The sequence below is a fragment of the Lytechinus pictus genome, chromosome 8, assembly GCF_037042905.1.
Source record: "Lytechinus pictus isolate F3 Inbred chromosome 8, Lp3.0, whole genome shotgun sequence".
NCBI lineage: Eukaryota > Metazoa > Echinodermata > Echinoidea > Temnopleuroida > Toxopneustidae > Lytechinus > Lytechinus pictus.
Genome location: NC_087252.1, coordinates 17087528 through 17231706, shown reverse-complemented (window position 1 = coordinate 17231706; position 144179 = coordinate 17087528). Strand labels below are relative to the sequence as shown.

Sequence of the window (144179 nt, the reverse complement as noted above, 5' to 3'; positions counted from 1 at the left end):
GTCGACTATCCAACTGATCTCCAACCTACCAGTTTCCAACGTTGTGCCATTGTCGACCGTCCAACAAATCTCCAACACACCAGTTTCCAATGTTGTGCCATTGTCGGTTGATCAACAACTTTTCATCGAACTAGTTTCCAACATTGCCAACGTTGTTTCATCGTCGACTATCCAACTGATCTCCAACCTACCAGTTTCCAACATTGTGCCAGTGTCAGTTCTTCAACAACTTTCCATCGAACTAGTTTCCAGCTTTGTCAACGTTGTGCCATTGTTGGTTGGTTAATCAACAACTTTCCATCGAACTAGTTTCCAACGTTGCCAAACTTGTGTCATCGTCGACTATCCAACTAATCTCCAACCTACTAGTTTCCAACGTTTTGCCTTTGTCGACCGTCCAACAAATCTCCAACAAACTAGTTTCCAACTTTGTCAACGTTGTGCCATTGTCGGTTGATCAACAACTTTCCATTGAACTAGTTTCCAACGTTGCCAACGTTGTGTAATTGTTGGCTGTTCAGCAACTATCCAATTAAACATGTTTCCATCGTTGTGCCATTGTCAATTGTCCAACAAATCTCCAACACACTAGTTTCCAACGTTGTGTCTTTGTCGACTATCCAACTAATCTCAAACTTACTAATTTCCAATGTTGTGCCATTGTCGACCGTTCAACAAATCTCCAACAAACTAGTTTTCAACTTTGTCAACGTTGTGCCATTGTCGGTTGTTCAACAACTTTCCATCGAACTAGTTTCCAACGTTGTACCTTTGCTGGCTGTTCAACAACTATCCAATCAAACTAGTTTCCAACGTCGATTCAACGTAAATCCATCAAGTTTTTTCCAACGTCCAACGACTTTCAAGTTTCCAACGTAGAGCCAACGTTGGCTTGTAACCTGGGTTGTCTACTATTGCTTTAAGCAGTTTTCTGCTTATATTAAAATAGTTGGTCCCTGTATTTTCCCCTATTCAACTGTATCACATGCTTTATGTATAGCATACATGTAACTATCAATCTTTGTCAGCGTTGTTCATCTGTTTGATAGTCACATTTAAAATGTATTAGTTTATATCTTTGTTATTAAGTGAAATTGATATCTGGTAATATTGAATTCACCCTAGTGCAGTGAGGCGCGGATACAAAAGGAACATAATAATACAAAAACAAAGATGGATACAAAAATAGAAAGTTATAAAGGTAGCTCCAGTCATTTGAATTTTCTACACGAAGTTATAGACAACTGAGTAGTATCTGCAATGGCAGTGCTCACCAAAGTTTGCTTACAAAAGCCAAACTCATTGGGATTGAAGGAAATATGTCAACTAAATGCCTTTGTTTATGGTACACCTCTATTATGATCTGAGGTAGTATAGGTGGTTTACTTCCAATTCGTCTAATGCCAATTCGTCCAATTGCCAACTCGTCTACTATCATTTGGTCTACCATTACTTTGATCACTCACCACATGGTCTACTTTCATTTAGTCTAACGCCATTCCGTCTAGTAACAAGTTGGTCCAATAGCTATTTAGTCCATATACCATGCGGTCTAATTAATTAAAGTAAAGTGTTAATTGAGCAAAATGAATGAAAAGAAAATGTGTATTAGACCAACTGATTATTAGACGAAATGGTAATTATACGAACTGGTGATTAGACGAAGTGATGATCATGATGATTGGACCAAATGGTTATTGGACCAAATGGTTGTTAGACGAAATGTTGATGGACGGAATGGTATTAGACTAAATGAAGGTAGACCATGTGGTGAGTGGACTAGTTGGAAGTGGACGAATTGGCAATTTACCCTATACGTTGGGAATTTGGTTCAAGACGTGTAGTTTACATGCAATATATCAAAAAGAACAGTTTGGGTTTTCGGGGCAGATAATATTAGTTGGTATCAATTAAGTAGGGTACATAATATGATGTTAATTTTTAATTTCTAAGTTTATTTTTAGAAACCAATTTACTTTGAGACTAAACCTCCCCTTTGAAATAGGCCTATATGAGGTTGAAGGTTGCATGCTAATCGGTGTTCTGCCATGGTTGATGAAGCGTTGATGAAGCGGTTGATAAACGTTGAGTATTTGTTTTGAGAAATGAAATAAAGCATAACTGCACTTATTATGGCTTACTGCTTAAATGCAACAGCATTTACTACGAACCATTGCCTGGTGAGGTACTTGAACTTGACACCGAACAAGATAACAAGTAGTAATAAAAGTTAATAATTCACCTAAACTAATTGTTCTTGAGTGCTTACTTGGAAAAACTGCACGTTTCCATGAGCCTGAGGTTAGACTATTGACAGTGTAAGAATATTTCATTACATTGTATCTAAAACAATTTACACATCTTACAAAAACATGGAATTCGAAATTTTTGTGGTGAAAAATTCAGTCATACTTAATGCAATGCATAGGTTGTTAGATTTGAAATATGACAATCTATTAAGTGAAATACATTGATTTATCATGTTCATTTAGCAATAGAATTCATAAATATTTTATATTATACCAACTATTTACTGATTAAGGTGTGTAATTTTTTTTCTTGGCGGCTTGAGTGACATTTTAACCGAGGGTTTAAATTTTCCCATAGAACAGAGCTGTTAGGGAAATATCATCTACAGGGTTAATGTTCTATTACCAAGCATATTTGAAATATGCCAATCTGTTTGTTATAAATTATTTGTATATAAGTTACATAAATGTATTACTTAAGTTGGGCTATAAATACAGAAAGGTAATTCGAATCTGAACTACACCCCATCCACGTGACCTATACGATTGGTAACGTGAAATATAATCTAACGCGAAATCTAAATCGTCATGAGGACGAAGGTGGACTCGGTGGTCTGTGAATTCGTATAATGATTATGACCTGAAGACCTTCAAATATATTTATGAAGAGAGCTATTAGTCGAACTCTCAGGAAAATAAGTGAATGGGTCAGCTTGCAAAAGAATAATAATTAAGTAATTACTTAATAAAAAAGGGGAAAAAATGAGAGGGCGAGAGAAATGATAAGAAGCTAAATTGATATGATAATATGGACATTAAACAGTTATGAAATCAATCATTCAATATCATAAAGACATATTTTCCCCGAGCTTTCCGTTCCCTTGATATTGCCTAAAATATTCAATATTTTTTCAATGACAGGGAAACAGAGGCGTCGATCATGGGGGGGGGGGGGGGGGGGGGGGGGGGGCAGGGGGGCGATCGCCCCACCAATGAAAATATTGGGGGGCAAACATATCGTTTTGCCCCCCCCCCAATAATTCTGCATGTGCAAAAAATAAAATAAGATTGTAATATTACACAGAAATCAGCAAGCGAGATTGAGATACACAACTCGTTCTTTATTTAAAATCGTGCTCAAAATGTCAGCTTTTCAGAGTGGAATACACAAATTTTCAGCTCGCGCTTCGCGCTCGCATCATTTCTGTAGCAAAAACCCATACTTTTCAATGATTAAATAGGTGAATAGAATGTCCCGCTTTCAGGTCTAAACCTCAAAAGAACGAACGCTTCGATATGCAATAATCTTTTGTTGAATATATATCTTGTTCTGTATTAAAAACGTCCACTAAACTCAATTTTTTTTCAGATCGAAATATCAAAATTTTCAGCTCGCGCTCGCATCTTTTGCTTTTTTTTAGATACCCATCTTAATCATTGGTACCAAAAATGCTTAGAATATCAAGCTTTCAGGTCAGAATATAAAGAAATTTCAGCTCGCTCTCGGCACTCCCATTATTTGTGTATTAAGATATGTATTCTCCTCAGGAGTTACTACTACAAACAGTCCTAAACAGGCACCTTTTTCCTGTTATCAGGTCAGTATACTAAAAAATTTCAGCTCGCGCTTCGCGCTCGCATTAATTTGTTGATGAGATATCTCATGAGTCATATATATATATATATATATATACACTGTTGGTCATAAAGGTGGAATATTTTTTTTCACCAAATTTTCTCAGCGTAATTATTACAACATGATTTGAATATGGCATTTATGGTGCATGATAACCACTTTACTTTATAATTCTGCCTTTTACACACGTTTCACAGTGATATTTTACAAGTTTATGTCCTAAGCGATGGATGTCATGAGCATAGAACAACACTGACGACAATATACAGTAAATTAAAGGATCATGAGATATTTATTTTCAATCTCTCTTAGTTTTCCAGATGACTTTTTTTGTGATTTCATGGACAAATTTGCATCAAACTTGAGTCATTGTTCTTACTCAGTCACTAGTATCGGGTATGTCCACCCCTGGCACGAACCAGCGCATGCAGACGTCGTTACATGCTGTCCACTAGCGTGTTGATGACGTCAACAGGCATAGCGTCCCATTCTTCCCTCAGAGCATCTGCCAACTCCTGCAGATTTTGAGGAATGACCTCTCTGTCGTTGATGGCTCGGCCTAGGGCATCCCATGCATGCTCTATGGGGTTCATATCCGGCGAACAAGCTGGCCATGGCAACTGTACGACGCCCTCTGCCTCCAGGAATTCCTTTACTGCAGCGGCCCTTTGCGGTCTAGCGTTGTCATCCTGCAGTCGGAAATTGTGCCCATACACTCGTCTTGCATATGGAAGACAGTGGAACTCCAAGATATCCCTGTAGGCGGCGGCGTTGACGTTTCCGTCCGGAACCACCATTGGCGTTTTCCCTCCATAATGGATGCCGGCCCATATCATCACTGAGCCGCCTCCGACTTGAGTCGTCTCGTGGATACATTCATCACAAAGGTTTTCCCCGGCTAATCGACGAACTCGTTGTCTCCCATCCTTTCGGTCAAGGATGAACCGGCTCTCGTCCGTGAAGACCACATGTTGCCAATGTCCTGGATGAAGCCTTCTGTGCTCCCTAGCCCAAAGAAGACGAGCTACTCTGAGGTGAACAGACAGGCGTGGACATTTGGTCAACCGTCGTGCTCGGTAACCATGTTGGAGCAATCTGTGATTAACGGTTGACCGGGAAACGTTGATCCCATGATATCTCCTCCACAAGCGACGGAGACGGCTCGTGGGCAATTTCCGGTTTCTGCGGCTGAAATTCAACAGTTGGCGATCATCTCTTCTTGTGGTCAATCTGGGACGTCCTGGAGATTTCCGTGGCCGCACATTCCCCGCCTCACGTTGACGTTTCAGGATCTTAGAGACTGCACTCTGTGATATCCGTAGGACTTCTGCGGTATCAGTCTGCTTGTAGCCCTCCTGTCGCAGTGCTACCACTCTCTCGCGTGTTGCTGTTGCCGTTGGACCAGGCATAGTCCAGGGAACGTCTCTACCGATTTTTATTTCAAACGGTACAAGGAACTCGAAAAAATACAACCTTCTTATACACAGTGCTAAATCAGGGAAAGGGACAGAATATCATATGCATAGGCTTTTATAGTCTACAACAAAATAATTTATTACGTAATCCAAATTTCTCATGTTATAATGTCACCTGTGTAATGGGGAAACATTAAGTAATCACTCAATTACCATTTTGTCTACGCGCAGTCTTTCAAATACCAACAAAACTGTCGATTTTTATTCAAAAATATTTTATTCCACCTTTATGACGTACAACAGTGTATATAGGCATATGTGTGTGTGTGTGTGTGTGTGAGTTTGTTTTGTGTGATCGAGCGCCTTTGGAAAGTTGATTTATGATTTTGCCCCCCCAATCTGAAAAATGGATCGACGCCCCTGCAGGGAAATGTATCAAAGTTAATATCAACTGCACTCTATTGGTTTCTGTCCCCGATTTCCCTAAATCCTGATACCGGGAATGCTGTTCTTCTGTGATGGTTGTACCCCCCCCCCCCCACCCCACATAGCGCCAGTCTGAAGCACCCACAGACCATGATTGAAAATTTTACCAAGAAGTGGGTCTTGAAACTGGAAAAACACAGCTACGACGTGTGGAAAATCTGTGCACAGCCCCCCCCCTCGCTCTGCGATCCCTTAATGGATTTAAAAACTGCAGGCTTTGAAGCCCCTTTGAGATCGCTTCTAAGACCGCTTCTATACTGTATACATGATATAGTGCGCCCATTACACACACGTTAAACTGGTTTCCACTAAAATAGTTTGCGAAAGTAGGTAAGAACGCGTATACGTGGCCCTTTTCTCTTGTGCCATTTGGTCTGATTTTTTTTTACCCCTAGCATAAGACAGGGCCGTGTAAACGTTTTTTCTTTAAACAGGGGGTAATGGTTTAAATTCGAAAACAAACAAAAAGTTTTACTACAAAACAAAGACCAATTTTGAAACGAAAAATTTGGGGAGGAAAAAAAAGGGGGGGGGGATCGCTACAAAGTGAAGGTGATTTTGATCAATTTTTTTTCTATGTAGTATACCTACAAGATTTGAAGTGGAGGGGGGGGGGGGGGCTGTGCTGCTGCTACCTATGGTGAACAATCCATGCAGCACTTCAAAGTAAAAACATCTTGCGGGTGCTTAGCAGCCTCACCAACTCCATTTCCCTGGGACATGGCTTCAGGGATATCTGACTTTCTCCCTTTTGCCTAGTTCATGGTTTTAGTGACTGCAATGGAGAGAGAGATTGTATGAGAGAGGGAGAGAATGAGAGAGGGAGAGAAGGGGGATAGAGAAGGGAAGATTTGGAATAAAAGGGGGCGGGGTTCTACATAAGGGCGGGATGGCGAGGATCTTTCAAAACGCTTAACTTTATTGACTGTATGATAGTAAATGCAGCACCAACGCCGAGTGATGGGCTGATGTCCTTATATGGATATTTGGACTTCACGCTGAATCAGTTTAATGAGTATATTATTAAGAAAAATGAATATTCAATATTCGATCCGTGTGCAAACAAGTAAAGGATATTACTTCACAGCAAACTTCATGCGTGTCAACAGACGTTGGGCTAGAATTCAGAACGTATGGATTATTAATTGCTCTTGGTTTCGACAGACTGAGGGATATTGTCACGTTGGATATGTTTATTGGAAGCCTTCGGGTCCACTGCGGCTCTTCGACTGCTCTTGCCGATCTTCATCATGTTCATGTTATTCACGTTATAGGGCCAATGTCATTATGTGCAGGTAGGATTTTCTGTACTCAACATCGTTGTTGGATTGACTTCCGAGTATGATCATGGGTGATCTGATCACCCATGATCATACTCGGAAGTCAATCCAACAACGATCATATTTTCCCCAAAAAATGTTGATGAAATGCCCCATGGACTTGATGACAATTAGTAGGCCTACTTATTTAACGAAAATGATTATTACTCTATATTGCAAAGCTTAGATAACCACAGTATTTTAAAAATATGAACCTCGTAAAATTTGATAATTATAGACCTGCATCCATTCTACCTCTATTTCTAAGTTCTTGTAAAATATATTCTATTAATTTTGTCTAATTAAAAATATACTCTTGACTGACAGTTATTTATTAATAAAAATTTTGCACTGGAAATTCATGGACGTTTCTAAAGCTTTTGATATTATTAATCACAAAATACTTCTTTCCAAGTCCGAACACTATGGGGTAAGGGGCTTGCTACTCCCTTGTTTCAAAAGTTATCGTTCTGATAGATCCCAATATGTTGTTTTTTATGATAATTCATCAGGATTTTCCAGTATCACGCATTGTGTACAGCAAGGTTCTATCCTCGGTTTGCTATTGTTGTTGATTAATATCAATGATCTCATACATACCTGTAATAAATTAGATTCCAACCTTACAATATCTTAACTTACAAAAATGATATCAATGTCGAATTAGATGAAGTAACGACATGGTTTAAAGCAAACAGGTTATTAATAAATCCTGGTGAGACAAATTATATTACCCTTTTCCATAGACAGTTTCATATTTCTAATTTGTTAACTGATATTAATTCAAATTGACAAAATTCCAATTAATAAAGTAAATAGTGTTTGGTGTATAAATCGATCATGATATGCGATATGGGACACCCATGTACAAAAAGTCATTAAAAAGTATCTAAATGTATTATTATCCTGCACAAATGATTAATTATAATTCTTTCATGCTCTCATATCTTAAGTATTGTTTTAGAGAAATTGTAATCGAAAGAAATTAGACAAATAACTTAAATTTCAGAAAAAAAAACATTCGTATTTGCATGAGATGTCCCTATCATACTCACTTTGCCCAACTGTTGAGAAAACTTAGGTCTCGATGTTCATGTTTATTGTACTATTGCTCTACTTGGTTTTCTCTATTTTCAGAATAAATTACATGAATTATTTACTCTCAATCACTAAATTCGCCATCACAGCACCCTGTTAGAACTAATAATGTAATGAAATCTGTACCGACTGTACGAAACAATTTCCCTGTAATTTGGAAATCGGCCCCTAAAGATGTAATTGAATGTAAGTCAGTTAATTCCTTTAAAAAAATTGAAGCAGTTTCTTTATCTAAAGTATGCGTAGTCATTTCTTTATTGTAAATTGTCATCTTTTGTTCTTCTGCCTCTGTTGATATAATTCGGTTCGTATCATGTCTGTTTTATCTTGACAATTCTTTACAATGTATTATACATAATGTTTTGGGAATTGGGCATGTTCAAGGCCTCTTGGGTTTTTTTTGTCATACTTTCTTATATGAAAAGCACATCTTACTACCAGCTGGATGTCGTCAATTTAAAAAAGGTCGTACGTAGAAACACGTAGGAAATTTAGATTGGAAAATCAAATAAGACAAGAAAGAAATTCAAAAATAGGATTCATATATCTTTCAATTTTGTATGTACTGATGGATGAAGAAAACTGATATGTTATTTATTCTAGTATTGGTCGTTTCGTCTATTGAATCATTCGAGGGTGGATCGGGGTAAGAATTACCCCACCTAGGTGAACAAAATATCAGCTAGGAAAAAAGAAAGAAATACATGTAGATCTGAGAGGGAGATAAAAAGAAAGAATGACAAGATGGAAGCTAAACAATCGAGACCATGTTTGAAAGTTTGATCGACAATTAGTGGATGTTGGTCTCGAAACCGTACCAGTGCAAGCACAACTGTATGTGTGGTCAAGCATGTCAATTCCATGCAGACAGAGCTTTAGGTTGCATATTCTGACCACTTTCCACAATCATGACAGTTCCCGTAACGTGAGCGATTAAAAAAAAAATGTATTTATTTACTTAAAGGCGTCGCTTTTCAGACTGCTGTGGCGGCCAAGGCGACGGCGATATTCGTCAACATGATTTAGAACTTAAAAAGTATATGAAGCTAGTTCATGAAACTTGGACATATACATGATATAAGGATACTCAAGTATTACTAAACATCCTGCCTGAGTTTCACGTCACATAATCAAGGTCAAAGGTCGTTTATGTTCAATGGACTTAGACCATGTTGGGGAAATCAACATCAAAGTCTTGACCACTAGGGTTAAGTTTAGAAATTTCGCCATAACTTTGAAAGTTTATGGATCTTGTTAATTATATTTAGGCATAGAAGTAATGAAGTATCATTAAACGTCCTTCAGATAACATGGCCAAGGTCGAAGAACTTTGAACATATCTTTGGGTATTTTTGGATTGCCATAATAACTTTGAAAGTTAATGGATCTAGTTTATGACTTTACGACGTAAGAGCAATCAGTTATCATTAATTGTTTTGCACGAGTCTTAGGTCACATGATCCAGGTCAAAAGTTATCTATAGTAAACGAATATAGTCTTATTGTCGTATGAATGGTGTTTTTGTGACTAACTATTCAATAGTCGTTTTCAAAGTATTGAATCGCACAATGCAGGCGAGACTGCCAGGGGAGTTCCACTTGTCTACTAAAAATATTAATTAATAATGTTATACCCAAAGATTTATCATTTTCGACATGATCGAGAAGAAGAAAAAAGTGAACTGGAACAAAAAAAAGGCTACAGCTTCGTTGAGGGTCAATAATTAATGTGAAGTACATTGGATACTCGGTTATCATATATCTACATTTGCTCTTGACCTGGACTTACAAAGAGCTGGATAAATAACGCGAGCCTTCCTTTGAAGCATTGATAATCATCGTCACCTGATTATGTGCATCTCATATGTGATAAGTATCTGTTCATTTACAAAGGAGCAGTTTTCTGGTATTGGGTATTATAAATTTTCTTCTTTTTAATCTATTACAGAATTCGTGTGGCTATTGCAATTGTTTTGAGTTCCTGTTTGAATGAAATAGAAATCTTCCACCATGCATTGGCTTCTATATTTTACCTTGATCCTGATGAAATGTGGCGATATTGAGGTCAATCCTGGACCAAGGTTAGTATATACAAATAATGCACAGGTAAAAATGCGTTAGTGACAATATAGTCACTAACTTTCATTCCCAATCTCTGCTTTATATCCCCTTGAAATGATGTTGATTTAGTTGGAAACAATTGCTAAGATTATAAATTAAATTATATCCCCTTATTTCTTCATTAGAAGTCACATGTACCGTCCCTAGATTCGTAAGCAGTGACACCAACATTTGCACCTGCGACACTTACTTCAGGTTTTCTTTCATCTAAGGTATACTAGGGTTTGGTTGCAATAAATTAAGTTTAGGGTTAGGTTCAGGGTTTGCTATATTGTTTATTACAGGGTTGAAGTAAGTCATTTCCTTACTACTTAGTGTGTGAAATGTATAGCGGAGCAATTGTCGCCAGAGCAAATGTCATGGAACCTTCTGTCTCCGTGTGGTACCAGTATCGGAAATGCCATTTTTAAATATATAACTATATGTTTTATTGGGAAATCAATATCAAATCACAAATTTCACAAACAATTTGTCTGATTGGCAAACGATAAAAAGTTACAACATCAAACAATTACTAAAGAAGTAGCAGATTTTACATACAAAACCAATCAATAGGTGGCCATAAATATTAGGAGGAATGAATACAAAATGAACACAATAATTGCATAGTGCATGTATAACCGGGCAAAATATAATCCATTGGGAAAAATATACCTCCGTCGGGGAAATGAAATGTTACATTCAAACTCTAGGTAGGCAATATCTGCATATTGTTAAATATATTGCTCCTCATATTTAAGTGAACGATTCATTAATCCTAATTATGGTACAAGGACTATATCAATGTCCACTTCCATCTTTCAGGTAAACATTGTTCCTCCGCACAATAACAGTGGCAAGAGGACTTTTAAATACATCGGGACCATGGGAACCGAGGAGTGGAATAATCTTAGCACCAAACAACATCCCTCAACTCATTCCATGCTCCATTTAATGGATGGAAAATTTATAAGCCTTGCAATGCAAGAGGTGCAGCATTGCGTAGTTGATTTATATATTTATTTAGCAACATTTTACTCAAATTCTAATTTCTAATTGATAATCATTACTAGACATCTACTCATTTTTTTTCAATCAGCTGAACAATACTCTATTATCACTCACCCTTAATATTCCCGTTAAATCATAATTAGCAGTTTCCTTTTGTCTTAACTTTACAGTAATCTTTTCTTGCAATTTAATTTTGATCTCTTATTTGATTGAATTTTAATGTGTATTATATGAATGTGTTTTTAGTAATACTGTGATACCTGTACATGCCATTTTTATTTACATATTCTTTGCAAATATTGTACATAATTGATTTTTATCTCAGGGCCCTAGAGGACGTACAGCAGGTTGTGTAACTGAAAAAGGCCACCCTGATTAAATAAAACCGAAAATGAAAATAAATATAAATAAAACAAAGTCTGAATAACAAAAAAAATTAGCTTGCCCTTCACGTTCGCAATGTTTAATTCGTAAAATAGGTATCATGTTTATCGTTACAACGACTACAAAAAGAGCTTCATGTGTTTAGGTGTAATTCCAAAAAGAAGAAGAAAAAAAAAATCAGAATTGGGCTTGGCGCTCGCATTAGATGAATATTGTGAGATATGTATGCTCTTCAATAATTCCTATAAAACTTGCTCACATTATTTTAGTGCGATACATATTCTTTTAATGGCACAGTCCCTAACATGTCTCTATTAGGCCAATAAACCTGGCTATTGCGCTCAATAGGCACTTAATTTAGTGAGTTAAAGCAAAATGCTGGTGCCCACCCCAAGGCCGTGACCCATGGTACGCCACTGCTGATTTATTTTAAATAATTAGTTATTCATTAGGCAATAATTGAATTAAGCTAGAGATTGGCATTTAGTCAGGAAACTCCAGAACCTATCTTATCTCAGTAATTGAACCACAGATATATTACGTGTTAATATCTAAGTTATAAGTTTGGGCCAAGCTACATGTATAAGAAAGGGGTAGGCATTTCTAAGAAATTCTTATGAGAAACATGTTGTTATTGATTTACAGCAGCAATGTCAGTGACAAGGAGCTGATAAAGCTGTCAAAGCGAATTGCACCGGGAAGCTATGATGAGTTAGGTGTTAATCTCGGGTATTCCCTCGCTGAACTTGCACAAATCAAACAATGCGCCATAGATACCAAGGATGCATTGATCAAAATGTTCTGTGGATGGAGGGATAAACAACTTCCAGGCACAAACATCAGGACTCTTCTTGCAGATGCATTACACGAGAGTGAAATGGGTTCCCTTTCCGATGATTTATTGACAGGAGCTCCAGTCAAGACAAGTGAGTATAAGATTAGCTCAAAAGTATTGTCCAGAACTCAGATGTTCAATTGGAATAATAATTCAATGTGTTTATAATTTCTTTTTGTGAATCTGCTAAATCTGATACTGTGCACCTTGTAGGGTACGTCCACTTACTCCTCCCTTACACGAAAGTTGATTTGAATAAGAGAGAAATTAATCAAGCTAAAAAAAAAAACCTGAACATTTCATCTAAAATTTAATGTTTGAAAAAAATATATATATATATCCTATATATATGAAGAGTTTGGTTGCATAAAGAGGTTAGATCCACTTTGGACCATTCCGAGAAAAATCATGTTTATATGCTCCCATCTTGCATTATTCCTATGATAATCTAAATTTTCATTATGTACTAAAAAAAAGGGGAATAAAAAATCATAGCTCCATGAAAAAATCTACCTGTCTTCAATTTTGTTTTAATATTTTTTTTCTTCAAAAAATTACCATTTTGGATCTAATCCCTTTTGAAAGCAAACTGAAATTGATCCAATCCATTTTGAATAAAAAGTGATTTTTCTTTGCCACTTTTATTCACGTTTTAATGGGAATTTCAAATTTTCAAGTATCATCAGACCGACTAAAAATCTATAGGTGTTGAGACAAAAGACAATAAAATTTTATGAAAAATGGATCTAACCCCTTTTGACAAATGAGCTCTTCATAAAAGTTTGTTTGAAAAAGGGATTAGATCCACTCCAACTTATTCTCTCATATTGCAATTTTTTTATGCGAAACTAAAAACTAAATTTTCATGATACCCTATCACGCGAATTGTGTATTGAGTATAATAGAAATCTACCTGTCTTCATATTTTTCAAAACATATTTTTCCTAAAATTTCCTTTCTGGATGTAACCCCTTTTGCAAGAAAACTGAAATGGATCCAACCCCTTTTGAAAAAAAAAAAAACATTTTTATCACTTTTAATGGAAAATTCAACTTTTCTTTAGTATCATCTTATATAGCTACTGAAAGTTCTATAAATTGAAACACACAGCAAAATCAAATTTCATGAAAAATGGATCTAACCCCCGTTTTTGCAACGGAGCTCTTCATATATATATATATATATATATATATATATATATATATATATATATATATATATATTACATTATATAAACATTTTAAAGTTTCATCGGACTTTACAATTAAGCTATTATACAAATGAGGGATCGGATGACATCATCCAATAGTGCACTAGTCACAATGGCTTTTGCCTCTTATTACATGAAATGTGCAAAAATTTAAGTTTATACTCATTTTACCCTGAGCATACAATTGCTTTTGTTGTAACATAAGATTTGAAGAAGAGTTTGCATATTGTCAACTCTACATGTACAACAGATGAAACGTTGTATTACTCAAGCAATAAAATGCAAAACAAATGGTGAGTTACATCTGGGACATTAAGTGAAATCCTAAAATGTCGGAACTTTCTTTTTTGATATTCCATTCCGATTATGTCTTCTGTGATATCTTTGTTTGATTTGTTGTTTTATTGAAATCAAACTTTAGTTGGGAGGGGGGGGGGGGGGACGTCCTCCCTTTAATTTGATACATTTGGCATTCACCTTAAAATGACCTGGCTACAAGTGTTTCAGATGTACTATAAGATAACATCTGATTGCATCATTATGTGGCACTCACATTATTTACAACCTAAATTACAAGCGAGTATAACAAAAATAAATTGATTTTCTTTCAATTATAATAAATGATATGTGAAAATGTATTCATGAAAATATTAGTTGCATATTAAATGCCCAATTCACTTTGGTGTAATTTTATTGATTTTCAAGATTATATCTACCAATACTTGTATATAGGTCTAGACGAAAAAAAAAAATGCGAAAGTTTTTTTTCCTTTTTTTCTTTTATTTTTCGTTGCTTTTTTAATAGAAATCATTACAAACCATTCAACAATCAGATCGAACCCTCAAATAATTAAGCAGACCCATTAAAAAGAAAAAAAATGATCACCCCTTTGTAAATTGTAATTTTGCATTGACTTTGTAAACAAAAAAGAAACAAAGTTGTTTTTTCGGCTTTAAGAGTACTTTTTAAAAATGAACTAAAATGGTAAAGCCAAGTGAATGAAATGATCAGGCAAACAAGCAAGAGGCTACAGATGCTTCGTACTCTGAGAGGGTTAAGACAACTTCAAAATCGTTTGATACCATTCGACCCGTGGTAGAATATCGTTCCCAGTTTGGCACTCCGGACTGAGAGTAAATTTAAAAAAAATTAAAGAATCTAAAATTAGAGTGTGCCGGCTTTTGCTTGGTCGGTGAAATCACAACTACCAACAGTCATTGTAACTTTTAGGACTAACAAATCTTCAAGCAAGACGAGAACGATTAGCAATTGGTCTTGATACATGTAGGGTTGACTAGAACGTCACTGAACTTTGCCCACTGGCTTTCTTCCTTGCGCTCGACCTCCAATAGCCGATCGCTCCGAAATGCCCAAACTTACACCAAAATCTTCTGCAAGACGGAGCGCTACAAAAATAGTGCTCTCCCTTATTTTGTGTATGATTACTTCATATAATGTAAATTTAAAACAAGTCACTTTCTTTCATAGGTGCACCCATGACAATACAAGGATCAATCATCCAACCACTTTTCCCTGACCTGATCAAGAGATGTAGAGTTGAGCTCCAATTCAAGTACAGGACTGATTTCTGTATGATAAGAGCCGACCCACTAGATCCTGATTCTGTTGTTCCATTCGAAGATATGTACACAAACCTTTTTCTGGAAAAGGAAAATAAAAACGAAAGGAGTCAAATTGAATACAAGGATCTCTTTAATCTCAAAGTCAATGGAGAGTTCCCCAAACGGATTATGGTCCAAGGAGAGGCAGGGGCCGGGAAGACAACATTCTTGGCTAAGATTGCATGGGACTGGATAAACGATAGTCCAGATCTGTCAAAGTTTGTGTGGGTACTTCTTATCCGTCTGCGTGAAGCCAAGCGATACACAATAGGTAAGATAGTCAAATCATATCTCTCAAAGGACAACCCAGCAGCAGCCTGCCAGATCACTGAATACATCCGTTCAAATCCAGAAAATGTATTAATTGCCTGTGATGGATTAGATGAGTTTAGTGGCAAGATTATACAGGACACTGAAACCAAACAAGAAATAGAAGGTGCTCAGCCAGAAGCCAAAGTAGGATCTGAAACGAGTCCAGCAAGTGCATCTTTGAGCCAACGATTCGACCCAGAAGCAAGTGCAAATTCTGTTGCGAGAGGTGATTTTGTAGTTGAAGATGTTCTCCGCTCAGAAGAAGTCCGTACTTGCCCCGTCATTGTTACAAGCCGTCCATGGAAGGCCAATAAAATAAGATGGAACAATAGCTTAAGACCACTATACACATTCATCCATGTGGAAGGCTTTAGCAGGGAGAATGCTAAGGTTTACATTCGCAATTATTTTAAAGACACTAAGGCTACAGCAGATGAATTCATCCAATTGTTTGAAAGCAACGACATCATATCAGAGAATATGGCGCCATATCCTATCTACATATCTATGCTCTGTCACATGTGGAGAGAAATTGGTGACAGCAAGAAAGAAGAGTTGAAGTCTTTACAAACCTTTTCTGAAATATTCCGTGAAGTGTTTGAATTCCTCAAGGTGCGTTATGTCCAGAAAGAGATCACAGATTTAGGCAGCCCATTGTTCAATACACGTCGCTTTGAAATCGAGAAACTCATGGAACCAATTGCTGAGGTTGCTTTTACTGGACTACAATCAAACAACCTAATTTTCAATGAAGAAGATCTTGGACAGATCCCAGACTCTTTGAAGACAGCATGCAACGTAGGGGTGTTAACACAGGAGAAAAGACTGTCATCAATACATGACAAGAGCAGTGCATTCTTGCAGTCAACAACCTTATTTCCACATAAACTATTCCAGGAGTACATGGCTGCAGTCTATCTTGCTTCTCTGTATAATTCGAATCTCATTGAGTTTAAGAGGCTGTTTGAAGAAGTATTGCTACCTAGGAAGGACGAGTTTAAGTATCTCCTGTTCTTCACTGTGTCACGGGACAGGAACATTGCCGAATATACGACCACGAGTCTGTTACGACAGTATACCTTAAAGCAATACGACGACCCATGGCAGGCGATGAACCTCTTGGTTGATGTAGCATTTGAGAGTCAAGATGAAGATACCATTGCCCTTCTAAGGAATTCGGTATCATCTAAGTTGATTATCAATGCTGAGAATGCACACACTGTAGCTGGTTATGCATCCACTGGGATATATTCAAAAGCAGTAAGTTGAATATCTTATAAAAGACACAAAAGTCACCACTATATAATTATATATATATATATATATATATATATATATATATATATATATATACATAATTTTATTTTGTGTGGTGTTATTAAATACAATATATCTTTAATTTACAAGTTTAATCTGATAAGGAATGAATAGTCTGTTAACGACTACAAGCATACGACAAAGATAATAAACCATAAAAGTCCATATTTTTTAGTCTCCTTTCTATCTGCTTAGTAATAAATATGAACAAATTAAAATCTTGGATTAGACTAAGATAATGTCCATCCTGTGTATGTACTATATGCAATATTATTATGTAGAAAAAGAGGAAACGGTGACTATTTCTACCCCTCCGGTATGAAAATGAAAAAAAAGGCTTCTCAAAGGTCAAGTCCACCCCAGGAAAATGCTGACTTGAATAATAAGAGAAAAATCAAACTATCATAGTGCTGAAAATTTACACAAAATCGGATGTAAAATAAAAAAGTTGTAACACTTTTCAAAGTAAATTAATTTCACTTTTTCAATAATGGTTAAGTCATTAAAACAAGGGAGGGACATTAAAGCTTTGTAGGCTGACTTTGGCATCTTTATAATATCAACTGGATCTTTCTTCACCATATCCATAAAATGTATAAACCACTGTTTTACTCTTGCAGAATCCAAAGTTTCAAGTTATTCAATGAGGCAATCTAAATATTAAATAATGCAATCCTATTGAAAATGTACTGATGATGTATGGCTCTACTTCCAGATCAAAATAGATTTTGGTACTTTTGGATCTCGCTACGGACCAGGTATATCAAACGAGGTTGCAGTGATGGTATGCTCAGCACCATCTCTAACGAAAGTTAAACTGTGGGGGATATTTCACCCTACCTTCTATGACACTCTTGCCAAAGAAGGAAGGAAAACCAAAGTAAGTAGAATTTCATCGTATAGTTCAGAACTGATGGTCAAGTTAATGTTAGGATAAAGGGAATACTAAAATATGTGACCTTAGAAACAATGAAAATTATGATAATAACAACAATAAACAGTGCTATTTAATAATTATAGATTATTTAATATTATGTACTCATAACCCTTATTGCTAAGAGTTTAATGAATATGTATGCATCATAAAAGTTGTTTACATTGGTACTGTATGACAGACTTTTGCAGTAACATTCATAACAAATTAATGGTCAACCAGCTGAAAAGCAGATGACATGAAAGAAAAAGGCTATAAAATAAATCAAATGCAGCATACAGTACAATCACATTGGCGGTTGGTGATAGAGTTTAATATGCTCGGATCTGGCGTATCAACTGAGGTACCGTGTAGCAGTGAGGACAGCAGAATGGGCTCCATGACATTTGCTCCGGCGACAATTGCTCCGATGAGAAATCTACACATTAAGTGAAATATAAGTCCTTACCCCTAAAACTAAATAAACCCTAATCATAATAATTACATTATTCTGAACCAAAAACTCTATTAAAATCCTAACTCGAAGTCCTATGCCTTCTGAGATGTTAAGATCAGAGCAATTGTCGCAGGAGCAAATGTCGTGTCACCAGCAGAGTGTTAAACTGGGGCAAATCTTTCAACCTAGCTTCAATGAGGCCATGGCAAAAAGGGAAAGAAAGCCACCTTAAGTAGAATACAACTGACAGTTAAAATGGAGGATATTGTACATGCATTTAAAATATATTATTTTTGTACCCTTCGGATAATTTTCAAATAAACAATGAAAGGTAAATTTATATAATAATAATGATAGAAAGTTGAATTTATATAGCACTTTTAAAATCCAGATTTTGTGAGGAAGTAAAGCTGGTGATATTCGCAATTATCTTTCAAAACAAATACACTTTTTAGTTTTCCCGTAACTTGTGGCACGACAGGTCGCCACCAAAGGCTCTAGTGCACGTGTGTATTGTTTAATAGAAATCCCAAGCTACATTATAATTAATTGTGACTCCCGATCCTTTTTACATCCATGGTTGTATATACTCCCTTCAAAAGTGTATACAAATGCGTAGCCCTAATGCAGTCTACAGTGCAACTCAAAATATGTATATTCCTATATGGATCCCTAAAAAAATCATATTGTGTAAAAAAACACATTTATTATGTTCTTGATTTAATATACATCGGCTATAGCATGATCATGTTTTCTGATCTGTAGTTTGATATCATATTTATCAGCTTATTTTCAGTCATACAATATGATCATGCTTTCATGCAGTTTAATGATCATTGTTTGCACAAAATTATGTAGGTCCATACTTTCGAGATAAGGAATTTTCAGCCTCTATCATCAGCATCTTCACATCAGCTAGCAGAAGCTATATGCTCCCTACCTGACCTGGATAACCTGACACTAAGAGGAGATGGTTTCCAAGAGGAGTTTTATTCTCATCTTAATGCAAAGGCTTCAACCCTAAAGGTATGTGTGTTTATATTTCTGTTTCTACTTGTACCATGTACAAAATAAGAAGCAATGTTGATGTAATTTAACTGATTGATACATAAAGACCATGTCTTTGCACGACTAGTTGAAGATGATGTGTATTAATAAAGGAGTCTAGGTATAAAGTAAATTTCCTTGAAATCTAGTTATTATGCATAGGTATACTGTTATTGAAGGTGCTCTTGCCCTCGACTATTTGGTTATCCAGAAATATGGATTTTTTACAATTTTTTCCATTCATAACCCTCTCATACATGTATTGATAAAAAGTTATTTTTGTATATAGAAAATAAAAAGAGAAATATCTGATTTAAAAGTTAGGAGAGGAAGGAGGTCGTTGAATATGAGGCTGCAGGGGCGGATCCAGCTTCCGCCAATGGGGGGGGGGGGGGGCGAAAAGCATTCTACCATAATTTCCCGCTCGGCCGCTAAAAGTCGATTTTTTTTCTTACTTTGAAGGGGTAGAGCTAACAGTCATTTCTTAGCTTTATTCTTATCAAACAGCATAAATGTGCAATAATCTCACAAGCCACTTTAAAATATCCCGAGAGCGAAGCACGAGCTATTTTTACTTTTTTTTTTTGGGGGGGGGGGGGGTTTCATGTATATATTTTGAACATTCTGGGTCCCGTAACACAAAGGTGAGCGAATGATCGTACGCTTGATTTTTACGATTGATTGTACATTGTAGTCAATGGAATCAATCGTAGAAAAATGTTCTACGATCATTGCTAACCTTTGTGTTACGGGACCCTGGTCAATGTTTGTGATCCTAAAGATGCACAATGTAACTAAATAACTTTTCAATATGCACTGTCACGGCCCCGTTCAGACTTCGGGTAATTATTAAGAGGAGGAGATCCTAGGACAGAGACTCAAATCAACACTCTTATCTTTCTAGACTTTGAATTTAGTTTAAGTAATTTAATGAGAGTATACATTGACTCTTGACGCCCTGATCCTGGAACGCCGTGTGCGGCGCTCTTCACATCTTAAGCTTTTTCGGAACATTTCATATACTTTCGTTAACAGAATCTTTGTCGTCACTAAATAACGCTCGTTTTTTATGTTGGCATTTTTCATATTTTGGGGGAAATACATGGATACAACACTTAATGGTTTCCATATCACTGACTTGAAATTAAAAAAGTTTAAACTGATTACAAAGAAAATACGGTTTTTTATTATATGTCACGTGATTGATGACGTTTTTTTTTTTTTACCCCTGTACCATAATACGTTCGGGGGAGCCACTTCCTTTCAAAGATGCTCAACATGATTGTCCAAGAAAACTCGTAAAGCCGGTTTAAGTTTCATCGGCGGGCGATATCTGTGCGTACAAAAGAATGTGTATCAATAGCAACTAATCTATTATTCTTTATTTTCAATGAATACTCAGGCGTTGTTGTTTTTAGTAGGTTTTCTCATAGTGTAAATTGCTCTCGGGTACTTTCCGATTTGAGAATTATCTTGTTCGTTTTGATCATCGTACACGTTTTTTATTCGGAAATATTCGGAAAAGAAAACGCAGCTATATTTAGTGCCTCACATATCACTGCATATCGCATATGTGGGTCATTATTGACATTGTTCGCCGTATCATTCAGGGTGATGGGTAAGTGAAAAGTATGGTCGTGTGACCTTACTTCGCGCGTGACCATATTTCGTGGACGTTCGTATATCTCAGAAAGTACTTAATATCGTGAAAATCTGATATCACTACCAGAAAAAGCGGTCAAAAATTATCCTGTAGTGAAAGTTTCTAGTTGATAAGATTGGAATTTTTTTAAGCTAGGGCTAGGCGATTGGGCAGGCGCGCGCACCTGCCTCGGCCGATCCTCGCCCATGCGCCCACCACTAACTTAGCAGGCAGGGTAGGACTTCGGAAACATCCACACATAAACATATCCAACTAAAGTGAGTACACTAACTACCCCAACATTCACTTCCAATCTAAAAAAACACAAGGTGAGAGGATGTATTCCCTGTATGGGCAATGCATCCTCTCACCACCCAAATTTTCTGATCAACAACTTACTGTCCTTTTTCCAGCCAAACGTTCTCTGCTCTTTAATTAATGATTAACATGGGCAGTGAAACCTGATCTTATCCTCAGCATCCTAACATAGCTTCAAACCACTACCTCTCTAAAAAACGCCCATTATCAACCACAATACAATCCATGAAATAAGCACAATTTGAACACAAAACAAAACAAAAAAGCCTGTGTATCCATTGACATCTTTTATGATTGATAAGATATCCACGCATAAAGGATTTGGACATGTTCAAAACCATCACCCCCACCCCATGTGCGCCACAAATTCTATACCCTACACTTACTATAATAGCCCGCTTTCAGCTCACCAAACGCAACATATGTTATTCATATCTGGTTCCAAAATACACTGGATCATTTCTAAAGCTTGTGAAGTTCCGTTGTAACATAATTAATTGAATACATAAACCATTGAACTAATGCTATTTTGTCTAAGGATGTCCCCCAGTTATGTTTGTGCGCATATCCCTATCTGCGCATATTTACGCCATGCGCGTTGAGGTCACAATAAGGGTGATTCATGAGCTACAGGTATTTTGATGAAATCTTCAGCATTATGCTTGTTGGAGTTTCTCTTTTTATTCAAATAAACTTTTTGTTAGGCTGGACTTGTCCTTTAAATTCACGTCAGTTCATTTTTAATGTTATCAAACATGAAGTGGAATGCAGTTTAAAAGCATTGCCAAGGTCGCACCATTTGCCATCTTGGTACACTGAGCATGCCGAGTATACTGTCTGATAACAAGTTATCTTTTGCTGATTTTGAAAGTGCGTCATTTTCTGCTTGTGTTGTTCTCATTCAGCTGTTAAGTCACGGAAATCTCTAATTTTCGAGAATATGATTCCTAACAACCCTAGCTATATCCCAAGCTTGGTTTCAACTTGATAATTTGTTACACTGGCAGATTTGATGGGATTATTTAGGGGGGAACCTACTTGTGACGGGGTTTTATGAAACCAAGATGAGCGTGCCTTTGCAGTCCTTTCTTTCATATACCCCTCACCTTTTGGATCCAAAAAATATTTAGATATGGAAATTATGATGAAGTAAGTTGTGCATTATGAAACATTTTTGCTTGTAGGAAACAATGCAAACATTTAACCTTTTGTTTACTCATGTTTTATTCAGCCTATCATTTCATTGTTTCTGATATCAAATGTATATCGGGAGGTTGGTGGATATATTAAACAAATATATCAGGCTTTGAGAAAGTATAGTGGAATTATTTATCCGAGGTTGGTCTGGCAATTACTATTTTTCCCGAGGGGCGAAGCCCCGAGGGAAAAATAGTAGATTTGCCAGACCAACCGAGGATTAATAATCCCCACTATGCTTTCGAATGAAACGCCTGATATATTTGCTTTATATCCTACTTATAAAAATACAGAACCAGAATCTATGCGCTGAGCTTGCAAAGTCCGTTTGCATTGAATTAATGGAATTAATACCTACTTTTCTCCGAGCCACCGCGCTCAGCGGAACGCAGATTAGTGCATGCGCCGCATATGGAAAACTAGCGGACAGAAGGTCCTCGCTGCACGCGCGCACCCTCATAACACGCAGAATTCCCTTGCATTATACCCTTTTTTCACAAACAAATGTGTATCAAGGACAAGCGTTGATTCAGATAGAATTTCCGCCCCCCTGAAATGAATGGTAACAACTTCTTCTATCAGATGACCATAATTTTTTTTACATTCAATTGGTGGGAAATATGGCACTTTATTACATTAAAATCACTAAAAACCATCCATAGTCAGGAATATGTATTGGGATAATGGGTTTGGGGGACATTTTTATAGTACCCGGGTGGATTATATCCGTCGTCACATCGGTGGGTGGTGATATCAAGAATTTCCGCCCAAATTACAATAAAGGGCACATTGTAAGGCAAATACTCATGAAAAAACCATGGAGATTGGTTAATAAGGAAATAGGGCACTTTTATCCTCAAATCAGAGGAGATTTTCTTTGTGATAGTGATGTCCGAAGAGCAAACCTACACTCGTGACGGGTCCATTATGTATACGAGGGGTGCATCCTAGCTTACCACTGCATAGCTAAGTCTGAAAATTAAGTTTTGCTTATTTCTTTCATTTTATAATGATGTTTAAATGTTCAAACAACGATAATTCATGAAAATTGACTCAAAATATTGCGAATCAACGCTGAAACATTATCTGTGTTTACATTTTATCCCTCTGTAATGCTATTTCCCCCATAAAGCCGCAATGGAACATTCCGCACCACTAGTCATACGATGATCGCGAGGTCTGCAAACGTCGTCTGCTATGTTTTTACATGTCCGGTACACTGCATACAAGTTTTCGATATGCGCATCCCTGGACTTGCCAGGGAGAGAGAACGCGCGCTGGCCGGTGCATGCGCCCGAGAGTTTAGCTAGATATCCAGTTTTGTGAAATAATGACGTCAGAATATTGGTATATCCAAAAATATATCGAGGTCTGACGTCACGCAACATCATAGTTGAAATATATTTGGTCACATGATGCTATTTCAACCAATCACTATACAGGATTCAATCTATGTAGGATATAATAAACAAATATATCGGGCTTTGAGAAAGTATAGTGGAATTATTTATCCGAGGTTGGTCTGGCAATTACTATTTTTTCCCGAGGGGCGAAGCCCCGAGGGAAATATAGTAGTTTTGCCAGTCCAACCGAGGATTAATAATTCCCACTATGCTTTCGAATGAAACGCCTGGTATATTTGTTTTATATCCTACTTTTGGTAATTTACAACCAAAATCTATGTGTTGAGCTTGCAAAGTCCGGTTACTTGAGTTGAATTACCTACTTTTCTCCGAGCCACCGCGCTCAGCGGAACGCAGATTAGTGCCTGCGCCGACGCATCGCTGGACTTGCCCGGGAGAGAGAGTGCGCTGGCCGGTGCGCCCGAGAGTTTAGCTAGATATCCAGTTTTGCGAAATAATGACGTCAGACCTCGATATATCCAAAAATATATCGAGGTCTGACGTCACGCAACATCATAGTTGAAATATATCAGGTCACATGATGCTACTTGAACCAATCATTATACATGATTTACTCTATGTAGGATATAATAATCAATATTACATAGGTTATGTAGATTCGAATCAGTGACAGGTCAATACGCCATCACGTGACCATAGCTGCGAGGATCACATTTGTTATATTCTGGGTTTTTACGTCACCTAAGTGAATATAACTGCGTTGTATTGTCAATCGCGGCGTTATATCCACTAAGGTGACGTCACTCGCTGCTTACAAGTTGCGTAATCAGGTAATTTGATGTACGCGCTAGTTTAAACGCGTCGATTGTATGAAGAACGCGCTATGCATTCTTCTATTATGACGTAGATAGATCAGAGCTGTAGCAAGAATTTCAGGTAGGAGCCAGATGATGAATGCAATCTCTGATGGCGAATCCACATAGACTTCATAATATAACAGATATTGCCTGGTCTATCTTTTTAATAAATAACATTTCAACTCCCCTCCGAAGCTATATTTTTCCCTCGGGAGAATATTTTCCCTCAGCGCTGCGCGCTTCGGGTAAAGTATATTCCCTTGGGGAAAAATATAACTCCGTCGGGTAGTGGAAATGTTATATTCAAACTTTAAGTAGGCAATATCTGTATATTATATCCTACATAGAGTAAATCCTGTATAGTGATTGGTTCAAGTAGCATCATGTGACCGAATATATTTCAACTATGATGTTGCGTGACGTCAGACCTCGATATATTTTTGGATATACCAATATTCTGACGTCATTATTTCACAAAACTGGATATCTCGGCGCACCGGCTTGCGCGCTCTCTCTCCCGGGCGCGCAAGTCCAGCGCGATGCGTCAGCGCAGACACTAATCTGCGTTCCGCTGAGCGCGGTGGCTCGGAGAAAAGTAGGTAATTCAACGCAAGTAACAGGACTTTGCATGCTCAGCGCATATATTTTGGTTATAAATTATTAAAAGTAGGATATAAAACAAATATATCAGGCGTTTCATTCGAAAGCATAGTGGGAATTATTAATCCTCGGTTGGACTGGCAAACTACTATATTTCCCTCGGGGAAAAATAGTAATTGCCAGACCAACCTCGGATAAATATTTCCACTATACTTTCTCAAAGCCTAATATATTTGTTTATTATATCCTACATAGAGTAAATCCTGTATAGTGATTGGTTCAAGTAGCATCATGTGACCTAATATATTTCAACTATGATGTTGCGTGACGTCAGACCTCGATATATTTTTGGACATACCAATATTATGACGTCATTATTTCACAAAACTGGATATCTCGGCGCACCGGCTTGCGCGCTCTCTCTCCCGGGCGCGCAAGTCCAGCGCGATGCGTCAGCGCAGACCTTTGGCGCAGACACTAATCTGCGTTCCGCTGAGCGCGGTGGCTCGGAGAAAAGTAGGTAATTCAACGCAAGTAACAGGACTTTGCATGCTCAGCGCATAGATTTTGGTTATAAATTATTAAAAGTAGGATATAAATCAAATGTATATCGGGAGGTTGGTGGATATATTAAACAAATATATCAGGCTTTGAGAAAGTATAGTGGAATTATTTATCCGAGGTTGGTCTGGCAGTTACTATTTTTCCCCGAGGGGCGAAGCCCCGAGGGAAATATAGTAGTTTTGCCAGTCCAACCGAGGATTAATAATTCCCACTATGCTTTCGAATGAAACGCCTGGTATATTTGTTTTATATCCTACTTTTGGTAATTTACAACCAAAATCTATGTGTTGAGCTTGCAAAGTCCGGTTACTTGAGTTGAATTACCTACTTTTCTCCGAGCCACCGCGCTCAGCGGAACGCACTGAGATTAGTGCCTGCGCCGACGCATCGCTGGACTTGCCCGGGAGAGAGAGCGCGCTGGCCGGTGCGCCCGAGAGTTTAGCTAGATATCCAGTTTTGCGAAATAATGACGTCAGACCTCGATATATCCAAAAATATATCGAGGTCTGACGTCACGCAACATCATAGTTGAAATATATCAGGTCACATGATGCTACTTGAACCAATCACTATACATGATTTACTCTATGTAGGATATAATAATCAATATTACATAGGTTATGTAGATTCGAATCAGTGACAGGTCAATACGCCATCACGTGACCATAGCTGCGAGGATCACATTTGTTATATTCTGGGTTTTTACGTCACCTAAGTGAATATAACTGCGTTGTATTGTCAATCGCGGCGTTATATCCACTAAGGTGACGTCACTCGCTGCTTACAAGTTGCGTAATCAGGTAGATAATTTGATGTACGCGCTAGTTTAAACGCGTCGATTGTATGAAGAACGCGCTATGCATTCTTCTATTATGACGTAGATAGATCAGAGCTGTAGCAAGAATTTCAGGTAGGAGCCAGATGATGAATGCAATCTCTGATGGCGAATCCACATAGACTTCATAATATAACAGATATTGCCTGGTCTATCTTTTTAATAAATAACATTTCAACTCCCCTCCGAAGCTATATTTTTCCCTCGGGAGAATATTTTCCCTCAGCGCTGCGCGCTTCGGGTAAAGTATATTCCCTTGGGGAAAAATATAACTCCGTCGGGTAGTGGAAATGTTATATTCAAACTTTAAGTAGGCAATATCTGTATATTATGCCACAAACCTTGTAAACACCGCCTTCTATATCCTCTGAACGAACCTTCGATCCCCGCTCCCATCCTCTTTGAACTTGTGTCCCCCACGCTCTAATTACGTGTGACGCCTATGCTACGAACCAGTATTACAGCATGATCATACCATGTGATATGTATATATGTACGTTTAGTTATCAATGTATATGATGTATGTACACTTGCAGGTCCATACTCTTCAGATTATGATGGATAAGGATCTATCATCAGCCTCTTCATCAGTTCATGTCACCTTGTAGAAGCATTATCCTCCCTACCAAACCTAATTAACCTGGAACTAATTGGGGTTGTTAAACAGAAGGAGTTCTGTCGTCATCTGATTGAGCAGGCTCCATTCTTGAGGGTATGTTTACTTCTATGTTATACCAACACCATGTTTGAAAATATGGAATAATGAAAATATGCTATTTGACTTCATAGTGTTATACATTAAAGAACATGTTTTTATACTGACAACTTATTTCTTTGGAAAACATCTCAATGGCATAAAGTGAAAATTTATAGTTTTATTTAAAAAGGGCAAAACTGCAAAATGAGAAAATCAAATGAATCGTATATGACTGTCTCAAATGTTGCTTTTATTCCTTCCCTCAGATCAGCGAAGGAAAATTCAAATTGAATGGAAAGCTTCACAAGGATCCTGATTCATTCTTAGAATCACTCACTTTGCTGATGGAAAAACAATAATCTAACCAAGCTAAAGGTTAGCTCTTTACTCAGGCTGATATACAACCTCGATAATTCCTACACTGGTCATGAAATTGCTTATTACAATGGGCCTCATTTAGATATATGTATATAAATATATATATATATGTATGTATATATTATACGTATATACGTATATTTATTTATTTATACAGTTGAGGTGTGTAACAAATCATCAACATCAAGTATCTCTCCCAGTTTGCTTGTCATATATATGCATTTGCTTTCACAGAATACCTGTTTGTTTCTACCTAGAAAGTTCGTGACATGCCAAATAAGTAAATTTTAATTCAGAAATCGAGTTGTCGCTTAATGTACATTTACTTATTTCAAGCCTCTACTCATATTAAACAATGTACAACACAAACAATGTCTTATACAGCATTGTGTTTGACATAATTCTAACAGGTTTGAATGCAATTTTCAATATGTTTAAATGCGGGTGTATTGACTTTTGTTGGATACTGTATATATTAATTATGTTTGTACATCATATGATCATGAAGAAGTATTATTTGTATGTATTTCGAGTTGTTTAAAAGTTGTACAGAATGTCGGCAGAAGGCTTGTCAGCAACTATCAAATATTATATACATGTAAATATATATATATTTATTCATATTTCTTCCACCAAGTTTCTCATCAATATTTTATATCTTGTGACAGCAATTTGTTAAATATTTCATCACGGTTTTCATGTAGCCCTCCTGGCTGCTATTGCTTCAAGAAGTTTTATGTTTATAGTCCCTGTAGTTTATTACCCAACTCAACCGTCACATAATTTTAAACATAACTATCAATCTTTGCCAGTATCATTTATCTCTTTGATTGTCAAATTTAAACTGTATTCATTTATATTCTTGTTATTAGGTGAAGATATTGACTTATATTGATTTATGAATGAAATGCAGAAAATCCAGTAAAAATAATAAATTAACAATTTCTGGTAATGTTGAATATTAAGTGCGATGAGGCACGGATGCAAAAGGGAAATAATAATACAGTAATATAGATGGATACAGAAATATAGTTATACTGGTTCTCCAGTCATTTCAATTTTCTACACGAAGTTCTAGATTTTTAGACAATCTAGATTTTCAAGGATCGCCCCTGTCTTAAAAGACCTGCACTGGCCTCCAGTTCGCCAACGAATATCTTTCAAGATTTCGTTTATCGAATACAAGGCACTAAGTGGCCAAGCCCCCAGCTATATTTCTGAGCTTTTACAAAGGATTGTTCACAGACACTCTCACAACCTGCGCAGTTCTCATGATAATTTGCTCCTTCACATCCCACTCGTAATACAAAGATGACTTTGGGAGATCGTGCTTTTGCCTGTGCATCCCCAAAGTTATGGAATGGTTTGCCATATGTAATAAGATCCTGTCCATCAGTAGAAACTTTCAAACTTATACTAAAAACCTATCTGTTCAAATAATCCCCATACATTTCTTTTTCCCTTTTTCTAAATCTGTTCTCAAGCATATCATTAGCTCTTAATTGCAGCGCAGTAGAACATATGCACATAGTTTCTGAGCATATATAAACCAGTATATTATCATCATTATACAGCTGAGCAGTGTCTACAATGGCAGTGCTCACCAAATTTTGCTTACAAAAGCCAAACTCATTGGGATTGAAGGAAATTTGTCAACTAAATGTCTTTGTATATAACATATGGGTACTGTATGTATGTGTATGATACCTTTCTTATCAAATAAACAGGGTATATCTTTATTACAACTTGAATGGCATTATGTGTATTTTGTTATCTCATATTAGGGCATTTTAGCAATCCCCTCGCAGATGCTTTCTATAACACCAATAATCTTTTGCCAACAGCATTGTCGACAATTGGTCAATCAAAACAGCAGTGTCGTCCAAGACTGGTATTTGCAGGTATTACATAGGCTACGTAGATTCGAATAAGTGATAGGTCAATACGCCATCACGTGATGATAGCTGCAAGGATCGGATTTGTTATATTACATTTGAATCAGTGATAGTTCAATACGCCATCACGTGACCATAGCTATGAGGATCGCATTTGTTCTATATTAGGTTTTGACGTCACCTCAGTGAATATAACTGCGTTGTATTGTCAATTGCGGCGTTATATTTACTTAGGTGACGTCACTCGCTGCTCATAAGTTACATTAGCCATAATCATTTAGTTGTACATGCTATTGCTTTCGCGTCGATTGCATGAAGAATACGCTTGCTATATTAATTAAAAATAAAAATTATTATGACGTAGATGCTGGATAATGATCAGAGCTGCAACATTGTAAGCATTTCGAGTTAATTATAAAGCCATATGATCAGTACAGATTCTGATGGCGAATCTACATAGACTATATGATATGATAGATATTGCCTGGTCTATATTTTTTTATAAATAACAATTTAAATCCCCTCCAAAGTTATATTTTACCCTCGGGAGAATATTTCCCTTCAGCGCTGCGTGCTTCGGGCAAAATATAATCCCTTGGGGAAAAATATATCTCCGTTGGGGAAATGAAATGATATATTCAAACTCGAGGTAGGCAGTATCTGTGTATTTTTCGTCTGGTCAAAGTTTTAAGATTCGGTCCACCAACTTTCGACAATGACCTCTAATCTGTCCATTGTGATTGGCAAGCATCTTCGATAAATTCTGAATGTTGCAGAAAGCATCTGTGAAATACACTATTAACCACGAGTTCCTCATGTCAGATCTTTATGTACATGTAAGCCTACAATTGTCCATTCATGTTAAAAGATGGCAGTATGTCACACCTCAACGTTTTAGCCGGCCTTATGCCGATGTTCTGTTCACACGTGGCCAGCTGTTTTCTCCTTAATTTATTTTTTTATCAATCATGCACTTCTTGATATTACGAATTGCATTTTGTCAACACAAAATTTCAAAGACTTATTTTTTTTGTATATCAAGCCAGAATCATTTGTATTGTTAACAAAAGGCAATTGTTAATATCAAGAAATGTGATTGAGTTGAGGGCTTGCCATAGCCTACATGTAGGTATGGCGACAAAAGCTTGTTAAATAATTTAGGCGTTACGTCCCTTAAAGAAATCAGATTGTGATTCAATCCTTATTTCACAGTTGATTTGGATGAAATCCTTCAGTATTGTCTCTGTTATTTCTCAATTAGAACCAACTTAGCATTTAAAGCGGGAACGAACCAGCATCTGTTATAGCGCCACCTGAAGTTCTCAACTACCCCTCATCTCGCCAGCAATAATGCATCATTCTGCGCTGTGTAGTCTTGTATAATAGGCCTACTTGAATGAAAAACACTAATTCACCACTCAATACATTCATACCACACTAATTATGTTACCAAGTAGGAACACAAGAACTTTCTTCTCGAAAATATTTTAGTCTCCATCTATATGAATGAAACTATAGGCTAATTAATTCTCTGTATTATTGATGGTTATCTGAAAATGTCTTTTTTTCAAGACTAATTATCTGACCACGCAGAGTATTGGTCAGTTTGCTCTCCTTTAATCCCCTTTCTTGTTTCAAAGTGAAGAGGTTAAATACAAGCTACCGTAAATCTAGATTTCACTCCATAGAATATACAAATAACAGTTCACTAACTATCATGATCATCTATTTATTAGTTTCATCATAACACTGACATCTTGCAAACTCATGTCTCTATATACAATCAGTACAAAACACTTTTTGTTGTTATTAAATCCCTATTCTGTCGTCATGATAGGTAAAAAGTCAAAATCATTATATAAAAAACAGTATAAAAATAACCCCAAAACATTTGTTTTTATACATGTACGGAGGTAAAAGAGGCGAGGTATGACGTACAGATGCATAAAAAGCTTCATGAAGGCGTTGGTGAAAATCTGTATTTGGTTATTGGAAGATATATTTAAAAAGTAGTGCATACTAAGCATTATCTAGCCAGGGAGTTTCCAATATCAGACCTTTCAAAAATGGTGCATATAAAATATCTAAAACCGGGGCGTTCTGAGGTCCCAGCTCGTGAACAGATTGATCAAAAAGCCATTGCATTTAAGGTACAATTGTCTAGCACCAGATCTGTAAAAAAACAGTGCATGGACATAAGTATTATCAAACATCTGCAGATTAGTTTACTATCTTCAGAAGTTGGTTGGTTGACTTTGTAACATTTTTTTTTAGTTCACAAGAAAAGCAATAACCTTTTTGCCACGGAGGTCAATCCATGCCTACGCACAGTAGTGTAATGAATCATAAATTTTGAGGGGGTAGGACATGTACATGGTATATGGGGAGATATTCTAACTTGTTGCGAGTTAGAAGGCAACCAGCCCCAAAATTGTACCTTTTTAAACATGAAAATCATATAAAAATTTTACATTTTTCACTTCATTTCCCCCCTATTCTTAAACCATAGATATACGGTGTAAACCCAATGTCAATTGGATTTTGTCATTATCCTTATTGGCTTTGAATAGAGTACACAGATCAAGTGGTTTTGGTAGGCAGATGGATGACTACTGAATTCTACGATTTCCATAGGCTTTTCACAGGAACCACCAGGTTCGAAATGGGTTAACCTGTTGACTGGTGAAAATTTCAATTACTAAATGCAGTGTAAAGAGACCACTTCTTATCAGTACTCAACGTGTTAACCTGTCGACTACTGAATTGTTTAATCCCCATAGGAATCGTACAGGAACCACCGCTCGCTAGTAAGCAATGGGTTAACCTCTTGACTTCTGAATTCTGTAATCAGCTTTGTACATGGACCCCCTGGTTCCAAGAGGAAACTGTTTAATATGTAGTATGAAAAATAGAATTAGAAACCAAAGAATGGATCGGCTTGGTGGAAGAGACATTCTTCGGGGGCGTTTGGAGGCAAGAAATCACTGCCGGGTCCCTCGAAACCATCGACTCCAGCTTTCATACACACAACCAACGTAGAGGGCAGGCTACCAATACACCTTAAATGAAAGAAGAGAGAGAAAATGATAAAACATCTCATTGTATTACATATACAGTGAAAGTGAAACCTATCAACAGTGACCACACAAGGGGAACACAAAATGTGGCCTTTGTACAATGTAGACAAGTGACTGCTAGCTATAGAGAGGTTCTTTTACACACAAGCTGCCTTCATGAGAATCCATTTAGTGGCCGTTTTATACAGGTGACTGATATAAACACGATCTTATGCACATAAGCTGCCTTTAAGAGAATTGATTTAGTGGCCATTATAGACAGGTACTTGCTACAGACAGGTTCTTATACATACAATATGCCTTTTATGGGATCAGTTTTAGTGGTCATTAAAGACAGATGGCTGCTATAGACAGGATCTTATACACACAATCTCCCTTCCTGGGGATTGGTTCAGGTGGCCATTATAGACTTATAATAACTTATAAACAATAGGTGCACCGCTTGGATTTACGCCTCTGTTCTTGCTATTAGCATCAAACTTAATAATCAAAACATATCTCATGATTTTGATATCTATATTGGAAAACGAGCTCTGCACATTTTTTCTAATACATATTCTTATCAAGTCTACCACTTTGGTCTATAGAGTCCACTATGTTTAGTTTGTTAGAAAACACTTTATAAAAAAAAATTGGTTCATAAATAGTTAATCTAATCACATAGGGTGGTGTTAGACCTAGCGGACATAGACAAAATAGGTGTAGCCTGATTGGAAATTAGATAAGGTGATGAATGGACTAAAGTGTAATTAGACTAAATGAGAAGTAGACAAACTTTTTTTCAACACAATGGAATTGGGGTGAGACCAAACATGAAGTAAACAAAATGGGTGTAGACCATGTGGTTATTACCGAAAGAAAAACGTGGGGGGAACCTACCTGCAATAGTCGTCTCGACCATCGTTATCCTCATCTTTCATGTACCATGTATTGGAATAGCCTGGGTCAAACCATTCAACAGAGGGGTTGGGTGAAGTGTAGGCAAGTAACTCATCTTCTTCAGACCCGGCAAGAAGACATGACAGGAATGGCCTTCCTTCCGTGCGTACAACCCTACAAACATGTGCAAAGGTAAAAACAATGAAAATCTCAGACAAAATAGGTAATTATTATAAGGATCATACGTACCTTGGGCACCTTACAGATACTTTGATTCATTTATTTCATTCTCAACATAGTTTGGCACATACAGTTACAATCATCATTTAAAGAATGTCATTGTCAACAATATATACTTACGTTCCACACAAATTTTAACATAAAAACAGGTAGATTTTCATATCAAAGTAGTTTTTTGAAGATATGTTGAAAACGGAGGGGAATGGTGAGAAGCCAGGTTTGGAGTTTGAAATTTTAGAATTTTTTTGAGAAAATGAAAAAGATTTCTACTAAGTTAAATACTTATAATTTTACTAAAGCGAATTGCCATAGCTGCTTGTTGCACGGCTCAACTTGGTGGAAGTGTAGGTTGTACACTTTAGGCATAGTGTTAAAATGAAACAAAATAAATATAAAAAAATGAGAAACTGCATTAAACTAATATGCCATTCCACCACTAAAGTCTATCTTTGTTCTGTAGGCCTATATACTTGATAACCTAAGAGACTCCAAGGGTTTTTGTGATTTCATGGACGATTGCAATGATGATGTACCTGCAGAAGTCGTTGGGGGCACCCTGGCCTTGAACGTCAACCCAACCACGAAACATTTGAATCATTCCTCGGTCTGTTATGGCGTAAGAGCGGCGGAGAAGCTCCGTAGTGTTACTGTTGTTCATATTCTGCTGTGCGGGAGATTCTTGCATAGTCGGTGTAACTGGTGTGGGAGTAGTTGCTTTGTTGGTAGTGGTCTGGGTGATACTGGTTGGCTCTTCGGGAGTCACAGTCGTACGTGGAAGACCTAAAAAACAATATGTCACAAGGATCACGGTCATCAGGAACAACTCAAGTGGCAAACTTACACGGACAAGCTCTCCCTCTCTCTCCACCCCCTTGCCACGCTGTGGACCATCAGTTTTAAAGCTAATATATACAAAGCTAATGTCAACAATAGATGTAATGGAAATTGACTGAACAACAAGAAAGATCAATCTTTTTTTCTCTCTCTATCAGCAGCAACAAAATACTGCTGGCAAGATCCACTAGCTGCTACTACTTGATCCTTCTCTTCCTCCTTCTTCTACTGATACCATGGATACCGATACTCGATCCTGTTGCTGCTGCTAGCTGATACTACTGCTACAGCTGCTGCTTTGATCATCTGCTATTAGACAAGGCTGGATCTGTGCCTGCTTCTACTAATCCTAGTCTACTGCCACCAATTATACTACTAATAATACTATTACTCTTACTAAAGCTACTCCTCATGATAATACTCAATCAGAATCCCCTGGTATGCTGCAGCTGATACTACATCTACTTAAACTAATGCTGCTGCTTTTATCGCCTGCTATTAAATAATGCTGGATCTGCCCCTGCTTCTACAAATACTTTTGTACTACTACCGCTACTATGGCTAATACTATTCTTCACAATAGTACTCCTTGAATGGTATCAATAGCTGATTTGGGCTAAATGATCATGACATGGGTCTATATCCCACCGCTGCCACCACAAGAAACGATCTGTGGCCCGTAACACAAAGCCTATCAATCTTCTACAAAATAATTTTTACGATTGATTCAATTGACTACAATGTACAATGGAACTTGAAAATCAAAGGTCGATTAACCACTGATCTTTGTGTTATGGGACCAAGCTATATGGAAATCTTTTTAAGGAATGAATTTAGGAAGACCTATGTGAATATCATTATAAATGTCAATGGGTGACGTAAATTACTGTATTAATGTTGGAAGCACAAGCTTGATTGCAACCTCAACATTCATCCTAAGGTTACATCCTCATTTAAGTTTGGTGCCATATATGCTTAAGTAAAAATTTACCTTACACCAGCACCAGAAGGTCAACACTTTAATTTAAATCACCAAATGTGAGTAAATGTGACATGTTTACTACCTTGTGGTGGAATGCAGGTGCCATCTGACATTGAAGGAAAGTTACTGCACTGGGCTGTCTCTGGCCATACATGCTGTGCACCCATGATGAAGACGGAGCACTCTGTCATGGCTGCCCGACATAGCTCCGAGCATGGCAAGGTCAATGCGTCCCCACATGATGGAAAGTAGAGCGAACAGACAAAGAGGGGTAGGTTGACCGGTGAGCATCCTAAGGCTAAGAGCGGTAAGAACTGAAACGATGCAAATTCTGCTTCTGTCGTTGACATGTGACCGAGAGAATTTGGGTAGATGGATTCCGAATACGGCAGGACCATCATGCATTGCGCCGATTCAATACCCTCGCAGGTTCCTGAAATGATTGTATAAAATAATACATTTTCACTTTAAACATTCATACATGTTTCCATTTTTTTCTAAATAATAATATAACCACGACTCTTTGCAACTATGTAAGGATATATATATTTTTGTTCTTCCAAGTAGAATTTATTACTAGAATTGCACATTTCATATCACATTTATTTCACATACTTTCAGCTGTTGTTAATGTTGGTATTTTATAATCCTTGCTTATTACATGTGATAAAGCAAAATCAAATTAACCAAACAAAAATAAATAATAAAAATAAAGAAAGAAAGCATAACCAAACACAAAGAGGGCGATCTGAAATATAAGCCATTGCAGGAATGCAAAGTAAGCTGGATCAATGAGCAAATATAGGTGCCTTATTGACAAAAATAATCCCCCATTTGTTTTTAAGGGTAAATTGTCAATTCGTCTATTGCCAACTCATCCATTCATCACATGGTCTACATTCATTTAATCAAATGCCATTCCGTCCATCAACATTTTGTCTAACAACCATCTGGTTCAACAATTTCTTTGTCTAATCACTAACTTGTCTAAAAACCATTTCGTCTCATAACCAGTTGGTTTAAAACCTATTTTCTTTTTACTAATTTCGTCAAATTAGATTATTATACCAAATGGTGTATGGACTAAATGGCTATTGGACCAACTGGTTATTAGACGAAATGGTGGGTGGACGAAATGTCAATTAGACCATGTGGATAGTGGACGAACTGATGGTAGACCAAATGGTAATTGGACGAATTGGCATTAGACCAATTGAAAATAAACCGTTTTAACTAGGGAAAAGGCTAAAAAAAATAGTAGGAAAGGAAGAACTATTAGAAAGAGATCTATATCAGAACTTCATCTGGAAAATATCCTTAGTATTGAAATAATTTGTTTTTAAATGCCACATTTGGTTATCTTTCTCCCTATCAGAATGCCTTTGATCGTGCTGCCACTGGTATTCTGGTTCAATCAAACTTGTATTATATTTATTGTCATATCAAAATGTTGCATTTGGTATTTAATTATCTGAACAGCATCAAACTTTCCAAGAACAAGAAATGTCCTATGTGACTCACTGGGTAAAGAGATGGCCATAGAATGTTTCTCGTTATCTAGTCTACAAGAATAGACACCCATGTTTTCTGCAGAGAGAGAAGGGATGCTCAGAACAGCAGTCTGTGAACCAATGTGCTCACTGTATGCAACACCCTCATTGGCAGGAATATCTGAAAGAAAAGAACAGATTGAGATAACTGACACCATGTCACAGAAAACATTCTGATAAGCAACTCATTTAAACACTTCTACTAGCTTACAATCAAAACACATCCCATCCGTATACATGTAGACACCTATGCGGAAACTCCAATCTGGAACTTTCAGATGGCAATGTACATAAAACACGCTAATCAAACGTGTGCAATATTTTGTTGTTAATAGGTACCCTGTGATACAAATATATTTTGTGTTGAAGTTCTCCAAGAAGAACTTGCTGCATATTGTCATTGTCCATTACTAGCAGGAGTTCACAGATTTTAATTTACAAAATCTCCAATTGCAGAATTGTGTCACAAATAAACACCAGATTATTCCCCTTCACATTAAAGAGACTGGTTCAGCTCTAGGTTAGTCCATTAGGTTATCATTGAGATTGTAATACCACTTGTTTTGTGGAGACCGGTTGACCCCTATGATTCATTTGATAATTATAAAGATAGGTGAGAGAGGCTTTAGCTTTCTCTTATCTGCTTAAGTCTCTCTTTTTGCCTACTACTCAAGCCATTCTACTCTTTCTGGTTCCCAGTTTTTTTAATGACTACCCCTACTCCCATATGAAATTCTCAACTTTTTAGCCTCTACTTTCTCGCCTAACACTTTCATCTCTACCTCTATCCACTTCCAGTCCTTTCTAGGAAATTACACATGATGTATTGGAAAAACATATCTGCGAATGATTGTAATACCACTAGTTTTTATGGTGACCGGTTCACCCATAGAATTCATCCATTAGATTATAATAATAAAGATTCACATCTACCTTTATCTAATTTCATAACTTTTCAGGATTTTCACACATGGTGTAATATAATGTAAAAAATATCTGTGAATGATAAGGATTGTAATACCACTAGTTTTTATGGCGACCGGTTCACCCCTAGGATTCATCCATTCGGGTCGTCTGTCACGTGATGATGATGAGCAGTAAGCAGTGACTGGGGAACCTTTTTCTTTCTCAATTCTTCCCTGGCCTGGATGTAAAGTAAGTTTATCTAGGAAAAAAATATCAGCATTAGACTTTACTACGTATAGTGTCTCATATTCCAATGCAGTGACATTATGAAAACATAATTCATCACTTTTATTTGACATTCAATTACCCAAAAGGAAAACATAGATACAAATAAAGAAATGAAGAACGAACAAACCTTTGATTGTGTGTGCAGCACATTTACGAATTATGCTGTAGGTCTACATTAATAATCATGATAATGAATGACAATATCATATTTAAAACATGTCATATTTGTAATTTGAATTTATATACGTATTTAACAAAAAGCACATTACACTGGGTGAAATTTACATTACATAATAATAGCTTACCCCCTAGACACTATTCTTTTTTGTTTAATTAATCAGAGCAACAATAATGATCCATTTATGAATTCTGGCTAAAAATATAATTCAAAATGGATTTGTCCACGACTTCACATTTTGGAGCAATTTTGCATATACTTACAAAATGTTATTTGCATAATTTTAGAAATGCGTATCTGGAGATCGCACATTTTGTCTCGAAAGTTGCCAGAGAATGGACTGACCTGGCACAAATTTTTACATTGCAGATTTATCCAAAAAAAATGTTGAGGGTGTACAGATACGAAAACCCCAGGACTTTTAGGGTTAGGATAGTTATTCAAAGTATTAGAGCCAATAACTCAAAAGAGGTAGTTGATCAGGACTGCCATAAAGTTAATTTATTTTAGTTGATATCCAAGAGTCACTTGATATCCATGTGTGTGTGCATATTGCTGTATTTTCTGCAAACCCTCATTCTTCCCGAGGTCATGGAAGATTTCCACTTTTAGAAAATTTTCTCCCTACCGTTAGAGAAGCAGTTTGCATCGGCCGCTGATGGGAATTGATCACAATCCAATGTTTCAGGCCAATTGAATCCAAATTTATTCATCAGTGGCTCACATCCAGAACGGGCAGATTCACAAAGTTCCCTACATGGTTTGATTTCTAGGTAGAATGAGAAATAAAATTATTAATTTACTTTCTTACATCCAAGTCAATTGCAAAACTTAGAACATTTATCACGTTGGTTCTGAAGATGTCAAACTCAGTGGCCCGAATTCACAAAGGTGGTTTTTAAACCCCTCGGTTGAACAAATGGTTTATGCAGATTTCCTGCATAAATTACGCTTATTTACTGCGTATATTTAAACAATATGGCCAATGCTGATGCGCGTTTCTGTCACAGTGTGCCAAATTGACACCTGTTGCCATGGTTAAGTATGCTATTTATTTATGAGTCCACTGTCTGAAGAGAGGACTCATTAATTAAAAACAGTAGACTAATGAATAAAAAAGCGAGCTTAACCATGGCAACAGGTGTCGATTTGGTGCACTATGGCAAAGTGCATATCAGCATTGGACATTTTTTTAATATACGCGGAAAATAAGCGTAATTTATACAGGAAATCTACATAAACCATGGGTGCAACTGAGGGTTTTAAAAACCAACTTTGTGAATTTGGCCAGAGTGTTTGTAGCTTTTGCAATGATATCACTACGTCATAGCACCCTTTCTTCAAAAAGAGCAACCGTCACATTCTCCCCCGATGAATGTGGCACACAAAACGGGTAGCCATTTTTTTCACATTAGTGAATTCTTCTTAGCACTTATTTCATAACTTATCATCCGTCTCCTGTGCAAGTATGTTTAGCAATGGCAGTATGAGATGATCTAAGAATTAGACCATCTGCTAGTAGACCAATTGGTCTACTGATTGTGACGTTTGATGATCTGAGAATTAGATCATCTGCTATGGTCGACCATATGGGCTTAAAGAGAAATTCCAGTAGTTGCAGTAAACACTGATTTCATGAGAAAGTCTGTAAAACAAGGCTTAATTGTCAGTATATCATCGAGGATCTAGATCTGGTACAGTTACATAAACTGAACTTTGTGAAATCTTGAAATCTACACTGAAAAATGTTCAGGCTGAAGATCCCCAACACAGATAAGCGCACGTGGGACAGTGTATAATTATTGCTTCGAATGTCGGGCCCGACGCTCTACCCGAATCCTGTGCTTATTTGCTGATTTCTCAGCAATTACACAATTTTCTTCCAGAAGCGTTTTGCACATATGTTTTATTTATACAAACAGACACTTTGGTGGTCATTTCATTGGATTCCGTACGAACTCATTTTGATATCGTTACCAAAAGTAGCATTTACCTTTAACCATCATGATGTTAGAAGATTGAGAATTAGACCTTCTGCTGGTGGGTTTAGTCACGATGATGGTAGATAATCTGGGAATTAGGGTTTAGCCATGATGGTGTTAGATGATCTGATAATTAGACCATCTGCAAGTAGACCAAATGGATAGAATAATGTTGACGCATCTACTAACCTTGATCGCTGGAACACGGTGGCATATAGACAGAACAGAGAAAATTTTGAAGATCTGGAGAACACTGGACCTGCACTAACGGTGCAAACTGATCAAGCTCTAGACCGGCATCTTCTTGTCTCTCATGGTTGAGATGGTTGGGGAATCTAGTGTACTCATACTTCATGTTGGCACACAAAGGAGCAGTTACTGGTTCACACTCATCTGAATATAGGGGATAGCATGCAATGGGTATTATTTCAATTTGGAGCTGAAATTAATCCATTGTCAAAACCGATGTAATCAATGTAAAAAAACGGTAACATAAACAGATATTCTAAGATAATGAGTTTACACCAGGGGTTGGGATACAGCTATTTGTGTTCAGCAGGCGGGTGTTTCATAAAGCTGTTTGTAAGTTAAGAGCGACTTTAAGAACGACTGGTAAACATGCTAGATAATCACCAATGAAGATTTAATTGTGAATATCATTTACCATAAGAAAGGAGCACCTACTATGGTCCAGCCCCCTGCTTACTGTGGCATCGCCCATACGTACTGTAAATTACTTTCGCACCGCCCCCTGTGTACTGTGGCATTGCCCTAGTTATTATGGCACCGGCCCCTATTCACTGTGGCATTCTCCCATGATTACAGTGGCACCGCCGATTGTTTCTTTGGCACTGAACTGCCCCATGATTATTGTGGCACCGCCCCCTCTCTTGCTGTGGCACCACCCCTTGCTTAATTACTATGACACGGCCAACCTTCCCAAGCTTACTGTGGCACTGCCCCCAAGATAACTGGACCATTTCCTACTGCTCACTGTGGCACCGCCCACTCTTTATTTTGGTATCACCCAAGCTGTGGCAACTCTCCCTCCTTATTGTGGCCACTCCCTGCTTACTGTGGCCACTTCCTGCTTACGGTGGCATATCTCGGCTAACTGTGGCACTTCCCCAAGATAACTGTGAATCTCCTACTGCTTACTGTGGCACTGCCCCCTATTTCCTGTGGCACCTCTGCCTCCTTACTGTGGCCACTCCCTGCTTACTCTGGCATCTCCCATGCTTACTGTGACACTGCCCCAAGATACCTGTGAATCCCCTACTGCTTACTGTGGCACTGCCCCCTATTTCCTGTGGCTTCACCCCATGCTGTGGCATCTCCCCCTTCTTACTTTGGACACGCCCCCTGCTTACTGTGACATGGACCATGCTTACTGTGGCACTGTCATGTTCACTGTGGAACCTCTCTGTGCTTACTGCGGCACCAATCCACACATATTGTGACACTCTTGCCTTGTTATACTGCGGCATCACCCCATACTCCATTGGGAAACAACCCTAAGTAGAACTCACCCGAAACCTGAACGTATTCCGGAACCATGACATCAACATATGGACTGCTACCCCACTCATTGAATGATCGGACTAATAAGGTATACTGTGCCTGCGTCATGAGATCAACGGTTGCCTCATCCTCTGAATCAATGACCACGGTCCCCTCGTCATCGCCATCATCATTGAAGAAGGTGACTTCAAGACCATCGAAGCTGACGTCAGGGATGTCAGGTTGCTGAAAGAAGATTTGTGCTTGAGATACAGCTGGTCTGGTGATGTTCATAATGACAGGGGCAGCTGGGGCACGGACATCTAAAATGAAATAAATAAAAAAAAACAGAATGCTAACATTTCACTTTGTGTAGAATAATATAACAGAACATTTTTTTTTAAAGCTTTCCACATATATTTCAGCCTAAATCATAGGAATATGGTCTGACCCCTTGCACTTTACACATTCATTGTGGAGCATTAAAAGCTTGAATGCTTCCTTTTGCATTTTTTCTTTAAAATAAAAATACATTACAAGTTTCAATTGTGGGAAATAAAGGATTACAAGAGAAACATTTGATAGCTTCATTGCCAGCTATTTAAGATGTTTATTTTAAGTAGCCAATATTACAAAAAGCAACAAAAAAATACAAAAAAAAGTTGACAAACTTTGGTAACAGATCTTATCTTGCATGCCTCACGGGGTATCCACCTTCTTCTTCTTATTGTTATTATACTAACGCTATTGTTATTATTACACTACTTTTACAGTAGGCCTCTTTGTTCATATTTTGAACACGATTGTGCAATGTTGCATGGAAGATAACTTGATGATTTGAAAAACTGTCTAGCATCTTTCTACTCACCCTCCACACAAACACCATCCTGTTTCTTAGATTGGTAATATCTACACGAGAAGAGATCTACTCGTCCGATTGACAATTCTTTCATGGCATCCTTGCATTCCTTGGAGATTCTCCTACACGTCTCTTTACACGGTGTAATGTTCTCTCCAGTGACTGGATCACACTTTGGTAGGTATGCCCCACAGATCAGCGGCAGAAGGTCTTCTGAGCAGCCAGAGATGATCAGCTGGGTTAGTGACGTCATATCCTGCATCATCTGTTCTGAGGGGTGTAACATTAATTGATACACTCAAAGCTTGTCTGCTGAATGGTTAATAGTATAATCTAACATTCAAATATTACAAAAGTGAAACGGTCTGTGTGTTGGTTTTTTTTCTTTTGAGCTGATCAAATTCAAATTTGAAATCTTCAGCCTTTAGATTATTCAGGCATCTAGCACCCTTTCTTGATATATATATTTTTTCATTTATCTTAAGGTTGCCAGTTGAGTAATTACTTTACAAATCTAGTAATTTAGCTTCAGACAATGATCATATTCTGAATTGTTTAGCCCATCCAATGCTGATAATAAATGTTATATTAACAACAACAAAATCTGTTTTATTCCAATGCAAAATCTTAAATTCACGACCACTTTAGGGCACACACATGAATATAATCTAATAATGAATTGGAACAGTGATATGCACTTTTTGAAGATCTACCAAAACTAAAGGCATAATATCTATAAATGATTGTGTCATGGCATGCAATAAAGTGAAAGTAAACACTATGTCAGTGATAGGTCAGGAGGCGAGGAGGGATGGGGTTGATTAAATAGTACTCATTATTAACTGTTCGTTGAGTTGGAGCTTTCTCCATTTGATGAAGAGCCCTTCTTTGATTTTTTGTTGAAAGCCTGTTTTGGCAGTATCAAGAATTTCGAACAATGAATGTTGGATGTGAGTGACGATATGGGAGTTTTTATTCTTCCCAGGGGCTCATGTTCTCGTGACTTAGAGGGACGTTTGATTCTACCAATATAGTGTGCATTACATCTTGCACCTTCAAATTGGTATATGACACAAGAACGGAGCTCCTGGGGAATGCAATCTTTGACAGTTTCTGTTAAGGATTAAAAAAAAAAAAATTTCTTGCATTTTTTTGCCATAGACTTACAGTTACACTTAATTTCAAAATTGATTGCATCTGGTGTGCTAAAGAGCCTTGGTGTTTGTCACACAATTATGTGGATACAATCATTTGTAACCTTTCTACCCGGGGTTTATCACTGACTTATGGTTGTAGACCGGAATTGATAATATATTGCATGTAACAGTTACCTGGTGTGGTATGCCCAAAGATGTTAGGAAATGATGTATGGGTGAAACCAAGCTGGTAGCATTCTGGGACTGTGACGTCATGACATGTAGGTGGTTCTTGAGGTACCTCCGTTTCCTCAATCTCATTTGCAGCATCAAGTACCCCTGCAATCATAGTATACTTATATAATATTGACTGGCTTTGAAGGAAACATCAAATATATTGCCCCAAACAGAATCATATTTTAGATGAGGGCAATATTGTTCTTCTAAAAGCAATATATTTGATATTCCCCAAAAGACAGCCAGTCAGTATTTTTATTATAGTCCAAATCAGATATCTATAACAAAAATCATGAAAATTAAGATAATTTATTCCTTAGTAACAGTATTCTTATTTTATCATATTTAGCAGCCTGGGCCTTACCATTGTGCAGAATTAAATTGTCGTGTCGCTTGCCTAGGCTAAGGGAGGTAGTCAGTCTCAGGTAGTAGTATATGGCATTGTCTTAGAAGTATGATTATGATATGTATTGTTGATGCGCGGATACATATTGAGACTGGGGGAAATAAAAAGGTACATTTTGCATCGTCTTCGGATGCAAAGTCAATATGCACAGAAAGACGGAGTAAAACATGATTACTTTACCTACATGTATCTCTTCACGATATTCATTAATTATATGGCATTATGATGTCTGATATGGGTAATAATCAATCTTAAATGCATTTCAGATATTATTATGCAGGGATGGTACATGCATTTTGAATAAAGTAGTGGGTCAGATGGCCAAAAGGTGACATAGTTGCTTCCAAATGTTCAATATATGAAGAGCTCACTTGCAAAAGGGGTTAGGTCCATTTTTCATCAAATTTGATTGTTATGTCTCAATGTATAGATTTTTAGTAGCTCTATAAGATGATACCAAAGAAAAGTTGACATTCCTATCAAAAAGTGAACTAAAATGGTAAAGAAAAATCACTTATTTTTTCAAAAGGGGTTAGGTCCATTTCAGTTTAGTTGCAAAAGGGGTTAGGTGTTCCCACAATTTTGTTTTGGAAAATAATATCTTTAAAAAAATGAAGAAAGGTAGATTTCTTTTATACCCAATTTTATAATCTCATGGTAGGGATTCATGAACATTCAGTTTCGCATAAGAATATTGCAATATGGGAGAATTGAAAAAAAATGATTTTCTTGGAGTGGACCTAACCCCTTTTGCAACCAAACTCTTCTGAATACCTCATTTGTCAAAAAGGGTTAGGTCCATTTTTCATAAGTTTCATTGTTTTCTGTCTCTAAACCTCTAAATTTTTAGTCACTCTGATGATACCAAAGAAAATTTGAAATTAAAATGAAAACGTGAATGAAAGTGGCAAAGAAAAATCACCTTTTTAATCAAAACAGACTGGATTCATTTCAGATTGCTTGCAAAAGGGGTTAGGTCCACAATAATATATATTTTTTTAAGATATAGAAAACACTGAAGACAGGTAGATTTCTTTTATACCCAATTTCATGTTCACATGATAGGGTAGTACATCATGACAATTTAGTTTCTCTTGAGAATATTGCAATAAGTGAGAATAAAAATCATGGTTTTTCTCGGAATGGTCTAAAGTGGACCTAACCCCTTTTGCAACTAAACTCTTCATATAAGGGGCAATATAGAGTTGCACAACCAAACCCCTCATTTTGATGTTAGTCTTTATCTTTTCCTCTTTTTCCTCCTCTTATCCCTTCTTTATTTTACTGCTTCAAAACCATACCCCCTGTTTTTCTGCTCCTGATATAACATTTCATCATTTTACAAACAATACAATGAAATAAGCTATGATCATTAAATTCCAACAATTCAATTTTGGCGTTTAAATGCTAATTTTATAACAATTGTACAATTTACACTACAGATTCATTTATTAAACATTTTCCCTTTTACCCTTAGATTATTTTAAATGAGACACTACTTATTTAGACAAGACCAATATGGGGAGAACTTGAGTTCAAGGAGCATTTTGGGGTAAAAGTTGGGAACCGGTCTATTTCACCTAATTTGAATGTGCTGAATCTGATAAGACCGGTTCCCAAGCCAATTTTTCATGTTTTGACCACCTAATTTGCATAAACAAAATGGCTGCCGAATTGACAATTTATAATCTTATTTCTACAATATTCTTTTATAATATTCGCTTTCACCGATATGGATACTGCAAAATCCTGCATACTTAACATGTACCATTTGGGAAAATTTGTTATTTCTGTTTGCGGCTAATTAATTATGCAAATTTATGCATATTTTGCAATATTATGCTATAATTTGATAATTACATCTAAAATGTTTATTATTTTGGGTACAAATAGCATTTGTATCATTATAATTGTTTGGCCCTTAAATATAATACTCAAGTCAATTTTTATATGTATTTTATTGTTCTTTGTTATTTCTTTTGTGTTCTTGTATTTTCTGCCATTTGCTTTGTATATGTTTGATATGAGATCTTTAAAAAACCAATATCAATGGCAGACAAATATTAAGCTTCAATGATTGAATCATTTGATAAACTTCTTTTGCCACAACTGTTAATTGTACTCAGGAACAAATACACACACATGCTCCCACACCCACACCTGTATATAGAAAGTAATATACTTGCAAGGTATAGTAGACATGCCCATTATAAAACATTGATGCTGATCCTATAATCATGAAAATTACCAAATTCAATGAACCCGTAAGAAAAGAAGAGTATAGAAGTTGGAAAACCTGTAATCATGCTGAACTTAAATTTCTTGAAATAGATATATTAAAATAATAAATTAAACGTATGATTTACGCAGTGTAGTTTATCAATCGGATATAAGTATCAGTACATTGTTCCTTGTAGCAAAATTATATCTTTGATTCAGCTCCATCAGAACTGCAATCATGCCAGTTAACCAAAGAACAATTTTTTTTTGTAATAAATGCAAAGGGTCTGTATTACTGGATCACTTACTAGTTTTTTGGTCATTACCGATTTATTTATTTATTTGGCAACGATACATTTTCCCCAAGTCAACCATCAAAGTGATAACTGAAAACCACAGCTTTTATCCAATCCTTGCCTTGGAAGATTCTTTGACGAACGATACTGAATAGAGAAGAGGAAATGATAAAAACATGGGGCTAAACACAGATAAGCTCCATGGTTAAAACATGGGCAAAACAAGGTTTCCAGCCCAGTCACTGCCCAATGCAGAACAAATTTTCACAGTGTGTCCTATGGTTAAAAAGTGCTAGAGATGCCTGTTGAAGGTAAACCAGCATGGAGACAGTTGCAGAAGTCCAGTCTAGAGGTTATCCGGTCATGGATGATATTTTCTACACCACCTCATGTAGGACAATGTCTGATCTCAGCAATTCTGTGGAGCAGGTAATGTGCAGATTGGCAGACATGTGATGTGTGTTTCTTTATGCTCATTCTTAATATCAAAGACTACGCCAAGAGATCTAACCTTGCATACTGGAGATATACATGTATAGCTTCCTCACCTATTAAGACTGGAGTTGTAGTCATAATAATTACGCATATATGGAGATGACAGAACAAGATACTTCGCTTTTTATTAAGCTCCAGGAAGTTGACCTTCATCCAACATCCAATCCTCAATGGCAGCACCAACAACAGCAGCTGCACGAACCTCTGTATATTTACCTATTTGATCAAAAGTGAGGTATACAGCTGGATGTCATCAGCATAGAAGTGTATACCAAGACCATGTTGCCACAATACAGAGCCAAGAGGAGTGATGTACAGTTTGAAGAACAAGGGACAAGGACAGACTCCCAAGGAACTCCATATCAAAGGGTAGTCACAGGAGACTGCATGCCAGTGATGAATACAGCTTCATACAGCTCTTTTGGCAAGGTAAGAGGAAACCTGTCATTGGAGTGCAGAATCATCAATTCCACAGACTGTCAGTCTCCCAAGAAGAATGACATGTTCACTGGTATCAAAACCGGTTGACAAGTTAAACATAACTTAGGCAACTGCTTTCCTCATAGAAAGAGAAATCCTGGCTCTACAATCGAAGAAATTCTCGACCTAGACTTTGATTGTGATACCTCAGACTTGCATGTAGCCTATCAGAGCTGGGTAAGCTATTGGATGCTGTTGGGTTAAATACCGATCAAAAGAAGTGGATTAATAATCACCTACAGGAACGCCAAACATGCCAGGAACCCACCATCCTCTGAAAGATATCTTTGTTATCAATTTGAAATAGTCTATCTTATGAAGATATGAAGATGTGTGAATATTAGAAGTTCGATAAATGGCCTAGAAGACATTACACAATTCCCGCGGTATTGAAAAGGTGCACTCCGAGCATTTTAACACCTGAAACAAGATCTGGTTATAGACAGCAGATTCTCTCTCAAGACAAAAGTTTAGGTTTTCTCTATGGATCTGTGACATGAGAATCGGACATATCTCAAGAACACAAACACGATGACTTCGATACGAACTGCCTCGCAGAATACTTGTACTAAATTGGTTTGATTTCAACAATTAGAGATGACTTTTATAATATGAGGCTGCCCTATCAATCAAGCCATCCAATGGAACACCAAATCGATGATAACTGACATTGATCATTCAACACCCCGAAGGTAAAGGTGTATATCAAGCTGGGGGAAGTTGGATGAAGCGGCAATCCTTGATAGGACAGGTGCAGTACTGCATTGGAAAAGATATATTATGGAGATGCACATGTTATCCGTTAATGAAGTCCAATGATAAAAAAATTGTTATTAAAAGGATATGCAGTGACTTATTCGTTGTGGAACTTTAGAACATCACAGTCTGGCTTTTAAAACACGGAAAACGGTCTAATTGATAGGTAAAATGAGAAATTAGATGGATTATATGTGGGTTCAGTTCTGAGAATTTTTGTTCAATATTGGGACAATTTGAGGAGCGTAATGGAGAAAAACACAGGACATCTCATTTTCAGCAGACGGTTTTCACTTCATTTTGCTGAAGAAAAACACACTAAATGTATATACATGTATGTGTGATCAGATTCTGTTGGTCGGGAACATAACTACTCCAAAGGATATTAAATGCAACTGATTGACTATTAGGTTGAGAATTACAGTACTGTTATGATTCAAATGTAATAATTCATCATCTAAAATTGTAAATATGAATGAATTGATTGATATCATAATTCAAGATACCATTTTATAATAAAAATATAAGCAATTAATAATGACATTCGCTTGAATACAGATAGGTTCATGAAATTCGTTGGATCTCCACCAGTGTGTTTTTAAATGGGAAGGCCCTCCGTGCAGGAGTTTACCTTTGTATGCAGATGTGGGTGCATCTGTTTATGCCCATGGATATATGCAAATAAAAAAGTGATTACATAACTAAATCATTGAAGCTAATTATTTTCTGCCATTGATAATCAATAATTTTACAGATCCCATAACAAAACATGTACAAAACAAAAGTTACAAAATACAAAGAAATACATAAGAAATTCAAAAAAACAATAAAATACATTATTATTCACTGTGATATTATATTCTAAGGGCCGTACAATTATTTATAATGATGTAAATGCTATTTGTACCAAAAATATAAACATTTGAGCTGAAATTTTCAAATTATAGCATAATGATCCAAAATATGCATAAATTTGCATAATTAATTAGCCGCAAACAAAAATATAAAGTTTTCCAGAAAGGTACACGTATGTATGCAGGATTTTGCAGTACTCATGTCTGTGAAAGCGAATATAATTAAAGAACATTGTCAAAATAATATTCTGAATTGTCAATTTGGCAGCCATTTTGTTTATGCAAATTAGGTGGTCAAAACATGAGAAATTAGCTTGGGAACCGATCTTATCAGATTCAGCATATTTGAATTGTGTGAAATAGTCTGGTTTCCAACTTTTACCCCAAAATGCTTCTTAAAGTTTATATAGGCCTCTTTTTCCAGAATGGGTCTAGTCTAATTTTCAAAATAGAAGTTAACACTTCCTCTTTGAAAAAGTGATTAAATAAAAGATGCATTTTCATTAATATCCTATCTCGAATTTGTGTAAGCCATTTCGACCTAGGCGGAAGGTTAGACTACCGGCCCTGATAAAATAAAAATACTTGATAGTATACTAACTCATTGTAGATTCAGCACATCTAGCTGGCTCCCCTGGTGGTGCTACGACAGGAAACCTCGAGCATTCAAACTGTTCTGGCCATTCCTGATCTACAGCTTGGAAGATTGGCCTGCAGGCGTCTCTTGATTCTTCACAGACGCTTCTGCATGGAGGAACTAGTACGGAGACACCGCCAATCTCAACACACGGAGGGGCGAATAACATACACACAAAGTCTGCTATGGGACCACAACCCATAGCTACTAATGGGGCTAGACTCTGTAAAAACAAAAAAATATAAAGATGTTTTAATTTGGTACGGAGACATCGACAATTTCAACGCACAGAGGAGCAATTGCCATACATAAAAATCTGCTAAGGGACCACAACCCCTAGATTCTAATGGGACTAATTCATGGTGGAAAATATTTATAAATTATTCTTCGATTTCATGTTATGACATTTGAGCCCTTTGCCATAGCTTCAGACGTGCTTTCAGGTCAAATTTCTTAAAGCACGGCTAAAATGGTTAAATGGTCAATAATGTGACTTATGCAAGAATACATCGACTAACATGCCAAAGATGTGTAGTCGTTGAATCTTTTTTTACTCAACCAAAGATTCTATTTGATAAAATGATTACTCGTACATGTCTTAGAAATCTACAGCCCCCTCTCCCCCCCCCCCCCGATGTTTTACATAAAAAGGCTCATTAGTTAGTGATACAATATCCAGCCTCGGTTGATCATGTTTTAAAATAAATATGTTACAGTCAAAATAAGATAAAAATAAATAAATGAATAAATAAATAATAATATACCAGAAAGCTTCTGACAAAAACTATTTCTTTTGTTAAACCCATTACGTTCTATGAAATAGTTATTTTCTTTTTTTACAATCGATTATACACCCTTACAAAGTAAATGTTTCATGTAAAATCGCAACATCTATCCTGTAAAAAAATATTCATATCATATCCTCCATATCATAATTGTTTTAGGGAGTACGACTTGAGAATAGTAATAAACGTATATGGGGGATTTACAGAAGTTACAAAGATACCCCGGGCTGAAAATGATGTGATTTGATAGAATGTAAAATCCGAGTAACAAAACGTACCAAAAGTTTCATTAACAATAGGCAATGAATAACAAATTATAACATTTATGCATTACGTTGGTTTTTCAGGGGGGGGGGGGCTTCTGTTATAAGAAATTATGTTTATCTGATTTTCTCCAAGAATAGAAAACAATTTATTGACTCTGGATTTAATGCGTAATCTGCTGCAACTTATTTTGTTATAACGGACATATACCATACTGATCTGGGAAATAATTGATTTCATTCAATTAAAAAAAGGATATCATCAGCCGACCCATTGGGGCATTATTAATTGGGGGAACTAGATAAAGCCTATAATCGGCGCCCATTAATTTTACATATTATAATTACAAATTCATGACGGCATTCACATAACCGATGCACAAAATATTGCCATACTTGATCATTTCATAATCGGAATCATATTTGATGACATTTTCAGTGATTTTATACTTATACTTTATTATATAAAACAAACTATTTTAAAACGGTAGTATCCGTTTGAAGGAGAGGGAAACCCTTGGGGCAAGTTACTTTGTATTAAAACAACAAAGAAATCAAAGAATACGACCAATGAAATGTCGAGAGCGATTGGATAAACCGAAAAAATATGAGTATTCGAATGTCGAAATCACTGATATTACCGAGATCCTCCAATTGGCAATGCGACCAAAACTATCCCGTTGTACTAATTCAAAGGGGTACTCCAGGCTGAAAATATTTTTTGTACAGATTAAGAAAAATCAGACAAGCACTGAATTTTTGATCAAAAGCGGACAAGGAATAAGAAGGTTACGACAATTTAAAGATTTGCATTATTTCGGTAAAATAGTTCTATGCATGCCTCCATGTACTTTCAATGAGCAAACTGATGATGTAATATCCCCACTTGTTCCTTACTATTTTAATACATGAAATTATGTTTCTTCGGGTTTTGTCCTTCAAAAACTTATGAGATTGGATTTACAACTGATTTGATACATTAGATATTTATTGCAATTTATTTCATTTTAAGGGAGACCTATCATTCACACATGTATGAAAATATGAAATAATTAATGTTTTATGTAATAACATCAGAAAAGGGAAAGTGGAGATGTGGCATCCTCAACCCATCCAAGCTCCATGACCCACCTAATGAATATTCATGACGATGTGCATATTACTGTTTTCACAAAGGTTGCTAAAATTTAAAATGCAATAATATTGTTATAAGATTTTCATGACTTTTTCAGTATTTTGCTTGGTGAATTGTAATCTATTTATTTAGATATCATTATTTTCAGCTCGGAGTACCCCTTTAAATAGTGTTTTAAAGCAATTGGAGAGTTTGTACAAGCCTGATATCACACATGTTGGTCGAATTAGTAAATCTCAACATTCATATAGTCACATTATATTCATAAGTTCATATTTTTCTGTTTTCACACTTGTTCAGAGAGTTTCGTTCTCCTTTGATATTCCGGACTTTTCGCATTTACTACGAGGAAACTCTCTACAACGCACCAATTCCTTTGGAAATGTAAGTCAAATCACAATGGAGAGCTGAAAGGCTTTTGTCGAAAGTTGGGGGGACCGCGACAGCATCGGAATCTTTGTGACTTTGGACATATTACGACACGTTTGCGATTGTTCGTCTGGTGCAAATCTTCGGATGATCTGCTGTCCCAGTCCATCAACTTTTAACAAAAGCCTCTCAGCTCTCCATTGTGATCTGAATTGCATTTCCAAAGGAATCGATGCGTTGTAGAAAGTTTCCCCGTAGAAAATACAAAAACTACCACATAGGATACCTATGATACCTAAGTGTGACGTCAGTTGCCATGGTGTCATGACGATCGTCTGTACACGATTTGCAAATGACTTTGGCTAGTCTGAAAAAAGGTTGCAAGCGATCAAATTCCGATAGCAGCCATTTTCTCCTGTGAAAAACACACGCTTTCGTTCGGCGGGTTCGTTTGTTTAGAAGCAGGCCGCCATGACACCATGGCAACTGGCGTCATCGCTGCGGTACTCTGTAGGCTCGTTATTTCCAGATGCTCACCTCAGCTGCGGTTGTAGCTTCTTCTTGTGTCATCATCCAGAGCATATTTGGAAAGATCGTTTGTGTGTACTGGACACCATTCGAGACGCACATCGGCAGGGTGAGCGGTTCACACGCACTCTGACCGCCTAGATCAAGAAGACATTATGACGTCATAAGGTGAATTTACATTAGAATTATATTTCATTGGTTTATTACAGTACCGAATAGGTAATCTCAAAACAAACAAAATTCATTTAAACTCAGATTTTTCCCCTAAAATAAAGGAATTAAACATTTTCAAAAATATGAATTGAATGCATGCTTAAACAGAAGTGAAGAAAATGATATAAAAAGATATGAAATGTGCTAATCATTCACCTTTATACTGCTACTATTATCACTATTCCATAACGTTCTGTCGTTAGACGCCTGACCTGCCTGTAGCTCCACCGTGTTTAAGACCACGTCTATAATCTGTCTCTTTTTTTTTATGTTGTAATAATTAGCTTTTTTTGGGGGGGGTGGGCGAGTCATATTCCTTCGATGTATTCGCCATAACATTACTTAAATATGTACGTAAATTAATATAAAATTATTTAAGTAGAACATTGATGCAAAAACTAATCAGCATGTGCCACGGGTGCATAAAAATGGGGGAAAGACAAACGACTCGATAAGGGCGTTCGGTCTTGGACTGGGTCGAAACTAAATCCAAATTTTGAAACCAATTAAGTTAAATTGACAAGAGTCAAATTGCTTGCGACCCCAGAATTCTTTTTAGATTGAGTCGAAATATAGCATGTTTTTTGTGTTTTTGTCTAAAATAATACTTTAATATAAATTAATTAGACTGATGCAATGTCTACTGATTTAAGAATCAGGATGAAATAACGATTAGTGCTCACCAATGATGACCGATGTTGAATTTTGCAGGGGAGGTTGCCCAGTAACAACTGCAAAAAGAAGAAGAAAAAACGAAGAAAAGACATTGAGAAAAGTGTTAACTGGCTAAATTTTAGAAACATTAACGTCAGAAGGCAATAGAATAATAGGTCTCCCTCGTCATAAGTAGGTCCATGGTGGGAGGGAAGCAAATATATGCAGGCCTATACTTATCTCATATTTCTCTTTCGATTCCGATCAACATTTTTCTTCGGTGGACTTGACCATTAATAAATGAGAAAAAAGCAGAAGAAAGAACTACTCTGCCTATTTATCTTTTTCTTTTTTTCATTTGGCGTCAGTACATGAGTTCTTCACAAAGATTAATCCCAATGTGTCGGCGAATATATCTAAGCAACATCTTTGTTTTCAACTTAATTTAAAAGTAAAAGTTAAACTAGTGTTGTGATAGTGAACGAAAATATCTCATTTTGTGACCCAAAGTACGCACGGATGGGGGAAATGTTTGGACGCACCCTGTAAAATTTGAAAACCTAGGCCTACTGCATCATGGACTTGTGCTTTCCTTTAAAGGACAAGTCCATCCAAATAAAAAGTTGCTTTGAATAAAAAGAGAAAACACCAACAAGCAAAACACTGAAAATTTCATCAAAATCGGATGTAAAATAAGAAAGTTATACGACATTTTGAAGTTTCGCATAATTTCACAAAATAAATGCACATCCTGGTCGGTATGCAAATGAGGAAACTGATGACGTCACCTACGATTTCTTTTGTATTTTATTATATGAAATATGAAATATAATAATGTTTAATTCAAACAATAAAAAACAAAATAAATAGTGAGTGAGGGACATCATCGACTGTCTCATTTGCATGTCACTGAGTTGTGCATATCATTGTTTTGTGAAAAATAAGCGAAACATTAAATTGTCATACCTTTTTTTTTTACATCCGACTTTGATGAAATTTTCAGTGTTATGCTAGTTAGATATTTCTCTATTTATTTCAATAAACAGAAGCCTCCTCCATTCCCAACTTGATTGCATGATAAACCTTATTATATATTATTTATACGTAGAAATTTATTGCTTTAATTAAACCACGATATACGAAATCAAACATTACATTGCAATCGTTGGAAATTGAAACAAATGATATTACATAAAATGAAAGAATGCATTGATTGCGCACCCGTGATTATTGTTTTTATATATGTACTTTTTTAAATATACATTTTTCTCTTGTAATTGTTTTTTGGGCGGTACGAAATGACCACCATTTTGAAGTCCTGACCTTCATTTGCCTGTCAAACTTTTTCAGGCAGATCCACCCCCGTTAAAGGGGAAGTTCACCCTGAAGAAAAGTTTGTTGTAAAATAGCAGGAAAAAAAAATATTACGGCGAAGGTTTGAGGAAAATCCGTTAAGGATTAAGAAAGTTATTAGAATTTTAAGTTTTGGATTAATGACGTCATAGACGAGCAGCTGCCCCACATGTTATGTAATAGAAAATGCATGAATTTCATTTTTTTTAATGGTTCCTGATGATTTATTTTTGTTTTCTGTTCATGATCGGTTGTGAAATGATTTGTCTAATGATATACAAAAGGTACAATAAAAACAATTTAATTTTCTGAGAAAATGACATTTCATTAATTTTTACCATACGCTCTGTACATGTAGGAATGCCGCTCGCATATACGTCACAAATCAAATGATTAAACTTTTTAATTCTTCGTTTGATTTTTCTCAAACCTTCGGCAATATTTTTATATTATTTTTCTGCTATTTTTACCATAAACTTTTTGTCAGGGTCCGCTTCCCCTTTAAAGTCTGACTCTGGATCCACGTCTCATAACGGTAAATTGCCAATTCGTCCATTGCCAACTCGTCCACCCACTACATGGTCTACCTTCGTTTAGTCTACCATTCCGTCCATCAACAGTTCGTCTAACAGCCATTTGGTCCAATAACCATTTGGTCCAATCAACACTTTGTCTAATCACCAGTTCGTCTATTACCATTTCGTCTAATAACCAGTTGGTCTAATACAGATTTTATTTTCATTCGTATTGTACAACTAACACTTCGTTTATATGAGACCAAATGGTTTATTGACTAAATGGTTATTGGACGAACTGGCTATTTGCATTATACTATATGAAAGTAGACCATGTGGTCAGTGGACGAACTGATGTAGACCAAATGATAGTAGACGAGTTGGCAATTGGACGAATTGGCATTGGACGAATTCGAAATAAACCCTCATAACATGCATAAGATAAGAGGCTCGTAACACAAACGTTATTGTTTGTCCAATTGTTCTCAGACATTCGTTAATCTTATTCTCTGAATTCTTTTTGGTGCCTTCATTTCTAAGCTTACTTGTTTCAAGGGTTCCATTCAGCTTTATAGGTCAAGTCCACCCCAGACGAATGTTGATTTGAATACAAAAATCTAACAAGCATTACGCTGAAAATTTCACCCGAATCGGATGTAAAATAAAAAGGTTATGACATTCTGAAATTTTGCTTATTCCTCCCCCCAAAAAAATATATATTTATATATAATGCACAACTCAGTGAAATGTAAATTAGAGAGTTAATGGTGTCCATCACTCACTGCTTCTTTCGTTTTTTGTTTGAATTGAACAATATTTTTTAATTTACAATATTTTTACAAAATTGACAATAATGTAAAACTTGACTAAACTTATTGTTAAACAATGTTAACTCCACATGTTCAGAGAGGAATAAAACACGATTTCACATGACAAGGTGGAGAAAATCAGAATATTTCATATTTCATATAATAGAATATAAAAGATATAGTGAGTGGATGACGTCATCATTCCCCTTTATTTGCATACCAACCAGGATGTGCAAACTGTTATGTGATATTAAAGGACAAGTCCACCCCAACAAACAGTTTATTTGAATAAAAAGAGAAAAATCCAACAAACATAACACTGAAAATTTCATCAAAATCGGATGTAAAATAAGAAAGTTATGACATTTTAAAGTTTCGTTTAATTTCACAAAACAGTTATATGCACATCCTGGTCGGTATGCAAATAAGGAGACTGATGACATCATCCACTCACTATTTCTTTTGGATTTTATTATATGTAATATGAAATATTATAATTTTCTCCTCATTGTCATGTGAAACAATGATTAATTCCTCCATGAGCATGTGGAATTAGCATTGTTTAATACTATTATGGTTCAGTCAAATTGATCCATATTTTTCAAATCTGTAAAAAATTAAATATTGTATAATTCAAACAATATAAAACAAAAAGAAATAGTGAGTGAGGAACATCATTGACCATCTCATTTGCATGTCACTGAGTTGTGCATATCACTGTTTTGTGAAAAATAAGCAAAAATTTAAAATGTCATAACTCTCTTATTTTACATCTGATTTTGATGAAATTTTCAGCGTTATGCTAGTTTGATTTTTCTCTATTTATAAAGTCAACATTTTTCTTGGGTGGACTTGACCTTTAATAAGCGAAATTTTAAAATGTCATAACTTTATTTTACATCCGAATTTGATGAAATTTCCAGTGTTATGCTTGTCGGATTTTTCTCCGTTTTCATTCAAATCAACTTTTATTGAGGTGGACTTGTCCTTTAAAGAATAAACAACAAAACATATGGGGTAGATCCAATCGCAAATCGCACAGTTGTGAGAGAGGATCTAAGTCAATCATCACAGTGGGGAAGGCTACTAATCACATACATGTGGGTCTAGTTAGCGCGAACCTGTAACCCTCGACTTCAAGCCTCATGTGAAAGCCAGGTCTAAAGCCTCTGGGTCAATCGTACTTCGACCAGAACACAAGCCCATGCAAACTGGCGTTGGATAAACGGAGAAAGGGTAAACAAGTGGAGAGAGGCGCAAGTTTCGTCGAAATGGGATTTTAATTTTGACGAAGTTTGGCAGCAGACTCTTCCTTTCTGAGATTTGTGCAATTCACAGAGAGGGCCTCTGTTAACACGCTCCATCATTATGTATCTTACGAAATCTATACACATACAGGGGCCTGGAAACAGTTTTGAACAGGTGGTGCTGATTTTTTTTCCTCGGATGGGGGGTAAAAGCAAAAATTTGAATTTAAACAACAAAAAAAACAAGGTTTTACCCCCCCCCCCCATGATGGTAAAAAGTAGTTTTTTCGTTCAGAAATCAATTTGAGTGGGATTTTGGCATACCAAACTGCTTTCATGGGGTGCTGCATTCTATGCTGTATCTCAGCATACCCGGAAAAATCAGCGCTTCACTGGGCCTTGCATGCTGTAGGCGTACATGTAGGACCTATGTGATATACCAATATACCAAAAACATGTTGAGCGCAATCTAAGGTCCTCCACTAAAATCTGGCCAGGCTCCTAACCCACAATGCAACATTGTGAACAGTAATAATGAGTAAAGTATTGTGACATAGGCCGGCTGAAATGATAACTACCCATTTCATACTCCGATATTGATGTTCCAAACAAGGTAGGCGTATACATACAGCTGAATAAGAAGGTCTACTTTTTCATCTCAAACTAAGTTTCGTTTTCTTTGTATCACTAATATTTACAGGTGGTATGTATACTTTTAAGCAAGGCCTTACCAGATAATAATTACGCCCTAGAAATGTAATATCTTTCAATCATTCCTTTCTATTTTATAGCAAACGGTAGGATGAGTTTCCCCCTTTAATTTCCGCAATGCGTGGTGGGTGGGCTGGCCTCCGCCGTACAGGTAACGAAGATTTACTTGACCCTCTCAGGTCTTTTCAAAACATCTCTCTTCTTACCTGGATCATGCCTGGATTGATGTCTTGTAGAAGACCTCCCAACATCACTCTTAAACGGTTTGATCGGGGAATTGTTTAGTGCGCTGTGCAAACCCTCGATTTATGGGGTCTGAATGCAGAGCTCACAATGACTTGTGTACTGAAGGCTTAATTTCTGGTCAGTGCTAGTCTTTGTGTGAAGACCCACTTGTGGATGGATAAGTTTCAATCAGGGTCTCTGCCTGCACACTAGGAATTGCTAGGGATGCCGTGGTTTGATCATGGAGTCACTGTCGATACCTTTTGTAAACTTACCAATTGAATTTTACTTCACAGCAACGAATACCTCGAATCCTGAATTATCCAATCTAAACAAAATGCCTTGGCCCACCACGCAAACATCACATTTTTTGGGAACAAAATACTCTTTTTAGGACATGTACAGTGTGTCCCAGAAAATAAAAAGAAAACCGGGATTCCATTTGTTTTTTTCTTCAAAGGCAAATGAATAATGATATTTCATTTACATCATCATACCATTTATCATTATGTTGATACCTTTATAATGAAGGTACTTTTCATTCACATGTTAAAAAAAATTGAGCGAAATGCGATTTGTTCCAAAATCGGATCGTGGGCCAGGGTGTGCGGTGGGCCTAATCAATCTCCGAAATAGGCGCGGGAAGGGGGGGGGGCTCAAATGGTAACGTTTGTGTATCCTTCCAATTTCCCTATTTTGATAAAATACTGATATGATAACAATCTATGCAGGGAGTTAACAATTCCCCGATCTATGTAGGCCATTGTTGTTGATATGACATCCGCTGTCCTTCGATAAATATCATTCCGAATAACAATGGGTAAGTTCAAAGTTCTTTTCAAAGTCAATCCAACTCCCTCTTATCCAAAGCATTCGTTTTTTCTTTCTCAATTCTAGTATCAAATTTATGGAAAGGTGTTTTCCCCAGCTCGAAAATACAAGAAAATAAAATAAAGTATGGAAGCCGACGCAGATCAAATTAACAAGAAATATGGCCTTAAAGGTATTGTTTAACTTTGTGAGCAGCCGATTTAAAAAATTATCAAACCAAGATGAAACATGTGTACAAGTGCATGTATTACAACTAATAAACCCTGAAAACAACCATTATTGAGAATGAAAAGCTAAAACTACAAGGCATACCCCGATTTTGTAAAAAGGCGTCTTATAGACGCCTCAATAGTACACATAAGTGTATGGGATTAAATTAAGATGGTGTTTTCGGTCACTTTATATTTCAATTTTTGAAGCACTAAATAATTATTTTTGAACGCAATATTTTCTGGGCTTCATTTTTGTAACATATCACAGACACAGGTGACAAGTGTGACCTTCTAGCTCAGATTTTTTAAAAGTCAAACAATGTTAACCAATCACTTTAAGATTGAGCATTGATGTCGGCCAGGTGGTATGCATGGGGGTCCGAGCCCAGGTCCGAGAAGAAAGTAAAAACACAAACTATCATATATGATAATTATAAAGTGTATATCATAAACAATGGTATCTTTTATTATAACGTCTGGGAAGAAAACCGCGGAAAAAAACCGAAACGTATGAAATGACGGCAGGCCTAAATAATCTGCACAAAGAGTTAGGGCTCCGATATTTGACCACGGCGCTATCTGACCGTCGGCAGACCATATCATTCGAGGTGGGTGGTCAACATTATGTTTTTCAATCACCATCATCTGTTTTCAGATCACGTGCTTAGTTAGATTTAATATACACAGCTGCAGTATCACGGGGATTTGTTATAACTGGGAATTCTTGGGCTACCTATAACGCTTGGCTGACATTCACAAACACATAAACATGATAAATGAAGAAACCTAACACACACACACACACAATAATAATAATAAAAAATACGAACATCAAGCAACGATAATAAGAATGGTCTACAAATATTCTGAGGAGACAGAGCATATATATGTGGATGAAATTTCTGAAAAGATTTGTGAGCGTGCAACAATTTTGAGACTTTTAAATTGAAAATCTAATTTTGTGTTAGATAACAAAATTAATCTTCAAAAGTAATATCATATTTCACCACTTTTCTAACCTCCCCATTTATTTATTTTTCTTTTTCGCGGAGCTGCGAACATGATAGTCGAATAGTTGGTAATGATGACATTAATTATCCTACTACTTTACGGGACTTGGTGGTACCCAAAAAAAATGAAACAGTGTGTTGCACTCACATCGCTATAAAAAGGCAATTAATTAGTGATCGACGAAGAACCAATCCAAGGGAAGTTCACACTGAAAAGAAGTAAAGTTTGAAAGAAAGGGCAGGTTTGAGGAAAATCCATGAATTTGAAGATTAAGGAATGTTATTACAATTCTATTTATTTATTTTGGGGTGACATGTCATCATACTAGGAGCAGCTGCTCCATATGTTTTTATGTAATAATTTATCAAATACATAAATTTCATTCTCATAATAATTCGTGATAAAATTCCACTTTTTTCTTTTTAGGAACGGGTGTGGAATCATTTCTATATTGATGTACTAAAGGTACAATAAATACCATATCTAATTTTCTGAGAAAAATGACATTTTATTGATTTTTAACCAAACGATATGTCGGAAAGCCGGTCGCATATGACGTCACAAATCAAATATTTAAAATTCTAATAACTTTTTCATTCTTTGATGGATTTCCCTCAAACCTTCGGCAATATTTTTATTTACAATTTTTCTGCTATTTTGACAATAACCTTGTGTCAGGGTGAACTTCCCCTTCAAGAACAATAGCCATCATCCAAACCATGCACTGCTCAGCAAATTATATCAGCTCATACCATCTCCCTGTTCAAACCGTTTTATGTATACTGGGTAAACGGAAAACAATAGGCCTTGCAAGTGTGGATTGCCATCAGGTTCGGTAGGCCTACATGCGATTGAACATGACCACCGAGTTTACATGAAACAAACGTGTTAATAATAACTGTACTTTTATATTGCACAATACTTAGCAGGTGATATAGTTATAAAAGATAAGCAAACAAAAAGGATGATTACGTTATAATTACATGGATCAATGCCAATGTACTGATATGGCCTGCAATACACCATCAATAACATAAATCAGGCCTACATCAGTACTACAACTTACAAGCCAAGAACCCTTTGTCCATGATCTAACCAGGGAATTCCCTGATCAAACATTACTTGATCAAACCAATATACAGGGTTTTTTTTTTACATTGCGTCACGTCACCGTCTTCCTGGGCCCAGAGAAAAAACTCCGGGGGAAAAAAAGGTAACAACAATGATGCTTTATTATAATTTTGATGAATGACTTTACATACGTGTGGTCCAGTGGTTAGAGCATTGGACTCATAATCGCAAGGTTGTGAGTTCGAATCCCAACTCTGCCATTGGCTCCACTTTGATAAAAAGGCCCAAGAGTGATATATGTCGTCTATTATGTCAGCCATTATGACTGATTAACCTAGACGTAAAATGTTTCCAAGGTAATTGGTTATATACCAGCTTGGCGTTTACCAGCAAAAAATGCTGTCCTGCCGAGTTCCTACGGGAGTTACCACAAACAGAACAAACAGAAACAGACCGAGGTAAAATTATTATTGTTATTACTTAATAACTGATTAGTACTAAGTGATTATTACTAACTCTTACGATAATTTTTCTAACGAACTACTGCCTGGCAGTCCGAGAGTGAAACCATAGTCAAACGACTTCATTTCTAAAAGAAAAGTAATATATGGAAAACAATGAGAAAGTATTATCATAGAGCTATTAACAGAGCTCCATGATATTATCATGAAACAAACATAACGTAGATATCCCCATGTCATTTTGTGGAGATGTGAGTTTTCTGTATAAAATTCAGATACCTCTCTGCATTTGGTAATGTATGGACTTATATTACTTCTTTTAATAGAGTGTTCAATGTGCTTTTCAATAAATTTTAAAGGAAATTAAGAAGAATTTTACAAAAATATTTTTGGGCGGTTCCACGAGGCCGAGAGTCCAAGAGGCCGCTTTTTCTCATAGTTTACTTTCTTTCATTTTCTGCCTACGTCAGAAGAAAAGTTCCGCTTAGCATTTTCTCCAAATATGAAATATAATCATGTCAGTTGCGGATGATAACGGACATTAATTTGGTGAAGGTTTGGGAAATCGGGACAACATGATTTATACTCGAGTCATCCCATTTACCCATCTTTCAAAATGTGTCCGTTGAATCATTTTCAGCAGTATATTCTTTGTAGAAAATTGACACTTTACCTTTTCTTTTAATTATTTCTCTTTTATGTTTTCTTCTTGCAATGTAGATTTTTATTCCCTTTCACAACAGCAAACATAGTTGAGAGAGTCAAATATACCAATTTTGAAGAAAAATCTGGAGCTTAACATAAAAATGACCTTTGAACTGCCAAATTCTAGATTTTGATCATAATTTCAAGATTTCAATCTTAATTATTTGATATAAGAAAGAAATCTAAAAGACTTAAATACAATCCGAATGTTTAGATCTGAATTTGTCATTAAAAACTAATTGAATTTTAATTTAAAGTCTTCATAGCACGGCCGCAGCTTATTCAACACGATGTTGCCTTCGCTATTAGATGCGACATAACATCTTGATAAAAGAATATACGATTTGAGACAAAATCGACCTCGTGGACCCTCTTCCTAGTGGACTCTCGGCCTCGTGAAGCCTCGGCCTCGTTGACCATCGGCCTTGTGGACCCTCGGCATCGTGGGAAGACCCCAATATTTTTAGGTACACTCTTTTCAAAATTCTTACTCTGTAAATTGAATACTCTGTAAATTATACTCTGTTCTCAACCACAAATTTCCAACAGAAATATTTCCATGTTTTAACCAACCAATGCTTTGTTCGAAACTACCAGCTATACAAAATGAAAATTCCACGCAAAACGAATTGGGTTTTCTTACAATCAGCAGTTGTTCGGATAATATTTTAACAAACTTTGGGGTTGTTTGAAATTGAAATACTTTCTGCGTGTGTATCCTATAATCAAACGTTGATTGTGATTAAGTTACGATTCCTCATTCTCTTAGGACACATTGTAGGCCTATAAATGCTGGTTATGTCAACGAGATACCAAGAATAAAACCATCTCCAGATTATTGAAATGAATAGCATAGTTGATATCTCCATGGCGACCACATATTTGTTTCATACATCCAAAGTACCTGCAGTAAATTATTATGATCACCCGAATGTGAGTTTGACCTCTCTTGAACTAGTCAAAACATTTCGTGTTTATTAGATTTATAACGAATAATGTAGGATTCAAATGGGATCTCACCTCTGGAGGATGTAGTCATGGCCGTGCGCAGAATTATATTTTGTTTTGTTTTTATTTTGTGTTTGTTTTTTCCTGAGGAGGGAGGGGTCGTAAGTATTGTAAGAAAATCAAAATCAAGGAAGCGAAGTGACCGAGCATGTCTTGTGGGTACTGTGCATGAAATTTGAGGATTTCAAGCCCCCTTTTTTTTTTTTTTTTCATTACAAGATGAATGTCATCTTTAAAATTGCTGGGGTAAAGTGTCGCCCTGCCCCCTACGCTGCGCTGCGTTCGGCACTGAAAAGCAGATGGGAGGAACTCCTCAGCAACATCATTATATCATGTGTATATAGCACACCTGTTTGCAAGGTTCACCTAATTAGCATGCATTCTCGATCAAAGCATGAATAAAAACAAAGATCACCCGGAGATCACCATGATCAGGATCTCTGCAAAACAAGTGGATGATGCAACATCTCCTTTGAACATTTTTTTTTTTTAAAGTACTTGAGCCTAGTCGGTGATAGACCAGGCCAAGGATGGACTCGACGCACTCGACACGCACCTCAAAATCTATCCGGGGTTCAGTCAAATAAATTGTGTACAATTATTTTCGATAATCGAGATTTGATAATAGGTTCCATGACTTATGCTCCGGCGACAATTGCTCCGCTGTAAATGTACATACTAATGGAATATCCAACCCTCAACCCTGGATTTAAATTTTAAAGGGATGCGCTGGGCTGAATATATTTATATCTCAATAAATAGAGTAAAATTCACAGAGCAAAATGTAGACAATTTGATCAAAATCGGATAACAAATGACGAAGTTATCAAAATAAAAAATATATACCCCGGTACGTGAAACAGTTCTAGGCACGTACTCATGAATATTCATTAGGTGGGCTGATGATGTCATATCCCCACTTGTTCTTTTGTAATTTATTATATGGATTTATGTTTATTCAAAACTTTTTCTACCAAAAACTAATATAATCGATTTGATAACTGATTAAATGCATTAGTTATTTCTTGCTGCAACTTATTTCATCATGAAGGAGACACATCATTTACACATTCATGAAAAACTGAAACAATTATGATTTTATTTAAGAACATAGGAAAAAGGAAAGTAGTGGGGATGTGACATCATCAGCCCACCTGCACCTAATGAAGACATGGCGAGAACTGTTTCACCGGGATAATGCAAATATTAAGAGAATGAAACCTTTAGAACAAGATAGCTTGTGACTTGTGTGAAAACATAAAAATCAAAGAAACAGATAAACGAAAGTTTGATAAAAATCGGATAAAAAAGTTATGAGCATTTGAATATTGCGATCACTAATGCTATGGAGATCCTCACATTGGCAAAGCGACAAAGATGTGTGATGTCACTTGTGAACAACTCTCCCCATTACTTTAGTATATATTTCACTTAAACTGCCTCTTTTATCACATCTATCAGTAGATTATGTGTTCTTTCTATAGGAGGGCATGTTATACAGATTTTTAAAGGACACATCATGGATAAAGAGTTTGTATCACCATGAAAGCAAGGAAAGAGACATTTTGGTGGTATTTATAGTCCATCAAATGGAAAGTTGTTCACATGTGACATCAGACATCCTTGTCGCATTGTCAATGGGAGGATCTCCATGGCTTTAGTGATTGCAATATTCAAATGCGCATAACTTTCTCATTATTTGTCCGATTTTGTTCTTATTCTTAGATTTTTCTGTTTTGACACAAGCCTACTTGTTCCAAAGGTTTCATTCCCCATCAAGAATTCAATAAATTCGTTATTTGTTATCTGATTTTGATGAAATTTTCAGCATTTTGCTCTGTGAATTTTACTCTACAGCTAGCTGGAATATCCCTTAACACAATGCCCTATCTTAAACCTACTAACATAAAACCCTATCGTAATCCGAACCATATATCTTAGACCATAGAGCTATTATTTAATAGCTCCATGCTTAGACGAAATAAAGCCAGAAGCTATTGTCGCCATCGCCGGAGCAAAACAATGTCCTGTCACCTCATAATAACACGATGAATAAAGGATTAAAGCTGGCAAACGTGAACGCCTGTGATCTTCAAGGGATGGCGATGACGAGAAAGGAGAATCATTGAAATGGCTGACCCGGGTATGGTTTGTTCCATTTCGATAATCTGGAAAATCTGTGACTCATTATTTATATTTGTATTTGAGAAGCTAATGCTTTTTCACATACACACAAACCTAGGACCTAGTGACGGTGTCTTTGTCGGTGTCACCCGTTTTTATTTCATCTTTATTTTATGGAGGGCCGGATGGAGGGTATATACATGTACTCAAGTGTTCGATGAAACAACAATGGACCCTACCACAAATGAACAACATGATCAAAGAACATCAAATACGATTACGGGCATGATATGGGGAACACTGTTTACTCAGTCAAACGTCAGGGTAAGAAAAACGATTAAAATAGCGTTTATATATAACATAATATGAGCAACACATCAAAATACACCCAGATCACTTTCATTTCCACCGTGTAAAATCAAAAGTCAGAACTACAACCCCGGAACTATAATACTAAGAGCATACCTGTTAACGTGACAGCTGAGAGCAAAGGTAATAATATTCGAAGGGTACACTCCATTGTGATAGCCTACTGTTCCAGATTCGGGGTCCGACGAGTATCAACACCACATCAATGAATGAACTGATGTACATTTTACAGAATGCACACATGCACTTGTTTGGACATCCGCACACAGGATGAGAGAAACATCCGGGACTTTTATTACATTAATTAGCCAACCACCTTCTGTTTTTCATCTGTTCATTTCTTCCGGTGATGTGATTGGCTAGATTTCCTGGCCAAATTTGTGACGTGATATCTGCCCATTTTGTAAGCAGTGGTTTGCGTCAATCAATCATCGGCGAGGTCGAAAAAGGGGCGAGGGAAGGGAAGATAGGGGTGGAAGAGGGGTTGGAGGTACATTTGGGTAGACCCACAGGAGCTTTGGATTAGTACTAAACTAAACTGAACGATTAACTAAGATTCATTCAGTAACATTTTTATTATATGTGATTATTTACATCCATCATTTGTCCATTTAGTGTTTCGATTATAAAGTTTTTTCTCTCCCGACAGTCCATTTGGCGGGGAGGTATTTTTAACCCGGGAATAGGATGCATTCGTCAACTATATCTATAATATCATTTGGTTTCAAATAGCGGTTCACCTCCGACCTTCCTCCCCCCCCCCCCGCCACACACAAAATTACGATGTGGTACTTTCTATCATAATCATCGGATGTTTGTATCTATTTATAATCTATCATCTATCTACCCTTCTATCTATTTATCTATCTATCGATATATCTATCTTGCTTTTCTCTTTTTTCTTTCTTTCTATCCATCGATCCATCTGTCGATCTATCAATCTGGTTGCCATTTAATCTAATTACTATGTTTATTTATTTATTCATTTATTTATTCATTCATTCATTCACATCGATCCATTTCATCCTTCTGTTTATCTTTCTGTCTTTATTTATGTATTTATTAATTCATTTAGTTATTTATTTCATCCATCCATCCACCCATCCATCTATCTATCTATCCAACAACCTACTTCCGTTCTGCCATCGTTCGTAGCCCTATGTCAAAAAGATATTCTTACTCTTTGTACATTGTACTTCTGTTTACCGAAAACTATATATAATTCCCTAATAATCTTATACATCTCTAAACAATACACTGAATATTAATATGTATTTATTAATTCATTTAGTTATTTATTTCATCCATCCATCCACCCATCCATCTATCTATCTATCCAACAACCTACTTCCGTTCTGCCATTGTTCGTAGCCCTATGTCGAAAATATATTCTAACTCTTTGTACATTGTACTTCTGTTTACCGAAAAACTATAACTCCCTAATAATCTTATACATCTCTAAACAATACACTCAATCAGGGCCCTAGGAACAATTTTTTTTACTGAGGTGCTGAAGTAAATTTGAAGAGCAAAAGAAAAAAAGGAAAAAAAAAAGCGGTTTCCACTAAAAAGTGGAGGTAATTTTTGGGTCCCGAGGAGAGTGGAAAGCAAAAAGAAAAAAAAATTACGAAGAAAATTTAGGTAATCTTGCTTACATTTTCAATTTTTCACAATTTTCAAAATACCTGGGGCCCGGGGGGGCCACTTACATTGACGAGTGGATACCATGCGCGACCAAAAAAACACGTAAAAAGGATGTCTTTTTCAAGATAGGGCACGTTACGTACGTAACGTGATAAGGGTGTCAAAAACACAAAAATAATGAAAAAAGGGTATCTATTTCGCTAGGAAAGTTACGTGTTTAGGGTCAAATTTGCGGGGATGATAAAACAAAATTAAAATGTTTTATAAAGGATGTCCTTTTTGCCCCAACACTACATGTTTAGAGTCCGATTTGCGCGAGGTGTGGAAGGTGGGGTCGTACTAAACCAAATGAAAACCGACACCCAAAGGACCCGTGACATAACAATAGAATATTCTTGTACTTGTTTAGGGGCTCATTTCAGGGAATATTTGCCAAGAGTATCGTTTTGTTCCCAATACTTGTTAAGGGTCGGGTTTCACACGCCAATACTTGTTAAGGGGTGCATTTTCAGAATATGGAAATTACGTGTTTAGGGTGCTTTTCGAGACCCCATGGTCGCGCATGGTATCCACTCGTCAATGGAAGTGGCCCCCCGGGACCTGGGGGTGCTGTCTACGGAGAATAATACACGCGCCCCCAAGGAAATTTTGGGGGCGCTTCAGCACCCCCCTTCCCTTTCCAGGGCCATGCCCTCAATTGTCAGAAAGCGAGCTTATTTACCGGATAATACATATATCTTACCAGACACGTAAAAACGTTTAGCCTTCTCTTGGGTGAAACCAGGGTTGGCCCCATAGCAAGGGGCGGTAGTTTCGGGGGGGGGGGGGGGGTGGCCTGGGAGCGGGTCTTGGCTTAATTTATGTATTTCTGTCAAACGTAATTACAAACCACTGCTAAACACTAATGATTCTATGGGATCCATTGGAATTTATTATTCTGATTACTCCTCGTTCGTCCTCAAACTTGCTAAAATTCATCGTTCAGTTAAGGTCAGTTAAAGGACAAGTCCACCACAATAAAACATGATTTGAATAAACGGAGAAAAATCTGATAAGCATAACACTAAACATTTCATTCAAATCGGATGTAAAATAAGAAAGTTATGACATTTACAGTTTCACTTACATTTATATGCACATCTTGGTTGGTATGCAATGAGGAGACTGATAACGTCATTCACTCACTATTTCATTTGCATTTTATTATATGAAATATAAAATATTCTAATTTTCACCTCATTGTCAAGTGAAGATTAATTCCTCCCTGAACATGTGCATTGTTTTAATGCAGGTGAGTCCTTATTTTCAAATCTGTAAAAAAGGAAACATTGTATTATTCAAACCAAAAAACAATAGTGAGTGAGGGACATCATCGACTATCTCATTTGTAGGTCTCCGAGTTGTGCGTACAACTGTTCTGTGAAAAATAGGCGAAACTTAAAAATGTCATAACTTTTTTTATTTTACATCCGATTTCGATGAAATTTTCAGCGTTGTGTTATTTTGATTTGTCTCTGTTCATTCAAATCAACACTTTCCTCACTTGCCATGCACGCCATATAAAACAATGTTATCGATACACACCACACCACCCCCCCCCCCCACACACACACACAGGTAGTTATGCACTGCATGATAATAGACGTTGATGGCGCACTTAGGATGAAATTATTATTTTACATCCACTGATCTCTGGAGAGATCAGTGGATGAAACGCATGGATCATAAATGGCCCTTTATAGTCGATTTGACAGTCCCATAGGCTCAATACACCAACCTAGAAAAGTTCTTTCCGATGAAGTTTTTTTCTTGATTCGTGTTCCTATGGGGTCCTAAAACAAATTCAGCTTGGTTGCCCAAAGTTGCCCTTTGGGCAATTTTGCTAATTTGCATATATCCACAATGGCCGCCAGATGCCATCTTAAAAACTTAACTTTTGAACCCCTTGCCCCAAAATGATGAGTAATGACTCTCTTTAGGGGTTTAGGAGTGTGTAGAATCCATTTCTATAATCATTTTTGCAATATAAGGTCATCTTCATGTCAAATCAAAGATGGCCGCCAGATGCCATCTTGAAAAAATTGACTTTTGATCCCCTTGCCCCATAATGACGAGTAATACCTCTGTTTAGGGGTTTTGGGGTGTGTAGAATCTCTTTCTGCTATCTATTTTGCAATATGATGTCATCTTCAGGTCAAATCCAAGATGGCCGCCAGATGATACCATTTTGAAAAAAAATTTACTTCTGAACCCTTTGTCCAAGAATCATGAATAATACCTCTTTTCGTGAGTTATTTGATATGTTGATTCCATTTCTGTTAATAATTTTGCAATATAGGATCATTCAGATAAAGAAAAAAAAAGATGGCCGGTAAACGCCATATGAAAAAAAAACTATCCCCCGAGACTATTGAACCTTGAAGAAGTACTCTCCCAAAAATCGGACATGCTGTCCTAAAGAGATTACTATTATGTGTAGGAGCTCATGTAAGGGTATTTCAGTAAGAATGATTCATTTCTTTTAATTTCTCCATTTTCAGTGGTCAATAAAGTAAGGTCTGATATGGTAAGATGGTTGATATATTTTGTCATTTACCGCTCACCTTGGAATGAAACCATTCAAGGTTTGGGCTATGACCTATTTCGGGAGTTCTCATAGTTATTTTTTTATGTCCAGCCATATTTTTCTAGTGAAAGGACTTCAAAGTATTATTTTTAACTAAATAGTGATTTCTCAGTATTTTTCAGAAAATCTGTTAACTTATTACCTTCCTTTATAATTATCATTGGACTTTTCGTCCTGACAAAAGCCTTTGACTTGGTCAGCACGAGTGCACTTTTTAGCCTCCTGTAGAAGACAGGCTCCCCAAGACTGATCCATGGTCATATCATTCCATGTCAACAGTTTGCTACAATGCTGGAACATCTTGTAGCTTCCCTCAGTTCCTGTGAGCAGTGGCGTGAAGCAATTAGGCTGCGCCTGGCCCTGACACTCAGGATCTTCTTCTCCATGCTTCCCCAGTATGCACTTGGCGAATGCACAGAATGCATCTACATATCCGTACCAGAGCAGATGGGAAACTCTTCAACATCGACCGGCTACGTGCCAAAACAATGGTCAGGATGGTTCTCATTCGTGAGATGTCGCCCCTGCCTTTCATAAAGAAGCTGGAGTAGGCCTACAAGACCTAGTCATACAGCCGCCTGTTTTTTGCATGTAGGCCCCTACATGATGGAAGGAGTTTGGATGACCCATCAGCCTGTAAGACAGAAATCCTGATCGACTCAAGACACTGACTGTCCTCCAGATATCTCTATCAACACCACACACTCGTTTGGTTGTGGTGGACTCCTTACCAACCTTGCATTGACTATCTGTCTCTAGTTCCCTTTCACTGGACAATGAGATAAGCACCAGGATAGGAAACTCTGTCACAACCATGGCTAAGCCCCTGAACGGAAATAAGTCCTGGAAAACGTACGCCGATCAAGAAAAGCGGCTAAACACCTTCCATGCCAGCTGCCTCGGACGTATCCTACACATTAAATGGCAGGACAGAGTGAAAAATACAAGCCCGGAATATAAGGCCCTTCAGCGCACGAACATGCTGGCATCCCCAGCTTATGACTCATGTTCGCCGGATGAAACTTTAGTAAATCCTTGAAGGGATTCGCCAATGTAAGGTGAGCTGTGTGACTGGTCCCCTGATAGATCACCTCCGTTATAAACACACCTGCAAACGTGACATAAAACTTGCCGGCATAAACACTAACACTTGTGAAGATGTAGATGATAGTCGCCATCTATCGAGAGCTACTAAGTACAGGGGTCAAGACGTCAGAAAATAATCGGAATTCTACATTGGCAGGCCAAGGACCAAATAGGAAGGCTAGGGCAGCATCTCCATCTGAACCTGTCTCAGCGCCATGCTCCCTCATCTGTACAAAATTTGCTTTAGAGACTGCCACTCTAAAGCGGAGCTCTACAACCACTCTCGAAAATGTAATACCTAGCGCGCTACACCATCGTCTTTTGAGACGAACTGATGCCTACCTATCATTGGACACTTTGATTTAGTGAAAATATTTCAAATTCAAATAAGACTTTACAGCCTCTTCAGTACAAAAGTATGGATGGACATTTAAAAAAATACAAATACAAAATTTATCATAGCCGAAACATAAAGAGGATTCTCTTTTAGGTGAGCAGTAAATGTCGAACGTCTGACAACATCTCAGATCTGCTTCCCCTTGAGCTAAAAATTGAGAATTAATAAAAAAAAAAACAGTATTCTTACTGAAATCCCCTTACATAAGTTCTTACACTACAAGCCTCGGAAAGTAATTTTTCAAGATGGCGCTTGGCGGCCATCTTGGATTAGATCTGAAGATTATTCTTTGTTGCAAAATTACATCAGAAATTGAATCAACATACCAAATGACTCACGAATATAGTTATTATTCATGCTTCTGGAGCAAAGGGTTCAAAAGTTAATATTTCAAGATGGCGTCATCTGGCGGCCATCTTGGATTTGACCTAAAGATAACCTTATATTGCAAAATAGATAACAGAAAGAGATTTCACACACCCCTAAAGCACTAAACACAGGTACTACTCATCATACTGGGGCAAGGGGTTCAAATTCAATTTTTCAAGATGGCATCTGGCGGCCATCTTGGATTTGACCTGAAGATGACCTTATATTGCAAAAATGATTATAGAAATGGATTCTACACACCCCTAAACCCATAAAAGGAGACATTCCTCATCATTTTAGGGCAAGGGGATCAAAAGTTAGGTTTTTAAGATGGCATGTGGCGGCCATTTTGGATTTATGCAAATTAGCAAAATTGCCCAACCGGCAACTTTGGGCAACAAAGCTGAATTTGTTCTAGGACCCCATAGGAACACGAATCAAGAAAAATACTTCATCGGAAAGAACATTTCTAGGTTCGAAAAATGTCAAATCGACTATTAGGTGTCACGCGCGTAAAACATTCCCCATAGACTTGCGTGTTAAAATGGCACTTTTGAAAAATTCATAAAAAAATAAACGTGAAATTAGAGGGTCGAATGTTTACTACCATTGGATATGATATAATTATATCTGACATTCCATATCTGACCAGAGAAGGGTATCGTAGCCAGCTCATTTTAAAAATAAATCGCCATTTATGAAGATAACTATGATGGGATCAAATTTATCAACTGAAACAGTAAAATGGCCCTAATTCTTCCGCCAGTCAAAAAATAGTTCCAAAGTCAATGATATATCATTCCAATTTGGGCAAAGGAAGTTCAGTGGTTACCATTTCTAGAATCAGTGTTAGATTTTCAATTTTATTCATACACTTTGTCAATCAGCAATATCAAATTGAAAAAAAAATCGAATGGGTTGGGTCGAACGAATATCTTTAGCCATCCTATTGTAATTAGGCTCATGAAACCTTTATATATATATATATATATATACCAAATGGGGAGAGATATCTAATTTCGTGTACAGGGTCTTGACAAAAATGTAATGTATTCTCATGCCAGAGAGCAAGAAGTGGCTGTGTTCATAATAATGATGCAGATGTACATCCCCTAAACCGTGTGTGGCCTTGGCATTGTCAATTTAATAAGCTTGTGAAGTCAGAACAGTGGAAACAAATGCATAACAGTTCGGATATACGGCACAGTCAATCAGTACTCAAATGACATCCATGAAATACCCCCGTAATTAATATTTTTGTGAAAATGGAGACTCCCACTTAACCCTAAAAGGCCCGGGGGCGGATTTCGCCCCCCCCCCTTCACATTTTTCACGATAAATCCGGCGAGCAAAATTGTTCAACCGCGCCGCTAGCTGACTTCTTGCTTTCGAATCTCGCACAACATTTGAGACCAAATTTGTGATGCCAGGGTAAGCGGTTACGAAATTACGCAACATTATGGAAGTTCATGTCAGACCCCAAACTGCTCAAAAACGTGATATCATGTCCAAATCCAATGCAAATTGTGTATTTAGCCAAAATTCATAAATGCATCATTATTTCTACTTTTACTGATTAAACCTAATTAATTTTGTATTGTTTGTGATAAGAATTAAGTCTGCAACAATTTCCATCCAAAAAACAATAAAAAACAAAAATTCGAAAAAACAAAATATTATAAGAAATTAAAAAAACAATAAAAAACTGCAATACCAAATTTTGTTCGAAGTACATTTTGATCGGGATCCTACAAAGAGTCTGTTAATAAAAAATAAGCAGTTTTGGGGTCGTATGATAGTTGATTAGTGCAAAAGTTTTATTTCATGCATAAATTAGCATAATTAATTCATTAAATGAAATATCTTATTATTAAAAAAAAATAACCATACAGCATCGTAGATGTTATGCACACTACCATTGTGCATTGCAAATTTTCGCGACCGAGATATCAGAGGGGGGCGGAATCTGCCCCGGCTAACCCGGCCCTTTTAGGGTTAAAATCGAAGTTTAGTGGTCACTAATTGGCGGCTCCTCAAAAAAAGTAGTGGATGAGTTTTCACAACCACTACGTGAGACGATTTCTATAACACAGAAAAGGTATCTGCATAGTGATTGCTAAAACCCCTGTTATAATGCTGTATCCTTTACAATAAATAGGGAACTAAGATTGACTTACCACAGTCAAATTCGTCGCTTTGATCTACACATTCTGGGGAGCCATCACATCGACTTTCAATAGGAATACACATTGTGTTTCCCGATAGACAGGTGAATTGATCGGGGCTGCATGTAGACTGCTCTTCAACAATTTCAATTTCTGCCAAGAAAGATTAGTCAAAGAAAACTGGTTTTTAGTAACCATGTTAAAGGTAATGTACCAACGACCGCCTCTAGCGCGAGTTTAGCATTCGCCGCCACACGTAAACGCTTTCTGGAACGTTGATAATTCATTAAACATCCCTTTACAATCACTATGACAGCTTGGAGGTCATTGTCGAAAATTGGTGAAACTGGACAGCAGATCGTCCTAAGATTCGGAACTGATGAACACTTGCGAATTTGTCGTTTGACCAGAGTCCAGGTCGACAGTGCTGTTTTGGTTCACCGATTTCGACAAACTCTGCTTTTGACAATATATTGTCAACGTTCCAGAAAGCGTCCCTTCATTTGCATACCGACCAAGATGTGAATATTACTGTTTTTGCAAAATTAAGCGAAACTCTGAAATGTCACAAGTTTCTTAATTTTATATCCGATTTCGAAGAATTTTTTAAAGTTAAACTAGGTGTATTTTTTGTATTCAAATCAAAATTTTGCTGGGATGGGCTTGATCTTAAGACTTCTCGAGGGTGAAACCAGGAGCGGGAGTTTCGGAGGGGGGGGGGCGGCATTGGTGAGGTCTGGGAATGGACATCTAATTTGGTATAGGGTCTTGACAAAAATATAATTTATTATCATGCCAGAGAGTAATAAGTGGCTATGTTCAAAATAATGATGCACATGTATGTGCATCCCCTAAAGCGTTCATGGCGTTTGTGTCCTTACTAATAAGGCTAAGCTTGTGAAATCGTTACAGTTGAAATAAATTCATAACAATTCGGATATACGGCACATGTACGGTCAATACGTAACACAAATGACATCCATGGAACACCCATGTGGTTAATTTTTCGTAAAAATAGAGACGCCCTCTTAAAAGTGAAGTTTATGGGTCACCGATTGGCGGATTTTTAAAAGTAATTAAGGAGTTTTCGCAATCACTACTCAGACGCTTTCTATAACACAGAAAATCTTCCGTCAAAATGTTTTAAATGACAACTGCCTTAGTCAAATATCGATAAATCGAAACAGCAGTGTCGTCCTGGGCTCTGGACAAATGACATATTTGCAATTTGTTGGCTGGTCCGAATCTTCGGACGATCTGCTGTCCTGGTTTACCAACTTTCGATATTGAAACATCTCATCCGTCCATTGCGGCTTGACTTGCGGCATTTTCAAAGGAATAGAGTAACGAAGCGATGACGTCAGTTGCCATGGTGTCATGGCGGCCTGGTTCTAAGCAAATGAATGAAAGCGTGTGTTTCTCGTGGGAGAAAATGGCGGCTGTTATCGTAATTTGATCGCTTGTAACCTATTTTTCCGACGGGCCAAAGTCATTTGCAAATACGAATGTCTATAGTCGATCGTCAGCAGCGACTCTGTTTAAAACCATGGCAACTGACGTCATACTTTGGTACTCTATTGGTGCGTTGTAGAAATTATTTGCGTAGTTATTGCGAAAGCTACCAATTATGTCCCTTAAATTAAATAGGGGATCTAAGATTGACGTACCACAGTGTAATTCATCGCTTTGATCTTCACATTGTGGTGAACCATCACATCGACTTTCAATAGGAATACACGTTGTGTTTCCCGATAGACAGGTGAATTGATCCGGGCTGCATGTAGATTGCTCTTCAACCATTTCAACTTCTGCCCAAAAAAAATTATATTAAACAAACAAAAAAGAATGGATTGTAGTAACCATGTTAAAGGTACCAACGACCGCCTCAGAGCGCGAGTTTAGTCGCCACCACTACGCTTTCAGGAACATTGATAATGTGTTTTAAAAATCCCCTTCAAATCAAAATGAAAGCTTAGAATTCATTGTTGAAATTGGTGGACCGGGACAGCAGATCGTCCTACAATTCGGAGCTGACGAACACTTGCAAATATTGCGTTTGTTCGACAGAGTCCAGGAAGACAGTGCCGTTTTGATTCACCGATTTTTGACAGAGGCTGCTTTGGCATTAAGGGCTTTTGACAATAGATTGTCAACACTCCAGAAAGCGTCTGGGTAGTGTTGCAAAATATCCCTATTAATCGAGAGAGTTCGACAAAACCGGTTTCATTGGCTCACCCCCATAGCGCAGCCTATTTTAAATCTGGCTTGTCTAACAAAGCATTGTGCGCCACGTTGGTAACCCCTTGTAACTGGGTTTGCCGAACTCTCAGTAAATCCAGACTTTTCGAATTTACTATGAATTTACTACGAATTTACTACAGCGCATAAATTCCTTTGAAAATGCAAGTCAAATCACAATGGAGTGCTGATAGGATTTTGTCAGAAGTTGGTAGACCGGGACAGCCTCGGAATATCTTGACTCTGGACAACTACATTATATGCAATTGTTCGTCCGCTGAAAATCTTCGAATGATCTATGGTCCCAGTCCACCAACTTTCGACAAAAGCCTCTCAGCTCTCCATTGTGATTGTATCTTCAAAGGAATCGATGCGTTGTAGAGAGTGTCTCCATAGTAAATGCAAAAACTCCCTATTGGCTCTGAACCGCCTGCAGCTAATGCGCAAGCATTAGTCGGTAAATATTTTGAAAGATGTTCATATTCCTTAACCAGAAATACTTCAACATTTCTGACTGTGCAGTCTAACAATATAGCCTATGCATCACTGTCTTGAAAAGTCTAAAAGTGTTGGCAAACAAACTAAACACTGAAAGTCAATGATATACTTAATTAATTCATCCATTTTTTCCCGTGGCAGCCCCTTTCTTCATAGCCTAAACGATAATGCGAAAATAAAGCAAAAAAATTAATAATTGACTATATAAATATGTGTTATTTAATTCATTTAACCTCTCTCACTCAAACGCTTACACTTTTTGATATACCGTGGAAAATCTTTCTCCTTTTCTCTTTCCCATTTTCATCTTTTTTGCGCTAAAAATATCTGGTATTATTCTCAAGTTGTCATTTTTGCCCATACTATTTATAAAAATATTTTCAAGAGGATTCTGTATCCTACAAGCTCCACTCTTTTATCAGCCTCCTCAAATTCCCATCCTATTTGCATTATAATCTTGACTACATTTTTTGTACATAGAATTTTTCTAAATGAATTATTGCTCATCAATATGTTCGAAACCAATTACAAACGATGAAAAAAAGAAATAAATAAAAAATGAAATGATATCAAATCGTACCTAATTTGCATTTTTTTTTTCATTTCTTTTTTCATCATTATTATTATTTATTTATTTATTTATTTATTTATTTATTATTTTTTTTTTTTTTTTTGGGGGGGGGGGGAATTGTGATCCAACCTTCATTTACAGTATAATAAACAGTGCGTAGCAAAAAAAAAAACGGGACAGTTTCGAAAAGTCTATACAAAATTTGTTTTAAATTATGACATGTATATTCTGATGCTCTGAAATCTTATCTTTGAAATGCCATTATAAAAAAATAAATTTTGTTCATGCTTGAGCAAACACGGGATGTTTTTGTCGGGGTTCAAAAAGAGACTTGCGCCAAAATGGCAGAAATGATAAATTTGATGATCAGATTTTCTGTTAATCAGTAGACTTCCTTTTAACCTTTTCATTATCATTGCCACGATTTTCGAATTATGCTGTCAAATTCATTTATAAATTTATTGATTTACTTGAATTATTTTTTTTCACCTAAACTTATTTTACCTTTAAATTTTCCTTCATTGGTAAGAAAAGAAGACTTTTTGCCAACCCAGGCAAGAAGATTTGCATTAATAATTGGGAAAACATGTAACTATTCAAATCCTTTTATTATGTGAAACAAATTATGTCATGGTACCTTTAAAAAACATGAAACCTATTTTCAAGAGGTTATTAATTCCTAGACCAAGTTTAATCATATGCTTGACAGACAAACAGGAAAGGATTCATTTCTTTCAATAGAAAAGGTGTATTGAGTAAATTTTGAAGAAGCTCGATATAGCAGATCGGATAAAATGTATTGAAAAGTTGTGAGCGAGCGAAGCGAGCAAGCAAACATTTCCATTTTTTATTAAAATATCAAATTTTGTGATATATTTTGACATATCTTGAAAATAAATCATATTTCACTTTCTATCTTTTCTTTGATTTCTTTTCCACTTTTTGGGGTTTTTTATTGAAGGGGGGGGGGACACCCCCGAGCCCCGCCCATCTGCATGCCACTGTTCAAAGGCACCATAACCTTTGTAGCACACAATGAAAGGATTTGAAAAAAATACACGCTCTCCCATACTTCGATCGAAAAAAAAAAATTTGCTTAAAGGAATATTCAAAGCTAAAAGAGAACATATTAAAAAGTACAAGTAACAGAACAATTCAAGCAAATACACAGATTTGAAAATGAATTTTTACCGCATAATTCGATAATTATGGCAAAGATAATGAAAAGGTCAAGAGGAAGTCTGCTGATTCATTAGCAAGAATTCCGATCATCATATTTATAATTTTATGCCCTTTTGGCCCATGCCTCCTTTTTAACCCCAGACAAAAACATTACATGTTCGCTCAAGAATGAACGAAACGAATTTTGTTAATCGCATTTGAATGATAAGACTTCAGAGCACCTATTAACACTAACATATAGACATAATTTGAAACAAAAAATTTATAGATTTTTCAAATCTGTCCCGTTTATTTTTCATACGCACTGTATATATATATATATATTTATATATATATATATATATATATATATATATATATATATATATATATATATATACATATATATATATATATATATATATATATATATATACATATATATTCCTACCTTCTTGGCAGTCTGCAACAAGGTTCGCTCCAAACCCATCGAACCCAGTGAGAAAATCACTGGTAAAGCGAATAACGATATAGTCCGATGTGACGTAGACGGGATCTGGAATGACGTCACCGGAGTACACTTTTTCTGTGTTCTGCCACCGGATGTAGACCTGAATGTTGAATACCAGGGGCCCGTTTCATAAAAGACTTGCAACTGTTGTAACTTTGTTATAATGGCAACTACCATGATAACATGGCTCAGCAGCCAATCAGAATCAAGGTTTCCATGGTAGTTGCCATAATGGCAAAGTCACAACAGTTGCAAGTCCTTTATGAAAAGGGCCCTAGATGAATAGATTTTAATAGTATATTACGCTTTAATAAACAACAACACAATAAAATTTAATTTTTTAATGTTCATATAGAAGTTTATGGAAAGGGGGTCTGCAGCCCTTTATACATCAATAAGACATCTAATACTGGTCAGGAATGGATTACAAAGGCGTCATTAAGACGTCGTAGTCGACAATTAAAAACGTCATAATCATGTCGACATATGACGTCTATATGACGTCTGATACTGGTCAGCAATACGTTGCAAAGGCGTCATTAAGACATCGTAGTCGATTATTACAGACGTCATAATCACGTCTATATACACGATGTCAATCTGACCTCTTGGTACTAGTCAGGAAAACAGAGGCCGTAAGGGAAGATTGACGACGTCTTAATCACGTCAATATATGACGACTTATGTTGGTGAAAGTATTCGTCTTTAAGACGTCTTGTCAATTTGACGCGAAACTCGTCTTAAAAATGACGTAAACAAGGCGTCTTTTACCCTTTTCTGCTATCAGGTGAGGGTAATTGTTCCTTTACTTTCTAGTTGCTCTTTTACGTTTGAAAAGTAGAAGCCGGGACAGGGGGTGGGATGGGCAAGAAGGATCGACACTCTCCAAAAATGAAATATGTTTTTATAAAGAGACATAATAAAAATAATACAATAAAATAAAATAAAAAACTCTGCCAGTCACCTCAGCTTGGTCGATTACAGAGCAAGGTTCATGAATTTCTTGCTGGATGAAAATATCACCTGGAAAAGGATCAGATCGAACCCACGGTCATGACGGTCATTTGGTTGAAACGCCAGAATAAAAACTACTTCTACTTACCTTGTCATACCCACTTTCGGTATGGAAATCTTGGAATGTGATGTTTAATCGACAGTTTTGATGTGGAAGATAGAAGGACCACGTGATGTCCTGTCTTTCTGGATATCTCCCATAAGGGTAGTTGGGTGATGATATGGAAAACATCTGACCATCAGATAGATTAAAGCTACCACCTCGAAAAAAGAAAGAAAGTACCGAATATTTATTTTACAAAAACCTACAAAAAAAAAAAAAAAAAAGCATAAGAAATGGGAAGGGACATATAATTTACCATTTGAGAGACTGAAGTCATCACCTTATACTGAAAGCTATACAGAAAGCTATACTGTCTTGAAATTTCGTTAAGTTACATCGACTATAAAAGGCATATATATGTATATATATATATATATACTGTATATTTATATATATATTTATAAATAAATGTGTGAAATTATACATGTACAACAGCTTTGGCAAATCTTTATATATAAATATATATATATTTATATATATGAAAGATGAAAATGTATCTCGTATATATAAATATATATATATATATATACGAGATACATTTTCACTATTCAATTCCCAGAGCTTTAAAAAATGATTTTTTTTGTTTTTCCTAGCTTTATTTTCCTTCCTTACCAAAGCCGTGATAATATGAGAGCAATATTACGAACTAGAAACAAAGACTGATGACTTCGGAATGGTCCCTCGAATAGGGTTCCGGACTACATATTGCATGGTGTTTTTGACTTATCAAGTGCTTTTGTAAACACCCTCTATAAGAGTCCAATGCCTAACCCATTCGTTCTCGTAAAGACACTTCAATCTTACATATTCTGAGAGTTGCTTTAACATGTTAAGGGGGGGGGGTAATCTAGTTTTGAATTCGGTGATCCCAAATTGTGGAACAATTTATTAGCCCATCTACGACCTAATACATCAGCAGAATCATCTAAACTCATTATTTATTGTTGTTGTATTAGAGAGCTATAAATGGTATGTAGGGCAGTTTTTTAAAGATATTTTATTGACCCCGGAATGGTCATTAAATTGTCAACAAAATCAATTCCATATACATAAATATTAAAAATAGCTGCATACAATTCAATTACAACATATCAACACAAATATCATGAAAAATAATCAATTAACATCAACCTAAAGGCTTACACAGAAATTGAAGTAATAATCTTACAGTATTATGCATATTTAAACTTAGATTATAAACATAGGGCAGTTTTTATTGAATCTGCGCCACCAAATTCACCATTTTCATAATTAGTAGTAGTAGTAGTAGTAGTAGAAGAAGTAGTAGTAGTAGTAGTAGAAGTAGTAGTAGTAGTAGTAGTAGTAGTAGTAGTAGTATCATTATTATCATTATTATTAATATTTTTATCATTATTTATATTACTACTATTACTAATATTATTATTATCTATTACTAATATTATTAGTAATGTTATTATTATTATTAACTGGGCATTGTGGCGTGCGCCTGTAATCCAAGCTATGTGGGGAAGTTACAAATTGATGCAGAGGTTCGAGGTTCGAGCCCTGGTCACGTCTATCGGATGGTGACGTTAAAGGTCGGTCCCATACGTAAATAATCATATCTGATTGATACACGTTTGACAAAACTCAAATACACACACACACACACACACAAATATTATTATTAGTTTAATCATTATTACTATTATTATTATTTTTTGTCATCATCATCATCATAGTCATCATCCTGTATAAAGGCGTTTAGCGCTGCATTACACACTCACCTTCTGCATCTATGAGAGGTTCAGGCGTCGCATCTGTGGGTGAATGAATTTGAAAAAATAAATATATCACAAGTTATCAATTTTGATATAATATCAACAGCGAAAAAGCTAGTAAAAAATTGGTTGCGACTGTCGAGGAGTCGAACGTCGTCTGAAGAAAATTGCTCGATAAAGGCGACAAAGGTAAGACGAAAATTAACAACAAATAGAATATGAAACAAAAATTCAAGAACATACGTCCTTATTTAACAAAACATTCGGTTTCGTGCATAGGGGAAGTCGAAATATGTGGACGATTCTAAATTGTAAAGGCCTGGGCCCACTGGCCGACGGACGAAAAACGTATTCATAACGGATACAGCTGCAGACAAGCCAAATTTCAGGGTGGCTCCGTCCGTTTTCGTCCGCTCCAGACAATGGACAAAATGGGCGAACAATGAAATCACAGTGGACGGATGCTCGATGGATATACAACATATGAAACACGCATGCAAAGAGTACATAACGGATTCATAACGTTTTCCAACGGATTGAAAGATTATCCCGTTTTACACCCTCTCTGCGTCCGTAATGCAGTGGGATCAAGCCTGAAAGGTTCGTCCGTATGAGGGATACTTTTTATTTTCATTGGACAGTATACAATGTATACTTATTCACATATGTATATACACTGTATATAAACGTATTTATCTCTCTCTCAAAGTTTCACCATGGAGCTATATGGTTTCACGTATTGGCTTCAGTAATGTATGTAACATGCTGATGATATCACAGCAAAATTTGTCTGAGGATTCGCTCTACGATAAATGAATGAATGAATGAATGAATGATATTTCGTTTCAATTCCGATATCAAACAAAAATAATAACAACAGTAAATTATTGGGATACAAGTAAATAGCAAAGAACAAAAGTAAATAATTACAGGATAATTACAGGATAATATACATAATACATGCACTACTTTTTATGGAACATTAGTAACACCCATGAGAAGAGATGGAAATAAAACGTGGTGACCTACTAAGAAGCTTAGCTTGTGGGCCATAGGCCACCAGAATGTTAAAAACTTACATTATCAATCATTTTAAAACATCATAGAACAAGCAAACAAAAAATTGGAGTAAATAACCAAAGTACAGATATACATATTTACAAAAGATACACTAAAAAGTAACAAAAAGGTGAAATGCAGAATGCAAGCATTATATTTATAGACCTAAAGTATAAGAATCTGAAATTCGAAAAGAAGAAAGAAAAGAGGAAAAAATAAAGAAAATAGGCAGAGCTCTATTTTTGCATAGATAATTGTGGGAAGAATACAATTTATAAAGTTAGACGAGATATAACAAGCAGGCATTTGTTTACTGATCTAAGTATTTCTTCAGTAAATCGGTCTTTAACTTGTTTCTAAAAACACTAAGGCTAACTGATTGCTTCAATGAAGAAGGAAGGGAGTTCCATAATTTTGGCCCTGTATAAACAAATGTATTTAGCCGAAAACTAGTTTTGACCAATGGCAAGTGGAGAAAAGAAACTTGTCTTGTATAGTAAGAATGGATTTGGTCATTTCTAACACATAATAAATCAAGGGCAAGTGGAAGTTCTCTTTCATTTAATTGATACATAATGCAACCAAGGTTGAGATCAAATATGTCATGTAAATTAAGGAACTTGTTTTCATAAAACAAAATATTAGTGTGAGATCGTGAACTTACTCCACATACTAGTCTAAGTATCCTTTTCTGGACTTTAAATAACCCATCTAAATGAACTTTAGCAGCGTTACCCCAGGCAAGGATGCAATAATTCAAGTAAGGCAAAATGAGAGTTGTGTACAACATGCATAAAATATTTTTTGGGAATATACTCTTCAATGAATTAATGACTCCTGAATTTCTGGAAAGAAGTTTACATAAATAGGATATGTGAACTTTCCAGTTCAGCTTACTATCAATGTGTACCCCAAGGAATTTTGTACTCAAGACTTCAGTAATCTGAACATCACTGATTGTAATATTATCTGGCAATGTTGCTAGGGTGTTGCTGAATAACATGTAGTTTGTTTTAACAAGATTTAAGGAAAGCCTGTTAGCAATGATCCATTCGTTAACAGAAATCAATTCTGAATTGATAGTTTGCAATAAATTGCAGGGGTTCTTTTCAGAAAAAAATATGCTTGAGTCATCTGCAAACAGGATAAATGAAAGGATTTTTGATGACTGAGGGAAATCATTAATATATATGAGAAATAAGATAGGTCCAAGGAGTGAACCTTGTGGCACTCCACATGTAATTGACTGCATGGGAGACTTAACATCATTTAAAAATACAAACTGTTTTCTATCAGAGAGGTAGCTCTTGAACCACTCCAAAGCCTTACCCCGGAATCCATAGAAAGATAGTTTATACGAAATGATGTCATGGTCAATCGTGTCGAAGGCTTTGGAGTAGTCTAGGAATATACCGACAGTATGTAGCCCATTATCTTTTGCGGAAGAAATTTTATCAATAAAATGTAACAGAGCATGAGAGGTAGTATGTTTTTCACGAAAACCAAATTGTTCAGGAGTGAGAATATTATTAATTTTCAAAAATGTCATAACACGAACAGAAATTATCTTTTCAAGAATTTTAGAAAAACATGTAAGAAGAGAGATGGGCCGGTAATTTCCAACTTCCCGAGGGTTTCCCTTTTTGTAAATCGGCACAACTTCATACTCAAAGAAACGATTCCATGTACAATAGATAAATTGAATATATGAGTAATAGGAGAAACAATAACATCAATAACTTCTTTAATAAGCTTATTAGATAGGCAATCATACCCAGCAGCCTTATTTGTTTTCAAATTATGAACAATGTCAATCACTTCCTTTTCAACGACAGGAGTAAAGAAACATGAACAGGGAAGTCGATTACCAAGGTAATCATGGAAGAGTTTTTGACTTGCGGGAAGACCAGATGACAATTTATTTCCTATTGATGAGAAGAATTGATTACAAGCGTTACTCATTTGTACATGATCTTCAGTCAAAACCCCATCTACTAAAAGTTTAGAGGGACCCTGACTCTTTTGTTTTGAATTTAGTGTTTGTCTTATAATTTTCCAGGTTCCCTTCATATCTTTGAAGACTGACTTAAACTTTTCATCATAAAATGATTTTTTAGCGTCTCGTAGTACAGATGTTAAAATATTCCTATAGCAAGAGTATTTCTGTTTCGCTCCTAATGTTCTCCTTAGTTTAAACTTACAAAATAGTTTATTTTTCTTGTTGATACATTTCAATAAAGATTTGGATACCCAAGGCATCTGAGGATATTTTCTTCTATCTTTTTGTTTCTTGCTTAGGAGAGGGAAATTCTTTTCATATAGAGCTGTCAACAATTCAAGAAATTTACTGTAAGCTATTTCAACGTCAGACTCATTTAAGACAACACTCCAATTGGTTGCATTTAAATCACACTTGAACCTTTGCATATTTTCAAAGCCAAAATTACGAGAAAAAATATTTTCATTCATATTCCTTGAGTTTTGTATACTTAATGGAAAAGAAGCAATTACTGGAAAGTGATCTGAAATATCAGAAATTAAGATCGATGATTTCATTGATGGTTGACCAACAGAGAAAATGTTGTCTATTAATGTTGAAGTATTTTCGGTTACACGCGTTGGTCTATTGATAAGCGGGACAAGATTAAAAGAAGCAAGAGCATCTAAAAAACCATTCACTGATGCATTGAAACCATACTGCATAAGGTTTACATTGAAATCACCTAACAAGCAAACCCTCTTGCCATTAAGTACAGGATTTGACAGCAGATCTTGTAGCTCATCTGTAAATTTCTCAACACTACTTTGCGGTGGTCTGTAAACAACACCAACAATAAAATTACTTTGACCAGGGATAACCACTTCAACAAAAACTGTTTCAAGAGACTGATTCATTACATTCAGATCAGGTGTAACACGACATTTTAAGGTTGAGGAGATAAACAATGCTACTCCACCGCCAGTTTTGTTGTGCCTGCAGTTGACGACTGGGTTGTGATAGCCAGGAAGAGAATAAAGGTTACTATTATCTGAGAGCCATGTTTCAGAGAGGCCTACAACAGAAAATTTGGTAACCAATTATTGCAATAAAATGTTCAAGTGATCAAAGTTTGTATTAATACTACGAATATTCATATGAAACAATGAAAATGAATTGTCATTAACAAAGCCATTTTTAAATTTGTCAATAGTAAAGTACTCTGACGAAGGCAATATAGTTTCAAAATTATCATCAACAGTGTAGACGAAAGAGTCCATGGTAGAATTAAGGAAATCAGCAATATCATTCTCTCCCTGGCCATCAATATCACTTGGGACTTGAGTCATCGAGATACAAGAACAGATGATAGAGCAAAAATAGTGCTACATAGTAAAAAGGAAACCAGAAAACAAAAGGTGAAAAGGAAATTTTCATTACAAAAAGAGAAATCATGACAATTATGAGCACACAAGCGCGATCATAGGCAAATAAATTCATACTCATATTAAAATACAAACTATAAAAAACTAAAGGTCAGATATTGAAGTAATAATAGTACTAATGAAAAACTGAACTACTGCAGGATGAAAAAAAAAAGAGTGTAGACAAAAAGATACAAAAAAAAAAAAAAAAAAAAAAAACATTGTAAACTCCTGAAGAAGACGGAGGACCGTCGAAATTCGAGAGAAGAATAATAACTTCATTAGCAATCAAAGCATTATCACCAGCTATATTTTGTTATAGATATATATATATGTGTGTGTGTGTATATATATATATATATATATATATATATATATATATATATATATATATATATATATATATATATATATATATATATATATATATGTGTGTGTGTGTGTATACATATATATATATATATATATGTATCTTTCAATATATATATATATATATATATATATATATATATATATATATATATACGCACACACACACTAACAAATCACACTAATATATTTTTTTCTCATGTCACAAAAAAATCATTATTAATTTGGGTAAAATTACCTGGTATACAGAGACTAGAAACCAATGCCATAAACCCCCGTTCTCCTTCAAAAGAACTCGCTTCGAAATGGATGATGACGTAATCAGATGTTAATGTGATATTACCCGGTGAGTCGTCGGCAGTAAGCTCGATGAGGGTATCACGTGGCTCCGATGTACTGCTGATAGAAAGCTGTCAAGAAGAATAATAATCAGAATAATCATGATAACAATAACACTAATAATAATATTAACAAAATAATAATAATACCAACAATAGTAGTAATAATAACAAAAATGTAATAATAATGGTGATAATAATGATCACAATAATAATAATTATTATCTAGCGTTTAATGTTTTGCTTTTGTAAGGACATCGCACACGTTTCAATTGGTCTGCGATCCGATTTTGGACTAAAACGTCGTACAGTTTGATGCTAACATTCAGACATGGTATATTTCATTGTGTAGTGGTGGAAATCATCGTATGAATTACATATCTTCAAATCTGTTTCTATGCTAAATGGCATCCTTCTTAGAATAAAAGCGAATTTGATATCTAGTCACAATGACGTCATAGCAGTCGTACGATTGGCTACGATTTGAAACTAATTTGGCCTTTACTCCAAAATAAAGGCTTGCTATCAGTCAAAATTGTTTTATTAGTATTTTTCAGTTAATTTGAACCTAAAAAAAAGTTACTTTTCATTAACATTTTCAGGAAAATGAGCAATATAATATTGGCTCCATATCGAATCGTGGAGCAGTCATAAGGTTTGCGGTGATCTAAACAGGTAATCGTTACTATCCCGATCATCGGATCCTTTCATTCTCTCACTAATTAAGCAATCCCAGGAGAGCATTAATTACAACAAGATATTAAGGGCCTTTTTACACGTTAATCTTAAATCATTGTAATGATGATTGCTATTGTAATCGTGATTGTGATTGGCGTTCGTGATTCTAATCACGTTCTAGTTTGGTTTCACACGTACTAAATATTCGTCATTATCCTTATTACTCACTGGAATCATTCAAATTACGATTTTTTACTGTGTGAAAAGGCGGTAAGACTCGATGTGGCATACTGCATAGACCATCGCAACATGATGGATACCCATTTAACACCTGGGTAGTGAAGTATGGTTTGAAACCTTGCAATGCGAGGCTACGATGGGATTCGAACACATGACCCTCTGATTGCACCAGACGCTTCCACAATTATAGAATCAGAGTCAGAATAGTGTCTTTTTATTTGTATAACTTCCTCAATTTATTTTGATTTAATATTATTGTAATGGAAAAAAAATAATGTTCATCTTGAGATTTAATTATACCGTAGATTATAAGTATGTTTGCGTTTTCCCTTTGTGATCTTAAATGGTCGAATAAATATGTACAGATTCATTCTTATTTATTATTTGTTTTTTTTGGGGGAGGGGGGGAATTGTGATTTAATTATGGCAATGATTTCGTGTTTATTCATTATATTTTCATATGTTATGTATAATGAGGAAGTAATGAAATATGATTTTAAAACCAAATAAACTCACCTTATGAATGTGTCGATATAGTTCAAAGTCCTTGAATGAAATCATCAGCTGACAGGTTGGTTTTTGTAGAAAGAATCGCCAAATTACCTCTTGATCTCTTGGATAGTTTGCATATGGATAGTTGAGAGAAGATATATAATATGTATCTCCGCTGGCCAATGATACATTAGAACCTGAAAACAAAAGTAGATTTGATTTATGCCTTTCGTTTCATTTCAGCAAGGTAGTCGCATCATATCTATAATTGATAATTGAAAATTATATTGGGACCAGTCATTATAATATGAAATAATGGAAATATAAGCCTTTACATGAAAAGATATCGCAATAATCGCATAATGGACGTCAACGGAAAATACTTGATGGTGAAAAGGGCTGTGGGGGATATACGGGAGGGTACGGGATTCACCCCAACCCCTTCTTGGACTCCCTAAAATAAAATCTAAAATATAAAGAAAATAGGGAGATTAAAAATAACAAGAAAATATAAGAAGAGGAAAAAAGTGACTGAGAGAAGATGAGGTAAATAAATTGAAAATAGAACAAAAGTCAGGTTATATTATAATTATATAAAATGAGGAAAAAAAATCACTCACTCTTTGCGCTCGCTTTTGTACGTTGTCAGATAATAATCTACCCAGGAGGATGTTATTTAAAAAAATATCCCGTTTCATAGTGAATGCACAAATTATTCTGCTCGCGATTCCACTTTTCATTTTGTATGAGAGAGTTCGGCATTCTGTTCATGATTACAAAAAAATGTTTGATATAAATAAAGTAATAAGGGAATTAGAGAGATTATCCTCTACATGAATACCAGCAAACAAACGTCAGAATATGCTTATCAATTCATTCAAGCTCGCAGTCAGGCATCCTGTCCTTTACAATTTTCTCGCTCTTATTTTTCTTATTAAGACACATATATTTTCTTTATTATAGTGCTTAAAACTTGCATCTTTCTGGTCGAAAAACAAAATGCAGCTCGCCCTTTTCCCTTATATTATTAGATTAGTTAGATATGTATCAGGTCCCTTTTTAGGTTGGGATATAAATTCAGCTCGCATTATCCATATACGCATAGCGTTCATGATTTTTAAGAAATGTTCAGAATGTTAAATTTTCAGATCTGAATAGAGGGTATAGCAAAATATTTGACCTCGCGCTTCGCGCTCACGTCATTTATGAAGGCCATATTTAATAGTAATACTTCATTACAATACTATACTAGTATTATAATACCTCAGTAATACTTCATTGCTCTTAAGTGTAAGTTTCCTGAACGAGGTTCATATACTGTTTAAGTTATGATGACACTTCCTAAGTTATGATGTCATTAAAAAAACTTAACCTTAGGTTAAGATAAATATGTTGACGACGCCGCGGCCGCCGTCGGAAAAGCCGCGCCTACAGTCTCGCTCTGCTATGAAGGCCAGGGAAAAAATGTGTACACCCTTCAGGCAAAGTTACCTTTATAAATAGGTTTGAGTTTCGAGGCTCTAGCAGTTTAGCTGCAAATCTAGCAAATAATATCACCCCCCCCCCCTTTCTCGTGTAGCTCGCATCCTCTTTGCATGCATGCTCTGTGCATGGTTATGTAATGCATTGCATACCGCATATAATTGAGCAAAGTGCGGTATTCAGTTAAACATAGATCCCTGTGGAACACCACCCAGATAACCTTAAGGAAATTGAGCGTCTTTACTTACCAACTGCATCAATAATCGGATGGGTTGTATCTGTTGTAGGTAAAAAGAAAATACATGTGAATAATTATATGTTTTCTGTGTTGTCATAACATATTTTTCTGCACGTTATTTTCTTTATTCGGCACCCTGATATATTGTTATCTACATTCCAGACACCAACCTATATGCCACTAACCATCATCATGATTACGAATACGTGTTTCAATAAAAAAAAATATTTAATACTATAAATCACTTTCACGAAAAAACCGTGTACTTGGACTATATCGATACGTTATTGTAAGGCTATCACATTTTACTCATTTGTATTAATTCTTAATGTGCCATTCACTGTAATCAGCGAGTGCCACTTTTTTTTTTTTTTAGATTCATGTATTTTGTTCCAATACCATGTATAAACGAGTAAAGGAAAATAAGAACTTGAAAATACAACTGTTTTGTGTATGCACCTCCATTTCGGCTTACACGTGAATGAAATGACACGTGAATAAAGAAATCTCCGGGGTGAAAATACAAAAACACCCCTTTTCTTACAATTCGCGGGCCGGACTTGTCCCGCGAAAAAACGCATGCGGTCCTTCCGAGTGGGGGGGGGGGGGGGGGCGGATGCGATGGCACCACGTGGCATACCTGTCACATGCATCATGTGCATCGATATGCATAAGCTGGAAAGAGCTCGTTGTGCGCGGCAGAACGCACACCGTGAGACCAAGGAAAAATACTCCATGTCACATTTAACAGTATTTGGGACCAACCATACCAACGCGTAAAGGAGACCGCACACCACGATCAGATTTTCGAATACATGCAAATTGCATTTTGCTCAATTTCTGAAAATGTGAATGAAAAGTATCTTTTAATTCTAGGTTCAAATTAACTGGGAGAATATACTAAAATTGCAATTTTTGATGATTGGATGATTGCAAGCTTTTATTTTGGAGTAAATGCCAAATTGGTTGGCGTAGCCAATCGTACAATTGCTATGACGTCATTACGATTAAGTATCGAATTCTCTTTTATTCTAGTCAGAATTATTATTAGCATAACCGCAAGTTTGAACATTGCTATTCGTATGATTTAGAATATTACACAGTAAGATATTCCATGTCTCAATATTAGCATCAAATTATATACGTTTCTAAAATCGGGTCGCAGAGCAAACATAAGGTGTGCGATGACCTTTAGTACTCGACGTACGTACACGCAATAGCAAACAAAGCATGGAACTTTGTGCGCGCTTGACCCTTTGACCTTTTGAGGGGCCTCAAAGAGCGCGTTGTAGCTCTATCCGGTGGGTGCGTGACATACCTGTCTCACAGTCAGCGTGTAGTACAGCTTTAAATCCCCTTCTGACGTCAGGGCCAATAGATAACGAATTCTTGAATCGGATGAGGGAAGAACTCGTTGTGATCTTAATTGGTTCTATTGTGAGGTCACCATACAAAATCATTTGTTGCAAGCGTGGTCCCTCTAATCCGGCAGTTGAACTGATATTTAGCTGTGTGAATAATACATGAAATGCTAATGATAATGATTTAGGTTGAGAAGAGCATTCACGCCCATTGCATATTTATTACACTAGATATCCGTTCCTGTTTTTTTTTCTTTAAGGTGCCAATTTATTTAACGTTGTTCGCTTAATTATAGCGCATTTCACTGCCAACTGCGTCACTATGCGCTCCGTTGGATAACTTAACCCTGGCAGTAATTAACCCCGCAGCCTTTGACAGCTCGGTGGCATTTCAAGGAATAAATTCCTACCAGGTACACATTAACCTCGCCTGGGTCGAGTGAAGCACAATGCGGATAACTTTCTTGCCGTAGGAAATTACGCTCTGTACGGCATTTTACAAAATTTGCATCATTTCAACTTTATCAGTAAAACTTAGATATTTTGTGATTATTTAGTTTATACATGGAATAGAAACAAAGGTGAAAGAGAAACATAATTGAAATATATAATAACAAAAAATACTTTCTTCTACCCACCCCCCCCCCCCCTTCCACCTGTTCCGCGACCATTGTGCAGAGTGGATGTACGCCGAAAAGCAATTTTACCACTCAAATTACCAACAACAACAAAAAGAGAAACAAAAGTGAAAAAGTGAACAAAATAATTACAACTTCATATTCCGATCTTGTTGTAAAATTCTTCAAATCAATAGTAAGCTGACAACCTTCTTCTGGGAGGTTGAAAAGCCAATTCACAGATTTATATGAAGGAAAGTTCTCAGGGAAGTTAGGCGAAGCTATGGTGAAGGATTCCCCGTGTGATAATAATACACCAGAACCTGACAAAAAAAAATACAAAAAAACTTCTTCCGAGTTATCTATATGAATTTATGAACTCATCATCATCATCATCGCCACCATCACCAACATCATCGTCATCATCATTATTATGATAATTGTAATCATCATCATCACCATCGCCATCATCGTTATCATCATCATAATTATTATTACCATCATCATCACCACCACCATCACCAATATCATGATTAGCTTCATTATCATCATCGTTATCATGAACACCATCATTCACATCCAGTGGCGTAACAGGGGGGGGGGGGGGCAGGGGGGGGGGCAAGCTGCCCCCCCCCCCTGGCGGATTTCACCGGGAAAATAAAAAAAACGGGAAAAAAATAAAAGGGAGGGAGAAAGAAAGGGAAAGTGGAAGGAAAGAGAGAAAGGAAAGGAGGAAAAGGAAAGAGAAAGGGAAAAGTGGATAGAAAACAAAGACAAAAAATTTGAAATGGAAAAGGAAGGAAAGCGGGAAGAAGAACGAAAGAACATTTGAGAAAGAACAAATCATTCCGAAATAGACCTATGTAGTGCAATAGCATGATGGGAAATAAATCAAAAGATGGCAAAATGGCAAACAATAGCGGGAAATGAAGGTAGAATGGAATTGGTCAAAAGCTAAATTGGAAAAACAAAGAAAAGGGACAAGAAATAAAAACTTAATAACACGACCGGGCTGACGAGGATAGAAAATAAAGAGCGGGAAGAAAGACTGCATTGCTATTAGCTTCCTAAATTTTATGCAAATAAGCTACCGGGCTTTGCTCCAGACCCCAAGCAGTAGGGGCTCTTCATCTATGACCTTCAAATGGCTCTATTACGCCCCCTCCCCTGTAGGTACCCTTCCTACATTAAGCTTTACGTTCAATCACTGGCGTACAGGCGCGGGGGGGGGGGGGGTCTTGGTTCAACACCCAAGAGGAAATGAAAAAATTGCTATGTTTTGGCCCATCAAAATATTTGGTTCAACTGGGTTGAATAAATGTGTTGTGTAAAAGCTGTATTCTGTATATACCCGCGATTTGATTAATAGCGGCAATCTGCGAGGTTTAAATGGCTCCGCCCCAGACCCCAACCGTATAGCACTGCCGTATATGAGTAAGGAAGGGTTGGTCCATGGTACCTAAAAGTTCTACCAAGTAAAAAAAAGGAGGAAAGAAAAGCAAATGAGAAGTGTAAGATATGATTTTATTTACTTAATATAATGTCAAAAAATATCTCAAAGTTAGATTCTCATGAAAAGGTGATTTTTTTCTCGCTCGCTTCGCTCGCTCGGGACTTATATTAAGCAGCTTTTTAGCACATGCGCCATACTGCGCCCCTCGTTTTTTGTTTTGTTTATACCACGGTCACATTTGCTCTACGGCGGCCGTACGGCGAGTCGAAAACAGCCATTTTATTCATTTTTACTAAAACCACCTATATGTAGCTGGTACAAACAAATGTTAAAACGGCTGTTTTCGACTCGCCGTACGGCCGCCGTAGAACAAATGTGACCAAGGTATTACTCTGCACGCTACTGACGCAAATAATCCTATTCACAGTGGCGTACAGATCACAAAAAAGGAATGGAAAGAGAGAAGAGTGAAACTTATATTCTCTGGATATCATGTTAAAATCTATCACAAAATTTGATTTTTGTATTAAAAATGTCAAAAAAAATTTAAATATAAATTCTGCCTGATACGCAATGTCTGGCCCTCTCAAAATCGTCGCCCAATTACACCATTGCGCCTGTTCATACCATGACATGACCGGGAAATTGTTGGCTCTTGCCCCCCCCCCCCCTGGCCACCGACCCCTGTTACGCCGCTGTTCACATCTTAAGGCTTATTATCACTATCATCATCATCATCTTCATCATCTTCATCACTATCAAACGATCAAACCAACCGTAACCACAGCCACGTTATAGTTGTAGGCCAGAGTTGTAAGAAGAATAGGTTTTTGAAAATATTTGTTTCTAAAACACATTTTATAAACCTGCTTCAAGTTCTTTTAATGAAAAAAAATAAGAAAGTAAAGTTACCTCTTGTGTCGATGTAATGCTCATTACCCGCTAAGAGAGAGATATATCAAGAGGGAGACATCGAGAGAGGGAGGGATAGAGAGGGGGGGGGGAAGAGTGGGGTGGGGAAGAAGGGGGAGAAGAGAGGAAACGGTGAGGAGAAGAACGGATTGATTTGATAAGTGGCAAGGAAAAATGAATGAATAAACAGACAAATAGATAAATAAATATTCTGCATGACTATGTAAAAGCGAAATTACAACTTATAGCATTGCGGCAAATGTGGAATGGAAAACCGAACAGTGTCCCCGCAGTATCGTTCCCACTGTCCTTCACTATTTCCCAACAGTGGAATCACAGGAGGGGATGAAACAAGGCTTTTATTTTTTTTTCATTTCATCATTACGTTATTTTGCTTATATATATAATCTGTTATTGATTTTGTATTTTTGTTTTATCTTTTGTGTATGTATTTGAAAATTAAATTTCTTTGTACGCTTGCATTCATGGAAAAAATAAATTCTGGAATCTTACCTTGATCACAAGCCCATACTGATCTAAAAAAGGCGGAACTTCACGGGATCTCTGAAATTCGACTGCTCACTGGCGCCGTTTAAAGTAGGTGTGGCCATATATGCTTTAATAATCCCACAAAGTTGGTAACTTTCAAAATTCCATTGATGCGCGCTAATTCCATTTGACCTGTGTCGAAAAAGCGATGTCTAACGTATATCTCGGAACACCAAGATTTTTTCCTGACTACATACCTTGATCACATACTGATGATACTGACGCAATAAATCCATGTGACCGAGGGCTCTCGTGAGTTTCTGACTTGAACCACAGCCATACGACGCTTGAGTTGATATTGAAGTACAATGGGATTATTCCATCTAATGACCAGATCTAACATGATAAGAATAATATTTTGCAACATATATTTAATAGCCTTTTATTCATTGGAAATTAACCAGCATGTAATAGGGCTAGGGACTATTTGCTTTCTGGTCGCATATATTCTTTGGAAAAAATGGTATTACAACATATTCATGGATATATTTTTTTTTATGAACACATTAAAAAAGTGATCTTCGATCGCCTTTTTGTCACGTGATTATGAAATAAAATAATTCAATATGCATTTAAGTTACCTAGGATTGCCTTGCGGGGTGGGGGCGCCGTTTTCCAAAAAAAAAATCACAGGGGCGCCAAAATTAGGTCGCCCCCCCCCCTCGGAGCAACATCTTGAATACGCGCCTGTATAACGTCTCCGTGCGCTTCTAAAGGACCATTAGTCCCCGTAATTAGTAACCACCTAGAATAGAATTATTGGAAATGGCTTTTTGACTGATTTGAGTATAAGTATGGGTGTCAACATTTACCCCCCAAAAAATTAGGAGGAATGCGGTTTGGGGAAAATGCTTTTTTCAAGGTCAAACGTCAAAATGACCTTTTTAAATATACTGTATCATTGTATCTCCCAGATAAAATATTACAGGTTGGTGATCATGGTGTCAAAATGCACGGATTCTTACAAGAAGATCAAATAAAATCAAATCAAGTACCTACGATACTCATTTATCCAGTAAATTCAAGGTCAGAGCATTTCAAAGGTCCATGACCTTTTTATACATTATATACCACATACGGTATAATGGTATCTTTGAGATGAAAAGGCGCAGGTTGGTGATCTTGGTGTCAAAATGCAGAGTTTCTTACAGGAAGATAAAATAAATAAAATTAAGTACCCAGAATGCACATTAAACAATAACATTCAAGGTAAAAGCCTTTCAAAGGTCAATGACTTTTTTTTTTACATTATGTATCATACTGTATAATAGTATCTCTGAGATGAAACGGCACATCAGGTTGGTGATCGTTGTGTCAAAATGCACAGATTCTTACTGGAAGGTCAAATAAGATAAAGTTATTCACCTAGAATGCATATTAATCCATACAGTTCATGGTCAAGGGTCAATGACCTTTTTACATATGCTATATATCGTATAATGGTATCTCTAAGATAAAACGCTGCATGTTGGTGATTTTAGTGTAAAAAAGGAAATTTTTGCAAGAAGATAAAAGGCACAAAATAATCATAAAGAATTATCCTTCACCTTTGATATCCAAACTCAAAGGTCAAAAGTTAATAAATATTTATATATACATGCTGTCAGGAAAGAAATTTAATTATAGAATATATCAGTCAAAGTTTAAACATGTGTTAAACATATTTACTTGGTCCAGGTTAGGGTAAGCTTGTATAGACAAGCATGTACATATGTTTTAAATATTTCAAAAGCAAGCGTTGGAAACGTTTGATACCCCCCCCCCCCCCCCTTAGAGTACAAGTGTACCAGGTTTATGTCATATTTTATTAGATGAAGCATTTTATTAATACAGGTGTCATAAATAACCTATACAGTGCTCTAGCATTGATGAATGTAGATGTACAGATGCACATCAGGAAGTCTTTTGTTATTAAGAATGTGTTGCTTTATGCATTCATCGTTATTGAAATTCTTTGAATTACTTTATAGAAATTTTACAGTTATTCCTAGTAACGGTAGGGTATATTAGGAGGTTAGTTTCAGTAATTCAAGGAGAACCACTTTAGCTAGAATAGACCACAGATGTTAGTATAGGCAGTCTAAGTTAAAACTGAGGGACAACGTCGGTGACGAGATAACGACCCCAGCTACCGCCGGTTCTCCACCGACATGATCCGTCAAAACTCATGTCATCATTGGGGGCTCGATCTCGTCCACTAATTCGTTGAAGCCACATCTTTCTGATCTGGGGGCTACTCATCAAGGGGCAACTGTCTGCGGAGGCCGAGTGGTAGAGACATCGCAAGCTGCGGAGGCCAAGAACTGGACCGACCACCAGGGCCAATTGGGGCATGTCAAGCCAGATGAGATGATGGGGGCACGAGTCAATTATTATTAAGTTAAGTTATATTTTGTTTTCAATATTCATGTATATTTTCATGTACAATTGTTGTAAAACAAAGCAAACAACATTATGACTTAAAAGATTGAATTGATTAAATCTTTTAATAACTGACACATGCATGATTCTACCCAAAAAGAAATTAATCCATTATATTTACATTTTATTTGTGAATAATAGAAAGAAAGATAGCTATTTGTAATGAAAACTTGGATGTTTAATAATTTCACTCTGAAATAAGGATAAAAAATGGCCATAAAAAATATATTGAGGGGTAAGAGGTCAATCAACAACTATGTCAATAACGTCAGGGAATTTAAGTAAATAGGTAGATACAACGTGATAGTGGCATATAGGTATGGTGATGTGAAAAAGACTGACTTGCGTGGAAAATGAACACAAATTTAATAGTTGAATCCTTGACCAATGATGATGTCAAAATTCAAGTTCAAGGTGAAATTGAGATCCAATAGCACCTTTTGATGTATATTGTAGTAATGCATTGCCAAAAGTGTAAAAAAAATCATGTATGATATAATTTGAAATGGTGAAGTTGTCTAAAGTAGCAGATTTTGGATATGCATTTTATAAATCTAAACCAAGGTACTAATTTCTCTGTAGCAATAGGTCACTAACCTAAAATGCTACAATCAATGCTATAAAACTATAACTTAATCTGTAAATGGAAAGAATAGGCCTAACTCTTATGGGTAGCGTCATCCGTGAACATTTTCGTATAGCCTGGGACAATGATGAAGAAGTAAAATAAGACAATCATTATAGAGCTGCAGCTTTTGTCATAGTAAATGAAGTGTCTCAACTTCAGCAAAGAGTAATTAACTTTTTGAAAACCTTTTGACATTTTTAGGACTTTGATCTGGCCCATTCAATGAAAGCCTTATGTTCTGTCAATGGATATTAGACCGATTCTAGGACATCTACCCCCTGGACATCCACCCCCCGGACATCCACCCCTTAGGACAAGTACCCCCCTAGGACATCTACCCCCCGGACATCTACCCCCCGGACATCTACCCCCCGGACATTTACCCCCAGGACATCTACCCCCCGGACATCTACCCCCCGGACATCTACCCCCTTAGGACAAGTACCCCCTAGGACAAGTACCCCCTAGGACATTTACCCCCGGACATCTACATGTACCCCTGGACATCCACCCCGGACATCCACCACCCGGACATCCACCCCCGGACATCCACCCCCTTAGGACAAGTACCCCCCGGACATCTACCCCCGGACATCTACCCCCAAGACATCTACCCCCCGGACATCTACCCCCGGACATCTACCCCTTGGACATCTACCCCCCCCCCCGGACATCTACCCCCGGTCATCTACTCCCGGATGTCCAGGGGTAGATGTCCGGGGGGTAAATGTCCGGGGGGTAGATGTCCTAGGGGGTACTTGTCCTAGGGGGTAGATGTCCTAAGGGGGTGGATGTCCGGGGGGTGGATGTCCGGGTGGTGGATGTCCGGGGGGTGGATGTCCAGGGGGTAGATGTCCGGATACGTATTAGACCAGGATATATATTATTACTGATATGTTGCACAGCTTGATTCTCAAGAACTGGAAGTGGTGATGTAGGAGTTTCGTTACGTCGATGAATGTGTAATTGTAACCTATTATCTCTTTTTGAATTTCATTATTATATGCCTAATTTGTGCATGATAACAATCATTTGTTCTGGACCAAATACATGATCCTTGATCAAACTGATACCTAGTAGAAATAGTATCATGGGTGACGTACGGCAGAGAGCAGATATGAAGTTTTGTCCTGCAGCATTATCATCTCAAGAGATTCTGGCAGCTCGCAATGAGAGGTAATTAATGATAATAAGGGAATTCACTTTGTTGAAGTTCATTTGAGAACTGCAGCTCTAATGATGATCTTCTTTTTATCTTCATCATCACCCCTTTGCTGTTTGGAAATGCTCTCAGATGATGCTAGCTGTGACATGAGAGTTAGACCTATCCTATCCATTTTCAGAAGATTAAGCTAAAAGTTTATAGTATTATAGATGAGTGGTCTATCGCTGGAGAGAAAAAGACACGACAACCTTGATTTAGATATTATGATGCATTAAATGCTGCTACTTAAAATAAAAATCATTTTAAATTATATACTTGATATCATATATATATATATATATATATATATATATATATATATATATATATTTGATATATATATATATATATATATATATATGTATATATATATATATATATATGTATATATATATATATAAACCCCTCAAATAAAGTTTGGAAATCTGTGTTTGGCCATTAATTTCTCCCAACTCCCAATTTTACACAATGCATATTTGATATCATTCAAAAGATCATTTAATTATCTTTAAAAAGATACCATGCTTGTTATGATCATGCCATCTCGAAAAGAGCAGGATTCAAAAGTGTTGGATGAGGTCTGAATTGAAAAGCTGCAAAACGAGCAAAACAAGTTTGGAAATCTGAGTTTGGCCATTAATTTCTCCCAGCTCCCAATTTTACACAATGCATATTTGGTATCATTCAAAAGATCATATAATTCTCTTTAAAATGATACCATATTTGTTATGATCATGCCATCGCGAAAAGAGCAGGATTCAAAAGTTTTGGATGAGGTCTGAATTGAAAAGCTGCAAAAACGAGCAGAAATAGCTATGAAGGGTCAATACAGAACATGAGATCCTTTGTCTCTGTCAATAGATATGAACATCCATTCAAATCAAGCCCCTGCTTCAGTAGTGATGGTTCTGTGAGATAACATAGAATGAGTCGTGGTTTGAAATATCCATGTATTTTTGTTTGTTTGTTTGTTATGTGTTTGCTTGTGAAGAGGTGTGTTTGATTCCATGTTAATGTTGAATTTAAGGTGCATGAAACCAATTTAAAGAAACCGCTGAGAAACTCTCACATCACCACGGAATAGTTGCTTTCAATATTGTGTCATTAGTTACTTTCAATATTGTGTCATTTTGCAACTTTTGAAATTTGACCTTGCCCCACATTTCAAGGCACTGCACCTCCATGTGAACCATATTCATATCATGTAGGATATCATGTTAAAGAAAATAAATGATCTCTTCATTAATATTTAATTACACATTGATATTTACTAAAACCAATGAGGAATTATCGATCAAAGTCAAAAGAAACCGCTGAGAAACTTACTCATCACCACGGAAAAAAGAACAGTGACTGTGAATATTGTGTCATTTTGCAACTTTTGAATTTTGACCTTGCCCCACATTTCAAGGCACTGTTCCTCCATGTGAACCATAATTATATAATGTAGCGTATCATTTTAATGAAAATTGAATGTTCTATTCATTGATATTAATTAAACATTGATATTTACTAAAACCGAGGAGGGATTATCAATCAAAGTCAGATTTCCAAACTTTTTTTGAGGAGTTTATATATATTATATACTGTATATATATACAGTGCGTCCAAGAAAAAAACGAAACCGAGATTAAGCGGTGATTTATCATAACTTAATCACAAATACAATAGACAAATGACCTACCAATGTAAATTATTCCTCATTCACGCATTAGTGAGCAAAAACAATTTGAAGAAAGGATACCAAAAACTCATTTGGCGGGGGGGGGGGGGGGGTATCTGAATTTCAAAAGGAAAATCGCATGCCTAAAAAGTTAAATATCTGCCAAAATGGTCAAGAAGTGAAAAAGTTATGTTCTCTCGAATCGATGCTTGTATTTCCATAATTTCATGAAATAAACGTGTTTTCACCGGTTACCCACAGAAGATATCGTATGGTTAACAAAAGACTTAATGCATGGCTGATCGTCAACAAAACGGAGTGTCAAGTGAGTTTGAACGCTAGCCTGTAAAACCTCTTCATTCTATGAAATTATTGAAATTCAAGCCTTATTTCAAATAACCAGAACTTTGTTATTTCTTGACCATTTTCTGTAATTGAGGTATCAAATTAAAGAGCAGATATTGTACTTTTTAGAAATGAGGTTTTCTTTTTGAAGCCCAGATACAGCCCGCCAAATGACTTTTTGGTATCCCCTCTTCAAATTGTTTTTGCTTAGTCATGCGTGAATAAGAAATAATCGAAGTAATTTCAGATGAAAGAGGAGATTCTAAGCTTTACAATGGTAGGTCATTTGTCTATTGTATTTGTAATTAAGTTATGATAAATCATCGATAAATCTCGGTTTCGTTTTTTGTGGGACGCACTCTGTGTAGATATATATATATATATATATATATATATATATATTGGCGAAGAAGCTCAAAAAGCATTGAAGCTAGAGACGTAGCCTGGATTTCTTCAATCCAAATATATGCATGTTACATGTAAAGCCATTATGTCTTTTACATCTTCAGATACCTGAAGAAGGCCGAACTAAATGGCCGAAAGCTTGTACTAATAAAAGTTGAAGAAATCCAGGCTACGTCTCTAGCTTCAATGCTTTTTGAGCTTCTTCGCCAATATATTACTCACTGAAGCACCCACGCAATGTTTAGGTCCTTGCTCATCACAATTATATATATATATATATACATATATATATAAACCCGTATTCCTCCTAACTTTTTGGCGGTAAACGTTGACACCCATATCTACTCAAATCAGTAGAAAAACCATTTCCAATAATTTTATTCCAGATTCGCTAATTGGCGTCTATTTTAGGGATACTATATGATGTGATTACCCTAGCTTTAGCCCCGCAACCTTTCACAGCGTTGGAGCATTTCGAGGAATAAATTCCTGCAGGGTACCCAATTCTTGCCGAAGGAAATAACACCATGGCTGGGATTCGAACCCACGATCCTCTGATTTATAGTCACAAGATCAATCCACTGGGCCACAACTGGCCGAATTCATTGAAAACCATATTACTCCTTACCTTATTATTCGATGTGTTGTACCCAGTCCCGATCTCAAGGGACTCCTTACCATCAAGTGTATCGAGTTGTTCAAGTTTTACCAGAACTGTGCAGTTTTCGGGAGCATTAATTACCCAGGTATAGAAGCCTTCTACATGTCTGGCCGCATACCATCTATACATAGGTGACCTGACCTGTATCGTTTCGTCTCCTCCTAGTTCTAAAACATGCTCTGAAAAATCAAGATAATGAGGTTGAATCTCTTTAAACTTTAATTGAAATGCTTATTCCAATAACGACAATGTTATAGTTGCTTTTGGGGCAGCAGACAAATAAAATAGAAAAAAAAATGTATATATTGGTATACTGTTCTAAGCAAGGTTCCCGTTCCGCAGAACGAGAACACTTATGGAAGTCCAACAATTTGCGAGATCGTCCATCTCTGTCCAAGATCAGTGAAATTTGCTGCCTCTTCCGAATAGCCTCGAAAAGCCACATATAAGACTACTGGAAGACCAAAAACAAATTTCTATAAAAAAACCCCCCGTAGGACCCATAATACCATGACCTTCAAGACAACTGCAGGTTAACTGAAGGGGCTTTCACAACTGCTCTTGCGATCGTTTGCGATCATTTGGTCACAATGTATGTTGCACACAATCGCAATGGTTGTAAGCAGTCGTACCGCTAATTGTGAAAAGGGCTTAAGAGACCACAATGACTGAAGTTTGCCATACTGCCAGAGACATCTGAAAGACTGGCCGAGGCTTTTAAAAGGAATTTGAAAGCCTTTATTTGTTTTGAAAGGTCAATGAAGATCTCTTAAGGCCTTTGAAATATAATATGAAAGACTAACCAATATTTCATTTCGATTCAATTGAATTGTTTTTATTGTCATGTTCAATTAAAAACACAAAAATTGTCCTCAGACTCTTATTAACAAAAAGTGCATTGAAACAAAGAGTAATCAATCACAAACTATAAATACATCAAAATAATACATACATGTAATATAAATATATCAATAAAAAATATACATAAATATACACTGTTTGCATGCTTGAGCACCCACAAAACGCTACCAACCACTGACCCACTGTATGAAACAAAAGTGTCACCCGCAGTGGAACCATGCGGTCTAAGGTGGGTACTCAAGCATGCAAACAGGTACCGGAAGCTATTACATGGATACATGAATAAATCAAATGAATAAATTAAATAACATTGACTCCCAGAGCTGCCAACTTCCAAAGAGTAATAATTCAGACATCAGTGTACAGTAAAAACTCTAGAGCCGCCAACCAGTAAGAGAAGCCACACCTACCAGGACCACCATGCCAAACTATGCCACTATGCCTATGACCTGTCGTGAGCACAATGGCAAAACCCGACACGACAATCCCAACAAAAATGACACCTCCTACCAGATGGCAGTTCTAAAGAGTTCTCTGAACCTAAAGAGGTATATGATATTACAAATTTCATAGAAAACCCAAACATTCATTAATAAGACAATTTTATGTCTACCCGACTGTATGCATTATATAAAATAGAACATTGAAAATTACACAGTTATGTGTCCATACGGCTACATGCTGTACACGCGGAGGAAGTAGAAAGAGTCCCCAAGTATCTCTTCAATCCGGGTGCACCAGGTATCATGGAGGTATCATACAGTACAATGCATGACATGCTTATGAACTTAAGCAGCAAATTGTATTGGTATCAATTTATGTCTTTTAATTAATGATCCACCAATGATCTATGATGATCTGTGCAAGAAAAGACGGTTACGGGCAATTTCAAGGAGACCATGAAGGCCATCGAAGGATCAGCCATGAATTATACACACTAAGAAATAAAGGTTCAAAATTTAACCCCGAAAGGTTGATGCAAAATCAGCACCCTATGGGTTCAAAAATTGAACCCCTGGTTGGGGTTCATTTTTGCACCCTGCAGGTTCAAAACTGCACCCCTAAATTTTAAATTGAACCCCTAGGGGTGCAGTTTTGAACCCGCAGGGTGCAAAAATGAACCCCAACCAGGGGTTCAATTTTTGAACCCCAATCAGGGGTTCAATTTTCGAACCCATAGGGTGCTGATTTTGCACCAACCTTTCGGGGTTCAATTTTGAACCTTTATTTCTTAGTGTGTAGATCATTGGAAGTTTATTGAAAGACTAGTGAAAGTTATCAGGCTTTTCAGAAGTCTTAAATTCATTGGAGCGGGGGGGGGGGGGGGGGTATTTTAATGGGAATATTTTCCGTTAATATTTACAATTTTTTACTCGGCTTTCAATAATGTACATTTTATTACAAAAAATTACGAAAAAAATTGGATTCATACACGGTTTTTTTGGTCAGATGTTTAATTTCCTTTCTGGCTGTGACATATGTTCCTTGATGAGCCAGTTTTAAATGTCAGAACATCTGTAGAGTAATCATTTACAAAGTCTTGCTGAAGATATATACTTCCTAGAATAATCACAATAACCCAAACTCTTGTAAGATCAAGCTGATTGATTTAAGATCGCGGCATAAAGAGAAGAGTTCCCCTTTAAACCGTCGGTTAACGTGATACTGTACTTGTCCTGTCCACTTTTACAAAATTCTCCTGGATTACTTCTACCTGAAGAGCTCTAGGATTATGGCATACACTGCAACATCGTAGTGAAACATGTTCATATTGTGATCACAATGTGTTTATATCTACTGGAGATATTGTGACTAGTGAATACGCAATTCAAAAGGTAAAATAAAATAAAAACAATGGGAAATTAATGTCTCACTAATAGTAGACTCTTTAAATATGACATTCACGATCTTAATCAGAGCAGTGGGAAGATGATTCCACTATTATGTTCCACACTGTGAACAAACTGTGGTAACCGTCCTCTCCGGCCAACGTGGATGATTCTCAACGAATGGTTTATTATTATCATTATTACCATCATTATCATTATTAGCAGTAGTAGTAGTAGTAGTTATTGTTGTTGTAGTGGTAGTAATAGTAGTAGTAGTAGTAGTAGTAGTATCATTGGGTTATTGTTATAATTAATCGTCGTATAATATTCACCTTCTACTGTCAGTGGTGTTTCGTAGTTGACGACACCTGCTGAATTATTACCATCATTATTATTATTATCAGTAGTAGTAGTAGTTGTTGTTGTTGTTGTTATTGCTGTTGTAGTGGTAGTAATAGTAATAATAGTAGTAGTAGTAGTAGCAGCAGCAGTAGTAGTAGTAGTAGTAGTAGTAGTAGTAGTAGTAGTAGTAGTAGTAGTAGTAGTAGTAGCAGCAGCAGCAGCAGCAGCAGTAGCAGCAGGAGTAGTAGTAGTAGTAGTAGTATCATTGGGTTATTGTTATAATTAGTCGTCATATAATATTCACCTTCTACTGTCAGTGATGTTCCGTAGATGGCGACACCTGCTGAATTACTTGCTTCACACGTATATTGGCCATCATGTACCGAATACATATCGGCTATCATCATAGAGTTTGAAAAGCTGCCATTCATGAAGTCAACCCCAATCCCATGAGAAATAGCCCTGCCATCTTTGAACCACCGGAAGTAAATAGGGAGGTCACCATACTTGGCGGTACATGTGACTCTAATTGTTTTTCCCCGTCTGATAATTAGAGGCTCAATAGGTTCAATAACTGGAGCAACTGGGGATAAACAGTTATAGAAAAATATTGGAAAATGATAACCATAATAATTTTATAAACGTGGGAAAGGGCACTTCAGCTTGCTATTCTATATAGACTCAATTCATTACCCGTTTCAAATGTAAATGCTATCAAATATTTGATCAGAAGGTCGGAATGTTTAGTGTTCTTTTATTTCTCAGCCGCTGATCGAACCCTTGACACATTGGCCGATGGTTTCCGGGGGGGGGGGGATGACCCGCCAATATGCTTACTTAGAAAAGCCTGAAACCTCTGACCGTAAATTTGAAAATTTATGGATGATTTATTTATGGAATAGTTGAGGGAAGTCAGGTAAGGTGCCCTTCGTGGGGTGGGCGCTGTAAAATGGAGACTCCATCCTTCTTTTTTTTTTTAAGAAGCGTTGAAAACTGTTTACAAATTACTAAAATAATCATATATTTGATGCGGGGGATACATCACATGCAGAGATCAATATTACGCTCCCCATCGCCGGCATGCCCGGAGAGTCTATAAAGCAAGAAAAGCGTGGGGGTAGTTGATGAGGACAATTTGCAAATATTGCATGCTATAAATCAGGGGCTGTGGAATCGGGGAGAGGGGTGGTTTCACCCCTCTCCACTTTTTTTCACATTCGTGTACAAAAACGTACAAATGACCATCTGAATGTGATTTTTTTGGCATGGTCAGCCCCCCTCACTTTGAAAACCGTTCCGCGGCTCAGGTAAATAACCAAACTACGGTATTTTTAAGCTTTGGTTTTGAAGAAAAGTTGAAAAGTATAAAATAAGTAGAAGATATCAACTACTTTCATCATCTCATTTCCATTTTGATACATTGTCGACAGATTGATTGACAAATATATATGATAGAAAGTCACGCCCAACTCACCTGTTGCATTGCGAGATGGTGGAGTGACTGTAAGGAGTAAAGAAAAAGTTAGGGCGGTTATAAATATATTTATTTTATCTATTCATTGTTATAAGCATACAAATATTGACTAGCAGCAGGACTGAAAGTGCGAATTTACAATCTCATTACAAAGAAAATCGACCTCATGTTTCATACTTCAAAATAATTATGTAGGCCTATATGCATGTATATATGAGCTTAGAGGTCGTGCATGGTGTTAACTCAGGGGGAAGCTTTCAAATGCACCATGTACGTGATGTAGGTTGTGTTTGAAAAGACTGTGTTTTGTACAGAAGCTTGAAGGTGCCAACCAGATAACGAGGTAAGAAGACGAGGCGACTGGTTAAATGACGTGACCCATGTTGTTTGGAATTAGGACGTGGGGCAGGTCAACATGCTTGGGACAAGTATACCATGTAGACAGGATTGTGAGGTATTGAAACTGGAAAGTGGGACTTGCGGACAAGATGAAAATTTGTTGAAAATAACAAGTCCTCTTGCCAGCCTCAACAACTCGTCATCATGCCTTCTTGTTCAAAACAAGTCGACTCTCTGAGTCCCAATGTTCAACAACTCGTAATCGAGTCTTTTTGTCCCGGAAAAAAGCCAACATGACAAGCTCCAACTCGTCTTCACCTGACGAACAAACCAATTTGCTAAATTTCAACAACTCGTCCCTGTGTCTCCACCTGGCGAACAAACCGATTTGCTAAATTTCAACAACTCGTCACTGTGTCTCCACCTGGTGAACATACCGATTTGCCAAATTTCAACAACTCGTCACTTTGTCTTCACCTGACGAACAAACCGATTTGCTAAATTTCAACATCTCGTCACTGTGTCTCCACCTGACGAACAAACCGATTTGCTAAAATTTCAACATCTCGTCACTGTGTCTCCACCTGACGAATAAACCAATTTGCTAAATTTCAACAACTCATCACTGTGTCTCCACCTGACGAACAAACCAATTTGCTAAATTTTAACAACTCATCACTGTGTCTTCACCTGACGAACAAACCGATTTGCTAAATTTCAACAACTCGTCACTGTGTCTTCACCTGACGAACAAACCGATTTGCTAAATTTCAACAACTCGTCCCTGTGTCTCCACCTGGCGAACAAACCGATTTGCTAAATTTCAACATCTCGTCACTGTGTCTCCACCTGGTGAACATACCGATTTGCCAAATTTCAACAACTCGTCACCGTGTCTCCACCTGACGAACAAACCGATTTGCTAAATTTCAACAACTCGTCACCGTGTCTCCACCTGACGAACAAACCGATTTGCTAAATTTCAACAACTCGTCACCGTGTCTCCACCTGACGAACAAACCGATTTGCTAAATTTCAACAACTCGTCACTTTGTCTTCACCTGACGAACAAACCGATTTGCTAAATTTCAACATCTCGTCACTGTGTCTCCACCTGACGAACAAACCGATTTGCTAAAATTTCAACAACTCGTCACTGTGTCTTCACCTGACGAACAAACCGATTTGCTAAATTTCAACATCTCGTCACTGTGTCTCCACCTGACGAACAAACCAATTTGCTAAATTTCAACAACTCATCACTGTGTCTCCACCTGACGAACAAACCAATTTGCTAAATTTCAACAACTCATCACTGTGTCTTCACCTGACGAACAAACCGATTTGCTAAATTTCAACAACTCGTCACTGTGTCTTCACCTGACGAACAAACCGATTTGCTAAATTTCAACAACTCGTCACTGTGTCTTCACCTGACGAACAAACCGATTTGCCAAATTTCAACAACTCGTCACTGTGTCTTCACCTGACGAACAAACCGATTTGCCAAATTTCAACAACTCGTCACTGTGTATCCACCTGACGAACAAACCGATTTGCCAAATTTCAACAACTCGTCACTGTGTCTCCACCTGACGAACAAACCGATTTGCTAAATTTCAACAACTCGTCACTGTGTCTTCACCTGACGAACAAACCGAATTGCTAAATTTCAACACCTCGTCACTGTGTCTCCACCTGACGAACAAACCGATTTGCTAAAATTTCAACAACTCGTCACTGTGTCTTCACCTGACGAACAAACCGATTTGCTAAATTTTAACAACTCGTCACTGTGTCTTCACCTGACGAACAAACCGATTTGCTAAATTTTAACAACTCGTCACTGTGTCTTCACCTGACGAACAAACCGATTTGCCAAATTTCAACAACTCGTCACTGTGTCTCCACCTGACGAACAAACCGATTTGCCAAATTTCAACAACTCGTCACTGTGTCTCCACCTGACGAACAAACCGATTTGCCAAATTTCAACAACTCGTCACTGTGTCTCCACCTGACGAACAAACCGATTTGCCAAATTTCAACAACTCGTCACTGTGTCTCCACCTGACGAACAAACCGATTTGCTAAAATTTCAACAACTCGTCACTGTGTCTCCACCTGACGAACAAACCGATTTGCTAAAATGTCAACAACTCGTCACTGTGTCTCCACCTGACGAACAAACCGATTTGCTAAATTTCAACAACTCGTCACTGTGTCTCCACCTGACGAACAAACCGATTTGCTAAATTTCAAAAACTCGTCACTGTGTCTTCACCTGACGAACAAACCGATTTGCCAAATTTCAACAACTCGTCACTGTGTCTCCACCTGACGAACAAACCGATTTGCTAAATTTCAACAACTCGTCACTGTGTCTCCACCTGACGAACAAACCGATTTGCTAAAATTTCAACAACTCGTCACTGTGTCTCCACCTGACGAACAAACCGATTTGCCAAATTTCAACAACTCGTCGCTGTGTCTCCACCTGACGAACAAACCGATTTGCTAAATTTCAACAACTCGTCACAGTGTCTTCACTTGACGAACAAACCGATTTGCTAAATTTTAACAACTCGTCACTGTGTCTTCACCTGACGAACAAACCGATTTGCCAAATTTTAACATCTCGTCACCGTGTCGTCCCTGACAAACAAACCGATTTGCCTAATTTTAACAACTCGTCACCTTGTATTTACCTGACGAACAAAGCGATTCGTCTAATTTCAACAACTCGTCATTTTATTTCCTTGTCCAAAACAAATCAATATTCTGAGTTTAAGCACCCTGTCATCTTGTATTCACCTGACTAAAAACCGATTTGCTAAATTTCAACAACTCGTCACTGTGTCTTCACCTGACGAACAAACCGATTTGCTAAATTTCAACAACCCGTCACTGTATCTTCACCAGACGAACAAACCGATTTGCCAAATTTCAACAACTCGTCACTGTGTCTTCACCTAACGAACAAACCGATTTGCTAAATTTCAACAACTCGTCACTGTGTCTTCACCTGACGATCAAACCGATTTGCTAAATTTCAAAAACTCGTCACTGTGTCTCCACCTGACGAACAAACCGATTTGCTAAATTTCAACAGCTCGTCCCTGTGTCTTCACCTGACGAACAAACCGATTTGCTAAATTTCAACAACTCGTCACCGTGTCTTCACCTAACTAGTAAACCGATTTGCTAAATTTCAACAACTCGTCACCGTGTCTCCACCTGACGAACAAACCGATTTGCTAAATTTCAACAACTCGTCACCGTGTCTTCACCTGACGAACAAACCGATTTGCTAAATTTCAACAACTCGTCACCTTATCTTCACCAGACGAACAAACCGATTTGCCAAATTTCAACAACTCGTCACCGTGTCTTCACCTACCTAACTAGTAAACCGATTTGCTAAATTTCAACAACTCGTCACCGTGTCTCCACCTGACGAACAAACCGATTTGCTAAATTTCAACAACTCATCACTGTGTCTTCACCTGACGAACAAACCGATTTGTTAAATTTCAACAACTCGTCACTGTGTCTTCACCTGACGAACAAACCGATTTGCTAAATTTTAACAACTCGTCATTGTGTCTTCACCTGACGAACAAACCGATTTGCTAAATTTCAACATCTCGTCACTGTGTCTCCACCTGACGAACAAACCGATTTGCTTAATTTCAACATCTCGTCACTGTGTCTCCTCCTGACGAAGAAACCGATTTGTTAAATTTCAACAACTCGTCACTGTGTCTTCACCTGACGAACAAACCGATTTGCCAAATTTCAACAACTCGTCACCTTGTATTTACCCGACGAACAAAGATTCGCCAAATTTCAACAACTCGTCATTTTTCCTTCTTGTCCAAAACAAATTAATATTCCGAGTTTTCGCAACTCGTCATCTTGTATTATTTGACAGTCAAGCTGCATTGCAAATTTTCATTTTTTTCCAAAGCAAGTCGAATTTCCGAGTTGAAGCAACTCGTCATTGTGTTTTTTTTTTCTAACAATCCGAATTGTCAAGTTTGAATCCGCGAGCCTGTCTTGTATCCCCAATCAAGCCAAGTTTCCATAAATCATCTTGTCTTTATAACTCGAACAAGTGGACCCTTCGAGTTTCAACAACTCGTCATCATGTCTTCCTCTTTCTAACATGCCGAATCGCCAAAGTTCATTTTAAAATCGTCTTCCTGTCGTTTGGTTCAAAACAAGCTGAATGTGCAGGTTTCGACAACTCATGTTGTCTTCTTATTCTAAACAAGTCGACTTTCTGAGTTTCAACTACTGATATGTTTTGCTTTACTGCAACTTTATAATAAAACCGATTCTATGGAAACCAAAATCGTTTTCATACATTTTGTTAAAGCATGATCCGAAATAACGCAAACAATTGTCGGTCAATAACTGACAAGACATCTTTATTACGGAGTCGAAATTAAAGGACAAAATTTTCATCCTTACACACCAGTGAATTTGACGTAATGGTGTTATTTTTTTTCTTCACACAGGAATGTTATAATTACAGTGGTGCATTACTGTTTTAAACATAGTCACACACAGGAGTTATACGCACCGCCAAACACAGATTACTGTCAACCCTTTGTTTCATATTTCGTTTCACAAGCCAATTCTCTATATTCACTGTCACACATTGGTGTATCACATGAAAGTTATTGTTACATAAAAGTGTTATATTTCATCTGCGTACATGACTGTTATGATTGGGGTTAGTATTATAATTACATCCACATGTTGGTGTTATACGCACCGTCCCGAATTTCCTTTCATCGATATCATGTTTGCTTTTGAAGCATATTTCATGATTAGCGCGACAACTGACATACTGATCACTGTCACACACTTGTGTTATACGCGCCGTCACACAGTAGCTAACTGTTACAAAATGGTATTTATATTTGCCTTCGCACACGAATGCTCTAACATGCGTAATATATTGGTGTTATAGTCACCCTAACACCCTTGCTTTATTTACTTACCGGCACACACCGGTGTTAGGTCAGCTTGAAATCCTCGTGCTACCGCACTTCTATCGCTGCGAAATTTAATAATGGTGACAGTTGAATTCACAGTGACTGTGCCTGGCATCATCTCACCGTAGAACTCATGCAACAAAGAGTCTGTTGTACGAATGCTGAGCTGAAATATATCATTAGTTCGTACACAATTAAATGGCGACTTTGCGTTTAATAGAGTACGGAAAAGCCTGAGAGATCACTGAATACTACAATAGGGTTTAAAGAAGAAAATTGATCAACAGTGTTGAAGTCCCTTCAACGCATGCTCTAGCGATGCGGGTTCTTTATGGGGGGGGGGGGGGGGAGGGTTGTTTGGTCTTGTGGTGTTTTTCTCATATTATTTTAGCCTTCACCACAACTAAAAAAAAATGTCATTGATTCATTATATTTTGTCATATTATGTTAACAGTTATGCCTGTTCTATAATTTGCTCTCATATCACGTTTTTTTTCATATTTCTATCTGTTATATAAATCTATCAATGGTATCTATGTCCTTTTCTATGGTAATTTACATTGTTTTATTTTCCGACTGCTTAACTTATGTTTTATCTTGATGTTACTTTATTGTGATCAAATCTTTTGGATTCAAACTTGTACGGGGTTTTTAAACCTTTTTTGTATCCCTTAGCATGTTTTACTTTGTATGTTTTACTTGTCTAAATAAATACAAAATACAAATTGTACGTATGGGGGGCCAAACCTTGTCAAAAAGGCCCTCAGTCAGGAAATCATTAAAGACGATACGAAGCTGACAGTCCCCTGGTATTCGAAATAGCCAGACTAAATACTGATCTAATCCGTAGTCAGATGGATAGTGAGGTGACGAAATGGAATACACATCTCCGTTGTGCAAGGCTACAGCACTTCCTGTTAAATCCAATGAAAAATTAGTGTGACTATGCGCTCAGCAATATCTTCCATGTAGGAGGTGAGTGGTTGGTGCTTCTGATATAGCTAAAAGGAACTTTTCGCATATACTACGGGGAAACTCTCTACAACGCATGGATTCCAAGAGAGCTGAGAGGCTTTTGTCAAAAGTTGGTGGACTGGGACAACCGATCGTCCGAAGACTCGCCCCGGACAAACAATTGCAAATACACTGTATGTCGTTGTCCAGAGTCACGAAATTCCGATGCCGTCCCAGTCTACAAACTTACGACAAAAGCCTCTCAGCTATCGATTGTGATTCTACGTGCATTTTCAAAGGAAATGGTGCGTTGTAGAGAGTTTCCCCGTAGTAAATGCGAAAAGTCCGAAATGACACAGTCAAACCACGGAAGCAGGCACCAAACTGGGCCGCGTCTAATGAAGAGTTGCCATTGATCCGATCAACCTTACCTAATATGGAAATCCACCAATGTCACATTTTTTTTCTACAGGCAATATGCTCAATTTCCTTTTGTAAACAAAGAACAAATTTAACTGTCAGGAAAATAATAAATTTATTAAAATATACATTATACCTAAACACACATTTTGAACAAACATGCATTATAGATGTTGACGTTGCTGGCTTGCCATTGTTGAAGTTGATCGGATCAATCATAACTCTTTGGAAGAGGGGGCCCAAATCTGTGATAGGCCATTCGGAATAACGCAATATTGGTCTGTCTAGAGTTGCATCGTTTCATCGATGTAGCTACAGCTTAGTATAGGCTACTCAGGGGCCGTTACAACAAGTTACTGGCCCGACAGTGATTTTTACCGGACTGGGATCTTCGGACTGGCGCTAGTGTAATACCGGGTGTAATACATTCTTCATGATCGGAAATTAGAAGAAAAAAAAACTAACAAATCATACAAAAAAAGTATTGGTGTATTCATATCAAAAAGAGGAAGAAATACTCTAAAAGGGGAACGGTTTGTATGTCTGTAAATCTGACTTCAGACTACGGGCCATTGAGTCATTTTATCGAGTCGGATAGTAAAATTTTACACGTGGACCTCACCTATCTACACGTACAGGAGTATGGGGGTAAAGGAGTTTTCAAATCAAAAACCCAATTAAGATGCACGGTACTAAGCAGTCAAATCTTAAGAATATATTTACCTCTCGTGTCGAAATGATGTGCAACTGCACCTGCATGAAATGAAGGACAGGAAAACAATACACGAATACATGAAACTTGGTTTTGAAGAGTTACATCTTGAAAGGAAATACATGTATCTATTACGTTGCTATTTTACATCCATGTACATGTACATGCCGTTTTGTTGCAGAAAATTTTAATTCACATTGGATTGGATTCACTGCATTGTACTTTATATAATCGAACTCTGTCTGACATCAAAGTTAATCATGTCGGTGTGCCCCGAGGAACACGGCTTGGCCCAATTCTATTTCTATTTAATTATGGAAAACGAATTTTGTGAAATATTCAAATACACTTTTTAATCTAAACTGGTATATAAACTTGCCATTTGTAGGTTTACAGGTAGGTGTCACGTGAACATCAAATCCAGGGTGACGAGAGCTATCATCGTCATCCGATAGGAACCTCAACCAAGCAATATTCGATGGTATATCAATGAATCTTGGTACTGTGTCCCCAGTTAAGAACAGCATCTGAAAAAAGTTCAATAATCTTTCGAAATATCGCGCTACATAAAATAATACTTTTTGTTATTACTACCTAATTATAATCAATTATCATCTGTTTAAAAGGTACCATAGGTGCTATAGGTACAAGAGAGGACATCACTGTTTGACCCCCAAATAGGGAAGGAGGCGTTACGGGAACTCAGTCCCTATCTTCTTACTTTCAGAGGGAGTAAACACTGGGAGAAGACAAACAATTTTGCTCTTCTAATGTTTAAGTAAACATCCACTATATGATGATTAGTGGCATTTGCCAATAGTAATTAAGTGACCGAATGCTTAGTACTCATAATATTTCTATACGGGTACCGCAAGGATTAATCGTAGGCTATTTGTTTTTCAATGTACATTTTCATATCAATCGTGTCCTATATTATATTTCCACCAATAAATCGTTGGCCAAGAACATTAGCTTGCATGAATATCAACTAATGTGACTTATATTTCATACGGTAAAGTACGCAAAACGCATAAATAGTTTATGTCCAAATACATGTAAGTCTATACAACAAAGCAGCGGTATTCCAGTTGTTATCTGGTAGAGTTCCTTAGATAATAGCATTTTCAGGTTTGTTTATATTGAATGCATCAGTCCTAAAATATCCTATGCTTTTGTGTCGAAAGTGATACACGGGTATCCCCTAGAAATTCATTATTGTAACATTTTCTGGGATAACAATACACATATTAATGGCGATTTATGATTGTTCACACTCTCAAGCAGAACATTAGCCCCCTGGTTTTGCCATGCTTACTTCGTTTGTAGATATATTGGATCCTGTTCCTATATGTAGCCCATCTTGGTTGGTTTGTGTATCAAATCGAGCGACCTCTACGCTGATATCACAGTCCTGTGGTACCTCAATTACCCAGGCTTCATCAGTATTAATCTGGTAATAGCGAGGATAATCAAATTGCTTCACACGATATGTCTCGTTGACATCGAGCTCCACGTGGAATCCTGAAAGAAAGCAGAATTCGATGAGATAACTTTTAAAATAGATTGCTATTTTAAGAAAGTGTTTGAATGGTGACGATATTACACGTACAAATAACCTAATGAACAACATCAACAACAAGGACAATATTAACACAATCATAATATTGTAATGACATTTATTAAAATAATAGCTTTAATGATAATAGTGGCAATAATTCAACATTAATAACGAAAATGTAAATTACGATGATGAGGAGGAGGATAACGATATACAAAGATGTATTGAACAATTTATAGCGCTCAATAAAAAGTTTCTAAGCGCTGCAAACTCTTATCCGGCTCATATGCACGGCTACTTTTATCGGGCACTTGAGCATTCAAGGATTTTATTCCTACTGTGTACCCATTTAATACACTTGGTTGGAGAGTGACAAAATGTAGATGAACACCTTGCCAAAGGACGCGAGTGAAGCGGTGGGATTCAAGCTTTGCTTTTTGTACGCAATGTGTCACATTTTTTGCTATTCATAATATTTATAATAACTTATCCTTTTCATAAAGTCGTTTATTTGATTATAATTCTATTGAATGAGCTTTTAATTCAATTTAAATTTTCATTCTTCGTTTATGATATATTATTACATGACAAATGAGGAATCATCATACGTGACATCATACATTTGAAACTTTGAAAAAAATTCTCATTCTCTGATCGATTTTGTTAAACCTAATTATCACCATCATAAGATGTTGCAGCCACTATGTAAAAAGGGCTGGCCTTGCCTAAAAAGCAATAGAGAATAAAACATAGTTATCATTTATCGAACTGATAAACTGTAATAATAAGAAATGTGGGGAGCGTTTCATGAAAGGGCTTGTCTGACGCTTTATCCGAATAGTCCCGTTTTATCCGACATTTACCGCAGTTCACAGTACTTCTCAGCACTGGCGGATCCAGGGGGGGGGGGGGGCGTGGGCACATGCCCCCCCCACCCATTTTTGAGAAGCAAAATTGATATTTATAATGTAAAAATGCAATTAAAACTTTTTTCTGATACGAAATATCTTTAATTTGTGGTTGAAAACATTTTTTTTTGCTTGTCAAAATTTTCCTCCGAAAAATTTGTCCCCCTTTTGGAAAATCCTGGATCCGCCCTTGCATCTCAGCGAATCAGAAGCAAGGAAAGTTTATTTTAGATCTGACAGCCAGCTTCTCGGAAAACACATGTTGATGAAGGCTTCCTCTGGTGTGTGTTTCATAACGCTGTGCGTAATTTCACACGTCTTTTCGCACGACTGGTGACCCTTTCTGTTGCCTAATGGTATATTCTGATGTAGCTGATAGCTCCTAAGAATGTGTTCCAGACACGTGCGCTAAATCCGTGCGTCACGTCACAAACAGTTTTATGAAACACCCACTCGGGATCCGTTTCATATAACTTGTTATGATAACAAGTTTGCAATAACAGTTAAAAGCTACTGAAATCCTTCAATGCCATTGGCTTATAGTAAATTTGTTATTATAACAATTATTTATGAAAATGGGTCCCAGGCTTGCAATCTACTGTGTTTCAAGCAATGAAGATTTTCACCAAACCTTCATATTGTCCACTCATATTGATAACAAATGGACATCAAGATGAACCTGTAATTAAGATATATATATCAAAGACTGCCGCTCGCTGGAATAAGGTAGGCCGTCTCAAAAAATAATAAATAGAACCGTGGTGTAATTGATAAAACTGAAAGGTACCTGGCTGGCAGTCTACAGTGACGTTCGCCATGAAACCGCGGGCCATTGAAGCTATTTCATCTGATGCGAATTGAACATAGGCATATTTGGTTGAGTATGATTCAGGTTGCACAAGGATAGCTTGGTTTAAGGGTACACTGTCACCAGAGAAGATTTCCTTGGCGACACCACCTAGGGTACCTAGAGTACCAAGTATCACCTGAAAATTCACAGCATAGTAACACACAGTATAGCTACAATTGTTAAAGGTAAATGCCAGTTGTAACGATATCAAAATGAGTTCGTACAGAATCCAATGAAATTACCACCAAAGTGTCTGTTTGTATAAATAAAACATATGTGTCAAAGGATTCTGGAAGAAATTGTGTAATTGCTGAGAAATCAGCAAATAAGCACAAGATTCGGGTCAAGCGTCGGGCCCGACATTCAAAGCAATAATTATACACTGTCCAACGTGCGCTTATCTGTGTTGGTGATCTTCAGTGTGAACATTTTTCAGCGTAGATTTCAAGATTTCACAAAGTTCAGTTTATGTAACTGTACCAGATCTAGATCCTCGATGATATACTGACAATTAAGCCTTGTTTTACAGACTCTCTCATGAAATCAGTGTTTACTGCAACTACTCACTGGCATTTCTCTTTAAATCATTACATCCCCAAAATAGGGCAAAATTAATTCATTCCTAATCACGAAAAAAGGCCTAAAGGCAAAAAGGTAACGGGAAATGGCGTGGTGAACCAAAAAAGTTGATGGGACCAGACTAATTAAGGTTTTGATATAAAACTTAATTTGTGATACTTTTTTATATAACATACAGAAGTGGATTATTCATTCCACCCTTTTCATTTTCTTTCCTTTTTTTTTCTCTTTTTCCTCTCTCGTAAAACGTATTTTGTGCCCATGGCCCCCAAGCAAGCCCCCATTCCATCTGTACGCCAGCCAGTGATAACGGTGAAAGTAAAGCTTTACAAAGGAAAATTAGTCCAGGATAGGCCCCATAGACAAGGGGTCGAACCTTGTTTTTTTAGATATACAATGTTTTTTGATGGTTTCTTGTCAATTCGAGGGTGCTGATTCCGAATCTGAATGATGCCACTCTTGTAACCTTGAGCATTTTCCGCAAATTGGCAAAATCCAATATGGCCGCCAAAATATGCAAATTACCCATGAAAATCATAAAATTGCCCACACATTAGCTATAAAATGCATGTAGTTGTTGTGCAGAAGTGAAATGCCAATTGGAAAAGCGATATTTGACAAAATATTTATTTTATTGATATTCAAAATGGCCGCCATAACCCCTGTATACTTTATTATGTAGAATATGAATGGGGAAAAATATTTTTTCAAACAAGAGCACTATTATTGCATGTGATTGTGACCTGCGAGTGGACTACTGTCTGAAAACATGACTATTAACAAAACTATGTCATTTGTATACTATCTAATGTGATAAATGCTGTATTATGATATTCAAAATGGCTGTCATAGACCCCTTATACTGTGTACAATATATAAAAGGAGGCAAATAATTTTCACAACCTTTGAATTTGTTTGACTTTAAAATGCCAATAACTGCGAAATATTGGTGTAACACTGTCTGACAACAAGGATTTCTAACGAAACATATAATTTCCCTTGCAATTTCGGTAATTATGCTGCATGTTGACATTCAAAATGGCTGCCATAGGCCCTATCTGTATTATGAACAAAGCGAATGAAGAAACTAATTTTCACAAGAGTAAAAACAATAAAATGAATTTAATTGTAATCTACGAGTGAAATATTGTCTAAAAACATGTTTTCAGGCGAAGCATATCATTTCCTTTTTCATGCATGAGATAAATGATGTATTGTAAAATTCGAAATGGCCCCTATGGGCCCTTACAGTATTATCTACAATGTAAATGGGGACAAATACTTTTGAAAGAATTAGGATTTGCCTGACGATGAAATCCATATAATTCTGTTGTATAAGGAAAATTTTGTTTGAAAACGTGATTTTTTAATGAAATATAACATTTCCTCTCCCATGTAGGTGATAAATACTGTATTTTGACTTTCAAAACGGCCGCACAAGCCCCTGCAAATTCTGTAACATGCGTATAGGGAAACTAATCATTACCAGAATGAGAACCAAAAACGCACGTAACTATGTGATGTATAGGTAAAATTTGGTCTTGAACATGACTTCTGACTAAATACATCACATGATAGTTGAGAAGGTAATAAAGGCCTTACTTTGAAATTCAAAATTGCTGCCATAGCCCAAAGTAGTATGTACATTGTAACTGGGGACAGATAATTTTGACAAAATTTTTACTATGAAAATGGCTTAATTTTGATGTCTAAACCCAATGATTTCTAACGAAATATATCATAGCTTGTGTCATAGAGGTGATGAATGCAGCCTTTTTAAAATGAAAAATGGCCGCCATAGTCCCTTATCTTAATATGTAAAATTTGAATTGGGAAAGATAATTTCCACAAAGAAACATATTGCAGCCATTTTGAAATTTAAATATAGCATTTATCACCTAAATAACATAAGAAATGATCTATTTGGTTAGAAATCATATTTTCAGACGCTATTTCACTCATACATGCAACACCAATTAGTCAAGCAAAGCCAAATTCTGTTAAAATTATATGTTCCCATTCACAAAGTACATAATAGGCCTACCGTTAGGGCCTGTAGCGGCCATTTTGACTTTCAAAATACATTATTTATCACCTACCTGGCAGAATGAATGATATATCTTGTTAGAAATTATGTTTTCAGACAATATTTTACTCTTAAATCACAATTATATGCATGTTATGGTGCTGACTCCTGTGAAAATTGGTTTCCCAGATCAATTGTACATAATACAGTCAATGTCTTTCGGCGGCCATTTTTGAAAGCCAAAATACAGTATTTAACACAAATATGAAACCCGAATAATATATTTCGTTGCAAATTATATTTGAAGACAGTATTCCACTAATTTACCACAAAAAAATACGTTTTAGTGCTCACCTTGTGATTGTTTTGTCCTCTCTTACATCGTAGATCATAATTTTAGGGCCTTTGGCGGCCATATTAAATATCAAAATACAGGGTTTATCACATAAATGGCATGTTAAATAATAAATTTCGTTAACAATAATGTTTTTAGTCAGTATTCCACTCGTTTATCTTAACAAAATGCATTTTAGTGCTCACTCTTGTGATTTTTTGTGTGTCACCATTCACATTGTACATAAAAGTGTTAGGGTTTTTGGAGGCCATTTTGAATATCTAAATACAGGATTTATCACATAACTGACATAACAAATGATATATATCGTTAGCAATCATGTTTTCAGACATTGCTTCACTCATAGATTATAATTACTTGCATTTCAGTGCTCAATTTTGTAAAAATTAATTTTCCCCATTCATACTGTACAGGGGTCTATGATGGCGGCCATTTTGATATCAAGAAAATAAATATTTTGACAAAAATCATTTTTTCAGATATTATTTCACTCCGGCAGCACAATTGCATGTACTTTATAGGCAATGTGTGGACAATTTTATGATTTTCATGGGTAATTTGAATATTTTGGCGGCCATATTGGATTTTGCCAATTTGCAGAAAATGCTCAAGGTTACACGAGTGGCATCATTCAGATTCGGAATCAGCACCCTCGAATTGACAAGAAACCATCAAAAAACATTGTATATATAAAAGAACAAGGTTCGACCCCTTCTATCCTGGACTAAATGGCCGTAGATGTCAAAGAGCGGTAGATATCCCATTTTGATTTCAATATCTATCACTGGGGCGAAACTAATCCAAATGGCGAAAAGGTTGTTGAAAGGTTAAATAGGGACTACCCAAGCAGTAGCGTACAGATGGGGGCGCTTGCCCCCCCCCCCTCCCCCACCACAAAAAAGACAAAAAAAGGAAGGAGAAGAATATGAAACGAAAAGGAGATGAGTGAAACATAATATTAGTTTATAAATTTTAAGTCAAAATCTATCACAAAAATTGATTTTTATTATTAAAATGTTGAGGTTTTTGCTTAAATGTTAAATAGGGACTAACGAAGAAGTGACGTATAGATGGGGCTCTTGCTCATGTCAAAATCTATCACAAAATTGATTTTTGTAATGAAAATTTTTGCTGGCTCGCTTCGCTCGCTCACAACATTTTTTATATAAACGTTGTCCAATACGCCATATCTGGCCCCTTAAAATATTTGGTTCATTACGCCACTCTAACCAAGGGCGAACAAGCCTGGTTTGCAATAATATTCAGCAATGTGGAGAAAGGATATCATGTCCCTTATTCAAGATGACCGAACGGCAACGCAATGTACATTGTATATTTAAAGGGGTTCTCTACCATTTCATGTTGACAGATAACATAAAAATCGTCAATTATGCTCCTCCATCAATCATTCGCGTGTTATTGAACAGTATAATTATGTCCACATTGTATAAATGGTATACGGATTAAAAAAAAATAAAAGCATTACAAGACAATGGTGGCCATGAGGCTTAATTTACACATTTCACACATTGAGCATACTAGTACAGAAGTTCGATATTCTTAATGAAAAATGAAAGCGGAAAATATATCTTAATCATTTTCGACGATAGAGTACTAATTTAGAAACAATGCGAACTTAAAATTGTGTAAGTGTTCATTATTTTCATCATATTTCGATCATGTATTATTGACCGGAAGTTATTTTGAAGTGTCAAATTACCTGGTCAATATCTTGGTCGGTTTCAAAATCAAGAAAGGTGACATAGATTCTGCAATTTCTAGGTTCGGGTAAATCGAAACCCCAAACCAACCGAGTATCCGGTGAATAGGCATTTGGATAGTTGGGTGAAGAGATCTGGTACGTCTCCCCTACCGATGCCTTATATCCAGAACCTACGAGACAAACGAAGCGGTAGTACAATAAATGAGTGAAATAAAGGCTGATGACAATTGGCGATCATTCACTACAAACAAGGATCTTCACAAAGAGTCGTAATTCATTACTAAACAAAGTAATGCTTTCCCCATCATAATTGTGTGCCCTGTTTCCCTTTCAGTTACGATAATCGCACAGTGACCATATCTTGCTAATCGTACGAGGAGGGTGTGTAAGAATCCACGTCGATTGCGAGGTCTTCAATATTTTTTTTGCGAGAGTTTTTACATTTCCTCTTCAAGCTCGTACAATGGTAGCCCTGCACCACACCGTAGTGTCATCATTACGATCACTGCAGATTCATCGCAAGATCAGCGCTAGGGCATCGTACGATGCATTGGCAAGCACGATCATCGCAGTGGCATGTTATATTGTACGCACATCCTACGATCAGGATCAACAGGGGGATATGTACGATGTCTGTAATTTAAACACGAATATCGTAGTCCATAGCCACTGACGATGCCACCACAAAATGTAGGCTTATCCATCGTACGATGATCGTAGCAAATGTAAACCAGGTGGGTGTCTCATAAAGCTGTTCGTAAAGCCCCTTTCACAATTGACGTACGACCTGTTTACGACCGCCTGCAACAGTTTTTTCTTGTTGTTGCACGATCGATCTCTTGGTGTCTTACGAGCACTCGCAGTGGTTGTAGACGAACGCACGAATTTGAGTTGGTCGGAGGTGGTCGTGACTGGTCGCATCTGAATTTGAACATGTTCAAAATCCAAACGCGATCAAATACGATTGATTTACTCGCATCAGGTCGTACCATCGGTCGGGCGATCATCGTGTGAGTGTTGTTCAACGTTGTACGACTTGATGCGAGAGGTGACACAACTATGTATAGTCGCATTTAGTCGACTGGAGGTCGTACAACACTTGCACATGTGCTAGAGACCTACAGAGACCAGTCTTGCGACTGGTTGCGATAATATAAGACTGTTGCAAGACCGATCGAAATTACGTCTTACAACATTCCACTACCGTTGCATTCGCATGTATGCGACCGAACAGCCCCTTTCACAATTGACATCCGACCAGTTTACGACCGCCTGCAACAGTTTTTTCCTGCTGTTGCACGATCGATCTCTTGGTGACTTGCGAGCACTCGCAGTCGTTGTAGACGGTTGCACGAACTCGAGGTGGTCGTGACTGGTCACATCTGAACTTTGAACATGTTCAAAATCCAAACGAGATCAAATACGATCGATTCACTCGCATCAGCTCGTATCCAGGGTCGTACCATCGGTCGGGCGATCATCGTACGAGTGTTGTTCAACGTTGCACGACTTGGTGCGAGAGGTTCACAACTAAGTAGTCGCATTTACTCGACTGGAGGTCTTACAACACTTGCACATGTGCTAGTGACCTACATGTACAGAGACCTGTCTTGCGACTGGGTGCGATAATATGATGGGCCATAAGACTGTTGCAAGACCGATCGCAACGGCTTACAACATTGCACTACCGTTGTATGCGATCGTTCCCCTCGCAATCCCTCGTGCAACACTCACATGTGATCGCACGAGCACAATAGGATCATAAGCGACTTACTCGTGCAACGGGTTTTACTGGTTGTTTTTGTTGTACGACAGCTGTTGCAACTGTGAAAGCCTCTGTGCGATCTTATGAGATGACTGGCGATTGATGCCTGTTGCAGCCTGTCGCACGACCAAAAGGTCGCAAATGGTCGTATGTCAATTGTGAAAGGGGCTTAAGGTAAGAACGACTTTAAGAGCGATCTTTTCTTGCGGTAAATAACCACGAAATGTTTATTGGTGATTAATTTTCGCATAGGAAAGGTTCACTAATCGTCTTTAAGTCGCTCTTAACTTACGAACAGCTTCATGAAACGGCACCCAGGTATTACAAGATGGTAAAGATCCACGTAGCCTATAGATCAAATAGCTTGAATAGACAATATCGGGGCTTTCTACAATACCCTAGCTCTTCGCTTGAAAGGTCTAGTAACTTCCCTTATACGGAATTCAACTAGCCTGTTGTCAATAATTTAATAGACCTTATCAGAAAGCTGCTATGAGAATTGAATTCTATGTTAACAGATTGTCAACATAGACCCAATTTCAATGTCAATCTTAATTTCAAGACTTACCAAGTGTGTCCACATGTGCATCATCTACGAAAGAAAGAAAATAAATCGTAATTCAGCATGTTGTATACACGTGAAGGGCGAATGGATAAAGACGCAATGAACATGTACTACAATGGTAAATTAAACTGGATAAGTCCGTTTCCATATAAAGAGAATTATCTTTTTACCGGCACTTTTTTGACCTTTTGAGGGGAGTTTCAATGAATTGTTGGTATCATATTGTATTGCTTCTAATACTACTTGCAGTAAGATTTTAAAAAGTAATTAAAAAAAATGGATCTAACCTCTTTTGCAAATTAGCTTATAATAATTATAGAGTAACAACGGACTTCGACCATCGATATTCATAAGATGGATGGAGCTTGTAGCATACTCGCACGCACGACTTTTGAGGCCGGCCCAGAAAGCCCACATGATAAACCATACTCCACGTACGCACACGAACACGCAATAAAAAAGATGTGTAGAACTTTGTGCACGCGTGACCTTTTGGAGTACGTTTATTGTTTCTGTTATTGTGGTTTTAAAAGAGTGCGTGGGAGCCCTATAAACCTATCGGGTGACATGACACATGCTCCTGCGACATCCCTGATAGTAGACATGGTCGTAATGACGTCTTCATGACGTCGTTAACTGGTAATACTGGTCTTACGTCGTATACGACGTCTTTATGACGTCATTTTGACCACTTTCAATGACAAGTTTATCTTGCATTTTATATGACCAGATTATGATGTCATTATGACGTCAATTATTGACCAGTCAATGACGAGTAAATTTACAATTTTGCATGACCAGAAATAATACGACGTGATTATGACGTCATTTATTGACCAATCAACGACGGGTAAATTTTGAATTTTACATGACCAGATTATGATGTCATTATGACGTAATTTTTTTTACCATGACGAGTAAATCAAACATTTTATGCGACCAGATTATGACGTCGTTTATTAACTACTCAACGATGAGCATTTTTACAATTACATAATATGATCAGATGATGACGTCATTATGACGACATTTATTTCTTCCGGTCTTACTATTTTAGAGGGTTTTGTTCCAGTCTTACTATTTTAGAGGGTATGGGGTCAGAGTTGGATTGCAGGATCTGCTTGTAACAACGATTTAGAATAATGCATAAAGATGAGGATAGGGTTTATTTAGGTTTAGAAGTTAGGTTTTATGTTTGGCGTAACGTGCAGATTTCCCATCGGAGCCAGAGCAAATGTCATGGAACAACGTATTGATATGGACAGGCTCAAACGGAGTACGGAGTCGGTATCGATGGTGCCATTGTGACATGAGGGAGTTTACGCTTTTACTACGGGGAAACCCTCTACAACCCACCGATTCATTTGAAAATGCGATTAAAATCACAATAAAGAGCCAAAAGGCTTTTGTCGAAAGTTAGTGGACTGGGACAGCTGATCATCCAAAGATTTGCCCCGGAAAAAAAATGCAAATATGTCGTTGTCCAGAGTCAAGAGATTCCGATGCTGTCCAAGTGGGTGTTTCATAAAGCTGTTCGTAAGTTAAGAGCGACTTTAAGAGCGACTGGTGATCCTTTTTGTGGTAAATGGTATATACATTGGCGATGTTTTATCGCGTAAGAAAGGATCACCAGTCGTTCTTCAAGTCGCTCTTAACTTACGAACAGCTTTATGAAACGACCCCCCGGTCCGTCAACTTTCGACAAAAGTCTCTCAGCTATCATGGCTATCGATTGTGATTCGAGTTGCATTTTCAAAGGAATTGGTGCGTAGAGAGTGTCCCCGTAGTAAATGCGAAAAGTCCGGATAAGCAACAGTCACATCTATGAACCTGACCCCCAATGTGAATGATGGTATCTGATTGGTAATAACGTAATATCTTTGGTCAGTCTGGCCCCCTTTCATAAAGACTTTTTTATAATGACAAATGCATAAATTATACAATAAAATCATTATCAGCCAATCAGATCAAGTGATTTCAGTTATTGTAACAGCTTTTGTGAAACGGGACCCTGAAGTCCTAACGTTGGTGTGACTGTGTCTGACACAGAACGCTTTCAAGAACGCAGTAAATGTATTGGAAATCCAAATCAAATCACAATGTACAACAGGGAGGTCTTTGTTGAAATTTTGTTTAACTGCACAGGAGATTTGTCTTAAGTTCCGAAGCTGATGAAAAATTACTAATATGACGTTTCGGTTTGTCCAGAGTCCAGGGGGCCGTTTCATAAAGCTGTTCGTAAGTGAAGAGCGACTTTAAGAGCGACTGGTGATCCTTTCTTACGTGCTTAACCATCTCCAATGAATATACCATTTACCACAAGAAAGGATCACCAGTCGTTCTTAAAGTCGCTCTTCACTCACGAACAGCTTTATGAAACACCCACCAGGACGAAACCGCTGTTTTGATCTACCAATTCTCGACAAAGACCTCCTTGCCATGGAAGTTATTTGACAATGATATAGATAGATAGATAGATAGATAAATTTTATTTTCACACGGTAAAAACCCCAAACAGATACAGAGTCTGATTTGCATTGGGGCCGTGCCATGAATAAAATGTACAAAGTAAATATGTATTCTATATTCTTGAAAACGAAAACGTTATGTGTGGAAGCTCTCTATTACCTTGATTGCATGTAGCGTTGATGTGCGCTCCGAATCCGCGTCGTCCGAAGTGTCTTGAATAAAACCTAATCCATATGGTGGAATATTCCATTCTGATTAGCGAAGGGGTGGTATATCCAGATAATGCCCAGATCTATATCGTGGAAAATGGTAAATATATCATACTAGGCGGATCCAGGGGGCGAGGGGCCCGCCCCCCTATTGGCGGAACAAAAAAAGGGAAAAAGTAGGGAAGACGAGTGAATGAAATAAGATGAGGGGAAGACTTGGAAAATGATTTAAAAAAAACAACTTTATTTATTTATTTATTAACAATATTTCAACAGGATGCCCAATCAACACAAAAATTGCTCTCCCTTGGGGTCCTGCATGTTAAAAAACAATCACAATATATCTTATTATACACAGTAAAATTCAACATGAGAAAATATACATACATAATGATAGAACATAATAGTTGATGTCAGATATATAAACAAAACTATAAATAACTATTAACTACGCACATCATTAGAAAGAAGGGAATATACATACATAAAACATAATCATTGAAATTGACATCGGATATTTACTATTGGAAATTAAAGCTGCAATTGGACTTAAAGGTTATCTTTTAAATATTTCTTAAGAATTTAGAGGGAGTTTATGTTTTGAGGTTCAGGTTGAAGACTATTCATAATGAGACGGCTTGATAATGAAATGAGTGTTTGAATGATTCAATATGACATTTTGGGAAGTGTAACTTATTATGAATTTATTGTACAGTATGAATGAATTTCTTTCCTAAAATTAGATAATTTGGACAGACATGTGAGAGCAATACATTTCATACATTTGAACATTAACATAAATATAAAAATGCGAACTCTATCTTCAAATATTTTCTAGTCTAAGAGGGCAAATATATTTTCTGAAGAGGTCAAGAAATGGGCGTTTAAAATTATTCTTGCGGCTCTTTTCTGTATTATTTTTATTCAATCTTTCGGTATCTTCTTTGAATTTATCCCCCCCCCCCAGACATTACAACAATAATCTAGAATTGGCAAAACCATAGCATTATATAAAGTGAGTAAAGTATTTTCATTGACACATACTTTTAACCTTCGTAGGATACCTAACTTCCTGCTATTGTTATTGGCTACTTTAGATACAATTTCTTTCCATTATAATTCATAATCAATAATTATACCTAAACATTCAAAGGATTGAACTTGTATAATCTCGATGAATAGAGTATGCAAGTCGAGCTCGTGTACCAATAATCATGCATTTTGTTTTTTCATAATTCATCATCATACATTTTTCTAATAACCAGCAGGCTACATTTTCTAAATCCAATTGTAATTTATTTTGTATTTCAGCTAAACTATCACCTTCGGCATAAATAGATGTATCGTCTGCTTACATAACTATTTTAGAGTGTTTCAATACATTAGGCATATCATTTATAAATATGGAAAATAATTTTGGGCCCAATATGGATCCCTGTGGTACTCCTTTCCGCATCTCTTTAGTGTCAGAAAGTGCCCCATTTATATTAACACGTTGTGATCTATTAAATACATAAGAATTAAACCATTTGATTGAGTCTGATGAGAAACCATATTTTTTTCAATTTTAACAACAGCAGATCCAAATCTACCAAATCGAAGGCCTTTTTCAAATCAATAAAAATTACACCGACCATTTTACTATTATTAATTACTAATATATACTAATGCAGTTTCAGTTAAATGTTTTTTTTTTCTAAACCCGAATTGGCTTTCACATAATAATCCAGAAACATTCAGAAACGAATCTAGTCCTGTATTAACAATCTTTTATACAATCTTGGAAACAATACTTAATACTGAAATCGGTCTATAATTACTAATTTCTTCAATACTTCCTTTTTTATGAATAAGAAAATTTTAGCTTTCTTTCACTCCTTTGGAAAAGAGCAAGATGAAAAAGAATTGTTTTATGTCACTATACAAAATTTTCGCTCGCGCTTTGCGCTCGCATTGCTTTTTCGGTGATTTGCATATTTTGCTCAATATGGAGCTTAAAATATCAAATTTTGAAGTAAATATACAAAACACACTTCAGCTCGGAAATCGAACTTTCATTATTTTGTTTGATTTAAAAATTGATTTTTAAAAAGTGCTCTGTCAAAAGTTCTGTTTCATGGTCTGAATATTAATATTTTCTTCTCGCGCTGCGCGCTCGCAAAATTTGATTTGTCAGGTACCTATTATTTTCCTGTATTCCACAAAGTTTTCAAAATATCCATATTCAGGTCAGATTGTCAAAAACGTATCAGCTAGCGCTGCACGCTTGCATTTTGATTGGTGATTTATGTATATCTCAATATTAATTTTTTAACATTCGCGCTCACATTGATTGTTGAAATATATTAACTAATGCATCTTACTCATAATTACAAAAGGTTTCAATTGTCCAGTTTTCAGGCCATAATATTAACAGATTTCGCGCTCTCATTGGGTTTATTATATTAATAAATAAGATATCATTTTAATAATCAAATTGTCCCTTTTTCAGAATGGAATATCGACAATCTTTATCTCGCGCTTAGGAAGAGATATAGGAAGATAGTCATCATTTTCATATGATGACATACTGTTCTTAGAATGTCCGGTCCTATGTCAAAACTCAAAGTAATAATAGTGAAACACATCAGCTCTTCTTTTTTTTTTACAGTGATCCATATCCACAGTTTTCCTATAAAGTGATTGACATACAGAGCTTAAATCGACCTTTTTTCAGATCGGAATAGGCTATCAAATAGTTTAACCCCGCGCTTCGCGCTCGCTTAATTGATTTTCATTATAACAAAATGTATTTAGAATGCCCAGATTCTAGGTCGAGATCTGAAAACGCCCGAGCGTGTTTATATAGATACGCAGCTTGTTCTCTATTTAAATCATTGTCCAGTTTCGGATCACAGTATCAAACATTTTCTGCTCGCGCTTTGCGCTCGCATTATTAATGTAGGAAGATTTCTAATTACTCATCATTTTAATGATTTACAAAACATGAATAGAGTGTCCCATTTTTACGTGTAAATCTCAAATTTTTCCACTCGCGCTTCGCGCTCGCATCAATTATTTAGTTATATACTTATCCTTTTCACGATTACAAAAGGTGCTTAGAATTTCTATTCTTCGGGTAGAAACGTCCAAGGTTTTAGCTCTTGCTTCGCGCTCGCTTTATTTGATTGCTGAAATATGTAACGTCTTCATCGCTAACTGCAAGTAGCCTTTTACAGATCAAAACGCATATTACAATTTTTTTGCTCGTAGTAATTATTTAGTTTGATGCACATCTCGTTTAGGATCACAAACATTGCCAAGAATGTTTAAATTTTACGACAAAATACATGAAATAAAATTTAAATAAGGCTTATGAGATTATTATAAATTTATGTTGATTTATAAGAATAAAGCTTAGAAATGACTATTAGGACTACCCCTTCAAAGAAACAAACAAATATCAACTTCGAGCGGCGGATCGGGGAAAATGTGGCTGAGAAAAATCCGCCCCCACCCTTCAGGCGAAGGCTGGATCTGCCCCTGTCTAAAGCAAATAATGACACAATTGATGCCAGATAGGATATTAAATAATGCACTCTGAAAAAAAAAATCACCATCATCATCATAATCATCTTATTCGCTATTTTCATCGTCACAAGCACTGTTATCTCTGCCAAAATCATTGCTTTGTTCGTCATCATCTTCATCTTCATTGTCAATACCATCATCGTGGTCATTCTTCTTCATTAATAATCACAAAAATATATCAACAACATTGCTTTTCGAGTATCAACTTGCTCTGTATACGATATATGACTCAGTTTGTTTGTTTAAATGCTGAATGAAATATTTCTGTTGCTGACAGGGCCTACTCCTGACTTATAAATGGAGGAACTAGGGGCACCCCAGAATAAAAATCAAAATATTTAAACAAGAAAAAAAAAATTACTAAATGAAAGAATACAACTAATAAATGAATGAATGGATAAATTAATCTATGAATAATTAAATGAATGAATGAATAAATAAAATAAAATAGAAATGATAAGGATATTCCCCCGCCAATGAAAAAAGCAGAGACAGCGAGTTATACATGTATATATATAGACAAGAAATGAAATGAAAGGGAAGGGAATAAGATACGAAATGATTTTCTGAATACTACAACACAATTACCTATAAGTTTGAAATAAAAATATTGTTATCAAAATCAACTTCATAATGGATACGTCACTCATATTTGGTCCATTGTGTATAGAAACATATATATTGATAAAAAATACGTTTTATGAGATACAGAATTCTTCATCTCACCGGGTTATCTGATTTCTTTGTTCCATTTCCAATAAATACATAATCACTATTAAGCAAGGTAGAGAAGTATTCGAATTGGATGAGAATTTGACACGAATCAGGTGCTTTAACCCTCCACAGTACGTCCTGGCCGCTATCATAATCTCCCCATCTATTCTTCGGTGATTCGATCAGGAACGATTCACCGTCTGCAAGCTTCACTCGACCTCCTGAACAGAGTTAAGAAAATAATATTTAAAAGTTATATATAGTGCGTTTAAAAAAAAAGTTTACACTTTGAAAAAGCCCTTGGAATTTAAAAATATACAATATGAAGGTATTCTTTCACATTATATTCTTGGGTTTGGGTCTCATCAATCCAATGAAAGTAAAAGTTTTGGCAGAATGTTACACTTGAGTGAGCACTGTCCATTTTTGTAAAGCTCGCCGAAATCTGTTTGCGCAGAAATGCTCGTTTTCACGCTGTGTCAAGGGGAAAGGGCGAAATGAAACTTACCCTGCGATACCTTTCTCATACATTTCCCTTGCACTTTGAGTCCATTGAAATAAACGGATACATTCAAGCATTTTGTAACAATTTTGCCACCCAAATTGAAATTTCAACACTTAGTCAGCACAACCATTACCCTTTTTGTGCCAGCTGGATCTGAGAACATAACTGAATCTGAACAAAAGTTAAATCAGACATCTTCACTAAGTTTGTATCATTTAAAGTGGGTTTACATTTCATTTTTCATTTAATACTTGTTTCTCCACACTTTTCCCAAGCTTGACAATGATTAACAAAATGAAAATCAAGCCTAAGCCATATTTCATGTAAATCACAGCTCAGTGTATAAAGCAAATAATTTTACAGGATTTTTTCTAAGTGTAAACTTTTTATATATATATATATATATATATATACAGCAGGAAAGCATGGAGACGTAGACTGTTCTTTCTTTTATCAGGTTTAATACGAGCTTTCGGCCATTGGACCTTCTTCATGTATCTGAATATGTACAAGAGGAAGATGATGGCTATAAAGTACAGACACATTTTTCATATGAGGATATCTATATTATATTGGATGGCTCAGAATGGAATACCAGAAATATTACAAGAGTTTTGGGAAATATTCCACGAATCGCAGATGAGTAGAATATTGGCCCTAACGAATGTAATAGTTCTGGTATTTCATGAAATAAAGCCATCCAATATAATTATTATCATCTATCCCACTCCCTCGCCAAAAACAGAGCGAGAACTTTGATTGAACAAGTCATAGATCATCACATTATGCCATCATCACTTAGGATCAATTTTGGTCGTCGACATGCGACTTGCATGAAGCTAATTGTGACGTCATCAAGCATAATTGTGCTCTGTGCTGTGCATCGCATTGCTTTCATTGTTGTACGCGTTGTGCATTTAACGCATTCGCGCATGCGCATTAAACTGTTGAATATGCTCTAAAATTCCATAGCAAATTTTGTACAGGAGCCTATGGAATATTTGTCGATTTTCTGTCTTTTTTAGGGATACGCTCTGATACTGCACGGGCAATTGATGCAGACCAAAATACGAGTTTCAATGCATCGCTAGAACAGTCTTATAGTATACAAATAATGAATGTTTATGATTGCAATGGACATAATACTTCATGAGGTGAAAGATGAAAATGATCCATTCAACGAGGCGTAGCCGAGTTGAATGGAACATTATTTCATCTTTCACCGAATGAAGTATTCTGTCCATTGCACGAATGAAAAACATTCACTATTTGGTTTATATGACACCTAAAAATTATTTTTTTTTTCAGATGAAATTTATGAATTTCGATGCAAAACCAGCTCATGCAAGGCGAGTTCGGTCTGTTGATTGTTACGTCATTACAACATGCGCACTGCTGGTGCCTGTGCCAGCTGCAGTCTCGGTGCGCGAGTGCAATGGACAAAATCGTATGGATCCGAAATTGCACGGTGAATGGATCCAAAATTGCACGGTTGATGACGTCATTGCAAAATGGGTTGAATGAACGATATCAAACAACCAATCAAATCACAAGGATCTGTCTAGCTGTCATATAAATGATAATATTCAGTGCATATCACATTATGATTATAACGAACGTCTCTATTCGCTTCCAAGGGAGTAGGATATTATTACCCCAGCTTTTTATTACCCCGATTTTTGGCAGATAAACAGGGTATCAGATTACAGCACACATGCATTTCAAGGAACAAATTCCTGCCACGTACCCATTCACCTCACCTGGGTTGAGTGCAGCGTAATATGGATCAATTTTTTGTTGAAGGAAATAAAGCCATGGCATGTGGGATTTGAACCCACGATCTGTTTCAATATCCGGAGACTAGTCCACTGGGCCACAATGCTCCACACAAGCTATAGTCAAACGTTTACACACTTAAATTATTAGTGAATGTCAAGGATTTCATACGAGGGATCACAGAAATATCTCGCAATCATTTGTTCATAGGCCCTATGTATACATATATATATATATATATATATATATATATATATATATATATATATATATATATATGTAAAGCAATAGCTTTGATCCAGCTGAAGCATGGCGGCTTGTCATTGTTCGAAACCCACCTTCACCCGACAAAGGAAATTATAATTGGTATAGTGTCGAAAATTTGTCTATCTGACGGTCAATCGGATCGGGGTCGCCCTAGCCACTAACCCGTCTCTGTGGTCTAGTGGTTAAGGCACCGGCGTTCAAAGCTGGGGGCCCGTGTTCGATTCCCGGCAGAGACATTTTTTCGGCATTACCAATTTTTCCAAAGGGTAGATAGCTCTGGGGAACCTTGATTTAAGCTACGCCTACCATTGTTCTCTTCATCCATTTCTTTACAATATATATATATATATATATATATATATATATATATATATATGAATGAATGATTCATAAACAATGACTGATAAAAGAGGCATAAATATGTAGCCTTTTTATTAAAAAAATAAGTATATAACCTTAATACCTTAATTTGTTCAAAAATTGCTGACAAAAAGTAGAACAAATTAACGCTTTTAATAATTCAATTTGTGACTTATTGTGTATTATTCTGAGTTTTCCCCTTTCTTTTAATGAACATAATAATATTTGTATCATAATCAAGTAAATTATTTCGAAGCATTGTGAGCCCTGATGATATGTTATAACAAAAACTTGAATATAATTATTGGAAAATATTTTTTTTTAATGGTGAACGCAGTGCTCATTTACAATTATAAGCACGTAAAATGTTGTTTTACACGGTCTGGCTATACAATACGCGCATACAGTGAAAACGTGGTATGAAAATCACCAAAATCAGCAAAAAAGTGTATAGGCATTTTATATCTTTGTCATCATCATGACCATGACAATGAACTATATTTAGGGATTAATTATGGTAGAGAAAACAGACAGTCTACGGTACTTTGATGCCGGAAGTTGAATTAGGCCTGTCATGGGCACGGTGCCTATACTTTTCATATTTGTCATACGAAATAGCAGTACATCTCTTTATGTTGTGTGAAATAAATCCCCCATGCCATTTTCAACAAAATGAAATGCATGAATAAATAATTGAATAAATAGATAGATAAATGAATAAATAAGGAAATATATAAATAAATGAAATCAAAGTGATTATGTTTGTGCGGTAGATATATCATCAGGAATATCGATTCATACCCCTTTTATTTACCGTGTTCCATTTCAAATTCGTATTTATAGAATATTATATTACATGTTACATGAAGAAGCTGCTTGCATATGACGTCACAAATTAAAAACTTAGAAAATTCCTATCGCTAATTCTCTCATGGATTTTCATCAAACCATAGCCAGTAATATTGGCAAACACACCTTTTTAAAAGTACACTTTTGAAATACCAACAGTTGTAATATTTTGGCTTTTTTTAAGTAATCGATTCATTTTATTGCCCTCTCCTATACATTCACATTTTTTAGATTGCTTTTTGGTTGCTTTTTAAGCAGGTTTCCTCATATTTCACCATATTTTACATTGTTTTGATTTCAATTTACTGTATTGTTCAATTTAGATGAATGGCGGCGTGGCTGATTTATATACCATGTTATATTTTGTACACAATGTTCATTATTATGTGAAACATGTAAAATAAAGTCAAATCCAATGAAATAGTTTGCTCTATTTTTTCTCACCTTTATCAAAACAAACTTATTGTCGGAATGATCTTCCCCATTAAATCTAGCTTATTACAAAATATCTAATTTTGATGCATAGTAACGAACTTTATTTTTTTCCTTAATGATTTTCGGATATCAAAAGTAAGTATTGCCCGTGACCTTTGATCTGTTTTAAGGTTAAAACAACCGGAAGTAGTATAAAATAAATTGAAAGGCATTACCTGTTTGACTTCCGGCAGATGCGGTCTCCACTCCAGATGTCAATCCTTGTATTTGAAAAAAAAAACAGATATAGAATTCGTGTAATCTATTTCTACATGATGTTTATTATCATTATTATTAATATTATCATTATTATTATTACATTATTAATATTAAAATAATTATTCTTGTGATTATTATTGTTGTTGTAATTGTTATTGTTATTAATATTATTATTATAATAATAATTATTCTTGTGATTATTATTGTTGTTGTAATTGTTATTGTTATTAATATAATAATAATAATAATAATAATAATTATTATTATTATTGTTATTATTATTTCTATAATTATTTGACATAATTTCATTCCCTGTCTGACAAAGAATGTACAGTTAGATAACTCAGTGTAGTAAAAGGACATGAAGGGGCATATAAAAATAAATAAATTTTCAGTAAAGACAGCTTCCATGGAGACCTAGATTTTCATCGGCTGACGGTTCTGGGTAGTCAGGCGCGTTGCCGGATGGCGTTTCTTTTTCCTACCACCATGACCACTTTTAATTGGCATTTGTATATTTCCCTACCACAGATAGGCCGTTTTGGAATATATGAATTCGGTATGGGCCCTTTTTTTATTTTATTAAAGGAGACATGAAGTTATAGCCTCTATGGACCAGTTCTTAGTTACTTCATGAACTATTTTGGTCAAATGACCTTTCATTTCTTTCATTATGATAGGCAAATTTCAAAGCAAGATATTACGTAAGCTTGCCTTACATAGCAGGATGAAGAAATTGAATAGACCAGGTGACTAGAATAGCACACCAATGAACACTTTATGAAGGTGTTTGTTGCATTCCTACTTTAAATGCATATCATAGCATGTTGCACAATGTACTTGGCAAACTGTGAAATACCAGTCGTTCGTGGACGCATTGTTGTTTTTGTGGATGTAAATGAAAACCACTATTCAAAATAATATATGAATAATCAAGACATCAAAGTTGGTGCTTATCTCATTAGATTTTAAACCACCATGTCACTTTAGTACAAATTACCTTCCTCTGATCATGCGTATAATAGTTTGATCATGCGCAGAAAGGAACTACGAACTGGCTTATTGGGATTCGAACCCACAAACTTGCCTTTGTAAACGCAAGGATTCGCTCTCTTCGAGAGCTTATATTACGTGTACGTAAGATGGTATCTCTTTGCAGTGTTTAGCACATTGCGCCACACTGACGAGTTTTTCAAGTCGTTACCAATTACTTTACAATAATAATAATAATAATGGACGAACTGATGCTTAAAAACGTCCTTTTTGCTCGATTGAATTTCAGCGGGCTAGGCATTTATGTAATCATAGGTCCAGATCTCAATCTTTGATACTCTTCTTTTCCTTTCTTCCCTTTCCTAAACCTTCTTTGCCATTTTGATCCTCCTTTTTTAATACCCTTTTTATTACATGTAATTGCAAAATAATTTGAAGTGGGGTGTTGCCCCTCTAGCACTGCCCCTGTAATAATATTTGACTAGATATGTATAGTAAAGTGAATCAGCAAATACTAGGGGCCATTTTAGGTGATTTTTTTAATACTCTTTTGTGCACCGTATCCGACTGTCTAACCCAGTTTCTCATAAAGTTTGATCATGACAAGACACTTACCCGCTACCATTATGATACATATCCATAGCAAGGCCATTGCGATCCAACACACCGCACCACCTAGTCTACCCATGATCATCAGGGTCCCGAGTTAGTTCGAATATGGACAGATGGAGGTAAAAATTAATCTAGTTCAAAGCAGGAACAGACCAGGCACCTCGGGCAGCGTTTCACGAAAAGTGTTGTCAGTGATTTCCACCGACAATAGGCGGATCCAGCTTTTGACGAAAGAGGGGGGGGGGGGCGTACTGCCGAGCGGCGCACATATTTTTGCACTTCACCGGCGCCATAAAAGAAAATGTTGAAAAGGGGGTAAAGTCTGACCCTGTCAAATGCTCTTTTTAAAATGTAGGATTTCCAGTCATGCCATTTTGCATGACCACACGCAGATAATATTTCCGGGGGGGGGGGGGGCAAGACTCGAACATACTTTTGAAAAAAAAAAAAAAACGATAGACAAACGGACCGAGATGCTCAATGGGGCGATCTTTTTTTTTTTAAGTGTAATAAAAGTATTTGGTGCACATCTCACATTTGCACATTTTTCATAGTTTTCATGAAATGTTAAGGAAAAAACGTGTTTTCACAACAGCTGATCGGGAATTTGCCCCCCCCCCCCTCCCTTCCCCCTTGCTGCGTACGACCATTCCCTGAAGTCCACTTAAACATATTTCATTATAACAGAAAATATACATCAATTTAAACATATAATCTTTCTAAAACATATATAGAGAGAGATTGAAAAACTTATTAAAGAAAGAAACAAGCAAAAAGTAACACAAATTATGCATGTTATGTGCGATTTCAAAATCTCGTGTATACTAACCCTTTTATTGCGATGAGGCCAATACTTTTGTATATTAATTGAGATACAATTTTTTTTACTATATATATACAATGATACTACATCAGGAAATCATTTGGAATACATCACAAATCCAGGTTTATAATTATATTATCATTCAATTTTCATGTACATGATGTATAGGCCAATATACAGAATTTGGTATTTATATATATATATATATATAGATATATTGTGATGTTTTTCACTAAATCTAATGCAATGTGTAATGATGAGTAATTTGTATCTAATTACTTTGATGAAACTGGATATAATGCTTAAAAAATTAATTTAAAAAAGTGTTGTTATAAGTTAAGGGATATTTCTAATTGTTTCAACTCATGATGGAAAAGCGGGCATTTTATTAGCATAAAATCAATAACACGGAATAAATTAAAGACTCGTTGAAATAGGCTAGACCATTTAATTTTATATCATATTGAATGACTGTGTGTTATGCATTGTATTAAAAAGAGTAGGTAATTAGGACAATAAATGTGAATACTTACAAGGTGCTGTTTTTTTTTAAGATGTCTGTTATCTTTAGACATTTGTGGGAATCCTTTTGCATCTCCTCCCGCATTCGCTCTCGTGCACGTTCGGCACCCCCTTTTTTTTCTTTTAGGCATTTTTCAGGTTATGGTGCAAAAACCCCAAAACTTTTAGCTCAGGGTCGTGTAGTGAACTGAATTCACCACGTGAGCACACTGTCAGTCTACATGAGTTTGACTTTGACTGCGTCCATGTGCTCCTTATACATATGCGATACGCGTTTAAAGAAGAAAGGGCCACATCCAAAGAAATATGCGTAATTAACATCCCTTATTGTATACTCTCTTAAAATAGCCCAGTCTGATCTAACCTTAAATTAATTCGCTATTGCAGGCGGTGGCTTGCTTTTTAGGGCCTGTACAGAATGCCATTGAGGGGGGAAGTGCAATTAAGCAAAATAAAAATTAATTAATTACTTGAGAATGATGAAAAAATCCTAAGCCAGTGAAAAATTATGAAATATATTTTTGTCAAGTCTTGAACACTTTCTAGTGAAACACTATAGTAGCTGTCTGTCTTACACTAAAGGCCATAGAGGTGGCACAATGTGGAATTTGTGAAGAAGAAAAGTGACTGACCTTTTTTTATTAAAGCATTGGAAATTAAGATCAAAATTAAAGGATTTGCTCTACACGTTTGTATGATTCTGGGATTTTTAAAATAACAAATTAAAGATTTCATGACATCTGTGGGCAACTGCCCCGCCCCAGTCCACTCTGTAAGGGCATGCGATAAGCTTTGTTATTCGTTATGACCAATCAACAGTAGAATGTATAACCAGGTGCCGCTGATCATTCTTGACCGGCGCCGATCTAGATTTGGTTGGCAATAGGCCATTCTTCATTATTCTACCGGCGCCTATTTATTGGAACCAGGGGACACTGATTATTCTTGACCGGCGCCGATTTAAATTTAGGTGGCGCTGGTTATTCTTGATCGGCGCCGGTCAAGACAAAGGCAGCGCCGATTTGTCTTGACCGGCGCCGATTTAGAACAAGTAGTGCTGATTATTTTTACCGACGTCACGTAAGATTCAGGCAGCGGCAATTCATAATCGACTGGCGCCGATTTAGAACCAGGAGGCGCCGATTATTCTTGACTGGCGCCGATTTTTAACTAGGTGGTGCTGATTATTCTTGTCCGGCGCCGATTAAGATTTAGGTGGAGCTGATTATTCTTGATCGGCGCCGGTTAAGACTCAGGCAGCGCCGATTTATAACCAGATGGCGCTGATTATTCTTGACCGGCCCCGATTTAGATATAGGTGGCGCTGATTATCCTTGATCGGCGCCGGTTAAGAACTCAGGCAGCGCCGATTTTTCTTTACCGGCCCCGATTTATAACCAGATGGCGCTGATTATTCTTGCCCGGCGCCGATTTAGATTTAGCTGGAGCTGATTATTCTTGATCGGCGCCGGTTAATTTAATTAATAATAATAATTTAATAACGTTTTATTTACCCAGGGTAGCCACTTCAATCATAAGACTGCTCTTCCAGCGGGCCCTGCATAACATAATATGTTATTATTACCCTTCTCCAGTCTAAATGCTGAACGCCAAGCAAGAAGGCAGAAGGTCCTATTTTCATAAGTCTTTGGTATGACTCGGCCGGGGATCGAACCCACGACCTCTCGTTCATGAGGCGGACGCTCTACCACTGAGCCACCATGCCCGGTTAAGACTCTGGCAGCGCCGATTTATAACCAGATGGCGCTGATTATTCTTGTCCGGCCCCGATTTAGATTTAGGTGGCGCTGATTATCCTTGATCGGCGCCGGTTAAGAACTCAGGCAGCGCCGATTTGTCTTTACCGACCCCGATTTATAACCAGATGGCGCCGATTATTCTTGTCCAGTGCCGATTTAGATTTAGGTGGCGCTGATTATCCTTGATCGGCGCCGGTTAAGAACTCAGGCAGCGCCGATTTTTCTTTACCGGCCCCGATTTATAACCAGATGGCGCCGATTATTCTTGTCCGGTGCCGATTTAGATTTAGGTGGCGCTGATTATTCTTGATTGGCGCCAGTTATATGCAGGCAGCACACTGCTGATTATTTTTAACCGGCGAAGTTGTTGGGAAAAGGGTAGTTAAAAGAAAATATAAGGAAGCTAGATGATATGATTGTGCTTTGCTGGGGGATAGTCTTTCCTTTACTGTTGCTAATGTTATATCAGTGTATGGTTTTTTTTAAGCGGCGCCTTTTCTTTCTTTTACTTTTCTTTAATTTTATTTTGAGCGGCGCCTTAGGGGGGGCGTGCGCCCCCTGTGCCCCCAGGATCTGCCACTGCCGACGGATGTTATATTAGCTTACTGCACGAGCTTGCATCTGATTCGCTGAGAGTACGTCAGCCAGTGAAAATTACCGACAAACTGTTTCCAGAAATGCTATCCACTAGCTATCCATAACCATTTTTACCTCACTTCAAGTTTCCAGATGAAACACTATATAGTTACCTGATCGCACTTTCCCGTCAAACTATACATTTTTTGACAAAAAAAGGAGGTCATGATGATCTGGTTGTAAATGGGACGTGTTTTGAGGAAAGGGATTCGATTGCAATTGCTTTGTCGTTTCCCACTTTTGTTCTTTCTCTCATTCAGTTTCATTGGCATTGTTGAATCTTATTTCAGTAACCTAATTCATATAGGTTAATATGTTGGGCGGTGTAACCCCCCCCCCCCCCAACACACACCCACACACGGACGCCCAACTACGTGCACATGACCAATGGAACCGTATTCAGACAGATCATTCCCTATTACGTGATGATTGGTCGGTTTAAAGTTAGTTCCTTTTAGTGTGACTGATATTGTTGCATCCATGTTTTCTGTTCTCCCAATAATATCGAGTTTTTGCTATCGCGACGGTGACGGATTCTGCAAAGTAGAAAATCTATTGACAAGTTCCATCAAATCGTAATGAACAGCTTAGAGGTCTCTGTCGAAATTCAGTGAACCGGGAGAGCTGATCGTCGTAAAATTCTGAGCTCATGAAAAAAAGTTGCAAATATGTCCTTTGTACAAAGTCACGGACGAGACTGATGGTTTGATTCGACGATTTGCGTCAAAGACTGCTTTGTCATCGAAGGGCTATTGGCAATAGATTATCTTCGTTCCAGGAAGACTCTGCGTAGTGGCAGCTCACTATGAAATGGGGCCTACCTGTTTTTTTTTTGTTTTTTTTTACAAAGCCCTCCTTTTTCAGACTGATGCGACGTGCGTGAATGACATGAAGTAAGAAAGGAGCGGATCCAGGATTTTCGAGGGGTGGCCATTTATTGATTAGAAAAATAAAATCAAATGACACGAATTAGCACAGAGAGAAAGGGCCTCAGTTCCGAATGCCCCGTATGCCCGATATACAAAAAAATGTGTATAGCTGTCAAACGGGGGGATCCCAAATTCTCCACATGCCCTCATCCCCTCTGGATCTGGAACTGATGTATAATGAGTTTATTATAATGAATAAATAAATACATACATACATAAATAAATAAATAACTACATAACTGATTAAATAAATAAACATTTACTACACAATAATAACAAAAAATGGTGTGCAATTCCTCACTGACAAGGTGCCATAAAATTACTCTTAAATAACACCTTTTGGGACCATTATTTATGATAAAGAGAATCAATAAGCCTCTAATTTCATCTGTATATAAAAAATGTTTTAGCAGATAAATACTTGTTCGGCTACTT

At 36.8% G+C, this 144179-nt stretch overlaps 3 protein-coding genes across 3 annotated transcripts; 1 reads left to right on the top strand and 2 right to left on the bottom strand.

Annotated features, from left to right (window-relative positions):
* The first annotated feature begins 6890 nt into the window (after positions 1-6890).
* Positions 6891-27918, top strand: LOC129267111 (uncharacterized). Its single transcript, XM_064103669.1, has 7 exons — positions 6891-7081; positions 10151-10283; positions 12343-12623; positions 15232-16937; positions 17710-17874; positions 19223-19395; positions 27742-27918. Exons 2-7 carry the CDS (start codon positions 10213-10215, stop codon positions 27842-27844), a joined length of 2499 nt encoding a protein of 832 aa, XP_063959739.1. The 5' UTR covers positions 6891-7081; positions 10151-10212; the 3' UTR covers positions 27845-27918.
* Positions 27919-31471: 3553 nt separating this feature from the next.
* Positions 31472-59383, bottom strand: LOC129266275 (uncharacterized). Its single transcript, XM_064104136.1, has 15 exons — positions 59339-59383; positions 54527-54629; positions 53640-53767; positions 50515-50773; positions 44365-44508; positions 43043-43303; positions 42204-42497; positions 40864-41067; positions 39321-39461; positions 38342-38485; positions 37292-37441; positions 35853-36203; positions 34488-34734; positions 33715-33888; positions 31472-32817 (listed from the first exon to the last, which is right to left on the bottom strand). Exons 1-15 carry the CDS (start codon positions 59381-59383, stop codon positions 32673-32675), a joined length of 2790 nt encoding a protein of 929 aa, XP_063960206.1. The 3' UTR covers positions 31472-32672.
* Positions 59384-71557: 12174 nt separating this feature from the next.
* Positions 71558-139267, bottom strand: LOC129267116 (CUB and sushi domain-containing protein 1-like). Its single transcript, XM_064104135.1, has 28 exons — positions 139078-139267; positions 137427-137471; positions 133032-133240; positions 128686-128818; positions 126061-126084; positions 123725-123897; positions 118982-119180; positions 117044-117249; positions 116108-116255; positions 115740-115769; positions 114390-114556; positions 113649-113808; positions 108298-108324; positions 107128-107406; positions 103759-103970; positions 96662-96800; positions 95916-95945; positions 93704-93873; positions 92891-93080; positions 91583-91612; positions 89877-90049; positions 88343-88514; positions 83281-83313; positions 81518-81690; positions 80356-80515; positions 77104-77244; positions 75449-75589; positions 71558-71844 (listed from the first exon to the last, which is right to left on the bottom strand). The coding sequence occupies exons 1-28, from the start codon at positions 139154-139156 to the stop codon at positions 71558-71560; spliced, it is 3930 nt and encodes a 1309-aa protein (XP_063960205.1). The 5' UTR covers positions 139157-139267.
* Between the last annotated feature and the right edge of the window lie 4912 nt (positions 139268-144179).

Excerpts from the sequence above, each read along its gene's own strand:
- LOC129267111 (XM_064103669.1), top strand. The coding sequence starts at position 10,213 with ATGCATTGGCTTCTATATTTTACCTTGATCCTGATGAAATGTGGCGAT. Across the intron at positions 16,938-17,709 it reads CTGGGATATATTCAAAAGCA|ATCAAAATAGATTTTGGTAC; the intron begins GTAAGTTGAATA and ends CTCTACTTCCAG. Across the intron at positions 17,875-19,222 it reads AAGAAGGAAGGAAAACCAAA|GTCCATACTTTCGAGATAAG; the intron begins GTAAGTAGAATT and ends AAAATTATGTAG.
- LOC129267116 (XM_064104135.1), bottom strand. The coding sequence starts at position 139,156 with ATGATCATGGGTAGACTAGGTGGTGCGGTGTGTTGGATCGCAATGGCC. Across the intron at positions 126,085-128,685 it reads CAACGCTACATGCAATCAAG|ATGATGCACATGTGGACACA; the intron begins GTAATAGAGAGC and ends TTTCTTTCGTAG. Across the intron at positions 95,946-96,661 it reads ATCATCAGTATGTGATCAAG|CGGGTAATGAGCATTACATC; the intron begins GTATGTAGTCAG and ends TCTCTCTCTTAG.
- LOC129266275 (XM_064104136.1), bottom strand. The coding sequence starts at position 59,383 with ATGTTGGGAGGTCTTCTACAAGACATCAATCCAGGCATGATCCAG. Across the intron at positions 41,068-42,203 it reads GGAATACGTTCAGGTTTCGG|ATGAGTGTGAACCAGTAACT; the intron begins GTGAGTTCTACT and ends CCCTATATTCAG. Across the intron at positions 37,442-38,341 it reads GGTCGCCATAAAAACTAGTG|ATATTCCTGCCAATGAGGGT; the intron begins GTATTACAATCC and ends CTTTTCTTTCAG.